At 43.1% G+C, this 144,179-nt stretch overlaps 3 protein-coding genes across 3 annotated transcripts; 2 read left to right on the forward strand and 1 right to left on the reverse strand.

Annotated features, from left to right (window-relative positions):
* The first annotated feature begins 26,095 nt into the window (after nucleotides 1-26,095).
* On the forward strand, nucleotides 26,096-82,863 carry LOC111958082 (brevican core protein-like). Its single transcript, XM_070437094.1, has 11 exons — nucleotides 26,096-26,459; nucleotides 28,103-28,277; nucleotides 30,045-30,172; nucleotides 31,899-32,192; nucleotides 67,340-67,453; nucleotides 67,739-67,852; nucleotides 70,305-70,463; nucleotides 71,079-71,161; nucleotides 79,353-79,497; nucleotides 79,766-79,948; nucleotides 80,053-82,863. The coding sequence occupies exons 1-11, from the start codon at nucleotides 26,096-26,098 to the stop codon at nucleotides 80,214-80,216; spliced, it is 1,923 nt and encodes a 640-aa protein (XP_070293195.1). The 3' UTR covers nucleotides 80,217-82,863.
* On the forward strand, nucleotides 34,032-67,299 carry LOC139023578 (mucin-2-like). The gene is made up of 6 exons (XM_070436987.1): nucleotides 34,032-34,098; nucleotides 38,421-40,469; nucleotides 51,319-52,643; nucleotides 61,821-62,937; nucleotides 65,854-67,170; nucleotides 67,283-67,299. The coding sequence occupies exons 1-6, from the start codon at nucleotides 34,032-34,034 to the stop codon at nucleotides 67,297-67,299; spliced, it is 5,892 nt and encodes a 1,963-aa protein (XP_070293088.1).
* Nucleotides 82,864-94,408: 11,545 nt separating the features above from the next.
* On the reverse strand, nucleotides 94,409-111,662 carry LOC111957984 (hyaluronan and proteoglycan link protein 1). Its single transcript, XM_023979129.2, has 4 exons — nucleotides 111,382-111,662; nucleotides 100,916-101,287; nucleotides 98,155-98,457; nucleotides 94,409-97,412 (listed from the first exon to the last, which is right to left on the reverse strand). The coding sequence occupies exons 1-4, from the start codon at nucleotides 111,479-111,481 to the stop codon at nucleotides 97,123-97,125; spliced, it is 1,065 nt and encodes a 354-aa protein (XP_023834897.1). The 5' UTR covers nucleotides 111,482-111,662; the 3' UTR covers nucleotides 94,409-97,122.
* Between the last annotated feature and the right edge of the window lie 32,517 nt (nucleotides 111,663-144,179).

A 144,179-nucleotide genomic window follows, 5' to 3' on the forward strand; every position in this document is an offset into this window, starting at 1 on the left:
TCAGACTTATTTGCCATTCCTTTTGCCTCAGTTTCTAAAATATTTTTTCTTATTGTGTGCATGCTTATTAGTAACAATGTCATAAATGTGCCTCTTGTGTGAAACATTCTTATGTGAATTTAGAGGACAAACTGTTAAGGAGTTCTAGTCTTCATTGGGGCTTTTATCATCCTCAATAAGAAAACTGACCTTATAAAACCAAAAGTTTGTCAACTCTCCCCACGATTGAAACCAAATGAAGATCCCAAGATCCCCTGTACTTTTCTTGCTCATATATGAGGATCGAGGACAGTCATTATACATTTTCTGAGACAAAAAGGTTTCCACTTCTAGTTTCAACCCATCATTTAAACAGTTTGTTCGTTCACTTCCAGTAATGGCTTGATTTTCACTGAGACACTAGTGTAAACTAATTGCTCTAATTATGTGAATGAAGCTGAGCTCTGTGGTTTGCTCTAGTGCTGTCTTGTTGACCAGTAAGTGTGCTAATGACAACCTTGCTGCAGAGTGGCCTTGAGCAGGATTCTATATGTGCTCCGAGTTTCTCACAAACCAACTGACTGAACATCTTCAATGAGACTAAGAAAAAAACATTGCGAGATATTTATTGCCCCTATTATAAATTCAAAGCATTTGAAGCTTTGACACCTCAGGCTTTCAAAATGGGAAGTCCAAATCTGTTGGTGTTAAATGTTTTGGTAACACTTTATTTGGATAGTCCATCTGTAGATGCTCTACATAGGGTCATACTATTAAAAAAACTATCCGTTGATAAGCAACTGCTTGCTAAGGTTACGGTTACCCAGCTGTGCTTCAGCGTCAGCTCACAGGCGGACGGCCTGACATTCTTCTGTATAATTATCTGATACAAATGGTTCCTTCTATTAAGGCAAGTCGTCCAGGTCCTGAGGTAGCAAAGCATCCCCAAACCATAGAAAATAGAGCACATCAGAAAGGGGGCAAATACTTTTTTACAGCACGTTAACTTGTATTGTCGTGTTTCTGTTTCCTTCTCAAATTGTTCATGTTTTTCTTATCTATATTGTAACTTTTTTTCACTGCATTGTTGGCAAAGAGCTCGCAAGTAAGTATTTCACTTTACTGTTGTTCACCTGCTGTACCCTGTGCACATGACAAATAAACTTTGAAACTTGATTCTGAATCCCCTATGGAGCAGAATGCACTAATTCACTTATTTACAGCAAGGGGGTGGGGAGTTAAATGGTTCCTACACTTTTACAAACTATTGACTGTAATTGACTCAAGTTTATGACTCAGCAAAGAATATGTTTCTGGTTATCAAACGCCTTTTTTCTCAGAGGAAAATGTCAAAAGCTTGGTAGGAGGTCAAAATATTGATAAACTCAATCGCATAGGATTATACTGGGAATCACTAGGATTCATCGGAAGGAACAAAAGTGTGTGTGACTGTGTGCAGGTATGCAGGTTTGGTGGTTAGTCATCCCTGTGGTACGACTATTCAGGAACTTAACAGATATTTACAGTAAACATTTAATTTTACTGTTCAGTTAACTACTGAGCACCTTACTACATAGGGACAATTTACAGGTATACCGGTATACAGTATACCAACCTTTCCAAACATGTATTGTATCCATCAATCAAATTATTAAATTCTTATTTAATCATCTCTTTAGGGGTGCTGTATTTTGGAAGAAAATTACATTTCCTTGGTCATTTCCTGTTTAAGTTGCATGATCTGTACCTGATCTCTGCTGAGGCGACGTGTTGTCCAGCCTGTCTGAACATGAAGCACACTAACTTGGAGCAGCTGTCTGAGAAAGGCCCTTATCTCCCTCCCCTGTTACAACCCTCCCTGGTGGGTTTGGACACTGTCTCTCCATCACTTTAGGGGGGAGGCAAGAGACGGGCTTCCATTGTGAAATCCCTGTGAGCCCCTGTCTAGTCATGTGGTGTGTTGACTGGAGGATGAAATGATGAGTAGAGTAGTGGCGCGGACAAGGTCAATGGCAAAGCACTATAAGCAAGGAGCTCTGGTTACAATTTAACCTTAGGCACAGATCTAGGATCAGCTTACCCAAATCCTAACCTTGTTGGTAGTGATCATTTGTTACCAAAATCAAAGTTTCAAACTTCAGAAGTCCAAGCCCCATGTCATTGGTTTTGTTGAACATCTCTGCAACTCCTCTGTGTTACTACTGATGACTGACTGGCTGTCCAAAGGTGATTAACACCTATCCTATGATTGACACCTGGTGCCTACCCTCCGCTTATGACTGACACCTGGTACTGACAGGAGACAGTTGTGCCGTGCTCCCCTCATCCTCTGAGCGCCTGTTTGCAATTGCTAGCGCCTTCTCTTTTCTTTCTCCCTCCTTTGAAATATTTTTAAAGGGGGACTGAACTTCCAGATTAGGCCTTGTTATGAAACTTGGTCATTAAGAAAGGCTAGCGGCCATGACTGAAACAAAACGAGAGTTATCTTGGTGGGTGTGGTTTGATGTGGGTGTTTCTTCTCTGTATCTTTGCCATTCAATCACAACAAACTAGGGCAGAAGTGAATACAGCTAACTTTGCTTTGGAGAGAACAAAGTGAAGAGACTTCTCCCCTCCTGACTGACTCGCCATCTCACGATGGTCGGCTGATTCAGTTCTCTGTGTAGGCTAAAGCCTGCGCTGACCTTGTGTTTAGCCAAGCTAACAGCAGCTAGCTGGCATAGCTTGGGGACAGCTGCATATGTGTAGCCTATCTAGCTGATATTTCTCCGTCAAATAAGTTATGGCAAGATTGCAGGAGACAGTGTCTAGAATGTGTTTCATAAGACACTCGTTCTACAACACCGTGCTACCAAGGTAGCTTGGAACTTAGTTTCAAAGTTTCATCAACTCAATACACATATAGCGATAAAAATTACTTTCTCTAGTTTGGAAGAAATGTATATGCTAAAAGAGGGACTGTAGCTACAGATTAGATTCAGGCCGGTGACGTTCACACTGTTACTATCCAACCAGCTGTGTACGTTTCTGAATGCTTGCTGACACGTTTTGCTATTTGCTGCTAGAGCCAAAGTCACATTTGTAGTAGACAAGTATCATCCTTAATTAATTTTTATCCTAGGAAATATACTTCTATGATAACAGGCATGTTGTTTTTAGTTAGACTAAGCAACTGAATGCAATTTTTTTCTCACATGTATTTGTATTTATCAATTCCAACTAGCTACTCTTCCTGGGGTCCTAACACATTTTAAGGCACTTACATCACATCGACAATGAAATACAGAAATATCCAATTTACATACACCACCATTCAAAAGTTTGGGGTCACTTAGAAATGTCCTTGTTTTTGAGAGAGAAGCACATTTTTGGTCCATTAAAATAACATCAAATTGATCAGAAATACAATGTAGACACTGTTAATGTTGTAAATGACTATTGTAGCTAGAAACGGCTGATTTCTTTTATGGAATATCTACATAGGCGTGCAGAGGCCCATTATCAGCAACCATCACTCCTGTGTTCCAATGGCATGCTGGGTTGGCTAATCCAAGTGTATAATTTTAAAAGGCTAATTGATCATTAGAAAACCCTTTTGCAATTATGTTAGCACAGCTGAAAACTGATTAAAGAATACTAAATAAATACTAAATACTGATTAAAGCAGCAATAAAACTGACCTTCTTTAGACTAGTTGAGTATCTGGAGCATCAGCATTTGTGGGTTCGATTACAGGCTCAAAATGGCCAGGAACAAAGATCTTTCTTCTGAAGCTCGTCAGTCTATTCTTGTTCTGTGAAATGAAGGCTATTCCGTGTGAGAAATTGCAAGAAACTGAAGATCTCGTACAATGCTGTGTACTATTCCATTCACAGAACAGCGCAAACTGGCTCTAAAAAGAATATAAAGAGGAGTGGGAGGCCCCGGTGCACATCTGAGCAAGAGGACAAGTACATTAGTGTCTAGTTTGAGAAACAGACGCCTCACACGTCCTCAACTGACAGCTTCATTAAATAGTACCCGCAAAACACCTGTCTCAACATCAACAGTGAAATGGCAACTCCGCGATGTTGGCCTTCTAGGCAGAGTTGCAAAGAAAAAGCCATATCTCAGATTGGCCAATAAAAATAAAAGATTAAGATGGGAAAAAGAACACAGACTCTGGACAGAGGAACTCTGCCTAGAAGGCCAGCATCCCGGAGTCGCCTCTTCACTGTTGACATTGAGACTGGTGTTTTGCAGGTACTATTTAATGAAGCTGCCAGTTGAGGACTTGTGAGGCGTCTGTCCCTAACCTCTTCAATGAAAATCCCATAGGCCTTCACATTATGGACAAGGTATGTGTATGAAAACCATTATCAAAACATTTTTTTTTCATTCACATTTTACCACAAAAACCAAGGTATGAATACTGTCATGTGCATGTTTTGTTAATTATCTGTATAATTTTTTGGGAGTCACAGACCTCACCGTCCCTACACCACTGATGAATATAACAAGAAACCTGTACGATAACCATGCACCTCAAAATATGTCTGACTACGGATACGGAGAACAGCAACACACTAGAGGGTATACCCATTGAACTTGGTGCCCTGCTGGGAGTTTACCTCATATTTGGAATAGGTTCTTATTCTGCTTTGCCACTAAAATCATAACAAACAACTGACAACTAAAAGTTAGTTTTTTGTGTTGTGAAGTGTATTATTATTATAATATTAATAATAATAGGAGAGGGGGGTAGTTCAAAAATGTACCTCCTAAAGGTTATTCGATGATCCATTAAAAGCGGTTCTTTAAAAGAACCCTTTTAAATGGTTATTCAAAAACTTATAGGGGTTCCCCCACAGTTTCAATTTGAAGAACCCCTAAGGGATACACCAGGAACCTTTCATTTTTAGAGTGCAAGAGGAGACTGATTATTAAACAATTGCATATGGGGGTGATGATTAATAATATATTTGCAATATACTGTTTACAAACAATATACACTACATGACCAAAAGTATGTGGACACCTGCTCGTCGAACATCTCAATCCAAAATCATGGACATTCATATGGAATTTGTCCCCCCTTTGCTGCTATAACAGTCTCCACTCTTCTGGGAAGGCTTTCCACTAGTTGTTGGAACATTGCTTCAGGGACTTGCTTCCATTCAGAAACAATAGCATTAGTGAGGTTGGGCACTGATGTTGCGGTCGGCATTCCAGTTCATCCCAAGGGTGTTCGGTAGGGTTGAGGTCAGGGCTCAGTGAAGGCCAGTCAAGTTCTTCCACACCGATCTCGACAAACCATTTCTTTACGGACCTCGCTTTGTGCAGGGGGCATTGTCATGCAGAAACAGGAAAGGGCTTTCCCCAAACTGTTGCCACAAAGTTGGAATGACAGAATCATCTAGAATGTCATTGTATGCTGTAGTGTTAAGATTTCCCTTCAATGGAACTAAGGGACCTAACCCGAACCATGATAAACTGCCCTAGACCATTATTCCTCCTCCACCAACCTTTACAGTTGGCACTATGCATTGGGGCAGGTGGCGTTCTCCTGGCATCCGCCAAACCCAGATTCCTCCGTCGGACTTCCAGATGGTGAAGCGTGATTCATCACTGCAGAAAACACGTTTCCACTGGTCCAGAGTCCAATGGCTGCGAGCTTTACACCACTCCAGCCGATGCTTAGCATTGCCATGGTGATCTTAGGCTTGTGTGCGGCTGCTCGGCCATGGAAACCCATTTCATTGTGGTGACGTTGAACAGTAATTATGCTGACATTGCTTCCAGAGGCAGTTTGGAACTCGGTAGTGAGAGTTGCAACCTAGGACAGACACTTTTTATGCGCTACGCTATGGTCCCGTTCTGTGAGCTTGTGTGACCGATCAATTCGCGGCTGAGCCGCTGTCGCTTCTAGAAGTTTCCACTTCACAATAATAGCACTTACACTTGACCAGGGCAGCTCTAGCAGGGCAGAAATGTGCATCTCCCCTGCCTCACTTCCCCATCCCCCCCTCCCCACAAAAAACACACACAAACTACCGTCATCTGTTTTTATGGTTTACCAGTCTAGGCCAGCAAGCTGTAGGGAGGGGGTATGGTAGGTAACTGGCGGTCAGGGATGATTACAGTGCAGACATGCATGCAAAAGACACATAACACTTGTAAAAGTGCCCCCAGGGGGCTAGGACCATCTTCCCTCCAACAGGCCGATAACTTCTGCTCCAGCTCTCATCTGGTCTGAGGAGTCCCTGAGACAAGGCAGTGCTTTCACACAATTAGCCTGCAAAGCTAGCCTGCCAACCAGACCTGCCTGTCAGCTTTGATTAACAGAGGCCCCTTTTCAATGACTGCTTTTAAGGGCTGTCATTAGGGTTAACTTTGCACAAGGAAACTAAACGATATATGACTTTCGTATTTGCAGTAGTGGACAGCCAATCGGGATGCGCTTTCGAGGTTGTTCGCAGCATCACAGCCAAACTGAAGGAAGACAGACTGCTTTGTCTATAACCGGGTTTTCTTCCAACACTTTTATCTGAGTAAAGTACATGTCGAATAAAAAATGACCTGGTGGTAACAGAATATGTATCGGCAAACTTTACAAATGTAGACAAAACAAAATAGCTAGACGATGATGGGATATTTTAGTTTTGGTAAAATATATTGTGTGAGAAATGTGGTTAGATACGATTTTATGCCCAAATATTGTTATAATAACCATCATATCGAAGTAACCTTGGAGAAACGCGATGATATGGTGAGTGGTCCTGCTACTACGACTTGGGAATTCTTGCAGTTTATTAGGCTACAGATGAAATAACTCATGAACAGATTAAATCATTTATGAAAGTGCACAGTGATCTTGATGGTCCTTTCCAATACATATTGAGGGTCTGCTTCTGGTGGCATGATCATCGATGCTTGGCTGCCTTTTGACAAATAAAAATTATCTTGCTCCTTTGTTCATAAAAATCTCATCATGTAGTCTAGACCTACATGTATCTAATCTGATGACTAGAGCGCGCATGCTAATAACATAGTGGGCACGCTCACTATATATTTTATTTATTTTTTATTTCACCTTTATTTTTACCAGGTAGGCCAGTTGAGAACAAGTTCTCATTTACAACTGCGACCTGGCCAAGATAAAGCAAAGCAGTGCTACACAAACAACAACACAGAGTTACACATGGAATAAACAAACATACAGTCAATAACACAGTAGAAAAACTCTATATACATTGTGTGCAAATGGCGTGAGGAGTAAGGCAATAAATAGGCCATAGTAGCGAAGTAATTCAAATTTAGAAAATTAACACTGGAGTGATAGATGTGCAGATGATGATGTGCAAGTGGAAATACTGGTGTGCAAAAGTAAATAAAAGCAATATGGGGATGAGGTAGGTAGATTGGATGGGCTATTTACAGATGGGCTGGGTCAGCTGCAGTGATCGGTAAGCTGCTCAGATAGCTGATGCTTAAAGTTAGTGAGGGAGATATAAGTCTCCAACTTCAGCGATTTTTTTTTGCAATTCGTTCCAGTCATTGGCAGCAGAGAACTGGAAGGAAAGGTTGCAAAAGGAGGTGTTGCTTTGGGGATGACCAGTGAGATATACCTGCTGGAGTGCGTGCTACAAGTGGGTGTTGTCACGTTCCTGACCTGTTTTCTGTTGTTTTGTATGTGTGTGATGGTCAGGGCGTGAGTTTTGGGTGGGCAGTCTATGTTTGCTGTTTCTATGTTGGTTTTGGGTTGCCTGGTATGGCTCTTAATTAGAGGCAGGTGTTTTGCGTTTTCTTAATTGAGAGTCATATTAAGGTAGGTTGTTCTCACTGTTTGTTTTGTGGGATTGTCGCTGTGTCTGTGTTTGTTGCACCACACGGTACTGTCTCGTCTCGGTCGTTCCTGTTCATGTGTTCTTCGTTTCATGTAAGTTCGTAGTTTAGGTCTGTCTAGTTCTTTTGTTATTTTGTATATTTAGTCAAGTGTATTTCGTGTCTGTCTTCGTCTTACATTAAAGTATTATGTATTCATCACCCGCTGCGCCTTGGTCTACTCACTCACCGAAAGAGAGCCGTTACAGAATCACACCAAACCAGATCAACAGCGGGTTAACGGACAGCCACGACAGCAGCAGTGGGAGAAGGGAGGATTGGACATGGGAAGAGATCCTGGACGGTAAAGGACCCTGGGCAGAGCCAGTGGAGTGTCGCCGCCCCAAAGCGGACTGGAGGCAGCGGAGAGGCGACGTTATGAGGAGCAGCACGGAAGCAAGGCTGGAGGCCCGTGAGTAACACCCAAAAATTTCTTGGGGGGGGGGGGGGCTAAAGGGGAGTGTGCGAAGCCGGGTTGGATACCTGAGCCAACTCCCCGGCTTGCCGTGGAGTAAGAGGGCGTCGTACTGGTCAGACACCGTGTTATGCGGTAAAGCGCACGGTGTCCCAGTACGCGTCTTAGCCCAGTGCGGGCTATTCCACCTTGCCGCACTGGGAGGGCTAGGTTGGGCATCAAGCCGAGGTGCCATGAAGCCGGCCCAACGTATCTGGTCTCCAGTACGTCTCCTCGGGCCGGCGTACATGGCACCAGCCTTACAGGTGGTGTCCCGGTTCGCCTGCATAGCCCAGTGCGAGCTATTCCACCTCGCCGCACTGGCAGGGCTACGGGGACCATTCAACCTGGTAAGGTTGGGGAGGCTCGGTGCTCAAGAGCACGTGTCCTCCTTCACGGTCCGGTATATCCGGGCCACCTTCCCGCCCCAGCCTAGTACCACCAGTGCCGACACCACGCACCAGGCTTCCAGTGCATCTCCAGAGCCCTGTTCCTCCTCCACGCACTCTCCCTATGGTGCGTGTCTCCAGCCCAGTGCCTCCATTCCGGTACGCGCACCAGGCTGTCTCTCCGTCTCCTCCCTACAGAACTGCCCGTCTGCCCAGCGGCGCCTGAACTGCCCGTCTGCCAGCGGCACCTGAACTGCCCGTCTGCCCAGCGGCGCCTGAACTGCCCGTCTGCCCAGCGGCGCCTGAACTACCCGTCTGCCCAGCGGCGCCTGAACTGCCCGTCTGCCCAACGGCGCCTGAACTGCCCGTCTGTCATGAGCCTGCAAAGCTGCCCGTCTGTCATGAGCCTGCAAAGCTGCCCGTCTGCCATGAGCCTGCAAAGCCGCCCGTCTGCCAAGAGCCTACAGAGCCGTCCGCGCAGCAGGAGCCGCTAGAGCCTTCCGCCAGACGGATAGCCAGAGCCTTCGCAGACCGGATAGCCAAGCCTCGCAGACGATCAGCAGAGCTTCCGCCAGACCGGATCAGCCAGAGCCTTCCGCCAGACCGGATCAGCCAGAGCCTTCCGCCAGACCGGATCAGCCAGAGCCTTCCGCCAGACCGGATCAGCCAGAGCCTTCGCCAGACCGGATCAGCCAGAGCCTTCCGCCAGACCGGATCAGCCAGAGCCTTCCGCCAGACCGATCAGCCAGAGCCTTCCGCCAGACCGGATCAGCCAGAGCCTTCCGCCAGACCGGATCAGCCAGAGCCTTCCGCCAGACCGGAATCAGCCAGAGCCTTCCGCCAGACCGGATCAGCCAGAGCCTTCCGCAGACCGGATCAGCCAGAGCCTTCCGCCAGACCGGATCAGCCAGAGCCTTCCGCCAGACCGGATCAGCCAGAGCCTTCCGCCAGACCGGATCAGCCAGAGCCTTCCGCCAGACCGGATCAGCCAGAGCCTTCCGCCAGGACCGGATCAGCCAGAGCCTTCCGCCAGACCGGACCGCCGGAGTCCCTCAGCCCGGACCGCCGGAGTCCCTCAGCCCGGACCCGCCGGAGTCCCTCAGCCCGGACGCCGGGAGTCCCTCAGCCCGGACCCGCCGGAGTCCCTCAGCCCGGACCCGCCGGAGTCCCTCAGCCGGACCGCCGGAGTCCCTCAGCCCGGACCCGCCGGAGTCCCTCAGCCCGGACCCGCCGGAGTCCCTCAGCCCGGAACCGCCGGAGTCCCTCAGCCCGGACCCGCCAGAGTCCCTCAGCCCGGACCCGCCAGAGTCCCTCAGCCCGGACCCGCCAGAGTCCCTCAGCCCGGACCCGCCAGAGTCCCTCAGCCCGGACCCGCCAGAGTCCCTCAGCCCGGAGCTGCTGCCCTTATCCCGGAGCTGCTGCCCCTTCATCTAGGTGGGTTTAGTTGGAGGGTGGTCATTGGGAGGGGGATACAGAAGCGGGGAGTGACTATGGTGGTGTGGGGACAGCGTCCGGAGCCTGAGCCACCACCGTGGTCAGATGCCCACCCAGACCCTCCCCTGGACTTTGTGCTGGTGCGCCCGGCGTTCGCACCTTGAGGGGGGATTCTGTCACGTTCCTGACCTGTTTTCTGTTGTTTTGTATGTGTGTGATGGTCAGGGCGTGAGTTTTGGGTGGGCAGTCTATGTTTGCTGTTTCTATGTTGGTTTTGGGTTGCCTGGTATGGCTCTTAATTAGAGGCAGGTGTTTTGCGTTTTCCTCTAATTGAGAGTCATATTAAGGTAGGTTGTTCTCACTGTTTGTTTGTGGGTGATTGTCGCTGTGTCTGTGTTTGTTGCACCACACGGTACTGTCTCGTCTCGGTCGTTCCTGTTCATGTGTTCTTCGTTTCATGTAAGTTCGTAGTTTAGGTCTGTCTAGTTCGTTTTGTTATTTTGTATATTTAGTCAAGTGTATTTCGTGTCTGTCTTCGTCTTACATTAAAGTATTATGTATTCATCACCCGCTGCGCCTTGGTCTACTCACTCACCGGAAGAGAGCCGTTACAGGTGTTATGGTGACCAGTGAACTGAGATAGGGTAAATATAGGGTATATACTGTATATATAACGCAACATTGTTTTGTAATTAAACCATCAGTATAGTAAAATATGTAATGGATTAACTTGTATTTTTTTATTCAGTATATGAGAATTTAACCACTGTCACACCCTGATCTGTTTCAACATTCTTGGTGATTGTCTCCACCCGCCTCCAGGCGTCGCCCATCTTCCCCATTATGCCCTGTGTATGTTAACCTGTGGTCTCTGTTTGTCGGTTACCAGTTCGTTTTGTTTCATCAAGCCTACCAGCGTTTTTCCCTCTGTTTTCTAGTTCTCGGTTTTGACCTTTTCTGCCTGCCCTGACCCTGAGCCTGCTTGCCGTCCCGTACCTTTGCCCCAAAAATCTGGATAACAGACCTCTGCCTACCCTGACCCTGATCATGCCTGCCGTCCTGTACCTTTGCCCCACCTATCTGGATTACTGACTCCTTAGCTGCAGGATTTATCCGGCCCTCTTCATCTCCCACCGGCGCAGGATTCTTCTTCGTGGAGAAAAAGGACAAGACCCTGCGCCCGTGCATTGACTACCGGGGACTCAATGACATTACTGTTAAGAACCGTTACCCGCTACCACTCATTTCCTCGGCCTTCGAGCTGCTCCAGGGGGCCACTGTGTTTTCCAAGCTGGATCTACTGAACGCCTACCAGCTGGTGCGGATACAAGAGGGGGACGAGTGGAAGACCGCCTTCAACATGGCCAGCGGCCACTATGAGTATCTGGTCATGTCTTTTGGCCTCACCAACACCCTGCTGTGTTCCAGGCTCTGGTAAATGATGTTCTCCATGACATGTTGAACCGGTTCGTCTTTGTCTACATTGATGACATCCTCATCTTTGGCCGCTCCCCCCAAGAACACGTGTTCCATGTCCGGCACGTTCTTCAACGCCTTCTGGAGAATCAGCTGTTTGTGAAGGAGGAGAAGTGCGAGTTCCATCGCTCCACCATCCCCTTTCTGGGTTACAGCTTCCCCCCTGTCTGCACTCACCTCTACCAAGGTTCCGTTCATGTGGTCCTCTGCTGCTGACCAGTCATTCGGAGACCTCAAACACAGCTTCACCACTGCTCTCGTCTTGGCTCATCCTGACCCTTCCCGTCAGTTTGTGGTGGAGGCCGATGCTTTGTATGTTGGAGTGGGGGCTGTCCTGTCACAACATTCTGCCCTGGACCTTAAGCTGCATCGCTACGCCTTGTTCTCCCGCCGCCTCAATGCCAACGGAGAGGAACTACGATATGGGGAATTGAGAGCTTCTCGCTGTGAAGATTTGCATTGGAGGAATGGAGGCACTGGCTGAAGGGGTGGAACTTCCGTTCACTGTGTGGACCAACCACAAAAACCTGTAATATCCCCGCACCGCCAAGCACCTCAACTCCAGGCTAGCGAGATGGTCCCTGCTGTTTACCTGGTTCAACTTTTCCCTCTCTTACCGGCCGGGGTCCAAGAACATCAAGCCGGATGCCCTGTCTTGCCACTATAGCCCCACGGTTACCACCCTGGAGCCCGAGACCATCCTTCCTACCTCGTGCCTGGTGACGGCACTCTGCTGGGGTATAGGGAAACAGGTCTGGGAGGCGCAGCACCCACTTCATTCCTCTCCCCAAACTACCCCGCCAAGGAGATGGCCCAGCTCATGGTGCAGCACGTCTTTCGGATCCATGGACTGCCCGTGGACATGGGGTCCTCAGTTCTCGTCCCGGTTCTGGAAGGCGTTCTGCACCCTCATTGGGTCGTCGGCCAGCCTGTCCTCTGGGTTCCACCCCCAGTCCAATGGCGAGTCGGAGCTAGCCAACAAGGACCACGAGACTACTCTGCGCTGCCTGGTCTCCGCCAACCCCACTACCTGGAGCTAGCAGCTTGTGTAGGACTCAGGTAGGACTCCAAGTGGTGCCCCTAGAGGGGGGGATACTGTCATTCCCTGATCTGTTTCACCTGTCTTTGTGATTGTCTCCACCCCCTTCCAGGTGTTGCCCATCTTCCCCATTATCCACTGTGTATTTATACCTGTATTCTCTGTTTGTCTGTTGCCAGTTTGTTTGGTTTCGTCAAGCCTACCAGCGTTTTCCCCTCTGTTCCTGTCTCTTGATTGTTCCTGTTTTCTAGTTTTCCCGGTTTTGACCTTTTCTGCCTGCCCTGACACTGAGCCTGCCTGCCGTCCTGTACCTTTGCCCCACCTATCTGGATTACTGACCCCTGCCTGCCCTTGACCTGTCTTTTGCCTGCCCCTGTTGGATTAATAAACTGTTGTTAATTCGACGTTGTCTGCATCTGGGTCTTACCTTGAAACATGATAACCACAAAAGTTATTTTATGTGCCATGTTATCACGCGCAGCCTTTTAGCCTTTTTAACAAGTATATTTGATGGAAACACATCTTTGGTGGGAAAATGTGCATATTGTTTTTATGGAGATTTTCAAATATACTCATGAAAATCTGTCGCCAATCGGATGGAAATGTAGCTAGTGATTTACGACTGTCAATGCAGTGCGTTGATTTTGAGAGAGATTCTTCAAAACCAGTTGATTTAATTTGATTTATTGTTTCTTGACAAGGGAAATACCACTGTACAATTTGGAAGAGAAAGTTAACATTTGTGAAATGCTCACCCCATAAAAAAATGTCACTGTTTTTATAACAGAAACATTTGATTTGTTAGTTAATTATAATACAGATCAAAGTCTTTTTATTTTTTTTTATTTTTTTCGTATCTCATAAACTGCTTAAATAAAGTGTATGTCAGTAAGAAATTCACTATGGCGTGTATGTCATCTATGTCTGACTTAAGCAGGTCTCACACAACACATGAAGTGTCAAAGGTTTAGAGTCAAATCAGCTTGTTTGAGATGTCATGCAAGGGGAAATCAGCATTCCAATGCCAGACAGATGTAACCTTGCATGTTCAGACATCGGTCAGCACACTAGAATTGACTAGGCAAATACATTGCAAAAGTAGGCAACATCATTCACATACTTTTTACAGCGAAGGAACACACACATTCCTACCTTGTATCCACTATAATGATAATGGAGTGAAATGTCCGTTTTATTTAATGAATGATCATATACCAAATTCAAGTCTAATAACATATCTAAGCACATAACAGGTGTGGTGGTCCCATTTTCCCCCATGTAAACATGTTGTCATGCAAAATTTGGTGAAACATCATTACATTCATGTTCTATTAAATCACCTTTATTATTTTTAAGTTGACAGTCATTGGTTCAAAAACAAGAACTTTGAACTCTTTTTGATAAACATGTTCCTAAACCTGGCCACTCATTTTTTCATAATGAATTATTTTATGGAGAGGTGGGATATTACCCCTGAGAAATATATTATTTATCCCAAACAAAAAAAAGTACAGTGCACATCAGCAACTATTTTAGGAAATGTTAAATCAACGACAGGCTATATGAGAAGGACTGCATGTGAAACCCATTAGGGATTTAAGAATGAACAGGCTCCCCTGACAACGATTTCGCAATGTAATCTCTTTTTAACAGTTTTGGTCACACACCTCCCCAGAGGTCCATCCACCCTCTTTATCTGGCATTAGCCAATGAACGGGATTATCAGACAGGAGGTAACTAAGTGTGGTCCGGCCTCTCCACTGTGTGGACGCACGGGGAAAGGGCAATTCACTTACTGTCAGATCACTCACTGGCTCTGTCGGGTCACAGTTACCAGACCAAATCAGAGCTGTAAATTAGCCTAAACTACAGTTGTAGTTAGATAACCATAATGCCCCAAATATAAACGCTGGCATCTTATTTGCGTTGTCCTTTGTGATCTTAATGAAATACTGCAATAGTTATTAGTGAATTTACTAACTTCTTATATTTCTGTACAGAACATGAGATTATTTCGTTTAATTATCACCAATTCCCCGGACCGCATGGTTGGCAGGAATAAACTGTTGCGCAAATGTTGATGTTTTTGCATCATTTGTAGCCCAGTTGCTTCGATAGGGCTGTATATAAATGTTGTCCAGTGGGCGACCTTCTCCCTCTACAGTTGTGAGTGTGGTGTCCAACCTGTTAGCTAGCACAAGGAAGTTTTTTATTGGGACCGTTGAATCTGCACAGCTGCTCCTATAAGGCGTTCAGGCTTTGTTCCTTTGCGCACGGCCTTGGGTAGCATCGCTCTCCGCCGAACATCACTTTGGACACCCTTATATTCCAAAGGAATTCGTTAATCATCTACGGAATATCTTGGATCAAGGTATGGACAAAAATATAATGGCTCTGGTTGATAATTTGAATATTTAATTGAAACATACACTGAGTGTACAAAACATTAGGAACACCTTCCTAATATTGAGTTGCACCCCTTTTGCCCTCAAAACAGCCTCAATTTGTCGGGACATGGACTCTACAAGGTGTCGAACGCGTTCCACAGGGACGCTGGCTCATGTTGACGCCTATGCTTCCCACAGTTGTGTCAAAACTGTTGAGCGTGAAAAACCCAGCAGCGTTACAGTTCTTGACACAGTAAAACTGGTGCGCCTGGCACCTACTAAAATACCCGGTTGAATTGCACACATACACAATCCATATCTCATTTGTCTCAAGGCGAACAAATCATTCTTTAACCTGATTCCTCTCCTTCATCTACACTGATTGAAGTGGATTTAACAGGTGACATCAATAAGGGATCACAACTTTAGAACGATTCACCTAGTCAGTCCATGTCATGGACAGAGCAGGTGTTCCTAATGTTTTGTAAACTCGGTACACCATTATTTTGTATTTATTAAATTTACCGATGAGCACGTCTGAGGTCTAAACCGTTCCATTGAGAACGGTCCGACCAGTGCAAGTGATGTAGCAACAATCTTATCCGATGAGGATGTTCTTGTTGGACAGAGGGTCTAATTATGTTTTTTTTCTCTCCCTCCCTAAAGTGTCCACTCCATTTTCGGATGAGCAGTGCGCTCCTCCTCTCAAACACTGACAAATTAACACAGCAGCAGTGATTGGAGAGGAACAGCGCGCCCGGGAAATAAGTGCTAAGCGCCCGGACTTGCGGATAACATATTCTTGGGCACTTTTTTACGCATGGTAGTAACTGGAATTGTAAAGATATTAACTGATTCTTTTTCTCTTTCATGGAGTTAAAACCTTGTTTATTAAGGTAATGTTTTTTATTGTTATTATTATCATTTATATTAGTTAATTACGCATTTTATTAGGGTTTGTTGAAATTGTTGAAATCCTCAAGAAGTTTCATTTTAATTAAAACATCCAGGTACTATGCTTTAGAATGTGTTATAAACATTAATGAGCCTTTATGATGACCTTTCCAAGGCTTATCATATTGTGTTTCTCTATTTGCCTATATCTTGTCTTGGAACAGGGATACAATAATAATCTAGAGCGACAAGTTACATTTTCAGATGTTTTATTTGAGCATCGTTTGCAGATGATAGCCTCATTGGACAACACAGTTACGTACGTGCAGCTTTTGTAGGCAACGTTGCCTTGTCCGTGTAGCCTAACTCAAAGTTTGTCCACATTTGAAGAATAAATGTTGTATTATTCTGTAGACTGTGTAGCCTGATACCGTTCCACTCAGTTACGCGCCACCTTTCTGAAAGATTATATTCTAATGATAGTGGTCATATCAAGTCCTTAAATGTAAGCAACATTGACATAGGGTAGCCCACAGCTGTTTTCATATATAGCGTAGTGGGAAAGATTGACAATTAAAATAACCTCTGTTTCACAGTTCAAACTCGTAGCAAGGCGCATTTTATAGTGACATCCAGTACTAGCTGCTTAATAATGGCAACCCCTCTCTTATCCTCATATGCGCATACAAACACCTGTAACCAATTACACACCCGTCGGGTGACGCTAACGCAGTATTCTTATATTATTCACCCAGCATGACTGCATTTCATTTCCCAAAACACCGAGAAACCTATTGAGGATTTCAACAATTGTATAAACTACATGCTTGCCCACGCGGAGAACGAATAACACACACTATGTAAGCCTATTTGTGAATTCATGCAGTGTAAACGGTTATCGAAAAAATTGTTTAATTTGTAAAAGAAGGCTATCCCAAATTATGGCGCGCTATACACTGGTTAATGAGACAGTAGGCATAATCTCGTCCACCTAGCCGGCTCTCTCTAGCAATTTTGCCTTGGAATAAGGCTAATGATATAGAGAAATCGATGACAGAACGCGATGCCGTGCTACAGACAGACAGATTACATATTAATACATAGACTACAGCTCACTGACTACCCCATCCCCTCTAAAAAATAAAATAAAAAGACAAGTCGCCTATTTCTTTCGATGACACTTCTTTTTAGGGTTGAGTGTATTGATTCACCTCTAGACTCGTATCACTAAATAACATGTCACATAGAGTTAACCCGCCCTGAACTCTCCCACAATCCACTCAAAGAGTGATATCAGAATAATGTGTTTCTTTAACCTTTTAAATTGTGTTTACATAGCAGGGGTGCAAATGAGGCCACTCACAGGCACTCTTCAGCCTCCCCATTTTTCCCACACGTTTGTGACTTGACTCCACAGGAGGCTAACTCCATGGGGTTCTCAAATCTCACCACCCACGCATTCAGAGGAAGTGACCAGACTGACAAATTACCCTTAGAGCACCTTTGGGGCACGATACTAGCAGTAGAGAGACCCTGGACGCTCGTTCTGGGCTGTAGAATGACACTGCATCCAATTTCCCCCTATCAGGATTCCCTTATCATCCAGTTAGCTTCGCCACTCACTTCTGAATGTGCTGACATGGCAATCTTATGGAATCATCACTGTAATGAATGTGTATTTTGCCCACTTGGGTCTTGCTAGACCTTATAACTATAATTTAATGCATTGTGTTTTCATCCCACCTTCAGGCTCAAGATGATACTGAATGTAAAACATATCCTGTGGTTATACTGCCTGTGTCAAACTGTATCTGGGCTTGGTAAGTGTAGTCTACTAATAATACTACTAATACTACTACTACTACTACTCTCTCTCTCCCTCTCTCTCTGGGTGTTTTGCAAGTGGTCAGACACAACTTTTTGACCCCCAGTCAATTGCAAACTATTGTGTTGTACTGGTTTCCACTCTGTAATCATTGCTGTTACAACTCCATGTCTCACAGCAGTAAGGTTTCACCCCGGTCTTCAAGTAACGCAGACTGCACCAAGTCCGTGACCGTGAGCCCTCAGCCCTGCTAGCCTAGCAGGGTAAGGTCAGCCCTGTGCTAGGCAACAGTTGGCAGCTAGAGCCTCAGGTCCTTGGCCCTATCTCTGGGTACAGACAGGACACCTTTCAAGCCCAGGTCCCAGTCTAGATTCAGCTAAAACAGCTGGATTCACATCTCAGCCCTAATAAGTCCCTCTGTTTAGAGCCCTGGCTCATGCCTTAGGGGCTGTTCCACACCACTTCCAAAACATTCAGAACATTGTTGCTCGGAGCGTTCGTCGATTCCCTCCAATGGGATAATCCTGTTCCGGTGGCCTAGGGTGATTCAGCCTGTTGCTCTGACATTGTGTCTGGCGTTGTGAGGGTGTGCACTGTGTGTAGTGTGGCTCTAACTGGCACATAGACCGAGACTGGGAGTCACTTTGTGTGGATAACTTTATACAAAGGAATAGTTAAAGATAGGGAATTGTGAATAACCTTGCTCCAGAGGACTGTTTGCCTGTCTGACCTGCTACCTGAAAGTGTTTTCCCAACTCCAGTACTCGAGTACCCCAAAAAGCACACCTTTTTGTTGCCCCAGACAAACTCACCTAATTCAACTCATTGAGGGCTTAATGATTAGTTGACAAGTTGAATCAGGTGTGCTTGTCCGGGGCAACACAACAAATGTGTGCTGTTGGGGGTAATTGAAGACTGGAGTTGGGAAACACTGGTCTAGAATGATCAGATGCGGTGCTAATTTCACAGGCATTATCTGAACCCGGGTCTCACACAGGAGAATCCAACTTCTTGACCGTTAGACTTTGGGCAGAGGGCCAACAGTAATTTTGAAGTCACAGGCATGGCTACCCATCATGAGACTACGAGCAACCATGTACCTGACTCACGTCCTCTACATTTACCCTACATTCTCCATTGAAAGTGCTTCTTAGTTTGACTAGGCATAATCTGTGTTTGGGAAACCAGACGATCTTTGTTGGTCTTTGGTTCAGGACAAGTTGTATAGTTGTGGAACAACTTTTAAGGATGCAGACATGCCTTTCCTGTTCAACCTCTATTTTGTGGGTGGGGAACACTATTTTATGTATACCCTTTTTCTATACAGCACATTCTGTATATACAGTATTTCACTGGAAGGCTCCCCACCCATAATTTTGAGGATGATGATTGACTTCCCAAGGGCCAGTTTGGTACTATGATCCATGTTTTTCTATATAGTCTTGGAGTAAATGTAACACCCTCTGTGTATGTTATTGAATGAGAAGTTTATAGCAAAATAGCAATTCCTTTGAGAGTAACACTTTACATTAAGTTGTCCCTATTAATATTTAACTACACAGTAATAACTGTAGTAACAACATAGTAGTTACATCGGTGTTTCTATGTAATTACATGTAATACGGTTGTGCCTCTATCAGTTATTACACAATTGGAACAGGGAATATGTAATTACACATCCAAATGTTATTCCACATGTGTAATTACTGATAGCGCTACAACTTTATTACCATGTAATTACATAGAATCTTGTTCCACTCTTTTGACTCATCACATACTGTACTTTGCTGCTACTGTTCATTATCTATGCTGTCACCTAGTCACTAGTCAAGATTGTTACATTGTAAGCACAATGTGATTGAAATAGTTCTACATATTTTTCTCCTGTCTCCAAATTTCTCCTGGTCAGCCTATTATCTGCAAAGGTTGTTACATTGTGACGACATAGTCATCGTAAAGGTGAAACCACTGGGTTTCACTTTACATTAAGTTGCTTGCTCCTGGGTAGGTACATGTACGTGATAGACGCAAGTACACTGCTCAAAAAAATAAAGGGAACACTTAAACAACACAATGTAACTCCAAGTCAATCACACTTCTGTGAAATCAAACTGTCCACTTCCGGAAGCAACACTGATTGACAATAAATTTCACATGCTGTTGTGCAAATGAATAGACAACAGGTGGAAATTATAGGCAATTAGCAAGACACCCCAATAAAGGAGTGGTTCTGCAGGTGTGACCACAGACCACTTCTCGTTCCTATGCTTCCTGGCTGATGTTTTGGTCACTTTTGAATGCTGGCGGTGCTTTCACTCTAGTGGTAGCATGAGACGGAGTCTACAACCCACACAAGTGGCTCAGGTAGTGCAGCTCATCCAGGATGGCACATCAATGCGAGCTGTGGTAAGAAGGTTTGCTGTGTCTGTCGAGTAGTGTCAGAGCATGGAGGCGCTACAGGAGACAGGCCAGTACATCAGGAGAACGTGGAGGAGGCGTAGGAGGGCAACAACCCAGCAGCAGGACCGCTACTCGCCTTTGTGTAAGGAGGAGCACTGCCAGAGCCCTGCAAATTACCTCCAGCAGGCACAAAATGTGCATGTGTCTGCTCAAACGGTCAGAAACAGACTCCATGAGGGTGGTATGAGGGCCGACGTCCACAGGTGGGGGTTGTGCTTACAGCCCAACACCGTGCAGGACGTTTGGCATTTGCCAGAGAACACCAAGATTGGCAAATTCGCCACTGGCGCCCTGCGCTCTTCACAGATGAAAGCAGGTTCACCCTGGCACAATGTGACAGAGTCTGGAGACGCCGTGGAGAACGTTCTGCTGCCTGCAACATCCTCCAGCATGACCYGTTTGGCGGTGGGTCAGTCATGGTGTGGGGTGGCATTTCTTTGAGGGGCCGCACAGCCTTCCATGTGCTCGCCAGAGGTAGCCTGACTGCCATTAGGTACCGAGATGAGATCCTCAGACCCCTTGTGAGACCATATGCTGGTGCGGTTGGCCCTGGGTTCCTCCTAATGCAAGACAATGCTAGACCTCATGTGGCTGGAGTGTGTCAGCAGTTCCTGCAAGAGGAAGGCATTGATGCTGTGGACTGGCCCGCCCGTTCCCCAGACCTGAATCCAATTGAGCACATCTGGGACATCATGTCTCGCTCCATCCACCAACGCCACGTTGCACCACAGACTGTCCAGGAGTTGGCGGATGCTTTAGTCCAGGTCTGGGAGGAGATCCCTCAGGAGACCATCCGCCACCTCATCAGGAGCATGCCCAGGCGTTGTAGGGAGGTCATACAGGCACGTGGAGGCCACACACACTACTGAGCCTCATTTTGACTTGTTTTAAGGACATTACATCAAAGTTGGATCAGCCTATAGTGTGGTTTTCCACGTTAATTTTGAGTGTGACTCCAAATCCAGACCTCCATGGGTTGATACATTTGATTTCCATTGATAATTTTTGTGTGATTTTGTTGTCAGCACATTCAACTATGTAAAGAAAAAAGTATTTAATAAGAATATTTCATTCATTCAGATCTAGGATGTGTTATTTTAGTGTTCCCTTTATTTTTTTGAGCAGTGTATGTAACTACAATGTTCTTACATTACACTTGATTCGGTATAGCCTTTGAGCCAGGTCATAACATAGAAATAAAGAAATAGAAAATGACCGGTAGTTAATGACAGGGTATGCCTGGTATGCCTTGTTGCAATTCTTGTTGCCAGGTCTTAGCCTATTTATCAAACCTGCTATTAAGTTTCAAGTTTTAATGTCATGCACACAAGTACAGTGAAATGCCATTCTTGCACGCTCTAAACCCAACAATGCAATAATCAAAATCAATGTAGTACTACAAATATCATAAGGTAGAGCAAAAACACATGACTAGGGCTGTTGCGGTGACCGTATTACTGTCACACAGGCGGTCACGAGTCATGAAGGCAGTCAAATTGCATGTGACCCTTCATTCATGGTAATTCGGCTTCTCCAAGATCTGATGCTGCTGATGGTCTTTAGTAGCCTACCAAACTTGCTAACTGCCTGGATATTCAGCACTCTATGTATCCTCTAATCACCCTGGCTTCAAAGAAAATGTGTTCGAATATCGAATCAAACACTTCATAAGAGCCCATGAGCTCATGTTGAGCAACATTTCTATTGGCTATGCAATTGCACCAGAAAACATAGTGATGGCCTGTACTAAAAAGAGGAGGATCCCATCAGCTTTCTATAGGCTAGGCCTACTATATTTATTTCTCAACTTTCCTAATATTTAGCACATAGTTTATCTTTACAACAGGAGTATAGCCTACCTGTCGCGCCCTGACCATGGAGAGCTTTTTATTCTCTATGTTGGTTAGGTCGGGGTGTGACTAGGGTGGGTCATCTAGGTGATTATATTTCTATGTTGGCCTGGTACGGTTCCCAATCAGAGGCAGCTGTTTATTGCTGTCTCTGATTGGGGATCATATTTAGGCAGCCATTTCCCCTTTGTAGTTTGTGGGATCTTGACTTTGTATAGTTGCCTGTGAGAACTATTGTAGCTTCACGTTTCGTTTTGTGATTTAATGTTTTTTCTTTGAGTTTCTCTTCAAAATAAAGAGAATGGAAACATACCACGCTGCATCTTGGTCCAATCCTTATAACGATCGTGACACTACCTGACTGGTATGAAAATGAACCACTGGAAAAGCGTCCTCCATTCGCTATTTTAGTACTTAGATGATATGTATTTCTTCCTGTTGTCCCTGTTTCAAGATAGGTGCATGATAATGGTCCATTCCAAGTCAAAACACATTTCACACATACAGTACCAGTCAAAAGTTTGGAAGTGCCTCCACAATCACCCCGACCTCAACCCAATTGAGATGGTTTGGGATGAGTTGGACCGCAGAGTGAAGGAAATGCAGCCAACAAGTGCTCAGCATATGTGGGAACTCCTTCAAGACTGTTGGAAAAGCATTCCAGGTGACTACCTCATGAGGCTGGTTGAGAGACTCACAAGTATGCAAAGCTGTCATCAAGGCAAAGGGTGGCTACTTTGAAGAATCTAAAATCTAAAATGTATTTTGATTTGTTGAACACTTTTTTGGTTACTACATGATTCCATATGTGTTATTTCATAGTTTTGATGTCTTCACTATTATTCTACAATGTATAAAATAGTAAAAATAAAGAAAAACCCTTGAATGAGTAGTTGTGTCCAAACTTTTGACTGGTACTGTATATTATTTAGTATATGTAAAGACAAGATTAAATGAAGAATAGTCTGATGGGTGACAATATTAGCCTATCACTTATATATTATCACTTGTGAATGAAGCCCAACATAAGAAACTGAAGTCACAAAAGGGACTTTTTCAAATCATAGCAACACGTGTTGCTACCATGCTGTGTTATCATGTGCAGCTGCCATGCTATGTTGTCATCTTAGGTCTCTCTTTATGTAGTGTTGTGTTGTGAGTGTGTGAGTTTCAAGTTTGGGGAAGATCATTTTCACCATAAAAATGCATTGTTATAATAAAAGCATTACATGCATAACTGCATCTGCGGTCACTTTTGATAATGGTGTTTTCACGCTAATTGAACATTCGTGTTTATAGCCTACTGCCATGTGCGCATTGCTGCGCTTATAATGTGAAGACATATCCTGATAGTTTATGAACATTTTAAGCTAAATGTTCTGATCTGTTGCTTCAGCCACATTGCGTAAAAAAGGTATTTTGATGCTAGTGATTGTATTAATTTGGGATCTATTGCATCCCACAAATGTCCCAGACTATGTAAGGAATATGTATTTCTTGCACAGAATAGAATAGGTCAACTTTTGTACTATCGGGGATAGTAGATTGACATACGGTAGTGATTTTGCTGTTCATTAGGCCTACTCATCTTGTTGGCTGACAAAAAGTAAATGTGGACAGTTCTTCCAATATCTTCAATATGCACCCCGGAATTAGATAAGGATGTGTGCAGTTGCGTCCCCTATGTGTCTGTCTTCACTTGTAGCCTGTGAGAAAGACCTGATCACGTGACTGGAGAGCCATGTGAGTGGGAGGTGCTTAGGAGCGTGCAGCACTCAGGGAGAAGGGCACAACGCAGCACTACGGGCCAAGTGCACAACGGCCACTGGCTTCAAAAGGCAAGGATTTTTGTGCTGTACGGCCACAAAGGGGATGCCGCCGTGAAATTCGAGGCACTATCAAGTTCTTGTCAAATTGTGAATGAAAGATTGATGAAGTGTTTACAGCCTGCGCAAAAAAACTAAGCAGAGCTCACGCCTTTCAAGTAACTTTTTTCAAATCATCATTAGAGTCGCATCATGCAACCTTACAATATATAACAAATCTAAACATACAGCCCAACGTTTGTAGAACAACTAAAGTTACATGAATAACTTAAGTGAAATTAAGTGTATAGGAGTACATTTTTATGTGTTAACCACTCAACACAGAATAACCACATGTGCCCACTCTCTTAAATCATTTAGAGAAAATATTTATACTTCATTCAGCTTTGTTCAATTGTATTCTTCATACTATAAAATAATATAAAATAATGCCACGGAATTCTAAGCAAWTCTTGTCTGCTAAATGAACTAGTGTAGCCCACAGCCATTTGGACTAGCCAGATCAGGACCTAACATAAGGACAACTAAAAATATGCTATTAGGTTCTTCTGAAGTAGACTACATTTTCTTCATATCATGCTTCTTTAGACCTGCCTAAAATAAATAATGGATATATTGTGAAGGTGTAGGCTATATTACAGGGATTTATTAGACTTTTTAAAATGTAGATGTTCCAAAGGTCTGCATCAGTGTGGATGCCAGGAGATGCTAATTGTGTTTATGTTAATTAACGGTCAATTACCATGAGACTGACAGTTATTTGCTTGACAATCATTTTGTGACCGCCACAGCCCTACACAAGACAAATAAAAATAAGAAATAAGAAGAACACGTGAGAGTAAGACGATATATACAGGGTCGGTTCCAATACCATATGTGCAGGAATACTGGAGTGATAGAGGGAGATATCTACAGTATCAGGGTAAGGTGACTAGGCATCAGAATGTATCATAAATAGGGTAGATACAGAGTTAATGAAGATTGTATGTGTGTGTGTGTGTGTGTGTGTGTGTGTGTAGAATCAGTATAAATGTGTGTGCATGTTTGTTGGAGGAATTTTGATTCCTATATATTCAACATTAAAACATTCAGTCTGCACCCAGAGTGTGTAAGGTTCTGGGGAAGTGAAACAGACGAAGACCAGTTTAAAAATAGTCAGTTCCGTTTATTCTGAGAGCTCTGAAACTTATTACAACATACATTGACTTATATATCACACATTACGTCATCACGTCTTACACGTCTTGTCCCTCCTCTCTGACAAATGACAAACTGCCAACACATACATATGTCTTATGTTTCACAATCTGCTGCAAGTCCAATGGTTTCTCCCCCTCCCTGGGTGGGGAGACTTTCATCCTGCTACCAGTTTCACAATGGTCACAAGTTGTCTGTCTAAATGTGTCTGTTTAACACTTATTCTTTTAAGTGTAGAAACATGAATTTATCAGACTGGTTAGAATTCTGTTTGTTACAATTCTGCATTAAATATAACAGATCTGCATTAAATGTATACCATATTTAGTCATTATTCATAAAATTCCCATAACAATGTTATGTGTGTGTTGGAGTGTCAGTGTGCGTGAGCGCGTAGAGGCCTATTAGTGTGCATAGAGACAGTGCAAACATTTAAATAAATACAAGGGTCAAACTGTGAAGCCATTTTGTAAGCTATTTAGCAGTCTTATGGCTTGGGGATAGATCCCTTCAGGAGCCTGTTTACATGTGGATTCAATGGTAATACAAGCAAGTGGATTTGTAATTACACATTCCTTGTTCCAATTGCGTAATAACTGATAGCACTACAACCTTGTTACCTTGTAATTACATTGTCGTTACTACAGTTATTACTGTGTAGTTACATAGTAATAGGGGCAACTTAATGTAAAGCGTTACCCACTTGACTAATTAAACATCTTTAAAGACTGATTTGAACTTTGAATAGAATGTTTTACTTTTTATTAAGATCTTGCCACAGACTACATAAACACATAGAATAAAAACATCGGTAGTGTGGTCAAAGTGGACAACCTTGAATCAATATATTGTGTGTTGTTGTTGTCCAGTATCACCCATGCTGATACTGTGCCACAGCTAACATTGTTATTCTCTGATTCCATTGATTGTGAAAAAACATGCACTTGCTCAGTAACCTATCTATTTTGACTGCCTTACCTAGACTTTTTGTACTTTGTTTCCCAGTCTCCAACACATTAACCATGACGAGGCCCGTGAGTGGCTCCCTCTCGGGGAAGGTAGTTTTGCCGTGCCACTTCTCCACCATACCCACTACCATGCCTGCCACCAACGCCAATGGCACCACCCCCAGCACCGACTACCTGCGCATCAAATGGACCAAAATGGATGGAGAAAAGGAATCCACAGTGCTGGTGGCCCAAAATGGCAAGATTAAAATAGGCTCCACCTACAGGAACCGTGTGTCGGTGCCCAGCCACCCAGAGGATGTGGGGGATTCTTCTCTGACCATGGTGAAGCTCCGAGCCAGCGATGCCGGCACCTACCGCTGTGAGGTCATGTACGGCATCGAGGACACGCAGGACACGGTCAACCTCAATGTCAACGGTTGGTGTCATCTGGTTTTTTTTCTGCCTCTTTTCACCGCTGTTATTTACACCTCTCTAAAATGTATAAGAGGTCGAGTGAAGGTTAACTTTATAATAGTATGCCCAGTTCAGTCTTGTGTGCTATGGAATTTTTCTTGTTGTTGGTATGACGCTTATATTTGGCATAACGGTTTTGCTGATGCTTACTTAATCCACCCTCAAAACATTTACAATTATAAGTATAGTCAGTTTCTCTGCTCATCCCCTTATGCTGGAGCAAAAATCTTCTAGGCACATTGACACCCTGGTAAGTTCATGTTGGAAAAAATATTAATACTTCTGAAGTTAATGAGCCAAGCTTTGAATGTAGTGGGCGGTGGCGGATACGTTTTAGTGACAAATCAAAAGCACTTTCCCTCAGTGTGCCAATCAGTAAAGATGATATGAAGGAGAACGTGTTGACTGTAGACTAGGGGTTTCCTGCATTTTGTGCTATAGGCACACATTCTCACTAGAGATGTATCTCCTCTAAGGCAGTTTCTGATTGTAAACAGTAGGTAGTGGATAGGCTCGTTGAGTCTTCTCATCAGGAAAACTGCATGATCAGAGTAAAGACAAACACGTTACGGTCAGTCATCGAAAAGGTGTTACCATAAAAGCTGAATCTTGCTTTTTTTAGTCTATGTTTCAAGTTGGATAGAACAGTTCCAAAGCTATGCCATCTGCACCGTAGCCTCATATTACCAGACTGATTACCGCTGATTACCGCTGCACTATCATTTAACTGTGTAGCGAACTGTTGTGTAAATCTTAACTTAATAAGCCTCTATTCCCCCATCTTTATTTCGGGAGTTACTTCATCTGGGAGACATAGCTCAAATTTGGGATATGTTGAAAACAGGCATGGGTTGATATGGGATAGCTTTGGCTTTCACAGAGACCCAACCGCTCATCTCGCCAACTGTCTTCAATTATAATCAAGGCATCAGTCAGTCTACTTTCACAAAAATGGGAAGTCAGGGCCATGGCATCGTCTTTAAATCATCCAGAGTTATCTTGTGGTCATTGCAGAGGATTCTAGTAATCTTCCACCAAATTGTAATATACTGTATCATCACAAGAAATGTAGACCTTGATTTATTTCACGTGTGCTATTTAGCCTTGTTCACACTGCAGGCCTTAATGCTCAAATTATTTTCGTTTTTCAAATCCGTTTGGGAATACTGACTGTACAATCGGCAAGTTACAAGTGGCCAAATCGGGATTTGTGTGTGTTCAGAGAGAAGTCATTTGCTGGCATGGCTACGCTAGTTGTCACAGTAATGGCGAGTGAGTGGGCAGTAGTGCAGGCTGATATCTCAGAAGTTATGTAGCAAGCTAAGCTGACAACAATGCCTGCCATGGACGGAATACGATTTGTATCTGACTTCAAACCATCTACGAAGGTGGTTTGAAATGTGGCTTGAAATATCCTATTTTTGGCTGTTCAGACTGCAGGAAAAAGAACAGATTCGAATTGGATATGCAAAAATTTTGATTTGAGTCACTTCAAACTGCCAACGTGACCAAGACTTCAGACATTACCCCTGATTCAGTTGTACTCTTTAACTTTTTTTACACAGGACCTAATTTGTCTTTATGTATGTATGTGTTTATTCCCAGGTGTTGTGTTTCACTACCGGGCAAGCACCAGCAGGTACACCATGAACTATGAGAGTGCTGTCCAGGCCTGCCAAACCGTAGGAGCCTCCATTGCCACGCCTGACCAGCTGAAATCAGCGTATGAGGACGGATTTGACCACTGTGATGCAGGTTGGATCGCAGATCTGTCAGTTAGGTAAGAAAATGAAATAATCTCCAAAATATCTCTATTTCTAAAACAAGAAATTGAAAGGTGGTTGCGATTTCAATTTAATCCACCAGAAAAGACAGAACAAATAATAAAACAAATATTGTGGTTAAGCTCAAAAATACAAATTGATAAATAAACATTCAATTATATCATAAATAGGACCGGTGGAGTTATGTCACACACGCAGCTAACAAAAATATATGGAAATGTCTGTTCTACCCAAAATTACAACCAACTAATTGCAGCATTACTGCAAAAAATGGAAGAGGCAAGTAGAAAGGGGAAAAAGTAAGGAACTTCTCTTTTGGCCTTGAAATAAAGACCAAAATTGGTGAAAGAAAATGGTGATGAATTAAAAAGTATACCAGTTTCATTTAAGGACCAAAAAATTGACAGCTGTGCAATATATATTGCAAAATAGTTTGGAAGAGATTTTCGATGTACCGATTCCATGCCACATGGTTTATGAACTGATAGGCAAAACAACGGCAGATTCAAAACGTATAATTTTTCTATTTAAATTATTATGCTAAATGCTTGGAACCAATAGAATGTTATATATATATATATGGGGGATACAACCGTCCCAGCTTTGCAGATTTTGCTGCGAAGAGACCAAATTATTAGATCATTTGTTTTGGTACTGTCCATATGTAGCTTGTTTTTGGTCGCAGGTCCAGGAATGGTTGAAGAAGTGCAACATTTACCTGGAGATAACTCTGCAGACAACACTTCTGGGTGATGTGAAAAGTCATAGTCAATTGATCAATAATATAATAACACTTTTAGCAAATATGTTTATCTTTAATTTACAATATGTAGAAACTATGAGAACAGAAAGGCTCAGAACTTTTGTGAAACATCACAGCTGAAAAATATATGTCAAATACAAATCAAAAACGGATGGTGTTACGAGATAGATGGGAGTGGTTGTGGAGTTGAAGGGTGGGATTAAAAACAAGAAGATTACTAATAAAAAAATATACTGTGTCCGTAAAATGTATATAGGTTCAGAATATTTGATAAACAGCACAGTTAAAAATATATGGCAAAATAGAAAATACAACTGGATGGTCTTCATAGATAGATGGGAGGGGTTGATGGTAGCTGAAGGATGGGATTAAAACAAACAAAAGATAACTATTTTAAAATACATTGTGTCCATAAATGTATATAGTATGTTTAAGCTGGAAGTAGAAGCCTAAGTGTTGTTGTCCATTCGTTTACTCCAATTAGCGGAGGGGTGGTAGGGTTAGGGGAAAATAATAAAGGAAAATATATTTTAAAAAGATATGTATATAAATATATTTTTTTATATTAGGGATTGGAAATGACGATTCAATTGATGGAAGCTACAATATATCTTGAGTACTAAGCTGATCTACCCCCTAAAAATAAAGATGACCATCAATTATATATTCTAGTCCATTTGTGTCAAAGACAAAGTAGACATCTTTGGTTTAATGAGAAAAGGACTGGCTCCCAGGCTACTGGTAACTGGTTTTTACAGGGCCTAAAGTATAAAACTGCTTGGTTTACCCACTCTGCCATAGTTGTCATTGGCCTGAATGTGAACTGCACGTGTACTGAGATTGTTCAAGCCAGTGACATTTCCAGCTGTATTCTAACTCACAATGCAGTCCCTTTTGTCTTTGTCATCATTTTATGGTGTGAGGTTATAGGTTGACTGACACAGTGAAATTTCCGGTTACAGATCAATTAAATTATCTTTTCTTTTCTTTGCATGTTTAGATACCCAATCACTAGACCGAGACCTGGCTGCTATGGAAACCTGCAGAGGAAGCCTGGGGTGAGGACATATGGACCCCGAAAGGCCACAGAGACCTATGATGTGTACTGTTATGTGGACAAGCTGAATGGTAAGAGAAAATAATGTGGGACGTAGTGGCCTGGTGATACATACAATTAAATTCTATGCAGGATCAGCACATCCAATTGACCCACGCATAGGTGCTGAGTACACTGATGCTAGTTAGGGGAGAAGTGAATTTTTATACACCTGGAGATGGAAAGAGGTGACAATGTACAAATTAGGTCTTTGTCTGGTATTTTAATGTAAGCAAGTAAATGCACCTGGTGAGGCATTTCCTCTCCAAATATTTACTGGGCTACTTCTTGTTTTGTTGACCGTTTATAACATATTTTGGGGTATGTAAATAGAAATGAGTGAAAGGAACAGTAACTCTATGTAACTTTGACAATCAGCAAAGTGCCAAACGTTTTTTCCCTGACAATCACAGCGATCAACAGAGGCAAGCTGTCAGTCTCTCAACATTGGACCAGGCTCTAAAAGGCTCTAAAAAAAGACACCAGAAACGATGTGATAATGGGAGCTTTAAAAGCTGCTGGCACCATAAAGGAAAAGCTTCAGAGCTGCCAATGCACTTTATCATCTCTTTGTGTATCCTCCATGCTGAGCCTGATGACAAATTGAACCTCAGTTGCAGCGTGCCCCATTGCTCGTTTCTAAGCTCTAACATCACTCCTCACGCCACTGAACTGAAGGCACACGTTTAGAAAGAAAAGTGCTTCCTAGAACTGAAAAGGGTTCTTAGTAGGTCTCGATAGGAGAAACCTTGGTAGAAGCCTTTTTTGGTACTAGGTAGAAGAACCCTTTTGGTTCCAGGTAGAACCCTCTTTGGAAAAGGGTTCTACCTTGAACCAAAAAGGGTTCTCCTATGGGGACAGCTGAAAAACCCTTCTGGAACCCTTGTTTTCTAAGAGTGCAGGCGTGAGGCGGAAGATATTTGGGCTATGCAACATTTAGCCCACATATATCCCCCACCACATCAGGTTGAGGGTCATATGGCTAAGGGGGTGTCATTCTGGATCATTGGATCAGTCAGCGAGGAGTACGATAATATCATTGGCATGTGTAACGGTGGTGTATTAGTGGTATTGATCTTTCTGCAGTGTGACGGGGGCCAGCTGAGGAGCAGATGTAGTTGCTCAAGTATGGTGTCTGTTCTGACGTGTTTGATTATGTTGTCCAAGTTAAGAACACAGACAATACGTGTTGTCATCTTCATTTAGCGGGAAACCTACGTTTTGAAAGATTAATTTGACTACATTAACTGTGGACTGCCACACCCACTGTGGGGGACCTAATGGCATGATAGACAGACTGTCTTTGTGAGTGCAAACACATAGTCAGCATTGCTAGCCCACCTCAGGATAATGGAATGAATGCTGTACTGTAGTCCCAAATGAATTAGTGGGAGAACATTTGGGCCCAGAGCCTTCCACAGCATTGACACTAGGTTGTAATTATGGGTCAATATCTCTATGCAACTGCTACCATGGTCAAATTGGAATGATAAGTCATTCCCCCATATCCATATCGACTGGATATATTGAAGCACTGTCACATACACGTTTCTGAAAAGGTAAATCCAAATTCTTATAATAGTGAGGACTGAACTCAAATGTAGGTATTAGTGATACCACTATTGTTAGTGTAAGCAGTAACAGTTCAGTATTTCAGCACACTAAATCAGTCATGGCAAACATAGACTTTTTATTAAAACATCCTGATCCTCAGTCACTAGAAAGTCGCCTTTTACATGTAACCCCTATTTGTCTCAGGTGAGGTGTACTACGCACCTGTGACCCATAAGATGACGTTTGAGGAGGCGAAGGAGGAGTGTGAGAACAGGAACGCTGTCCTGGCGTCGCCGGGTCAGCTCCACTCCGCCTGGAGACAGGGTCTGGACAGGTGTGACTACGGCTGGCTGGCCGACGGCAGCGCTCGCCACCCCGTCGCGGTACCCAGAATGCAGTGTGGCGGCGGTCTGCTGGGCGTCAGGACCATGTATCGCTACAGGAACCAGACTGGCTTCCCAGAACCCATCACCCAGCTGGGAGCATACTGCTTCAAAGGTAAACATACATTTTACTGTTATGTTCTCATCTATGTGCAAATGTTACATTTTGGATTTGAAAGAGCACTCTAAGTTCACACTATTCATAGAGTTGAGTATTTTTGCTCAAGGCCAGCGCTGTGAGTAATTGTGATATTACCCTCTTAGGGTATAGCTCCTGCACCCCTCCCCAATCCTCATATTTGCAGCAACCTCTCTGACACATATAATGAAATATCTACAAAACAGTCTTCTTGCAATATAATGTCTATAACTCATCTTGAATCAATTGTCAGGTTTATTTGCATGGTCACTTTCGTGTTTCTTTTGTTTGTTGATAGAAGAAACCATCAACAAAACAGATGAGACAGATCCCTATGTAGAGCGTTGTGCGTTTTGTGCTAGAGCTAGGCTGTGTAGCCCAGTACAGTGAATTACTGACCTCACTGCATGTCCTTTTGGGGTTACCGACCGTTACCTCTGGAACCAAATTGGGATTGGCTAACAGGAGTGTGAAATCATCATTCTAAACTCATGCTGCCTTTGAACTCGATGCATAGCCCAATGTGATACTAATGGATGATTTACTTACCAATAGTTTATTGGAGAGTCCTACACAATCATTGTCTGTCCGGTTTTATTACCTGTAATACTGTACCTCAAGGCAGGACACATTTTTTGTTTTCTTTCTCTGTGGTTAGCCTTGGATAACCTCATTGGCACAGTTGAGCAGAGAAAACAGTCACATACTCCTTCATAAAATATACAAATATAATCTGTTAAAATAGTTAATATTTTAATATACAGTCCCTTTAGAAAGTATTCACACCCCTTGGCTTTTCCCCCTATTTTGTTGTGTTACAGCCTGAATTTCAAATGGATAAAATGTAGATTTTTTTTGTCACTGGTCTACACACAACACCCCAATTCCAAAGTGTTTTTCAGATTTAAAAAAAAAAAAAAAAAAAAATGAAAAGCTGAAATGTCTTGAGTCAATAAGTATTCAACCTCTCTTAAATAAGTTCAGGAGTAAAAATGTTCTTAACAAGTAACAAAATAAGTTGCATGAATGACTACCGCATCTCTGTACCCCACACATACAATTATCTGTAAGGTCTCTCATTCCAGCAGTGAATTTCAAACACGGATTCAACCACAAAGACCACGGGAGGTTTTTCAATGCCTCGCATAGAAGGGCACCTATTGGTAGATGGGTAAAAATATATATTTTTTACATTAAATATCCCTTTGAGCATGATGAAGTTATTAATGACACTTTGGATAATGTATAAATAAACTCAGTCACTACAAAGATACAGGCGTTCTTAATTACTCAGTTGCCAGAGAGGAAAGGGACCGCTCAGGGATTTCACCATGAGGCCAATGGTGACTTTAATACCGTTACAGAGTTTAATGGCTGTGATATGAGAAAACTAAGGATGGATCAACAACATTGTACAGTGCCTTGCAAAAGTATTCATCCCCCTTGGCGTTTTTCCTATTTTGTTGCGTTACAACCTGTAATTTAAATTTATTTTTATTTGGATTTCATGTAATGGACATACACAAAATAGTCCAAATTGGTAAAGTGAAATGAAAAAAAATACTTGTTTAAAAAAAAATCAAAATCAAAAAATTGAAAAGTGGTGCGTGCATAGGTATTCACCCCGTTCGCTCTGAAGCCCCTAAATAAGATCTGGTGCAACCAATTACCTTAAGAAGTCACATAATTAGTTAGATAGCACACAGGTGGACTTTATTTAAGTGTCACATGAACTCAGTATATATAAACCTGTTCTGAAAGGCTGCAGAGTCTGCAACACCACTAAGCAATTGGCACCACCAAGCAAGCGGCACCATGAAGACCAAGGAGATCTCCAAACAGTTCAGGGACAAAGTTGTGGAGAAGTACAGATCAGGGTTGGGTTATAAAAAAAATATCAGAAACTTTGAACATCCAACGGAGCACCATTAAATCCATTATTTAAAAAATAGAAAGAATATGGTACCACAACAAACCTGCCAAGAGAGGGCCACCCACCAAAACTCATGGACCAGGCAAGAAGGGCATTAATCAGAGATAACCCTGAAGGAGCTGCAAAGCTCCACAGCAGAGATTGGTGTATTGTCCATAGGACCACTTTAAGCCGTACACTCCACAGAGCTGGGCTTTACAGAAGAGAGCCCAGAAATAAGCAAACATGTTTGGTCTTCGCCAAAAGGTATGTGAGAGACTCCCCAAACATATGGAAGAAGTACTCTGGTCAGATGAGACTAAAATTTAGATTTTTGTCCATCAAGGAAAACACAATGTCTGCCACAATCCCAACACCTCTCATCACCCCGAGAACACCATCCCCACAATGAAGCATGGTGGTGGCAGCATCATGCTGTAGGATATGTTTTTCATCGGCAGGGACTGGGAAACTGGTCAGAATTGAAAGAATGATGGGTATATACAGGGACATTTTTGAGGGAAACCTGTTTCAGTCTTCCAGAGATTTGAGACTGGGACGGAGGTTCAACTTCCAACAGGACAATGACCCCAAGCATACTGCTAAAGCAACACTCAAGTGGTTTAAGGGGAAACATTTAAATGACTTGGAATGGCCTAGTCAAAGCCCAGACCTCAATCCAATTGAGAATCTGTGGTATGGCTTAAAGATTGCTGTACACCAGCGGAACCCATCCAACTTGAAGAAGCTGGAGCAGTTTTGCCTTGAAGAATGGGCAAAAATCCCAGTGGCTAGATGTGTCAAACTTATAGAGACATATCCCAAGATACTTGCAGCTGTAATTGCTGCAAAAGGTGGCCTACAATATATTGACTTTGGGGGGGTGAAAAGTTATGCACACTCAAGTTTTCATTTTTTTTGTCTTATTTCTTGTTTGATTCACACAAAAAATTATTTTGCATCTTCAAAGTGGTAGGCATGTTGTGTAAATCAAATGATTCAAACCCCCCACAAATCTATTTTAATTCCAGGTTGTAAGGCAACAACATAGGTAAAATGCCAATCGGGGTGAATACTTTCGCAAGCCACTTTAGTTACTCCACAATACTAACCCAATTGACAGAGGAAAAAATAGGAAGCCTGTAAAGAACAAACCTATTCCTAAACATGTATCCTATTTGCAACAACGCGCGGAAAAAAATACTGCAAAAAATGTGGCTAAGCAATTAACTTGTTGTCCTGAATACGAAGTGTTATGTTTGAGGCAAATCCAATACAACACATTACCCAATACCACTTTTCATATTTTCAAGCATAGTGGTGGCTGCACTATGTTATGGGTATGCTTCTAATCATTAAGGACTGGGGAATTTTTCTGAATAAATAAGAAATGGAACTAAACACAGGCAAAATCCAAAAGGAAAACCTGTTTCAGTCTGCTTTCCACCAGACACTGGCAGATGAATTCCCCTTTCAGCAGGACCATAACCTAAAACACAAGACCACATCTACACTGGAGTTGCTTACCAAGAAGACAATGAATGTTCCTATGTGGCCGACATACAGTTTTGACTTAAATCTACTTGAAAATCTATCGCAAGACCTGAAAATGGTTGTCTAGCAATGATCAACAACCAATTTGACAGAGCTTGGAGAATTTTGAAAATAATAATGGGCAAATCGTGCACAATCCAGGTGTGGAAAGCTCTTAAAGACTTACTCAGAAAAACTCACAGCAGTAATCGCTGCCAAAGGTGCTTCTACAAAGTCGTGACTCAGGGGAATACTTCAATAAATGGCAAAAATGTCAAAAAATGGGTTTTCACTTTGTAATTATCTGGTATTGTGTGTAGATTGGTGATAACGTTTTGATTTAATCCATTTTGAATGCAGGGTGTCACAACAAAATTAAGAAGGAAAATATATGTAATTAGTTTACTCCAATTAGGGAAGGAGTGGTAGGTTAAGGGGGAAAATAATAAAGATGGAAATAATAATTTACAGATAAAAAACATATGTATAGGGGATTAGAAATTATGCAGACAATTACATTGATAGAAGCCACAATCCATTAAAGCTGATCCACCCCCCCCAAAAAATGGAAATAAGTCAAGGGGTATGATTACTTTCTGAAGGCACTGTACTTATCTGATCGAAGTTAGATAAACTGCATCTAAACATGACTATATCCGTGCGACGAAAAAGTGCAGATACAGCACCTGTCAGCCTATCTCTCTCTTTCCTCCTCTTTCAGATTGTTTCAGCTGTCAGAGTTTCCCCTTTTCCATCGCTCTCACTTGGTAGTTATCGGAGCAGACGTTAGGTTAATGGACGAAGTTACTGGCCGGACTTCTAAAGGCAGTCAGCCTCGGTGACCTCTGACCTGGCCTTTCCATCTTTTTAAAAGAGGGTCAGCGAGATAAGCCGCCCCCTACCAGGCTATTGGGTCTCCCTGAGAGACGCTAGCTCTCCGCGTGATAAGTCCCCACAGGGTTAGGAGGTCACACAAACAGGGCACCCTGACCTCCCGCTTTGTGTATTCCATTTTAGCGCTCTCAGTGCTTTTTTGGTTTTGTTCTCACCTAAGTGCTTTTCAAGTAACCCCTTTTCCATTGGCTGGAATTCTTCACAATTTCCCCTTGCAGGAACACAAAACACCAAAGAAGATGTTGTATAAACATTAGTCAGTTAGATGAAAGAGTGGCAGAGGAGGAAAATGGAGGGATAATTGGTCCCGGGACTGGAGAAAACAAAGGCCCCAGTAAAAGTGACCGCACACAAACATCCAGTGAGATAATGCACCCCGTCTGCTTTCTTATAGACCAGGGTCTATTTTTACTGTTCGTGAAAAAAGTTTCTCAAACCTTACATTAGAGATAGCTGCGTGGAAAAGGAGGGCAAGTACGTAGTGCTGAACAGTTGCTGTCTGCTTTACACAGTCTGTGTCGCGCCACTGAGGAGAGAATACTGAAACTGTCACACTGTCCGTGCCTGTGTCTGTACAGTATATGAGAGCGGGAGAGAGAGAGGGTGAGAGATTGAGAGAGAGTGTGAGTGGAGAGTGCGAGTGGGTCAGACATTGGGACAGGGTGAGAACAAGCAAGGATGTGCCTTCTGAACAATCAAGCTTTGATGCAGTCTGGGAGGAATTCATTGTTGGTCTCTTAGCAGCTTAACCTCTATTATTCATACGGTGCTGTAACTTATAGGGAGGGATCATAATTATGATTAGTCTATTTAATATGAATACTGGAGTAGCAGCCCAAGTGACCACAAATACAAATAAATATAAAAGTCAGGACCTGGACCACAGGGAGGGAAACACTAGTAAACACGGAGACTGTGGGAGGACAGGCATGGAAGAGACCAGAAGACAAGACTCAGGGCTACTCCACAAAACCACAACAGAAGATGCCGAAAAGTTTATATGCTGTTTAATTGACCCTTAATGGCCCCATGAATGCCCGTAGACACAATAGGAAATGTAAAATGAATGTTCAACGTGTGCTCTGAAATAGAAAGCTTTGAAAATGACCTCACCTACATTACCCGTGTTAGTGGTGGGAATGTGGGAAAAGAACATTCAGAGTGGATCAACATGATAATATTGTACTTCAAGACACAGTTTACGACCATTACTTGGTAATGTCCACCCTTGTTATGATCACAAGCCTCTGGGGTGGATGCTGTGAAACTCCTTCCAAAACCAATGCTCCAGAGAGTCTCCTCCATACCATTTCAGAATTATATCATTATTTCTTAGAGAGTGAGGGTGAATTTATGGTTGGACCAGGGGTAGAAACAGTAGCTGTCAAAGCATTGTGGGTAAGTCCCACGAGACAATGATGTCTCTCTAAGTGTCATGTTATTTCTAAAGACTACTTCTCTCTGTAGGGTTCATACTGAAGTCTATACTGGCGTTGTGCCATATACCAGTGTGTGTGCTGCATTGTGAGTGGGTAGTGCTGTGTGAAACCTGGTGGACTGAGTGAGTTGGCAAGGTATAGCCAAGACAAACGTGCCATTCTGGTGCCAGCCAAGGAGCCTCAGACAAGAACTGGATAGTTTGAAAATAGAATGAAAGATCCCAGATTAAATAGTTATGTGGTCCAAAAATAAAACGCTGGGATATTAATTTACTGTCTATTAATCACTCTGATCTTATGTAACAAAGTATTTTTGGGCCTGGACAAATTTTCCTATGCTGGTCATTGGTTATTTTGGTCTGCTGTTTTTTTGTCTGGGGATTTATTTGACAGTAATACACTTTATTTATCTTTCTCTATCCTCAGCTAAGAAGAAGCTGATAAATCAGATGACCTGGGTGGAAGTGTCTGTGGAGGGTGCTACCACGCCCCCCCCAATGCTGGCCACATCCGCCATTGGTCCCACCACAGCTCTCTCTCCCCTGGACAGAGGCAGCACTACTCAGACCCCAGGTTTTGAACTTGTTTCAGAGACCGGAGAATCAGCCGAAACAGCGGCCCCTTCATCTATGTTCTCAACCAGCATGGTATCGCCTCGCCCCACCCCGGTAACACATGAAGGCGATCTTGAGGAGGTGACCTCGCCACACACCACTGCCGCTGCAAAACAAGAAGGCGACATTTTCACGACAACATCCTTCCCCGATTACAATGTTGATGACTTTGAGGAAAGCCCAAGCCATGTGGAGTCGGTCCCTCCCCGTGGAGACACGTTCCAAGCTCCACCCACAACAGGAAGTCCACATCCTAGTGATTCTACCTTCCCTGCTCCCCCTCAGGCCACTGCAGTCATCCAGGTAGAAGATGCCACACCTGAAGTGTCCGTAGATACCACCGTGGCCCAGCCATCGAGCACAGGGTCTGGGGGGAGATTGGCTGAGCCCACAGAAGAACCAGATAATCACTATGTGATAGAAGTGGGCACAGTTCAGCCTGACATTCTTCTAGAGGCCTCTCCAAGCACAGAACCCATGTTTGCTCACGGAAACACAGAGGAAACCACCCTGGAAGGGATCACTGCAGAGATGACCTCTGACCTGATAGATGCCCAATCAGTTTCAACAACCGAACCAACTGAACCAATCACCACTGAGAAAACTAAAGATGCACCTGTTAGTACTGAGGACACTACATATGAGTCCAGTCTACATGTAACTGAACAGCCCTCCACTCTTGAAACCGCAGACGATTCCACAATGGTGATGGCCTCCGCCACTCCAGATGCGTCTGTACGTGGAACTGCCACTGCCCCGCCCACAACAGCAGAGGTCCTTGAGGGATCCCCTAATGCAGTCATCACTGAAACTACCCCACCCACAATATCCACTGTCACTCCCAGTCTGGTTGTGACCTTATTCACTGAAGATGTGGAGGGCAGTGGAATGGGTCCTGAAACCATCGCTGACCTGGGCTCCACTGCTGCGGTCACCTTGCCACCTACACCAAGGGCATCATCTACAGTGGCAGTAAACACTGAGGACAGAAGCACACTTAGCCCCCACACTGATTCATACAGTCCCGCTGGCACGACAGTGTACCCAGAAAGAGAGCCAAACTCTGAGGAGGGCCTTCATTCAACGACCCCCTCCCCAGGCTATGTTGATGAGATTGGAACTGCAGGATTTGTAGAGGGTACCACACCCGTTACGCCAACCCAAGCGGTGCATGACGATCCCTCAACAAGCACCTCTACCACCACTGTCATGGATGAAACAACCATGATTACCACCATCGTGTGTGATACAGAGCCCAACACCAGCATGGAGACCACTACCCCAACACAATCAGGAGCTACAAGATCAGCAATACCAACAAAGTCATCATCAAAGCCTTTAGATGGCTCAGCAACTGATGCCCCGACCACACCCTCATCCCAATACTCAATCATACAAGTTATCACTCACAAGGCTGAGACAGAAGGCGCTTCTAAAGCTGAGCCCACACAGAAACCTCTTCCTCGTGATTTAGAGACACCAGCCATTCTGTACAAGGAGGATGCGAGTCAAACACAGGATCCACCAAGTGTTTCCACAACCACCACTTCACATGCAACCGTGACCTCTAAGGAACCTTCCTCAGTGAACCCAACAGCAGCCGCCATTCTCATCGGCAGTGAGACGTCAGCTGAGGATGTGAGCTCAGGTGATCAGGTCATTGAAGAGTCCACCACTCACTTTCCTGAGTCCCTCAGTGAAACCTTGACTGAAGGCCAGGACACCACCACAGACATCGATACAGAGTTCTTCTCATTTGCTCCCTTGACCTCCACCAGCGCTCCAGCCACTGTGGGCCCAGATGGACTCCCCATCCAAGTCATCAACATCAATGCCGACGAGCAGAAGCAAAACGAGTCAGGTAAGAAGAATACCTCTTGTTCACTATATTCCATTAAGTGCATTGTTATGGTTATATGATATAGGCTAGACATTTGAGGTAAACGTTGCTCTGTACCAATTCAGAGTTCGGTGACCTATGTAAAGTTTGTTATATAAAGGTCAAACTACAAGTAGCTCTCCAGATGATGTCTCTTTTCTTGACAGTAATCTTGTCCGCATGAGTTAATTGCGGTAGATAAAGTTTGCTGTACGTCACCTGGAAAGACCAGTACTTCCTGTAATAGGATTAGGCCTACTACATAGTAATGTGGTGCGTAAGGACTAGTTCCTCAGATCAGCCCATGCCTGGGATCCTTTATGTCTGCTCTGGTAGGAGGTCAGATGTGATAGACTACCGTTACTGGGGTGCGATATCAACTTGATCACTTGCAAACTGTTGACTTGCTAAAAAGCTTCTGAAAACATAAGCACAGTACATGTTTTGGTTTTACTGTGGAGAACAGCTCTTTATGTTTTGGCCTAGGCCCTATGTGACAGAGAGTGGTTGTCTGTAACGTAGGCATGTGTTAACACTTATAGCATACTGTGCCGTTGCTCTCTGTCGATGCACATGAATGTACAGTAGAGGGTTTTTTGGCAGATACAGTAAGACCATGTGCTGTCCAGGGTCCTGAAGTGGGGGTTTTGACTCTCAGCCAAGGAGAATGCATGTGCTGCTCTCTCTCCCTCTCACACACAGACATACGCATAGAGGCGTTGCTACATCAGCATCTGGTTTGGTTGTTGTTAATTTTAGTACCTTTATGGAACATCTCTCATCAGGATTTTATCACCTTCAAAGCTTACACCAACCATCATTTTAGCAATAATGTTTATAGTTTTTTGCCTTTGCAAATGGTGAAGCTGTCCTCTTTTGGAATATGCTAACAGTATTCTGATTTAGCATGGGCGCTAACTATGCTAGATGATTGAACACATCTTCATGGGTGACAACACAGTTAGCCATCTAGTTTATCATGTATCTCTACGTATATGGGTGATTCTACAGACATGGTGCAAATTGCATTCCCACCCCCAAAAATATCGAAAAAAGTTCAAGAAAAACTCTGACCAAAAACGTTCTTTTGGTATTTGCTTTTCATTAGTCAATTGTTGATATAGACCCAAATAGTTTTGCATGTCAGCAATCATGTTTTTAAGATATATCACTTTTAAAGTACAGAAATACAGCCGATATGATTGTCATTACCGAAACAAAACATTAAAATACTGTGGAATTAATGTGCCATGAGCGAAAAGTTTGCCTTTTTACAACCAAATCTCTGTCTTTTATGTAAATGGAATGTTACAGTGCATTTGGAAGGTATTCAGACCCCTTCACTTTTTCCACATTGTTACGTTACAGCCTTATTCTAAAATTGATTAAATAAAAAAAGGGCCTCATCAATCTACACACAATACCCCATAATGACAAAACCAAAACAGGTTTTAGAAATGTTTGCAAAAGTACAAATAATAAAAAAAGGCCATTCCTAGAGCTGGCCGCCTGGCCAGACAGAGCAATCGGGGGAGAAGGGCCTTGGTCAGCTAGGTGACAGAGCTCTAGTGTTCCTCTGTGGAGATGGGAGAAACTTACAGAAGGACAACCATCTCTGCAGCACTCCACCAATCAGGCCTTTATGGTAGATTGGCCAGACGGAAGCCACTCCTCAGTAAAAGGCACATGACAGCCTGCTTGAAGTTTGTCAAAAGGCACCTAAAGGACTGATGAAACAAAGATTGAACTCTTTGGCCTGAATGCCAAGAGCTTGAGAGGATCAGCAGAGAAGAATGGGAGAAACACCCCAAATGCAGGTGTGCCAAGCTTGTAGCGTCATACCAAAGACGACTCAAGACTGTAATCGCTGCCAAAGGTGCTTCAACAAAGTACTGAGTAAAGGGTCTGAATACTTACGTAAATGTTATATATCAGTAAAAAAATGGAATATACATTTATAAACATTTTGCTTTGTCATTATGGTTGTAGATTGATGAAGGAAAAAACTATTTTAGAATAGTTTAGAATTTTAGAATAGTGTACAACATCTAAACTGCATCACTATACTGAGAGCTTTCCGTTTCTAAAAGGATGTATTTGGGTGGTTTTAAAGCGTTTGTTCATGTTTTGTCATAGCCCCCTTACTGCACAACGAGGATGAGGAAATTAATTGCTGGGTTGGCTAATTTTCTCAAAAAGGATGACAGATAATCCTGAGTGAATCGTGAATAATGATGAGTGAGACAGAGGGTCAAACATCTTACAGCTAAGAAATGCTAGCCTCTCTTGTTATTGGTAATAGCGAGAGGTTAGCATGTCTTGGCGGTATGATTATTGAACCGCTGTAACTTTCTCACTCCATCATTATTAACGATTCATTCAGGATTAGCCACAATCATGGTAGCATCCACATCAATGTAGAAGTGTTTAGAAACATTATATTCTTATTTTCAATAAAAGTGACTTCAAAATGACACAGTACATTATTTACATCGGGCAGAAATCATCTGAAACACAAGCAAAACTACCTGCAAATGCATCCAACACATTTGTAGTCACAAGCTTGATGTAGTCATTGCGCGCTAGCAATATCGGACCAAATACCAATTTTGACTAATTTATTTATAAGAATCTTTAGGGGTGTCAATAACTTTGAGAAAAAAGTATTAATTGTTAAACAAAATCTCTGAGCAATTGTATTCATATCATATAATTTCCCTATTTTTTTGGAGCAAACAAAACACACGTAGCTCAGTATATGAGCTATTTATTTTATACATTATTGCTCATCTTTATCAAGGGTTTTAATCATTTCAAACACCACTGGACATCCATCATTTCCATAATTGAATCACACAATTCAAAAGCCCATTTCATAGAGAATTTTACAAACTGGACTATACTGTATGTAGCAACTTACTTTGAAGAGATGGTGATTGGGTCTAAATATGTGTTTGGTGTTTCTAAAATCGGTGTACTTGTCTTCAACTGTCATTTTCCGAAAGTCTCTTCCCACACCCTCTCCCCACATGCCCACACATTGTTTTCAGCTTCAGACGCATCTGCATTCACCAAATAGTGTGTGGTTATCCTTAGACATAATCTCCAGACGTGCATAGAGAATTGTTGATATGTTGTCCAAAACATTTTGGGGTTTGACATTTTTCTTCTAAAAGATACACCAAAAATACATTTTACGTACCTTTCTTTAGTATTTTACTGCTGGAAAGATGAAAAAAAGTATTTATCCACAACCTGCTATGTATACATTCAGTCCTAGAGTATCTTGACAAAATGAAACCAAAATATTTAGGCTGACTTCATCCAGTGTCCAGAATGTTTTTGTTGTTGTTGTGTGATATACAAATATGCACATATTTAATGAGGAGTCACATCATTTGCATATTTTCATACAATATTTCAAATGGATTGTAATACAAAAAAGTTACAATTTGTGTCCATATTCAACTGGTAAAGGTTGATTGCGATGTGATTAAGGGAGAAAAAATGACCTTATTAGGGTGTGTTATCTGGCCTTAATTAAAATCATCACAACATTTTACTCTATATAGGCCACTTTAGCGTATTTTTTAAAAATACTTTAGACCAAGCAAGAATCATGTCGGCTATTTAAAAAGACCCTTCGAAAATGACAGGAGAAAAGCCCCTGAGTATCAGCCTATTGTCAGATTTTTACATGATCATACACTGTAGCTATAAAGCGCAAAAAACAAATAAATAACATGACTTCCAATCAAGTCATTGGATTAAATAAGAGTAAACAGGTATTTATTCCATGTCCACACTTCTAGACCTATCAAGGGACCTCTTGCAAAACCCGTTTTTTTGTTATTGTTTTCCTATCCCCCCTAGCTAGCTTGCGAATTCCTCTGTGGGTCCTCTCTCCCACATCCGTTGACAGACTGCAGCTTAGTGCCTGGACCACCTCAACTCGGTCAGTCAGTCCAGCTGAACAGATGTGCAGACAGACATGGGGGTCATAGGGAAATAAACACTGAATGAAAAATGAAAAAGGCCACAATCTCTCGGCATGCAGCTGTTTATTGTATTAACAGGTCTTGTAGTCAGCATAACAGTGAGGCCTCTGGAACCTCATGATGTCAATTATGACTTAGGCTTACTCCCCCCACTGTTCTTTCTCGCTGTCTCTGGTATTCTCCTTCATGGAGGCAGCCGCAATGGTGTAAGACAACGGAATGCGGTGTGTTGAGTTCCACAACTCACCTCACGGTCAATCGGCCAGCGGAGAGATTACTGAACAGGAGTGTCTTACAACTTAGTAGGCAGGTTATTGGTTGGATGATGGTTGCTCAGAGTGGCAGTGTGTCTCAGGCTAAATTACTCATGATTGTTGAGTAATGCTGGGGTATAGGTAGGATAGCGTAATTATAATATTTCACCATGAGTCGTAATGCCACTGTTCAGAGTAAGGCAAGTCGTTTCTCCTGAAGTGGCCTTTTAACTTGTGTCAGTATCCTTACCTCACCCACTTCACATTACAGTATATCGGAATGTTTTATACTTTTGCCCTTAAGTCAGAGGATATGGCTGGTCTTGAAGAAAGTCGCGGTAGAGAAATATGAGGAGAGAAGGGATACATGCACACACATGGTTTCCAGCATGGCAATCATGTTGTGACTGTGAGCATCCAACCAGAGCTATGCACTCAAGCGTTCCTGACCTAATGTGGTGCTACACTAATTGTAAATGAGTCTGGTGTTCTAGCACAGTGGTACAAGACACACATGGTTTGGGACTGCCATGGAGCCTGGGTACTGGTGATCTGGACTCCCTCTCCCTCTGAGTGCAGGCTTGCTGGTGCAACCTGGGGAGAGAGCCAAAGCTGTGTGCAGAGGAGCCACACCAAGGACCAAGGCCACACCCTCTGTGTGTGTGTATGTGTAACTCCCTCTGCCAGCCTGGCAGCAAAGGAGGAGGCTTGGCAGCCTACCTGACTAAGCACAGATGCCTGTCATCACACTGCAGCCTGAACACCAACTCAATATTCTAGAAGACTGCTGTGTGTACTCGTACACGTTTTGTACTATGATAAACATTTTAAGGCAAAGTCTCCCCTCTCTGTGCAGCCAGGCCACCTGTGATACAAGTCAGTATTCGACATCCATCCATGTCTGACGACGTCGGGAGAAGACGTGGAAACTGGCCACTAGGGGCAACAGTGAGCGCTGTTACCTTCAAGTAGGATTCAGTTTTGCAAGGGCACTGTGAACAGGGAGAAACATGGATGCATGTCTAATTCTGACATGGGACTGCGGAAGTTAGTTGCTCTGTAAGGACAGCTGAGCAGCTGGTGTTGTGGTGGCCTGACTAGAGAGGGAGATTATGGGTGTTTTAGTGCCACATTGTTTGGTGCAACCAGGACCTTCCCCCGAAGAAACCCCTGGTTTATGGAAATTGGCCTCTGAAAGATATTGTCCCGTTTTGTACACTCTCACTGGAGTCATAGTAAACAAAGGGCTTGAGAAGTTAGAATAATCATTCACATCTCCCAGTTGAGAATGAACAAACAGATGCCATAAGTGCACATTGGTATTTGTCCACTTATAATTTGACCTTCAAGTTTTAGTGTGTGGTCCAACCTTATTATGTGCTATCCAGTGCAAAATGATTCCTTCAAAGCAACCACATTACCTACCTGCCCATTGAATTGCAGTAATGAGATACACAAGGCCCTGTGGGGCTGGTGAGTTGTGTTGCTGAGTTCATGATTTGCACACAACAGAGCGTTTGTGCCTGTCCTCAGCATGGAGCACTGCTCTTCCTCCAGAGCCACCGCTGGCCTGGGTTTATGTGGGCGTCTGGTTTTATTTGAACAGATTCGTAATACGGCACCAGGAGCTTGGGCACCGGCCACTGAGCAACTGAGGCTGGAAGGGACAGGAGGGAAGCGGGGAGCCATGGCAATTGTGGTGGTGGGGAGTAGAAAGGGGAGGGGAGTGGTTGTGAGTTGGGGCTGTCGAGTGAGGTAAGGTGCGGTGATTAAATAGGGGGGTTGTGTGTGTGTGTGTGTGTGTTTGTGTGTGTGTGTGTGTGTGTGTGTGTGTGTGTGTGTGTGTGTGTGTGTGAGGGGTTGGGTTATTGCTCTCTTGTGTTCCCAGGCTCCACTGGCCTTAAACAGGTGTCAGACTCCTGCAGGTGTTCTCTCTCCCAGCCACTAATCTAGCTGAGCCACAGCTTGTGGGAAACTCCACTTTTCAGATGGGGGAGAGAGAGATGGATGGAGGAGGAGTGAATAGTGAATGAATAACCATTATCCCCTACCCTGGCGTTGGTTGGATTGCAAGTCACAAGCCAAAGAATGCAGAGCTGTTCACTATAACAGAGAGACCACAACACTGCCCTGTGTTAAGCCATTTGCCACCTGCTTTATAGCTAGTTTTAGTTTTGTCAGATCAGGGAGTGAAGCACAAAGTCTGTTAAACATTTTGGAGGAGAAGAAAAAAAAACAGGATTGTGCGCCTCGAGGGGACTCGTGAACTCTTATTTTCCAAAGGCTTTAGGCAGTTGTGTGGGCCGATCTTCGGATGTTGCGCACGTTCCTCTCCAGGGAAACACTGACATCCAGTGGATCTGCTCAGGGCAGGAACAGGATGTCTATCTTTGCTCAGGGCCTAAGCTAACTTGGGGTCTGAGAGGGACCTTTCAGCCAAAAGGGCAGGGGCTTAATAAGGTCAGTGTTACACCGAGCATACAGCACATTCGGAAAGTATTCAGACCCCTTGATTTTTTCCACATTTTGCTATGTTATAGCCTTATTCTAAAATGTGTTTAATTGTTTTTTCCCTCATCAATCTACACACTACCCCATAAAGACAAAGCAAAAACAGGTTATTATACATTTTTGCAGTATTAAAAAAAACTGAAATATCACATTTACATAAGTACTCAGACACTTTACTCAGTGTACTTTGTTGAAGCACCTTTGGCAGCTTTTACAACCTCGAGTCAGCTTGGGTATGACGTTACAAGCTTGGCATACCTGCATTTGGGGAGTTTCTCCCATTCTTCTCTGCAGATCCTCCCAAGCTCTGTCAGGATGGATGGGGAGTGTTACTGCACAGCTATTTTCAGGTCTATCCAGAGATGTTGGATTGGGTTCAAATCCAGTCTCTGGCTGGGCCACTCAAAGACATTCAGAGACTTGTCCCGAAGCCACTCCTGAATTGTCTTGGCTTTGTGCTTAGGGTCGTTGTCCTTGTTGGAAGGTGAACCTTTACCTCAGTCTGAGATCTTGAGTGCTCTGGAGCAGGTTTTCATCAAGAGATCCTTGATGAAAACCTCTGTACTTTGCTCCGTTCATCTGTCTCTCAATCCTGAGTAGTCTCCCAGTCCCTGCATTTGAAAAACATCCCCACAGCATGATGCTGCCACCACCATGCTTCACCGTAGGGATGGTACCAGGTTTCCTCCAAACACGACGCTTGGCATTCAGGCCAAAAAGTTCAATCTTGGTTTCATCAGACCAGAGAATCTTGTTTCTCATGGTCTAAGAGTCCTTTAGGTGCCTTTTGGCAAACTTCAAGTGGGGTGTCATTTCGTCTGGCCACTGTACCATAAAGGCCTGATTGGTGGAGTGCTGCAGAGATAGTTGTCCTTCTGGAAGTTAGTTGTCCTTCCATCTCCACAGAGGAACTTTGGAGCTCACTGACCAAGGCCCTTCTCCCCCGATTGCTCAGTTAGGCCGGGCGGCCAGCTCTAGGAATGGTCTTGGTGGTTCCAAACTTCTTCCATTTAAGAATGATGGAGCCCACTGTGTTCTTGGGGACCTTCAATGCTGCAGACATTTTTTGGTACCCTTCCCCAGATCTGTGCCTCGACACAATTCTGTCTCGGAGCTCTACGGACAATTCCTTCGACCTCGTGGCTTGGTTTTTGCTCTGACATGCACTGTCAACTGTGAGACCTTATATAGACAGGTGTGTTCCTTTCCAAATCATGTCCAGTCAATTGAATTTTCCACAGGTGGACTCCAATCACGTTGTAGGAACATCTCTAGGATGACAATGGAAACAGAGTGCACCTGAGCTCAATTTCGAGTCTCATAGCAAAGGGTCTGAGTATTTCTTTTTTGCAAAAATGTGTAAAAGACTGTTTTCGCTTTGTCATTATGGGGTATTGTGTGTGAGGATTTTTTATTTATTTAATCCATTTTAGAATAAGCCTGTAACATAACAAAATGTGTAAAAATGGAAGGTGCCTGAATACTTTCCGAATGCACTGTATGCAATCAGTGTTCAAAACATTAGGAACACCTACCTATAATTAAGTTGCACCCCCTTTTGCCCTCAGAACGACCTCACTTCATATGGGCATGGACTCTACAAGGTCTCGGAAGCACTCCAGAGGGATGCTGGCCTGTGTTGACTCCAATACTTCCTACAGTTGTGTCAAGTTGCCTGGATGTCCTGTGGGTGGTGGATCATTCTTGATAATTACGGGAAACTGTTGAGCATGAAAAACCCAGCAGCGTTGTAGTTTTTGACACACTCAAATCGGTGCACCTGGCACCTACTACCATACCCCGTTCAAAGGCACTTAAATCTTTTGTCTTGCCCATTCACCCTCTGAATGGCACACATCCATAATCCATGTCTCAATTGTCTCAAGGCTTAAAAATCCTTCTTTAACCTGTCTCCTCCCCTTCATCTACACCAATTAAAGGGGATTCAACAAGTGAAATCAATACGGGATCATCACTTTCACCTGGATTCACCTGGTCAGACTACAGTATGTCATTAAAAGAGCAGGTGTTCCTAATTAATTTGTACACTCAGTGTATATGGATGAATAATGCTCCCCGTAAGAGCCTGATTGAAGCATCAGTGCCAAACAATGTGAGGTTGGCCAGATGACATCACGTTAATTCGTGAAGCATGTCACTCGGTGTGCTTTCCAAACCAAGTTTGTAGTTTTTATAAGACCTGTGACGCAACAATGATGAACCCAGAACGGCCAATGATGTTCCGCAAAGATGCAGCGCCGCTGTTAAAATGGCAACATTTGTCAAGATTAGGAAAAGTCTACATCATGAAACAATGATAATAATGTTTTGATTATTTGTAGGCTGACCTTTATTGTAAGACACTTTCTGCTTGGACAATTCAATTCACTCGTCCTCCTGTGCTGTCTTGGTCATGAAGATGCTGTGGCCATCTAAAATCATTAAGTCATACGCACATAACAGGGACAAGATGTTGAGCTCTACTTCGTGCAGAATTTAGCCACTTTTTGACCCCCCCACACCGATGACCTAGGCCTATGTTATCATACAGGTATTCAGGTCCATTGTTATTGTAAAGCGATGAGCTGACTAGAGTTAATTAAACTGCAGGAGGTAAGGACAAACATGGGATTGATTTGTTGTATTTGGATTACCGCTAAGTACAGCTTCAGGGCAATGAACACTGACAGAACTGTGGAGGTTGGGAAAATACCTTTCAATTCATGTATTCATAGGACTGTCTTATCTCACAAAATCAAATGTATTCATCTTTAGATAATCCATGCTATATTTAACATTTCAATTAGTTTTGAATCGTGGTGATGCTCGGACTTCCTAGTGTTGATATCACACATTCGCAAAGAAATCAATACTATTTTGTTTAGGAAGGTCATAAACAACATGACACCGGTCAATTTATTTCAAGAGAACAGGATAGCACGTTTTGAGTAGTATTTATCTGTGCTTAGTAGGCAATCTATGGCTGCTCCATGCCAATGAAATCATCTTGTTCATTTAGCAGACATCACAGGCCCTGCCCTAACACAGTCAACACACATATATTTTACAGTAAGAATATAAGAGAAGAAAATAGAAAGGATATTTCTTCCCAAATGGCTATTGCTGATTGTCACCAGTAGCTTACTCAGATGACAAACACTCACAGGAGCCACAGTTATTCTAGGAAAAAGTGATATATTGAAACAGAGACGATCAGTGTAATCTGTAGAGTTTTTTGACAAAAAAACGTCATTATAAATCTTGGAATATGCTCTTTCTGCAAGCGTATAGCAATCAAAATGTCTGACCTGCATGGACCTCTGTAGGATGATTATAGAAGAAGTGCTACTTGTAAGCTCTGTTCCCTTTTTTTGTCAATGTAAGCAGCACTGGTCATCGGTCTCTTCGTTCTCTATTTGACAATTGATAGTATTGTCACCTATCAGACTATTGTGAATTTAATACTGTCTTTAAGCCACATCTATGACTATTATTATATGTGTGAAATTAGTTTCAGTATAGTTTAGGCGTAGTTAAGACAGGCCGGCTCGGTAGGCAACTGTTTTCTTACAGTCAGAAAATACACCATCGTCTTATTTGAGTATTTTCCAGTCTATGCTCTTCTGCGTCGTTTAATATATTTTCTGACTGATTGCAATTTACATTTGGTGTGCTAAGGTTTCTTATCACCATTTGTAACAGAATAAATGCATTAATTCAGCAATAATTTATTTATAATGTAATATTTACACAACTAAAATATCAACGGTCAGATTGACCGTCTTTGCCGTTCCAGTAGTTATGGAATGTGAGTGCTCCGAGTGTTTAAATAGTTGAGAATGACCATTTCTGTGTTTAGTATATAGGTGGGATTTCAGGAGGGAAGAAATCAAATCAAAAGTTTAAGAAAAATGTCACAATTCTTAATTTTGTGCACTGTATCAATCACTTTCATTTAGTAAATAGGAGTAAACGAATGCATTAACTAATGCTAGCCACACTATTGCTCATCATAGTGTCATTGTCATGTATCTCAACTTTTCTCTCCATTTTCCTCTCTCTTTTCAGTGGATATGACTCTGCCGACCTTAGACACTCTGAGTCAGTTCCCTGTGTTCCCAGAGGTGCCTGACCAGGGTCAGTTCCCTGTCATCCCTGTCGTTCCTGACCGGGCCACCCCTTCCCTGGTGGACGGTGAACCTATCCCGGGCAGTGGAGAACCTGACTTCTTCTCCTCTGCTGCCGTCACCATGACTCCAACGCTGATCTTCATCAATGGCAAACACGAGGTGACCCTGGAGCAAGAGAGAAGACAGGTAGAGGAGGAAGCAGGGAGAGGAAGAGGTGACCAGTTTGAGGAGAATGTGACCGCGCTGGGGGGCAGTGAGGAGGAGGTGACCCCCACTGTGTTTGATTACCCTCTGATAGAGATACCTGATACTATACCAGATAAGCCTGATAAGCCTGACCCATTCTCACGTACCCCACTGCCTTTGTCGATGTCCACTCTGGATCACTTTTCTTATGACTATGGGCCTGAGGTGGTTCATGTGGAGTCAACTCCTACCACAACCCCAGAGCAGGTTGAGGGAACCACACAAGGCCGTGTTGTGCAAACAGATGTGACTGCAACCTCTGCACCGGTCACAACAATGGTGGGAACCACTCCATCCAAAACGGAGCAAAGAGCTGAGGGTCTATCATCTGTTTCAGAGACCACAGAGGGACCACGTGACGTCATAACTACACCCACTGAAGCAGTGTCCACTGTTTCATCATCTGGCACAGCAGTGAGCAAAACTTCAGAACAAAGCCAAACAGCTTATGCACCCAAGACTCCTGAGGGAAGCCAACAAATCAGCGCCTCTGTGTATGGCAAAGAGGTGGAGGGGTCAGGGACACAACCGCCAGATGATGACAGGGATGCTGAGGTGAATCAGCCAGAAGGGGAAGAGCCCTCGGTTTCTCCCACAGAAGAAATACACGTGGTCGCTGATGACATTGACACTGCAGACGTAACAAAGAGCACCTCTGCTCTTCCAGATTTTGACATCTCCATTCAAACCCCTCTACTGTCGGTCTCTACGCCCTCTTCTGGAGATGTTGAAGATGTATCAGTGCCAGTGACCATAAGTGACATTGAGGGCACCACCTCAGGCGAGGAGAAAGGATCCACACAGGCCCCACACACTCCTCGGGAACCAGTTAGCATCGCTCTGCCTCCCTCAATGACAAGTGGCCAGACACATTTAGTGGAAACAATCAAGACTGAGGTGATGCCATCCAAAGAGGCAGGCAGCACGGAATCACCTTCAATGATCTCTACCACAGCTGAATCTTTGACAAGCCAGCAAGAGGGAACAACGCTTAGCCTGCCTTCAGTGTCTCCCACGGTGAAATACACTACTGCAACACATGTCATTTCTGTACCAGGGGAGGAGAGCTCAGGAGACCAAACGCTTGAAATGTTCACGATCAGCTCTCCATTATTCAGCACAGAACAGATTTTGTTAGGATCCACAAAAACATCACCAAGAACAAATTCAGCAGACACTACACAACAAGCGACAATGGAAAGAGAGGTAACAGCATTCACCAAAGGCACAACAAACACAGAAAAACCATCAGTTGTTACTGTCGTTGATGAGACTGAGACAAGCTCAGCCTCCACTTCCACAGATAAAGACAGTTCTAAGAGTCCGGTGACATCTCCAATGCCAACCAAAGAATCCCCTGCAACAACTGTCTCTCCAGTATATAGTCCTATTCAGATGGTTAAGACAACCATGGCATCTCTCTTCAACTTAGTCAGCCGATACACCACACAGGACACAATTGGGACAGGTGAGGTACCTAAACTAGAAGACACCATAAGCAAAGATAAACCTTCACTTACCCCAAATCTGATGGAGGAGGAAAGTGCAGGTGATCCTGATATGTCTCCTAGCATAGCTACTGAAACACACCTCTCTCCTCTTCATACTATAGTCAAAACAGAAGAGGATGTGCCCACGACCTCAACGGCAACCAGGGAGGCTACAGAGCAAACAGAGAAACCCTCAGCTACTCCTGTGACTGATGACACCGAGACTAGCACGACCGTCACGTCGACAGATGAAGAGAGTTCTGGAAAAAAGACAACTCATATGTCCGCTCAGGAGTCTCCTGCGACAACAGCATTTCCTATGTTCAGCACGGGCAGAAAGGAGGATGATAGATCAACAGTATCATCGAGCATTGAACCCAGTGAAGTGTTTGATGTATCATCAACAGTCTCACCTTCTGTTACTATCAGCACAGGTTTTTCTAGTGGCGCTGCAATGGATACCGCGGTAACAGATGTAAGCTCGACCCTATCCTCTACGGACGAAGTGGCCTCAGGTGACCAGGCAAGTGAGGTTTTCACCGAAGACACTGCAACTGACACAGTGTCTTCTTTGTATAGCCCTGATAAACCAGCAGTTACTATAACGGTGTCACATAAACCTGCAGAGAGTGCAGTCACAGAGCAGGCTGAGAAACTGTCAGGCTCAGAAAAACCGTCATCTTTTCCTGTTACAGAGAAAAGCTCAGTCCTTGATTCCACAGACGAAGAGAGCTCAGGTGATCAGACTCCTGATATGTTCCCCACCGAGTCTACAGCCACAAGTGGCCCTACATTGTTCAGCTCAATCAAAAAGGAGATTGAGATGACTACCACTAAGCAACCTGTAGATATAACAGTCGGAAATGCTTCAAATGAAGACACATCAGTCACAGAAAAGCCCTCCACTGTCCACATAATTGATGAAACAGAGACAAGCTCTGTCCTCTCTTCTACAGACGAAGAGAGCTCGGGTGACCAGGTGCCTGATATGTCTACCAAACACACTCCAACCACCACAGTCTCCTATCTGTTTAGCACTGAGAAACCAAAAGTTGTCATATCTACAACGTCACATGAAACAGAGGAGAGTAAAGCCACAGAAACTTCTGCTACTGATACAGAGACCAGCTCAATCCTCTCTGCAACAGATGAAAAGAGCTCACTTGACCAGCCCTCTGATACGTTTACCAAAGAGCCTGTCATTACAACTGTTTCTTCTGTTTATAGCACAGTCAACGCCGAGCAAATGACAACCACCGCAATGCCAGATTTAATGATCCCAAAAGGAGAAAGTGAAGTTACAGATCAGACTGAGAAACCATCAGACTCAGGAACACCATCAGTTACACCTATCAATGATGATGCAGTGATGAGCACAGTAATCTCCTCTACAGATGAAGAGAGCTCAGGTGACCAGACAAGTGATACCACAGACTCTGTAACTACAACAACCACAGCATATTCTCTGTTTAGTACTGAGAAGCCAAAACATGCAGTGACTACAGCATCACATGAAACTGCAACAGCTGACACTAAGACCACTACTACTACAATTATTTCTGTATATAGCACAAAGAAAACAACAATGTCACAAGACACTGCAACAGTGGAGACTGTCGCAGCAGTCACAGAGAGGCACACAAACGCAGAAAAACCTTCAGGTACCCCTGTTACTGGTCACACAGAGACAAGCTCAGTCATCTCCTCTACTGGTGAGGAGAGTGCTGATGTTCAGACAATTGCATCAGTACTTACCATTACAGATGGGGAGAGCTCAGGCGATCAGACCCCTGATATTTTTACCAAAGACACTGCAACTACCACAGTGTCCTCTCTATTCAGTACGGAGAAACTAGGGTTTGTAGGGATTACAGCGTCATATAAAACTGCAACAGAATCATCCCAAGAATCATCTATGAGTCCCGTAGTTACCCTCATGGATCAGACTTGGGAACCGATGGGGACATCGGCTACAGTGATCGACACCTCACAGGAAGTATTACCTGAGATAACAGAATCTAAACCAACCAAAGAAACAGGAAGGACATCAGGTGTTCCCATTATTGATGGCACAGAGTCAAGCTCAATCCTTGATATGTTTACCAAAGCCACTGCAACCACCAACGTATTCTCTCTGTTCGGTACAGAGACACTAGGGCATGTAGGGATGACATTGTCACATGAAACTGCAACAGGTGAGACATCAAAGGTGGCAATATCTGCAGCATATTCTTTGTATAGCACTGAGAAACCTACAACAGTTTCACGAGAAACTGCAACAGCAGAGAGTGGAAAGACCACTACAACTGAAGCAACATCTCTCTACAGCACAGAGAAAACTGCAGAAAGTACAGCCACAGATAAACCTTCAGTTACTTCTGTTTCTGATGGCACAGAAACAACTTCCTCTTTAACCACTACAGATGAAGAGAGTTCAGGTGACAAAGCAAGTGAGATTTTTACAAAGACTTCTTCCGTGACACCTGCGTCTTTTTTGTACAGAACAGAAGCAACGAGTTTAGTTTCCATTACTGTCACATCATCCACGTTGCCAGATATTATTGAAGTGGTGGACTATGACACTAGCGAAGAGCTTTCACTTCTTGAATCTATACCTTCCGCTGTTCAAACAACCACAAAAGCTGAGGGAGATCCTACAACAGTCAGCACCACCCCTGTTACAAGTTCAGTCCTCACCTCCACAGAAGAAGAGAGCTCAGGTGATCAGACACCTGGTATGCTTACCAAAGACACCACAACTACCAGAGTGTATTCTCTGTTCGGCGCTGAGAAACCAGTACATGTAACGACTTCAGTATCAAAGGAAACTGCAACAGCTGAGATTTCAAATATTACAATCTCTGTAACTTCTTCTCTGTATAACACCGAGAAACCTTCACCAATATCAGAAAAAACTGCAACAGCAGAGAGTGGAAAGATCACTACAACCACAGCAACTTCTCAGTACAGCACAGAAAGAATTGCAGAAAGTACAGTCACAGGAAAACTTCCAGGTTATCCTGTTTCTGATGGCACCGAAACAACTTCCTCTTCATCCACTACAGAGAACTCAGGTGACCAGACTCCTAATATATTCCCCACAAAAAGTGCTTCAAGCACAATCAAAACAGAGCTGGAAACAACCACAACACAGCCTGATACAGAGACAACAGTGATAGTGAAAACAGGACGAGTAACTCCAGTTATTGATGATGCAGAGGCGAGTTCAGCCGTCAGGTCTATAGATAAAGAGACATCTGAGATGTCCACCAAAGAGACTCCAGTGACAACAGCGTATCCAATGTACACTACTGTTCAGCTGATCAAGACAACCATGCCCTCTCTATCAGACTCAGTCAGCAGATACACAACACAGGGAGCTATTGTGATAAGTGGTGTGACTGAGCAGAAAGTAGAAACCTCAAGCAAAGATACACTCTCAGTTACTCCTGGTATGGCAGTCACTACTATTGCATCTCCAGTAATAACTTCTACAGATGAAGAGACCTCAGGTAAACAGACCCATGACATGTTCACCGGTGTGACTTCTGCAACAAAAGCCTCTCTTCTGTTCAGCACAGTCAAAATGAAGGATGAAACGTCTTCTAAGTCAACATCTATTCCTATTAGGGATGATGCAGAGACAAGATTCACATCAGTAGAAGAAGAGAGTCCAGTCAGTCAGACAACTGAGGTGTTCACCGGTTTGGCTCCTGTAACAACTGCATCTCCTAAGTTCAGCCCAGTCACAATGAGGGATGAGGTGTCCACTAAATCAACAACCGTTGGACCCGGTGGACATGCTAATGGGGCATCAACAGTGTCACCTTTTGGGTCCCCGGCCGAAGCAGGTACTGCCGCAGCTTCTTTGGATGTTACCACAAAGACAACAACTGTCCACCCATCAGTCACTGCAAGTGTCGAAAAAACAACAGGTTTAATTTATACCCTCACAGAGGAGGGCTCAGCGGACACAACTGAAATCTTTACCCAAGAATCACCAATGACTCCCGTGGTTACCCTGATAGGTCAGACATGGGAATCAATGGGGACATCAGCTACAGTGATCGGCACCTCACAGGAAGCATTAACTGAGATAACAGAATCTGAACCGACTAGACAAACAGGGAAGACATCAGGTGTTTCCAACATTGGCGATGCAGAGACAAGCTCAATCCTTGATACTTTTACCAAAGAAATTGCAACTACGACAGTCTCCTCTCTATTCAGTACAGAGAAACCGAGCCAAACAGTGTCTACGTCGTCACATGAATCTGCAACAGCTGAGACTTCAAAGACGGCTCTTGCTGCAGCTTCATCTCTATATAGCACAGAGAAACCAGGACAAGTAACAGAAAACAATGTTGTTACCCATATTACTGGTGACACAGAATCAAGTTCAGTCCTCATCTCTACAGATGAAGAAAGCTCAGATGACCAGACAACTGAAATATTTACCAATACATCTTCCTTAGCACCTACATCTTCTTTGTACAGCACAGAAGCAACACATTTTGCTTCCATTACTGTCACATCATCCACTTCACCAGAAATTTATGAAGATGTGGACTATGACATACGAGTAGAGCCTCCACTCGTTGAAACTATACCATTTACCATTCAAACAACCACAAAACCTGAGGGAGAACCTATAATCATCAGCACTACCCCTGACACAAGTTCAGTCCTCATTTCCAAAGACGAAGAGAGCTCAGGTGACCAGAACCCTGATATTTTTACCAAAGACACTGCAACCACCACAGAGTCCTCTCTATTCAGCACTGAGAAACCAGGACAATTAGTAACTACAGCATTCCATGAAACTGCAACCTCTGAGACTTCAAAGAATACAATCATCACAGCTTCTTCTCTGTTTAGCACTGAGAAACCTACCACAGCGTCACAGGAAACTGCAACAGCAGAGAGTGAAAAGACTGCCACAACTACAGCAACGTCTCTGTTCATCACTGAGAAACCGGAACAAGGAGTGACTACAGCATCCCTTGAAACTGCAACAGCTGAGACTTCAAAGATTACAATCATTGCAGCTTCTTCCCTGTATAGCGCTGAGAAACCTACAACGGCGTCACGGGGAACTGCATCAGCAGAGAGTGAAAAGACATCTGCGACTTCCCTCTTCAGCACTGAGAAACCAGGACATGTAATGACTTCAGCGTCACAGGAAACTGCAACAGCAGAATGTAAAGTGATTGCTACTGCTACTAGAGTTTCTTCTCTACGTAGCACAGGTACCATTGCTCATGTTGAGAGTACCATCCCAGAGGAGATCTCAGGAGTTCAGACTCCCGATATGTTTACTGCACAGTCAGATGCAACACCTCTTCTTCCAGTGTATAGTACAGTTGGAACAGAACAGTCAGAAGAACCAACAGGCTCAGAAATGTCATCAGCTGTTTTCGTCATTGATGAAACAGAGACAATAGCCGTCCTCACTTCAGAAGAGGATATAAACTCAAGTGGTGCAACAACTGAGATTCTCACCAAGGAATCTGTTGCAACAACTGCATTCCCATCAGAGTCAGTTAGTGCGTACACTACATCAAGACCAACAGTGACCTCAACAGAAGAAGACAGGTCTGGTGACCAGACCCCTGATATGTTTAGCAAGGTGCAAGCTACGATAATTGAGTTTGTCAGTAGTTATCCCACTCCTCATACATCAACTGGACAGATGACAGAACAAACCGGGGCCTCAACACAGGTTACTCACAACACCTCTACACCCATAGACATGGAGAGATTTGGAATCACAACTACAGAGGATGACCAAGAGACAACTCAGCCAGAGGGTTCAGGTGAAGCGGTACCAATGGAGACCTCCACTAATCCACAGGACCAGTTCACTGTAGCCACAGATGAGACAGAGAGTACATCTGATGAGCCAAGTGTTGCATCCTCAACACGGTCTACACAGATCAGCCAAGCATCTATGTCAACCCAATATCCTGTCTCCACTAGCACAGCTGAGACAATACAATCAGCCACTGCTTCATTGTCTGAGCAGGGAAGTGGAGACTTCACAGAACCCTCTACTTCAGAAAGTGAGGGCAAAGAGGATGAGAGTTCAGGTGATGACACATCTGCTYTTACAACAGCCCCACTGCATACTACATCATCTTCAACAGACTCAACGGTTACAAAATCAGTAAGCACAGAGGTAACTGATGGAACCAAGGGGGTTGAACAGACAGAAGAACTAACAGGCACCGAGGGACATTCAGCTGGCGCTGACTCACATGTGGCGTCCTCAGTGGTCACATTCACAGATGAAGAGAGCTCAGGCGACCTGACACCTGATATGTTTAACAAGGAATTTGCAACATCACTAGGGTCAGAAGCTGTGATGGCCAAATCTTCCTCCCCAATAATCAGCAGTGACCCCTTCCAAAGCACAACTGTTGGAACAGTCATCACACCCACAGAAGAAATAGATGAAACACCCTCATACACTCCCGCTGCAGACATTGAAACTCTGGAGCTATCTGTGGACCAAACAACTGGACTAGCGAGCACATCAAAACCCTTTGTCACTTCCTTCACTTATGTAGACATGGAGGTCTCTGAAATCTCACCAACAGATGATGCCCAGGAGAAAATCCAAGCAGAAGAGTCAGGTGAGGAGGCACAAGTGCAGAGCACCACTGAACCACAGGACCAGTTCACTGTTGCAACCAATGAGACTGAAACCAGAGAGACTGAAAGCGCACCTGAAACACCTCGTGTTGAATCTTCAACAGAGTTCACACGGTCCCAGAAGTCCACATTAATCCAATCTCCTTCCATGTCAAGCACAGATAATACAACAGAGGCTTCCACAGCCTCTTTCACAGAGCAGGGTAGTGGGGACTTGACAATAGACTCTACAGCTGAGGCTGAAGGGACGGAGGATGAGAGTTCAGGTGAAGACATCTCTGATGTGTCTACTCGGCAACCTGCAAGCACAACTTCTCCTCCCCTGTCGAGGACAGCAACAACAAAGCAGGATTTTAACTCATTTCCTTTCAGCATTGAAACAATCCAAGGAACAGATGTTGAGCTTGATGTAACTATATCATCTGGCACAACTGCAAAGGTTACGTCTAGCAAAGCTCAGGCCCTGGAAAGTGATGTGACAGATAAACCATCAGTTGCTTCCATTTCAGATGTAACGCTCACAGACAAAGCAAGCTCTGGTGACCAGACTCTGGATATGTTTACCAAAGAGTCTGTCACTGCAAAAACTTATTCCGTATACAGCACAGACAAAACAGAACATGTCACATCCATGACTCGAGTTTCTTCTCTGTTCAGCACTGAGCAACCAGGAAAAGTATTGACAATAAAGTCACATAAAATTGCAATATATGATACTGCAAGGACTGCTACAACTTCTGTTTCTTCTCTATACAGCACAGATAAACCATCAATTGCTTCCATTTCAGATTTAACCTCCACAGATGAAGAAAGCTCTGGTGACCAGACCCCTGACATGTTTACCAAAGACTCTGTAACTACAGTTTCTTACCTGGATAGCACTAAGAAACCTACCACCGCGTCACAGGAAACTGCAACAGCAGAGAGTGAAAAGACTACTACAACTACAGCAACTTCAATGTTCAGCACTGACAAGCCAACACAAATACTGACCACAGCATCACATGAAACAACAGCTGAGACTGCAGGAACTGCTCCAACTTCACCTTCTTCTCCGTGTAGCACTGACAAAACATCAGTTGATTCCATTTCAGATTTAACCTCCAAGGATGAAGAGAGCTCTGGTGACCTTACCCTTGATATGTTCACGCAAGAGTCTGTCACTGCAACTGTTACTTCATTGTACAGCACTGTCAAAGCAGAACAAGTGACAACCACAGCACTGCCATTTGTAATGACCACAGGAGAGAGCGAAGTTACAGAGAAAACATCAGGCTCAGAACAACTTGTTACTACCGTCACTTTCACATCATCCACTTTGCCAGATATTGATGAAGTGGTGGACTATTTACCTTCACCTGTTCAAACTACCACAAAACCTGAGGGAGAATCTACCATATTCAGAGTTTTCCCTAACACAGAGACAAGCTTAGTAGTCTCTTCTACAGATGAAGAAAGCTCAGGTGATCAGACCCATGATATGTTGACCAAAGAGTCTGTCACTGCAACATTGTCCTCTCTTGTCAGTACTGTCGTAACAGAACAAGGAATGACCACACCAATGTCAACAATAATGCAAGCTTCTCAGACTTCCATATCACCTCACTCTGACTACACCACTCCCAAGACAACGGGTGTCGATGACATAACAAAACGGATGGCATTCACAACCAACCAACAACCATCAGCTGAGAGCGACACATTCAGCGAGGCAACAGGCCAAACAGAATCCATTGTGTCAAGCACACCAGGCCCAGATGAGGAAGGTCATATCAGCCCAGACACAGAAACCACCATCTTTCCTGAGGCTACACAGCCCCCTGTTACTGTTACTCTGAGTGATCGTACAACTATGAGTGACCATACAACACACCAATTCCATACAACCAAAAGAGACCATACTACAATGAGAGTCCATACAACGAGTGATCGTTTAACCACTGGAGACCACACTGTAGCAAGGGACCACACCACTGTCAGAGACCATACAACAGTGCCTTTTGGTTCACAGTCACCCATATCCACTGCCATCCCCTCTATTATCTATCAGGGTGTTACTGACCAGCAGGTTATGATCATCACCTCAACCAGCAGCCAAACCAAAACTGACCAGACCCCCACCATGGTGCTGCATGGTACAAAACCACCGACAAGCCCAGTTATCATATTCACAGAAGAGGCCAAAGACGAGGACGAACTGTTCTCCACTGTTGTGGACAGCATGACCACAACCGCTGAGATTATCACTAAAGATGACACAATGATTGACGCTGATACTGTGACAATGGTGGACCCCTCCTCACAATTCCACCCCACCGTCTTTGCAGAGGAAGCAGGGGGAGTCACAGCCCTTACCATGACACCACACTCCTCAATTGCAATGACAGAGGAACCTGAAGGGTCTGGGACCGATTACTACTTGTCTTCCACAATTGACCCACCGAGTCTGGCTACATCACAAATCCCATCAGTCACCTCGGTAAATATATCTGCAGAGGCAAGTGCTGAGACGACAAGCAGCTCTACAAAAGTTGAAGATTCAGAGACTGTAATAACGACCACCACATCATCTATAGAGTATGTTGAGGCATCTAGTTCAGAGGTCATGTCCACTGTAGCTCAAACCACGCAAGCCACAACTGTTTTCACAGAGTCCAGCTCTCAGACGGCCTTCACCACACCATATATATTTGTTAATGAGTTGTCCAGAGATGGTGTCACTGAAGAGGAGTCCAATACAGAGACTAATCCTTCTGCCCCTGTATCATCCCATGCATCAACTCACCCCATAGATGCAAGCACACAGACCACAGTGAGCAGTGAGCATGATGAATTCCTGACAGATGAGATGGAATTATCCACCACCCCTTCTCCTAAGACTATTGATTCTGCAGGAGGAGGCCCATCTGATGAGGATTCTGAAGTGGAGAACACAACAACTTTATCTAGTTCCATGCAAGCCACCGTGGTGTCTACACGTGCTACACAACAGACATCAGTGTCGAATGAGGAAGACAGAGAGACTGTGAAATCAACCAGTCCACTCCCTGTTGATGGGTTTTCAGGGGATGACGACTCTGAAGGCTCTGGAACCTCCGCCTCTGTAGTTGAGACCTCCCAAACCACAACTCCCACCAAAGACACGAGCTCAACAGCTACTAAGAAGGGTGAAGTGACAGAGGTTACAACTCCAGTACCTTCATTCTCAGAGGAGGGCATCTCTGGGGAGGAAATGACAACTTGGACACCCAAACCCTCTGAAACCACATCCTCTCCGTATAGCACAGATAAATCATCAGTAGCTTCCATTTCCGATTTAACCTCTACAGATGAAGAAAGCTCTGGTGACCAGATCCCTGATATGTTTACCAAAGACTCTGTAACTACAGCTTCTTACCTGGATAGCACTAAGAAACCTACCACAGCGTCACAGGAAACTGCAACAGCAGAGAGTGAAAAGACTGCTACAGCTACAGTTTCTTCTCTGTTTAGCACTGAGGAAGCCTTACAAGTAACAACAATGTCACGTGAAACTGTAACAGATGAGACTGCAAGGACTGCTACAACTTCAGCTTCTTCTCTATATAGCACAGAGAAACCATCAGGGGTGTCCGTTTCAGAAATAACCTCCATGCATGAAGAGAGCACTGATGATCTGAACCCTGAAATGTTTTCCAAAGAGTCTGTTACTGTAAGGGAACAAATTACAGCCACAACTACAGTTTCTTCTCTGTTTAGCACTGAGACACCAGGACAAGTAATAACATCATCAAATGAAACTGTGACAGATGAGACTGCAAGGACTGCTATAACTTCAGCTTCTTCTCTCTACAGCACTGAGAAACCTTCAGTTGCTTCCATTTCGGATATAACCTCCGCAGACGAAGAGAGCTCAGGTGAGCTGACCTCGAATATGTTTGCCAAAGAGTCTGCAACTACCACAGTTTCTCCATTTGACAGTACTGTGAAAATGGAGCTGGTAACAGCCACAACAATGTCACCTGAAAAAGCAATAGCAGAGAGTGAAAAGACTACATCTACTACAGTGTTGTCTCCGTTTAGCACTGAGAACACAGAGAAAGCTTACTCCCAGCTGAGTTTGTCTGTCCATTCCACTGTTGAGCCATCTGTAATGCCTGATGTGGTGGTCCAGTTTGTCACAACCTTTGTGCCCGAGGTGGACATGACAAAGCCTGGGAAATCTTTCCATCAGGCCAGGTCTGAGATTGCATTTACCCAACATCCTCTCACTTACGTCTCAACTGAAAAAACTGCAGAGGCCACCACGAGTCCCATGTTGCTTGAGCTAGATTCAAGGGACTCCATTGACACTGTAACCACACCTGCACAGGGCTCAGAATCACCTTTTGTTGCCACGGCTTCTACAGCAATACCGTTTAAATCAGAAGTTGAATCTTCAAGCCAGGGACTTACAACAGAGAGAGTTTCTACTGATACAGAGGTCAGCTCAGAACAAGATAGTGAGGTCAACAGGACTTGCATTCCCACCAGTATCTCTATAAAGGAGGAAGCGACCGGGTATATTGTTACTCTAGTCACGAACAATGCCACTGCGGTGTACAGTACACCTGCTTCCGCTGCGGTATCATCTGCTTTGCCAGACATTGAGGAAGAGGCGGACTATGAAAATATTCCAGATCTCTCACAGGTTGAATCTGAACCTGCTCTTCAAACAACCACAAAACCAGAGGGAGAACCTACAGCTGTCAGCACTGCCCCTGACACAAGTTCAGTCCTCACCTCCGTCGATGAAGAGACCTCAGGTGATCAGACACCTGCAATGTTTACCAAAGAGTATGTAACTACAACAACCACAGTTTTTTCTCTGTTTAGCACAGAGAAACTCACAACGTTATTACAGGAATCGGTAACAACAGAGACTGAAGGCACAGACCAAACCGAGGGACCAGCAGTTACTCCTGTTATTGATGAGGCAGAGGCGAGCCCAGTCCTACATGTAATGACAACAACAAAATCACCAGAAGCGAGTGCTGCTATTGATCATACCGAAAAACCATCCGACTCTGAGGAGTTTTTTACTCCAAGTGTTGATGACACAGAAACAGGATCAACAGATGAAGATAGTTCTGTAGACGAGACGACTCCAATGACCACCCAGGAGTCTCTTGAAACAGAAGCTCATGTGCACAGTAGCACAGCCAAGCCATTGCAGACATCCACATCACCAGTCTCTGAATATGCAAGTGCCCTCACCTCTGCTAAAATAACTGGTGATGGTGAAGAAACAGAACAGCCATCAGACTTTCCCAGTTCAATGAAAAGCACTGTGAAATCAGTCCTACCTGATACAGATGAGGAGAGTTCAGGTGACCAGACTCCTGATATGTTTACCAAAGAGTCTGTCACAACGTTAGCTTCATCTCTGTATAGCACTGGGAAACCTACTATATCTTCACATGCAACTGTAACAGCAGAGACTGAAGTCACAGAAGAAACAGAGAGGCCATCAGGCTCAAAACAGCCATCGTCTACTCCTGTTATTGATGAGACGGAGACAAGCCCAGTTCTCTCCTCTACAGACAAAACTAGTTCAGGTGATCAAACCCCTGATATGTCTACCAAAGAGTCTGCCACTGAACAAGTAACAACCACAGAAATGCCACACTTAATGACCACAAGAGCAGATAGTGAAAATATGGCATCTACAAAAGTGTCTTCTCTGTACAGCACAGAGAAACCCGACTCAATGAGTGACCTCGCCTCTGCTGAAATAACTGCTGATAGTGAAGAAACAAAACAGACGGAATCAACAAGCATAGAACAGCCATCGGGTGTTTCCAGTTCAATGGAAAGCACTGGGAGCTCAGTCCTACTTGATACAGATGAGGAGAGCTCAGGTGACCAGACTCCTCATAGGTTTACCAAAGACTCACCAACTACTACAGTTTCTTCTCTGTATAGCACTGAGAAAGCTACAGTATCTTCACAGGAAACTGTAACAGCAGAGAGTGAAGTCACTGAGCAAACAGAGAGACCAGCAGGCTCTGACAAACCATCAGTTATTGATGATACTGAAACCAGCTCCGTCTTACCTTTTACAGATGACAAGAGCTCAGGGGACCAGACAAGTGAGGGTTTCACCGCAGATGGTTTTGCAACAGAAGCCCCTCTCCTGGCTAGTACAGCCCCTCCAATTGTCTCTGTCCATTCCACTAAGGTGACAACGGAGGCCAATGTGATGATCCAGTTTGTCACAACATTTTCCCACAAACCAGACCTGACAACACCTGAGGCTTTGCTCCAAGAGGCCCTGTCTGAGATTCCATTTACCCATCGTTCCCAACCTGACATATTTTCCGAGGAAACGGCAATGCCCACAACCAGACCCATGCTGCCTCAGGAAGATTCAAGCCAGTCTGTTGACACTATAACAACACCCTCACAGAGCTCCGAATCAAATTTAGTCCCCACTGCCTCTCCAGTGAAGACTGATGCTGTACTATCTACATCAGAGGAAGAGGAACAAGTTGAAGCTTCAAGCCAGGTACCTACAACAGAGGATGCTTCTCCTAGTGCAGAGGGCAGCTCCGAACAAGAGGCTGAGGTCGAAGAAACAGCCATTTCTGCCATTGGCTCTCCTCTAACTGAGAAAGTGTTAGAAACTAAAGTGTATAGAACACCAACGACAGACATTGATGAAGAGGTGGACTATGAAATTATAACAGAGCCCGTAGAGGTTGAGTCTAAACCTTCCCTCATTGAAACCACCACAACACCTGAGGTAGAAGCAACCGCGCTCAGCACTGTCCCAACAAAGACAACGAAGATTGAGAGTGCATCATCAAGCTCAGAGAGTAGTTCATCGAGCAGCTCAGAGGAAGAGTCAAACCCATCTGTGACTCAGTCAGTATTGGCCTCCAGCTCAGAAAGCAGCTCAGGAAGCAGCTTGGAGAAAAAGGTGACCAAAGTTTCCGCTGTGAAGCCAGAGAGTGACACAACAGAGGAGACCACCCCATCCCTCTCTGTTACTCAGACAGAACTTGCAACCGCCATCACTGGTTCACCCTCTCTCGCGCATCCTAGGGCTGAAATTGAGTCGGCGGGTTCTGAGAGCAGTCCCGGAGGAAAGACGGCTTCTGACGTTGTTACTCCTGCCACTAAGATGCCAATGTGGGAAATGCCAGAGTACACAACTGTATCGCCAGCTGAAACACCGAGCCGGACAGAATCCGTCTCTATGATCCGAAGCACTCCTTCATCTGTGTCTGAGGAGGAGGAAAGTGTGGACTATGATAATGTATCAGGACCTACATTAGTCGAGGGTGAACCCCCCATCAAGGTAGTGGAAACTATCACTTCAGCTGAGACTGGAATGGATTTGGGCCACTTGACTGTTGGTGAGACAGTTGAGATTGCAGGTATGTCATTTAAAAAATGTTGGTCAATAATACAATGCTATTGTGTGTTATGGAAATAATATCATCATATCAAACGTTTTAACATTTGTCATTTAACATTTGTCTTCTCTAGAATGTGAAATCATTTGAATGTTTGTTTTTCTCGTTTTACTCCTATTCTACACCACAGGCATCCACTCCTGCGCTGAGAACATGTGTCTGAATGGGGGCTCTTGCTACAGAAGCGGAAGTTTCCAATCTTGCAGCTGTGCCCCTGGCTACAGTGGAGATCGTTGTGAGACAGGTATGCCAAGAATTTTTGTTTAGTCAGTGGTGGACTAAGCTTTTTTTTAGAGTGTGATGATCAGTTGTCAATATGCTAAAGAAATACATTTTAAAGAAGACGCATTTTGGTGGCTTGCTGGTGTAGCGTTGGGTGCATTAGCCATGTGCCAAAATTTGACGAATGGTAGGATCTGTATAATATTTGGATTCATAGAGTTCTTCAGAAATATGTATTTGCACCCCCATGTTTTTTTGTTTTCCTATGCAGTGTAATCTACCCATGTTATTTCAAAATAATTTTCAGACATTGATGAATGTCAATCCAACCTCTGTCGCAATGGAGGTACCTGCATTGACGGCCTGAATTCCTTCACCTGTGTTTGCCTCCCAAGCTATGCTGGATTGTATTGTGATGAAGGTATGTTTGTTACAATTTCCATGGGATCTGTCAGTATGATCCTCTCCGTGTCGAACATATCAGCTGAATCAAATCATTTGATCAGATATTGGTTTTAGGTTGTTTCAGGCTTCCAGCTAACCTTTTTTTTTTTAAAGTGTTTTTATGTCCGACCTAAAGTGTATCCACACATTAGAGCACTTGTACGTACAAGGGAGAATATGACATAGTAAAATAAACTACGTCATTGTTCGTAGCAATGGCGTGAGGTGCTCCATCGCTGGTTTCTAATTCACACAAAAATACATCACAGATCATTGAATTTAGGAAACAGAGGAAAGACATTTGGCGTTGTTGGAGAAACGTGACGTATCTCCAGATAGTGTGTGTGTGTGTATGTGTGAACTATCTTAATATGTGATCAGTTACCTGAGCCCCTGGGAAATAGAGTGAGACGATGAGCCTGAGTCATTAAAACACTGGAGTTAGAGTAGAAATGTGATGGTCACCTCCCACCTCACAGTACAGCTCCATTCAGTGCCTTCTCCATAACACCTGCTGCTTCCACTCACAGACAGTCTCTGAGTCATAAACATCTTTATTTATGTCTTCAGGACATCCACATTTTACAGGCCTTAGTGTCGGCCTCAGGCACTCATACTATTAAGATATAGGGTAGTGTTACTAAACACATTGCCAGGGGCAACAGTCTCTACAAATTCCACATGACTGGAAACACAATGGCCTAATAAAGAAATCACAGACATTTGGTTGATACCCACACCAGTCAAGTTGTGAAGGAATTTACCAGTACAGGTGTGCTAGTCTTAATCAGCTCAACAATGTGCAATCAATCACTGGCCTTAAGCAGGGAATGTGAAAGGAATCAGTAGACATTGCTGGATTTGTTCAACAGAACCTGGGTCGGGACACTCGTTGACATTGATGGGTGTAATGACGAAGGATGATGTCATCCAGACCAACTCATAGCCTCTTATTCGAGTCTATAGCTTCGCTGCACCCCATTTTGTCCCTAGTGTGTTGACCAAGGGCATCATCCAGATGGGCCAGTTTGTCCCGACCACACCTCGAATGTTGCTGCCTTCACTCATCAGCGAGCCAGGGCCGTATCCTGTGTGCTAAGACCCAGCTGTTTTCTAAGGGTCTCGTGCCAGAGGAGAAACAGTAAGGGTGGACAAACAGAGAAAAGGTCACGATTAATCCGTAGGGTTGTACAGCTGTATCGAGGGAGTAACCACGACAAGAGAGAGAGAATAAATAGTAAATAGACGTGTCACAGTAGTACACACAAACACACAACACACACACACACACACAAACACACACACACACGATTGCATCATGACAGGGTTACAATCAAAATGGTTAATGAAATCTGATAGTGAAAAAGATACATAGATAACCACTAGTGTAGGCTACCAAAGGGCTGTGCTTACACAGGCAGCCCAATTCTGATCTTTTTTTCCACAAATTGTTTTTGGACCAGTCACATCAGATCTTTTTCAGAGGTGACCAAAAGCCTAATAAGTATAAAAAATATCAGAATTGGGCTGCCTGTGTTAATGCAGCCCTTATGTAATGAGGTTAGGAGATGTTATTCTTCTGCTGTGTCTGTTCGAATCTGAGGGGATTGATAGCTGAATGTGTGATGCTTCATACTTAGATTCTTATTTTGGGAAACCCCTGGCTTGGTTCCAGTCACAGTAACTGCTGTAGGAATCGCCAGCTGATGCTAATCTATATTAGGAATTGCCAGCTGATGCTCAACTATATTATATAATATTAATTGGTACTAAGTCAGGAGTTTCCCAACATAATTATCCATATATGCAGTATCCTTGCAGAGCTATATAAATTTAAAAAAGCTATATATATATGCAGTCACCTTGCAGAGCTATATAAATTACATTCCAAAATCGTAGTCTTAAAGTATTTCACTTTTAATTAGCTATGATAAGAATAATAACCTTAAATAGTTTAGCATCGACCTGAGATTTGGGGAAGATCCAGTACACACAGCTATCCAGGCTGTTAGTGTGATACTCCTGCTGTTGTAGACCCTAAGTGTCTTTCTTTGTTTGACCTCCCCACTCGTTTAGTGGTGCTGGGGGGTGAAGGAGGCAGCAGCCATATCCTGACCCTGAGAGAGAGAAGTACAGTGAGAGAGATAGCTCTAATTAGTGTGTCTGAGATAGCAACAGGGCCAGACACACAGTACCCTGCTCTCTGTCTTTCTCCCAAATATCTCCTTAATCTATTTGTTATGCACTGGAGGATTAGTAACAAACAAAGATAAACATGCAGATAGGACTAGGCTCTTACAGGTGTTGGACAGATTGGACATTCTTAATTCTTTAAGGCAGATTCTATTTTTTCTGTGAAATAATTGTGAAAGGGTATTGGAATATGTGTAACCTTTATATCTACTAATCATATTACCTCTCTCTCTCAGACACTCAGACATGTGACTACGGCTGGCATAAGTTTCAGGGACACTGCTACAAGTACACCCCCCAGAGGAGGAACTGGGACACAGCGGAGAAGGAGTGTCGGGTACAGGGGGCACACCTCACCAGCATTCTCTCCCATGACGAGCAGCAGTTTGTCAACCGTAAGTGTGATATCACACATGCACGTGCACGACACACAAACAACGCCATTAGTTGCACACAAGACACAACCAACTAATAGTTCAGAGCGTTTGCATTACCGGACAGGCAAGCAGACAGACACTCTTGCAGAGAAGAACGCTCAATAACACCGTATTAACAATCTGTAAGTTACTTCTACGGCGTGTCACAGACAGTATACCTCTTAAGGCACAACCCCTGCAAGGTAGCGGCCAATAGTAGGATTATCCTACATCTGGAACGGATTTCCAGGAACACCAGGGGATTCACAACACATCAGCAGTGTATATGGGCTGTGGAGAAATAGTTGAAGAGGCATAGTGGATGACTACAGTAGTTCTCTGGCTGGTTAGCAGCGCCAGCAGAGTAGACGACAAACGTCTCGACAGAGAGAGAGAGAGAGAGAGAGAGAGAGAGAGAGAGAGAGAGAGAGAGAGAGAGAGAGAGAGAGAATGGAGGCAGGCAGTTGGAACAGGAAGAGTGATGCATGTATTTAAAAATGCCTCTCCGTGTTTATGGAGGGACTGAAATACGCCTAATAAGGCAGTGGAATCAAATCATTGACCTCCTGTGTTTCATTGTGCCATGCCCACCAGGTCTTGGACAGGACTACCAATGGATCGGCCTGAACGATAAGATGTACGATAATGACTTCCGCTGGACCGACAGCATGCCCATGGTAAGAAGGGGTTCTCACAGTTTATAGCCTCAGTAAACAGTGTTGAATCCTGTTAAATATGTTGCTGACACCATCATCTGGGTGGCCGTCACCCGAGTGGCGCAGTGGTCTAAGGCACTGCTATTCAGCGTCACTTCAGACACCCTGGTTCGAATCCAGGCTGTATCACAACCGGCCGTGATTGGGAGTCCCATAGGGCGGCGTACAATTTGCACAGCGTCGTCCGGTGTTGGCCGTCATTGTGAATAAGAATTTGTTCTTAACTGACTTGCCTAGTTAAAGAAAGGTTACATTTTAAAAAATTATCCTGAAGTAGTGAAAAAATAAACTCACTGTGGTCACTTTCTCATGATGTACACTACTTTGTCCTCGACACCCTGTTGGACGATCGCACTGGCTTGGTGTCACGCTACACTACATGTCCAGTGACATCGGGTGCCACTCAATGACAACAATCTCTGTCATTCACAAACTTTAACAATTTTTTTAAAATAAAAGAAGAGCCACGAGGTGTGCCTCAGTGTGTAGCGTTATGCGTCTGCACAAGTGGAAGTGTGTTTGCTTATGGCTGTGTAAACTTACTGCAGATTCCCCTCACTAAACAGGAAAGTGGTTAATTACTACTTTCAGCTACGTAATACAGATGAACTCTCCACTTCAAAGATAAGAGCCCACCATCACCAGTGGAGAGTGGGAGGGTGGAAGGGGGAAGGACAGAGAGCGCCTTGGGGGCAGGAGATAAGTTGTGTCCATTTGCAGCAGGATCCCCTCTCAGCTGAGAGAGATAGGAATGAAGGTGTCAGTGATGCGGAATAGAGAGGAGCTGACAGGCACAGACAGGTACAGGCCTCCCCCTCTCCTCCCTCTCCTCGGGAAGCACAGCAGGCACCCGGGGGAAGGGCCACCAACCAGCAGCCAGACACACAGATGGGCAGCACCTGTGCACGGCAGCAAATAGAGAGAAGGGGTAGGGTAGTGGGCCTGGGTGGGTGGTCAGCTTTACTGTATCTCGACTTTATCTGGGAGCAGAGAGTGTATTATTAACATAACTTGTATTAAATAATCTCTTGCATAAGAAGCTGGACAGAAGAAGAACAAAGCACATTAGACGTACACTACATTTCAAAAGTTTGGGGTCACTTAGAAATGTCCTTGTTTTTGAAAGAAAAGCACATTATTTATCCATTAAAATAACATAGAATTGATCAGAAATACAGTGTAGTAAATGACTATTGTAGCTCGAAACATTTTTCAGCAACCATCACTCCTGTGTTCCAATGGCACGTTGTGTTAGCTAATCCAAGTTTATAATTTTAAAAGGCTAATTGATCATTAGAAAAACCTTTTGCAATTATGTTTGCACAGCTGAAAACTGTTGTTCTGATTAAAGAAGAAATAAAACTGGCCTTTAGACTAGTTGAGTATCTGGAGCATCAGCATTTGTGGGTTCGATTACAGGCTCAAAATGGCCAGAAACAAAGACCTTTCTTCTGAAACTGACTGGTCTATTCTTGTTCTGAGAAATTAAGGCTATTCCATGCGAGAAATTGCCAAGAAACTGAAGATCTCGTACAACGCTGTGTACTTCTCCCTTCACAGAACAGCGCAAACGAGCTACAACCAGATTAGAAAGAGGAGTGGGAGGCCCCGGTGCACAACTGAGCAAGAGGACAAGTACATTAGAGTGTATAGTTTGAGAAACAGACACCTCACAAGTCCTCAACTGGCAGCTTCATTAAATAGTACCCGCAAAACACCAGTCTCAACGTCAACAGTGAAGAGGCGACTCCGGGATGCTGGCCTTCTAGGCAGAGTTGCAAAGAAAAAGACATATCTCAGACCGGCCAATAAAAATAAAAGATTAAGATGGGCAAAAGAACACAGACACTGGACAGAGGAACTCTGCCTAGAATGCCAGCATCCCTGTGTCACCTCTTCATTGTTGCTGATAATGGGCATCTGTACGCCTTTGTAGATATACCATTAAAATCAGCCGTTTGAAGGTACAATAGTAATTTATAACAATAATATGTCTACACGGTATTTCTGATCAATTTTATGTTATTTTAATGGATTCTTTTGCTTTTCTTTCAAAAACGAGGAAATTTGTAAGTGACAACAAACTTTTGAACGGTAGTGTACATATACAGTTGAAGTCAGAAGTTTATATACACTTAGGTTGGAGTCATTAAAACTTGTTTTTCAACCACTCCACAAATTTCTTGTTGACACACTATAGTTTTGGCAAGTCGGTTAGGACATCTACTTTGTGCATGACATAAGTCATTTTTCCAACAATTGTTTACAGACAGATTATTTCACTTATAATTCACTGTATCACAATTCCAGTGGGTCAGAAGTTTACATACACTAAGTTGACTGTGCCTTTATAAAGCTTGGAAAATTCCAGAAAATGATGTCATGGCTTTAGAAGCTTCTGATAGGCTAATTGACATCATTTGAGTCAATTGGAGGCGTACCAGTGGATGTATTTTAAGGCTTACCTAAAAACTCAGTGCCTCGTTGCTTGACATCATGAGAAAATGAATCAGAAATCAGACCTCAGAAAAAAATTGTAGACCTCAGCAAGTCTGATTCATCCTTGGGAGCAATTTCCAAACGCCTGAAGGTACCACGTTCATCTGTACAAACAATAGGACGCAAGTATAAACACCATGGGACCACGCAGCCGCCATACCGCTCAGGAAGGAGACACGTTCTCTCTCCTAGAGATTAAAAACTGTTTTGCGAAAAGTACGAATCAATCCCAGAACAACATATTTTACATTTAAGTCATTTAGCAGACGCTCTTATCCAGAGCGACTTACAAATTGGAAAGTTCATACATATTCATCCTGGTCCCCCCGTGGGGAATGAACCCACAACCCTGGCGTTGCAAGCGCAATGCTCTACCAACTGAGCCACACGGGACCATCAAAGGACTTTGTGAAGATGCTGGAGGAAACACGTACAAAAGTATCTATATCCACAGTAGAACGTGTCCTATATCAACATAACCTGAAAGGCCACTCAGCAAGGAAGAAGCCACTGCTCCAAAACTGACATAAAAAAGCCAGACTACCGTTTGCAACTGCACATGGGGACAAAGATCGTACTTTTTGGCGAAATGTCCTCTGGTCTGATGAAACAAAAATACAACTGTTTGGCCATAATAACCATCGTTAAGTTTGGGGGAAAAAGAGGGAGACTTGCAAGCCAAAAAACACCATCCCAACCGTGAAGCACGGGGGGTGGCAGCATCATGTTGTGGGGTTGCTTTGCTGCAGGAGGGACTGGTGCACTTCACAACATAGATGGCATCATGAGGAAAGGAAAATTATGTGGATATATTGAAGCAACATCTCAAGACATCAGTCAGGAAGTTAAAGTTTAGTCACAAATGGTTCTTCCAAATGGACAATGACCCCAAACAAACTTCCAAAGTTGTGGCAAAATGGCTTAAGGACAACAAAGTCAAGATATTGGAGTGGCCATCACAAAGCCCTGACCTCAATCCTACGGAACCTTTGTGGGCAGAACTGAAAAAGCGTGTGTGAGCAAAGAGGCCTACAAACCGTACTCAGTTATACCAACTCTGTCAGGAGAAATGGGCCAAAATTCACCCAACTTATTGTGGAAAGCTTGTGGAAGGCTACCTGAAATGTTTGACCCAAGTTAAACAATTTAAAGGCAATACTACCAAATACTAATTGAGTGTATGTCAACTCCTGACCTACTGTGAATGTGATGAAAGAATCAAAGCTGAAATAAATAATTCTCTCTACTATTATTCTGACATTTCACATTCTTAAAATAAAGTCAGTGATCCTAACTGACCTAAGACAGGGAATTTTTACTAGGATTAAACGTCAGGAATTGTGAAAAGCTGAGTTCATATGTATTTGGCTAAGGTGTATGTAAACGTCCCTCTTCAACTGTAACACGCACAGCCTTGATTCTCAATTAATTCAGAACATGTATAAATTATATTGTGTGTGTGTGTGGGGCGGGGGACTGGGGGGACTGGGGGGGGTGAAGAGGCTGTTTGATTATTTTGTGGAGGATGCAGGGGGCTGTTGTGGGGTTGCCCAAGCGGGTGTTTGTTGAGTCAGTCAGCTGAGCAGGAAGCTGATGTGTTTGCTAACCGTAATGACAGGGTCCCTGCATGGGGCCTTAGGGAAGGAATGGGGAGGGGGGGGTCACAGCTTTGAACAGACTATTTGAACAAAAAGCCTCGCTGAGAGATGGTAGCTCTGATCAATGCAGCAGTGCATTCCAAGTAGCTCTGAAGCTGTGTCAATATATACTCTATATGTACAGTTGAAGTCGGAAGTTTACATACACCTTAGCCAAATACATATGAACTCAGCTTTTCACAATTCCTGACATTTAATCGTAGTAAAATTTCCCTGTCTTAGATCAGTTAGGATCACCATTTTATTTTAAGAATGTGAAATGTCAGAATAATAGTAGAGAGAATGATTTATTTCAGCTTTTATTTATTTCATTACATTCCCAGTGGGTCAGAAGTTTACATACACTCAATTAGTATTTGGTAGAATTGCCTTTAAATTGTTTAACTTGGGTCAAATGTTTCAGTAAGCCTTCCACTATTTTTTTTCTGAGGTCTTGGCTAATTTCTTTTGATTTTCCCATGATGTCAAGCAAAGAGGCACTGAGTTTTGAAGGTAGGCCTTGAAATACATCCACAGGTACACCTCCAATTTACTCAAATTATGTCAATTAGCCTATCAGAAGCTTCTAAAGCCATCACAACATTTTCTGGAATTTTCCAAGCTGTTTAAATGCAGTCAACTTAGTGTATGTCAACTTCTGACCCACTGAAATTGTGATACAGTGAATTATAAGTGAAATAATCTGCCTGTAAACAATTGTTGGAAAAATTACTTGTGTCATGCACAAAGTAGATGTTCTAACCGTCTTGCTAAAACTATAGTTTGTTAACAAGAAATGGGTGGAGGTGTTGAAAAACGAGTTTTAATGACTCCAACCTAAATATATGTAAACCTCTGACTTCAACTGTACGTGTGTGTGTATGTGCATTGTAGTGTGTGGAAGCTGAGTTACACTAATAATTCCACGCATGTATTGTATGTGGGATGTGATGACATAATACTATTGTATGTTGTTGGAAACGTGTACACGACAGGAGGTTGATGGCACTTTAATTGGTGAGGACAGGCTTGTGGCAATGCCTGGAGTGGAATAGGTGGAATGGTATCAAATACATCACACACATGGTTTGAATCCATTCCATTTGCTCTGTTCCAGCCTTTATTATGAGCCATCCTTCCCTCAGCAGCCTCATCTGGTGTCCACTCTTAGAAAAAAGTGTTCCATAAAGGTTCTTCAGCTGTCCCCATAGGAGAACCCTTTTGGGTTCCATGTAGAACCCTCTGTGGAAAAGATTTTTCAAAATAGGGTTCTTCAAAGGGTTCTTCTATGGGAAAAGCCGAAGAACAGTTTTAGGTTCTAAATAGCACCTTTCCTTTTCTGAGATTGTAGTGTACAGTGACGGTAGCAAGGCCTTGAGAAGCCTCCGTCTCTTAACCCCGCTCTCACCTTGTTCGAAAGAAATATCCTGACTTAGGAAAAGTATATTATTAGTGCAGCATTTGGAATATACTTTCCATGGATGAATAGATACTATGCAATACTCCAAAATTGATCTGTGTCCACCATCTTACAAATTGGCAAAATGACGTTGTATTTAGAAACCTTATATTTCTCCAGACTATTTCCATGCTGCACAGCACATCTCTGTAGCAGTGTAAATGTGTATCTGAGCAGGGCTCACATGCTCAGTCTATTTTGTGTTTTGATCTCTTTTCTCTTCCTTTGTTTGGCTTTGAAGTGAAGCCTCTCTCAGAAAACTCTGTACAATTATGTCACAGAGGAGCTGGTCTTGCAGTATCCTTTGGGGTCTCTGAGGCAGCAGGGTGGATGGGGTGATGTGCGGATAGAGGACAGAGGGGTGGATGGGGTGAGAACAGAGAGGTGGAGAGGGTGAGGATAAAGGGCAGGGGTGGAGGGGGTGAGGATAGAGGACAGAGGGGTGGATGGGGTGAGAACAGAGAGGTGGAGAGGGTGAGGATAAAGGACATGGGTGGAGAGGGTGAGGATAGAGGACAGAGGGGTGGATGGGGTGAGAACAGAGAGGTGGAGAGGGTGAGGATAACGGACAGGGGTGGAGGGGGTGAGGATAGAGGACAGAGGGGTGGAGAGGGGTAATGATAGAGGGCAGGGAGGAGGAAGGTGTTAGGATAGAGGCTAAGAGGGTGGTCAGAGAGACAGAGGGGTAGGAGAGTCAGTTTGAAAGTGGGAGAAAATGAAAAGTGATTTAGCTTACCCTAAGTGACAGTACATTTTACAACTCTTCGCCTGATCTTTGTTTGTAAGTTAACACGTGTTTAAATAATACATCTTATTTAAAAAATGTTTTTGTTGTGATGTCTATAGCCCCACAACATGACCATTATAATAGTTACAGATGTGTCAAAAGTCTGTATTGATCTGAACAGGAAAGAAGAAAATAGTGCCACCATGTGGGGAATCTAAGAATCACATACAACTGTCACATTCAGAAATTGCCTCACCAACCTAACTACACTGAACAAAAATATAAACACAACATGCAAAGTGTTGGTCCCATGTCTAATGAGCTGAAATAAAAGATCCCAGAAATGTTTCATACACACAAAAAGCGTATTTCTCTCAAATGCACAAATTTGTTTACATCACTGTTAGTGAACATTTCTCCTTTGCTAAAATAATCCATCCACCTGACAGGTGTGGCATATCAAGAAGCTGAATAAACATCATGATCATTACACAAGTGCACCTTGTGCTGGGGACAATAAAAGGCCACTCTAAAATGTGCAGTTTTGTCAAACAACACAATGACACAGGTGTCTCAAGTTGAGGGAGTGTGCAATTGGCATGCTGACTGCAGGAATGTCCACCAGAGCTGTTGCCAGATAATTTAATGTTAATTTCTCTACCATAAGCCACCTCCAACGTCGTATTAGAGAATTTGCCAGTACGTCCAACCGGCCTCACAACCGCAGACCACGTGTATGGCGTCCTGTGGGCGAGCGGTTTGCTGATGTCAACGTTGTGAACAGAGTGCCCCATGGTGACAGTGGGGTTATGATATGGGCAGGCATAAGCTACGGACAACGAACACAATTGCATTTTATTGATGGCAATTTCAACGCACAGACATATCGTGAAGAGATCCTGAGGCCCATTTCTTTTAAGGTATCTGTGACCAACAGATGCATATCTGTATTCCCAGTCATGTGAAATCCATAGATTAGGGCCTGATGAATTGATTTAAATTGACTGATTTCTTCATATGAACTGTAACTCTGTAAAATCTTTCAAATTGTTGCAATATTTTTGTTCAGTATACATACTGAAAGGCTGTTAGTAACACAGACTGCAAATGTGAAACCAACGGCATTTGTTTTATAGTTTCAACAGCTGTGTTGCTCCCTCCTGCCACATCAAACAGTGCATCTTACACATTATTGGTAAAAGCCCAAGTTCCTTTATTATCAATAGAGTCTAACTTGGTACACTTACGTGCAATAGCAAGTGGGAGCTGGTGGGTCATGTTAGGGGTAAGACATATTTGGGATTTACTGTGATCGTGAACGTACTGATTGTGTAGCCGTTGCCCTAGAGCGGGCTTAAGACTGGACTATCACTGACCATATCTACTGTTCCAATTATACCCCAGAGATAAGCAGTGTTGTCAGCATGCTGTTAGCTGTCATTCTTAGAGAGACAGAGTATGTGTTTTTGTGTTGTATGGGGTAGGACAAAGTGAGACACTTGCTAGTGGAAAATCTCTATGTTGTATTTACGGAGATCCTGGTCTGATCTGATTTAGTGGTATGTCAATTGGTTGTTTATGACTTGTGATTCATTGATGAAACACTGATCATGTATTTTACTTGTGTTTTATATTGTATTGCATCAGATTTTATATATGTTTCTCCATATCTACCAAGATGTTGAAATAAACATAATCCTAAACCTGATGATGCTGAGGTGGATGCTGATGAGATCGACGATGATTATGATGCTGCTGCTGCTACTGATGACGATGATGATCATCTTTTCATAATAGTTTGTTTCTGTTCTTTCTTTCCCTCCCCATCAGCAATATGAAAACTGGCGCCCCAACCAGCCGGACAGTTTCTTCTCATCTGGAGAGGACTGTGTGGTGATGATCTGGCACGAGGACGGCCAGTGGAACGATGTGCCCTGTAATTATCACCTCACCTTCACCTGCAAGAAAGGCACAGGTAAGACAAAGTTGTTTTTTGTTTGTTGTTTTAATTTGAATTTTCTTTGAAAACAATACTTTTTGCCATATTTTAAAAAGGGGAGTGTGTTCACCACAACTACACAATGTAAAACATGCAGTGCCCAAATGAGCGCTATTTCAATCCACTGACTGTGTACATGATCTAATCATCCATTCATCCATCCATTCATCAATCCATCCATTTATCTATTCAGCCATCCATTCAGCCATCCATTCTTCCATCTACCCCTGTGTGTTCTCCTCAGTGGCCTGTAATCAGCCCCCGCTGGTACAGAATGCTCAGACCTTCGGCAGGAAGATGCCACGCTATGAGATCAATGCTCTGGTGAGGTACCAGTGTAAGGACGGCTTCATCCAGAGGCATGTGCCAACCATCCGTTGCCGTGGAGATGGCCGATGGGACATGCCCAAAATTGCTTGCATGAGTCGTAAGTACAATAGATTGATTAATTGACTGATTCTAGTGAGGACACCTTTGTTGACTGGTTTTCACTCCACATTTTCTGACAACGTGCTATTGTTTCTTCCTCAGCATCAAACTCCCAAAGGGCATTCTCAAGTAGGCACCAGAGCTACCGCCTGTTCAGCAGTAACAACTCCAAGTGGCGGTCCGACGAGGCGGAGGCCCCACACCGTCCTCACCATCGAGGAAGGAGATTGAGGAGATCGGTGAACAGGCGAAACAGAAGACAGTGATCGCCACGGTTACGCCTGCTCACAATCTGCAGAACCTACACAATAGGAATGCATGACTGTCACTCATGTGGAGATGTTTTTTTTTTTTTTTACAAATGAAAAAAGCAAAAATACTTTTTAACAAAAAAGGAACAAAAAAAACAAACCCAAAGGAAATGTGACATTTTCTTACCATTTTGATGATGGAATCTTGGAATGAAGTGCCTTTTCAAAGAATATTCTGATAAAGGGACACTAATTTATAACAACGCCAAAGTGGATACCTTCCGCTGGCTACTGGAACATAAAGAAAAATAACCTCTCATGAGTGTGCTGGGGAAGAACTTTGAACCAAATAGTGCATTCATTAGACAGTTCTCTATTTTACACAGACTGAAGATTGTTCAACTCTTATATGGTGAAAAAGATACAGGCAAATGCCAGCTTTTGTGAAATTATTGCTCTTGTGTTATGCAAATGAATACAAAACATTTTCAAATAGGCTGTGCTACGCAGCTCCTAATGCTCAAATGAATCCACAGTACCCAATACATCTCCCATTAAGATCATCTCCATAATCCGGAAATACAATTTCAAAGAAAGAGGATCTATCCTTGGGTTTATCATCAATATAGGTCTTGTTGTTAAACATGATTACTGTATGTATTTTAGGCAGTTTTTCATCCAAGATTTCATCTTTACCAGAGGAACGGAGTAGGCCCTGGGATTATTGGATGGCACACGTCACTGACCAATCAGATTTCAGATCACCGAAAGAAAAAAGAAACATGGGGGAGGCCGATCCAATCAATATAGAGTGCTTGTGATGGCGGTTTTGAACAAATAACCAGTTCCTTGTATTCAGCTGCAGCCTTCATCTCATCTCATCCGTGTCTTGTAAAGATAAATATACAGTTGAAGTCGGAAGTTTTCATACACCATAGCCAAATACATTTAAACTCAGTTTTTCACAATTCCTGATATTTAATCCTAGTCTGTAATACCAACATGTTTTAAAAGAACACTAATGTAACCTGCCTAGATGACTACTGACACATAGCAGTCACATCTGTCGCAATGAAGTGCTTTGAAAGGCTGGTCATGGCTCACATCAACACCATGATCCCAGAAACCCTAGACCCACTCCAATTTGCATACCGCCCAAACAGATCCAAAGACGATGCAGTCTCTATTGCACTCCACACTGCCCTTTCCCATCTCGACAAAAGGAACACCTACAGTTGAAGTCGGAAGTTTACATACACCTTAGCCATATACATTTAAACTCAGTTTTTCACAATTCCTAACATTTAATCCTAGTAAAAATTCCCTGTCTTAGGTCAGTTAGGATCACCACTTTATTTTAAGAATGTGATACGTCAGAATAATAGTAGAGATAATGATTTATTTCAACTTTTGTTTCTTTCATCACATTCCAGTGGGTCAGAAGTTTACATACACTCAATTAGTATTTGGTAGCATTGCCTTTAAATTGTTTAACTTGGGTCAAATGTATCGGGTAGCCTTCCACAAGCTTCCCACAATACGTTGGTTGAATTTTGGCCCATTCCTCCAGACAGAGCTGGTGTAACTGAGTCAGGTTTGTAAGTCTCCTTGCTTGCACACGCTTTTTCAGTTCTGCCCACACAGGGCTTTGTGATGGCCACTCCAATACCTTGACATTGTTGTCATGATATCATTTTCTGGAATTTTCCAAGCTGTTTAAAGGCAAAGTCAACTTAGTGTATGTAAACTTCTGACCCACTGGAATTGTGATACAGTGAATTATAATTGAAATAATCTGTCTGTAAACATTTTTTGGAAAAATTACTTGTGTCATGCACAAAGTAGATGTATGTCCTAACAGACTTGCCAAAACTATAGTTTGTTAACAAGAAATTTGTGGAGTGGTTGAAAAACGAGTTTTAATGACTTCAACCTAAGTGTATTTAAACTTCCGACTTCAACTGTATATGAATAGATATTAAAGGATATATAATACGTTGATAATGGGTGCCGTTTACTTAGGTCAACGCAAAATGACAATTGAGAGAATGTGCTCCGTGAAACACTCCAAAAGACTTGAACAAACACCTTTTTCAACAAGAGATTGCTTTTCCTCTTCTTGCTATGCTATTATTTAATCTGTGAAATATTCTGATGTTGCAATCAGTTGGCCTGACTACAGTCTCAACACTTTGTACATGTATTGTACAGGCTTTGCAGGAGACAGCTATCATCACAGTATTAGTCAATGTGATGAAGATATTCCTTTACTACACCCTACACTAAATTGACCTTATAGTTTGACATTTAGGGGTCAACAATGGACCAAAGTGTATGGCTTCAATCAGCTGATTACGCCTTGTCCTCGTCACAATATTACGAAACACTTTGTAGAGATTTTGTGTTGCACAATTGAAGACTGTCATCAATTTGTGGAGTCCCCAGCAGTTGTCCTTTTTAAAACCGTTTTTGTCTTGTATGTTTGTCTCGTTTTGCCAGTTATGTTTTAGCATTAAAGTGCACATAATAAAGTTTTATATTCATAGCATAACTTTTTTTTTTACAATGTGAATGTCTGGGATTTTTGTAATAAAAAAGAAAAAAAGAAAACAAGACCTGCTCTCCGTCACCCCCAAAAAACAATAAATGTTTGTACATTTAACTTAGGCTCCTTTTTGTTTGTAAGCTCACCACCATTACATTCAATACCAGTCTGGTAGAGGCTAGGTTTCAAACCATATTCCAAACCATGAATTAATTTTTTTGATTCTGTTGGTCAACATGACCTCTCTGTGTTAGTAGTACAGACTTATTACCAGCAGGTGGCACTGTTTCACATTTGCACTCCAGTAGTTGCAAGACATGACATTTACTGCTCAAATCTTTTGTCTACAAGAACAGCTACTGTCAATGAACTGGGGTAGTTACTTTCACTTGAGTAACTCCTGAGCACGTATCCAGGAGATACCATATTCCTGCCTGAATGTTTTAATGCACGACAGTGTTTAAAGAGAATGGTGCAGCAGAAAACATCCAGTCAACGGCAGTCCTGTGGGTGAAAACAGCTTATTGATGAGAGGTCGAAGGAGAATGGCAACAATCGTGCAAGCTAGCAGGCGGGCCACAAACGGACAAATAATGGCGCAGTACAACTGGTGTGCAGAGCGTCATCTCGGGAACTCGCGACTCAACGATCCTTGTCATGGACGGGCTATTGCAGCTGGCAACCACACCGGGTTCCAATCCTATCAGCTAAAAACAAGAAGAAGCGCATCCTGTGGGCACGCGATCACCAACTCCGCACAATTAAGGAGTGGAAAAACATCGCCTGGAATGACAGCGAGTCCAATTTGCTTGAGTGGCCTGCACAGTCCACAGACCTCAACCCAATTGAGCAGCTTTGGGATGAGATGGAACGGGCTGTTCAGAATGTACCGTCGTCCAATCTGTAGCAACTGTGTGATGCCATCGCGTCAGCATGGGCCATCATCCCTGTGGAATGCTTCCAACACCTTGTAGAATACCCCAAATAATTCAGGCTGTTCTGGAGGAAAAGGGGGTCCAACCCAGTACTAGAAAAGTGTACCTAATAAATTATATTTTAAAATGCGAGTGATATGACAGAACAAATTAATTAATGTAATGGCATTAATTAATGTAATGGCTACCAAAGCAAGACGTATTGTTGTACAGTTCACAATCTAAAACAACCGCCTCACACTTTGAGGCACAAGTCATCTCCATATCAAATCAAATCAAGCTTTATTTGTCACATGCTTGAAATGCTTACTCACAAGCCCTTAACTAACAATGCAGTTCAAGAAAGAGTTAAGAAAATCTTTACCAAATAAACTAAAGTAGAAAATTATAAAAAGTAACACAATAAAATAACAATAACGAGGCTGTATACAGGGGGTACCGTTACCGAGTCAATGTGTGAGGGTACAGGTTAACGAGGTCATTTGTACATGTAGGTAGGGGTAAAGTGACTATGGATACATAATAAACAGTGAGTAGCAGCAGTGTAAAAAAAAACGGGGGGGGGGGGGATCCATGTAAATAGTCTCATTGGCCATTTGATTAATTGTTCAGAAGTCTTATGGCTTGGGGGTAGAAGCTGTTAAGGAGCCTTTTGGTCCTAGACTTGGAACTTTTTCCATTCTGCTACTGCTTGTCAAGCATAATTTGCACCTTATATCTTTCTAAATTGAGACCGTTATTAATCATATTTTATCCAAGTTTATAATTGTGTGTTGTTGGCCGGGTCTTGCTCTTTAAAATACATTACACAAATCCTTGATATTTGACAATGTAACTGAATTAATTTGAAAAAGATGCCAAGATAACAGGGTGGACAGCTATAACGGGACAGAACATAAATTAAACCCTGAACACTGAATAGACATCGACATAGTAATACATGTAGTAACAACATTGGAACTGTACATATTAGTTACATATTCATTGTGAAAAACAACAACACAAAAATACATTGCTGGTAGAAAATCATTGGAATTAGCATTAAAACACATTCCTGTCCCTCTCTTCCTCTCCCCCTCTCTCGCTCCCCCTCTTTCCATCTCTCCCCCCTTTCACCCCAAATGCTCTTCCACATGCTTCCAGGTGGATTTTTCCATCTTCACAGAGCATTTATTAACAGCATGTGGCTCTGGCATCAGACAAATTATATGTCCATCAGAGTACCAACAAATATCTTCCTTTGGACTTGACAAGAAGAATTTGTTGATGCCATTCCGGTGCATGCACTCCACCTTAATCTTATGTTCCTCTACATCCAGAAAGTTTAGCAACTAAAAATCTTAAATGCCTTATCTTAAGCTGAAGGCCCAGGTTGATTTTCAGGAGTTGAGGGGAGTGTTTGGGAATGCAGCAACGCACTAGCCTTGGACTTGAGTATGCTTTTTGAATATCTCCATTTCTTCCTTTCTGCACACTGCACTCTGTCACTGAGTTCAGCTATTGTCTTCTTCATCCCTGTCTATTTATCTTTCCTCCATCTCTAACTCTCTTTCTCGAGATACTCTCTCCTTCTTTCTGGGTCAGCATTACGTCGTTCTCTGTCGTTCTGTGTATTGCCGCTGTCACGACTTCCGCCGAAGTCGTCTCCTCTCCTTGTTCAGGCGAAGTTCGGCGATCGACGTCACCGGCTTTCTAGCCATCGCCAATCCATTTTTCATATGTCCATTTGTTTTGTCTTGTTCCATACACACCTGGTTTTCATTCCCCAATCAATCTACATGTATTTAGCCCTCTGGTTCCCATCATGTCTTTGTGTGTAATTGTTTTATGTTATGTGGTGTTTTGAGCGAGTTTGATTTATGTAGTGCTCTCGGTTTTGGAACAAAAAATAAAAGTGCGCCTGTTAACTATACTCTGCTCTCCTGCACCTGACTTCGCCTCCCGTACACTCCCTGACAGCCGCTGTCTTTCAACTGCACTAAGAGGAAGTGCCATTCCTTCAGAAAAACCTGATTCAATTGATATTTATTCTTAAAATACTATACCTGCTATGTATACTGTAATTATTTATTCCAATTTATGAACAAAAACACATATTTTCCAACACATCAGTGAAAGATATCCATTTGTCCACCCTGTTGAGTGAATGTTCGCCCTGTTAAGTGTAGAGTACATAGATAACAGGGTGGACATTTTGAGCTAAAATTAGCAACTATGCTCCAAGTGATCGTGATGAAGCTAGGATAATGGTTGCCACTTGAAAAGGAATTTGCATTGTTTCACAATAATATTTTGAAATTATGAAATTCGATTAACGTCTCTTGTATTTTTGCATAACAGTGTGGACAAGTGATGCTTTCCCACATCACCTCACCAACATATAATGATGAAAATGTAATAGTATGAAATCTAGATACTCACCAGGTTCACCACAGTTGTTTTCCCGCCAAGGAAGTGACATCATTTCCTGTTTGTGATGTCATTGTAGAAAATGTTCACAGGGTGTCAAACGACTTTGAGGAAGTACAGAAAATAGTCAATATTCTCATAAAAAGTGCAGCATTTAACATAAAAAGACTAAAATAAGATAACATTTAATGAAGAAAATTTGAAAATATTTTTTTATTCCTAATTATTCTTGTTGAAGATGATTGAACAGCACTTGGGACATTGAAAAATTGCCTCCTTCCACTGAAATTAAATAGTCTAAAATAGTGATGCACCGATATTATATTTTTGTCCGATACCGATATCCGATATTTTCCTTGCCCAAAAATAACGGTAACGATAACCAATATAAAAAAATGTTGCGGCCTTTTAAGCATTCTAGTACAGTTAAATAATTAACACACACACATGGACAAAGTGGTCTAAGGCACTGCATCTCAGTGTAAGAGGCGTCACTACAGTTCATATCCAGGCTGGTTCATATCCAGGCTGTGTCACATCCGGCCGTGACTGGGAGTCCCATAGGGAGGCGCACAATTGGCCCAGAGTAGTCCGGGCCGTCATTGTAAATAAGAATTTGTTCTTAACTGACTTCCCTAGTTAAAAAAAGGTTACACAAACACACACACACCACACTGAACAAAACGTTTTTTTGTTGGCATTTACGTATGTACCCCTTACCAGTAAAACATAATCAAAACCTATTTCTTTCACTTACTTGCTGTGCTGTTTCGTTGTTCATTTGTTCAGTCGTTTTATTCTCTACCAGGATTTCTATGGAACACCATTTGGGTGTTTGCGTGTCAAAAAAGATACACATCAAATAACACTATTTGACGTGTCAAATTACACAATTTGACATGTCAAATAACACAACATAATCTGTTTCAGTAGCTATAGTTAGCTAGCTGATTATATAGCTAGGTGTCATCATCTAAAATCACCCTAATTTATAAGACAGTTCTTATTTGATTAATGGTGGTCGGACCCATCTATGTGAAGCTAGCCACAATAAGGATTAGCCACAATGGTGGACTTTGTGGTTAGCCTACAAAATAAAAGTACAGCATAATTCTACTATTTGTATTCATTTGCATCACTGTCAATGACACACTTTTATTTTGAAGGCAAAATGCAAATTATACTACTGTGCCTAATCCTTAATGTGGATAGCTTCACAACACATAACCCGGTCCGGTCGAGCGTCACTAGCCAATTGACGCTAGCTGGCTGCTTATAACATTAACTTTGGGCAACAGGGTTAAGTAGCTCGCTAGCTATTTATTTTCATGAACTGAAGTTCAATTTCAATAGGCAAACAACAAGTGGCAACCTAGCTAATACTTACTCACAAGAATCCCTAAATCATTGCTAAGAATAATGAAAATGACTGCAGTTTCTACTGGTCAATGTTTTCAGGCTGGTTGTATTGGTGTTACCTAGGTACCAAGCTAAAGCTAGCTTTCACAGAAGTTGCGGTTTAACACATTTTGCTTTATTACCAATGTGGTATTGTAAACACATTGTTTGTGACCGGTGTTTGCTTGATTGCAGACTTGTTTGTACAGCTTTGACAGTGCTACTGTATCTTTAGTATGTGCAGTTGAAGTCGGAAGTTTACATGCACTTATGTTGGAGTCATTAAAAATTGTTTTTCAACCACTCCACAAATTTCTTGTTAACAAACTATAGTTTTGGCAAGTCTGTTAAGGCACCTAGTTTGTGCATGACACTAGTGGGGGCAGCTACTGAGGCTATACCTAAGAGTTCAGGGAGGAAGAGGAGGAAAGCAGTCCCATGGTGGACAGAGGAGTGTGGGGAAATGGTGAGGAGTAGGGACAGGTCATTTAGAGTACTGAAAAATATGCATAACTTCCAACATCTGTCAGGAAAAGTGTTCACAAGTGAGAAGGATGTGGCAGTAACAGATGACGAGAAGGCAGAGATGATGGCCAACGCGTTTGTAGAAGTGCATAGCTCTAGATATTTGTCAGAAGAGGGGGAGAGAGAAAATGAGAGAGAGGCATCCTGAAGTACTGGAAAGGAGGGAGGATGTAAATGATGCGTTGAATGCACCATTTACCATAGCAGAGGTGAAAAGGGCAATAGGTAAGCCTGGGTTAACTTCAACTGGGAAAGATGAGGTGTGCTATGTTATGTTGGCCCATCTTGGTGATGAGACACTGGATAAGGTTTTGGTGTTGTACATCACCGTGTGGGAGGAGGGGAAACTACCAGACAATTGGAAGGAGGCAGTAGTGGCACCAATCTGGAAGCCAGGGAAGGACCCAATGAAGCCAACAAGCTATCGGCCAATAGCTTTAACTTATTACGGAGAGGCTAACTTACTTCCTGGAGTGCAGGGGGCTAGTATCGCCACATCAGAGTGGGTTCAGGATGGGAAGGGGAACTATGGACCTAGTGCTCTGCTTAGAAACAGAGGTCAGGAAGGCTCAGGTGAACAAGGATACTGTTGTAGCTGTCTTTTTTGATGTGGAGAAGGCGTATGATATGATGTGGAAGGAGGGAGTGTTAATCAAGCTTGATATTATGGGGGTAGGAGGGAGAACCTACAAATGGATAAAGGATTTCCTGTTTGGAAGGTCTATCCAGGAGAGGGTTTGGAAGGTCTATCCAGGTGAGGGTGGGGAAGTCTCTCTCAGGCAGCTACATGGTGGATAACGGTACACCACAGGGGAGCGTGATTAGTCCTTTGTTGTTCTCAATCATGATCAATGATGTTTACTCTCAGGTACAACCGGATATTGTGAGGTCGTTATTTGCAGATGATGGGGCCTTGTGGAAGAGGGGAAGAAAGGTGCCAAACATAGTCAGGAAGGTACAGGAAGCAATTGATGAGGTAGAACGGTAGGCATTAATGTGGGGATTCAGGTTCTCTGCAGAGGAAACTCAGTGTTCTTTACCAGGATGAAGGTGGGAGATGAAGTATGCTTGAGTTTATATGGGAGAGACTAAGAGAGGGTGGGGGCCTTCAGGTTCCTTGAGGTATACTTTGACACTAGACTGACCTGGGCAGAACACATTGAGAGAGTGTTGGGAAAGTGTAAGAAGGTGCTAAATGTGATGCGCTGTCTGACGGGAAGGAGTTGGGGGCTGGGCGTTCTTCATTGAGGATCATGTATGTTGCATTGATCCGATCTGTAATAGACTATGGCAGTATAGCGTATGGTTCAGTAGCCCAGACATCCTTACCAAGCGGCAAGGACTCAGAATATGTAGTGTGGTATTTCGGACTTCCCCGGTGGCTGCACTACAGGTGGAGATGGGTGCTATGCCATTGCATATTAAGAGACAGCAGCTGGCAATTCATTATTGGGTCAACCTACAGGGACATGGGGTGTCTCTTCCTGCAAAAGGGATTTTACAAGCATGCTGGGAACATAAGCAAGGACAGAACACGAGCTTTGGGTGGGTAGGTAATACCCAGGCGACGGAGATGGGATTACATGGAAGGGAGTTTAGTCCAACGGTAGCTGTTCCTGTAAATCCACCATGGCTCCTCCCACCTCCAGTAGTTGATCTAGAAGTGTTGGAGAGACTATAGAAAGATATGGAGGGAGGATTTTGGGGCCATTTACACAGACGGTTCAAAAGATCCAAGGACACGTACTGGGTAAGCATTTGTAGTGCAGGAATGTGGGGTGGAAGTCAGGAAACGTATTACAGATCGTCTGGCTGTATATACGGTGGAACTGATGGCCGTACGGTTGGCTTTGCAGTGGGTGGAGGAAGTAAAGCCAGACAGAGTAGTTATTTGCTCTGATTCATGTGCAGTGTTAATGCGTCTCCAGTCCTTTAGGTCACGTAGCAGACAAGACCTGCTTTATGAGGTGCTACAACCCCATGGCAGGATTAGACAGATGGATATACAGATAAGATTTACTTTGGTCCCAGCCCATGTGGGGTTGGAGGGGAACGAGGCAGTTGATGTACTGGCTAAACAAGCACTTAGAAGTGGGGATGTTGATGTTATAGTTTCAATGAGCAGGGCAGAGGCAAAAAGCCTGATGTGGACAGTGATGGTGCAGAGATGGCAGGAGCAGTGGAATAGAGATACTAAGGGGAGGCATTTATTTAAAGTACAGAGGAAAGTCAAGGAGGGGAGGACGGCAGGAAGGGACAGAAGAGAGGAGGCTATTTTTACAAGATTAATGGTGGGACACAGCTAGTTTAATAAGAACTTAAATGTGATAGGAAAGCATCCAACGGGAAAGTGTGATTTTGCCAGGAAACAGAGACCGTGGAGCATGTATTGCTACAGTGTGGGCAGTATCAGAAGGAAAGAGAGAGGCTGAGTTCTAGTATGAGGGAGAAGGGATACAGGAAATTAATTTAAAGAGTATATTGAGTAGGACATCATTACATATAGTCTCAAATATTTTGTTATCCTTTTTAAGAGCAACGGGGCTGTCAGGTAGGATTATTTTTCCCCGTCTCTGGCCCACACTCCAGTACAGTAGGTGGCAGTAATGCACCATACCGTTGGATGCCAACCGCCAATAAACCCCACAGAAGAAGAAGTAGACTAATTTGCCTCATGCACACACGCACTTCAACAAGGAAACAGCGCCACGCTTCAGACTAACACACGAGGTAGGTTAAATTATATGATTATACTCTACCAACACTTCAATCATTATTCGAGTAATATTTCACATTGCTAGATCATGTATGTTTAAATGGGCAGGTTTATACATGGGACTCACAGCAAACACTTGACTTTGGCGCCTTATGCCAAAGTATTGTTGGCAAACGAATGCACTACTCAATCCAACATTCTCTTTTGTCTCAGGATTCTTGGCTATACCTTGAAGAGATACAATAAAGAGTCTAAAACCAATAATTTGTTTCAGTTTCATTGTCTACAAGTCATGGACATGCGCTCCATGACAAGGTGCTTGTTAGGTTCTCATTGTGTAGACTGCTGCACTGTCATTAGAGCAGACTTGATTTGTGATTACAGGTCTCTGGCTGGGAAAGAAATCCTTCAATCTTCCTCATGAAACGCAGATGTCCCGCTGCTAAGCTCCGGAAAACAAGACTCTCACACGGTTTCTTTGGGATATCGGATGCTTTCTGGGACCTCTTCTGTTTTGGAAAGGAAATGTGCTCTGGCGTTCTCTGGTTTCCTGGTCGTCTCAGGCTCAGTCTGAGTCTAATCAAATTGTATTGGTCACATACACATATTTAGTAGATGTTATTGCGGGGGTAGCGAAATGCTTGTAAACACACAAAAAAACGAAATACCTGGATGTTGCTTATGAACTAGAAGCAGAGCTGCCATATCTGTTGGCGCCATCTTAAGATCACCCCCGCGCCATGTACATTGTTCATTCATTTCTGTGGCATCTCCTCATCCTTACTCTGGATTTCAGTAATGAGCATGAAACATGGGCTCCCGAGTGGTGCAGCGGTGTAAGGCACTGCATCTGAATGCAAGAGGTGTCACTACAGTCCCTGGTTCGATTCCAGGCTGTATCAAATCCCGTGATTGGGAGTCCCATAGGGCAGCACACAATTAGCCCAGTGTTGTCTGGGTTTGGCTGGGGTAGGCCGTCATTGTAAATAAGAATCTGTTCTTACCTGACTTGCCTAGTTAAAAAAAATATATATATATTGAAAGAAATGTAACCCCCTGACACACGCGCACACACACACAGTCTGCATACTCATGACTGTTTTGTAAACAGCACTGTCCCTATTTACCTCTACATAGTTTTTTATGGCCTTATTAATGCTATTTCCAGCCATCTCCCTGTCGGTTGCAGTGTGTTAAGTAGTCTTGGAAGTGGCTGTCACATGACCTCTTAAAGTGGCATGTCAATCGGTTCATGGGATGGTAATTAACACCCTTAAGTTCTTCTGGGTTTTCTTTTCACTTACACAAATGTATCCCCATTCAATTTCACCACAGTTAGAACCACTTGGAGAAAAAGCTCCCTTTATTCTACTTGGTAGGCTAGGGGACACTTACACTTAGCATACCAAAGCAAAGAAAGTAGAAGTGTAGTCTGTCCTGCTTTTTCACTTGTTAGATAAGAGTAAATTGAAGCACAGCTGGCATGTCTCCCATGGAGAAGTATTAACAGCCAGAGGAGATAAAGGGGAAATACACACATTTCCTATAGGTTTGGTCTTGATAGTAAGTAGATGTCCCTGTTTATAACTTTGTATTTTTTCAAGTTTATTATGGATCTCACTATCCTCCTCCACAATTTAAGTGTTTTATGTCAAATCCATGCCAGGATTGCACAAAGTAGAGCCTTCTTTTACAGTGCCTTCAGGAAAGTATTCAGAACACTTAACTTTTCCACATTTTGATACGTTACAGCCTTTTAGAAAATTTATTAAATTGTTTTTTCCCCTCATCAATCTACACACAATAAGCCATAATGACAAAGCAAAAACAGGATTTTGTACATTTTTGCAAATGTATTACAAATAAGATGAAATATCACATTTACATAAGTATTCAGAACCTTTACTTTGTTGAAGCACCTTTGGCAGGGATTACATCGTCTTCTTGGTTGTGATGCTACAAGCTTGGCACACCTGTATTTGGGGAGTTTCTCCCATTCTTCTTTGCAGATCCTCTCAAGCTCTGTCAGTTTTTATGGGGAGCATTGTGCACAGCTATTTTCAGGTCTCTCCAGAGATGTTTGATCGGGTTCAAGTCTGGGCTCTGGCTAGGCCACTTAACAACATTCAGAGACTTGTCCCGAAGCCACTCCTGCGGTGTCTTGGCTGTGTTCTTAGGGTAGTTGTCCTGCTGGAAGGTGAACCTTTGACCCAGTCTGAGGTCCTGATCGCTCTGGAGCAGGTTTTCATCGAGGATCTCTCTAATTTGCTCCGTTCATCTTTGCCTCGATCCTGACTAGTCTCCTAGTCCCTGCCACTGAAAAACATCCCCACAGCATGATGCTGCCACCACCATGCTTCACCGTAGGGATGGTGCCAGGTTTCCTCCAGACGTGATGCTTGGCATTCATGCCAAAGTGTTCAATCTTGATTTCATCAGACCAGAGAATCTTGCTTCTCATGGTTTGAGAGTCCTTTAGGTGCATTTGGGCAAACTCCAAGCTGGCTGTCATGTGCCTTTTACTGAGGAGTGGCTTTCGTCTGGCCGCTCTACCATAAAGGCCTGATTGGTGGAGTGCTGCAGATATGGTTGTCATTCTGGAAATGTCTCCTATCTCCACAGAGGAATTCTAGAGCTCTGTCAGAGTGACCATTAGGTTGTTGGTCACCTCCCTGACCAAGGACATTCTCCCCCGATTGCTCAGTTTGGCCGGGCGTCAAGCTCTAGGAAGAGTCTTGGTGGTTCCAAACTTTTTCAATTTAAGAATGATGTAGGCCACTGTGTTCTTGGGAACATTCAATGATGCAGATTTTTTTTGCTGACTCTTCCCCAGATCTGTGCCATTACACAATCCTGTCTCGGAGCTCTACGGACAATTCATTCGCCCTCATGACTTGGTTTTTGCTCTGACATGCATTGTCAACTTTGGGACCTTATATAGACAGGTGTGTGCCTTTCCAAATCATGTCGAATCAATTGAGTGTACCACTGGTGGACTCCAATCAAGTTGTAGAAACATCTCAAGGATGATCAGTGGAAACAAGATGCACCTGAGCTCAATATCGAGTCTCATAGCAAAGGGTCTGAATACTTATGTAAATAAAGGAATTGTTTATTGTATTTTTTATACACTTTTTCAAAAGGTTCTACACTGTTTTCACTTTGTCATTACGGGGTAGATTACTGAGGATTTTTTTGTATTTAATCCATTTTAGAATAAGGCTGTAATGTAACAAAATGTTGAAAAAGTCATTGGGCCGGAATATTTTTCAAAGGCACTGTATATCATTCTCTTTTGTAAACTCAACTGCGTGTTTGTGTAAATATTTGTATGAACATAACATGATACAACAACAGACATACATTGAACAAGCCACAGACATGTGACTGGAATAACAGAAATTGAATAATGTGTCCCCGAACAATGTGTGTGTGTGGGGGGGGATCAAAAGTAACAGCAGTATCTGGTGTGGCCACCAGGTGCATTAAGTACTGCAGTGCATCTCCTCCTCCACAGGTGCATGTGTATCAGTCTATTTAACAGTGTATTTTATCTAACTGCAGTTAGTAAACCAGGTTCAACCAAAATAACCACATGCTCCCTATGTCAATGCCAGATCTAGGAAAGAGAAAAAGGTAAGCCGAAATACAACACACAAAAAGAAAGATGACCACCATAAATTGTATGATCAGTTTTATTGGCAAATATTGGCTTCAATAGGCTAGTGGTTGTGATTTCAGTCAACACAGATCTCAGTTGTCGACCTCCTGCATGTCCTAGGGGCCCATTACTATTCTAATGCTAAGAGAATACCAAGCAATAACATATATAGACCACAAGTCAGATGCAATATTTCTAGTCTCTCTTTTTTCCCACTTTATATTTGTTTTGAAATACTTTGTGACTCGTTTGATCTTCGAGTCTGGACTGGACCAACCTCTTCAAGCCAGGATTTAAGTCAGACCCTGCGTTTTTATTTGTGCGTCAACGTCATTTTGCCTGAATTATACAATTGGCAGTTCTCAAAGCAGGTCTTGGGTGGCCTGGATGGATCACCCAAAATGGTCACCTGGCTTAAGGCACTGTCTTAAAGCACTGTCTTAAAGCACTGTCGCACACTACCAACGGGGTCTTAAAGGGGGTTGCATGCTCTGAGAAGTGTAATGTAAGCCCTTTGTTTGCAGCTCGTAACTTCGGTGATGATTTACAGTCAACCCAAATCCTTTGCAACAGCAGCAGTTTGTCAATATGGATCCCTATTTGGCTGCCATTCCAGTGTTACAGACATACAGCTGTTTCTGTACTGCTGTTAAATACCAATATCAGAGTACCGCTTAGTTTGCAAGGATTCACTCCAATTGTATTGCAATCCTGATATGCACTTGGCTGTGAGTGGATGGCTAGGTCATTGTGTTTAAACACTAGGCCTATAGTAGGCCTATAGTACGCTGAGATTTTTCCAACACTGACTTTTAGCTGAAATTTGGGTGAGGGGCAGGTATGTGGAGTATGTCTTTCTCTCGAAAGAGATGCAATATGCCACACATAGTGACATAAAATGATCATTAGAAAAAGATAATGAAAACCAAAAATGTATATTAGTAACACTAATTGCTCTGTATGGCTATTGATTTAAACTAGCTATGATGAGTGAGTGACAGTTCTGTCACGTTCCTGACCTTATTTTTCCTTTGTTTAACTTTGTTTAGTTGGTCAGGATGTGAGCTGGGTGGGTAGTCTATGTTTTGTGTTTCTATGTTGGGGTTAATGRGTTGCCTGATATGGTTCTCAATTAGAGGCAGGTGTTTGACGTTTCCTCTGATTGAGAACCATATTAAGGTAGGGTGTTCTCACTGTTTGTTTGTGGGTGGTTGTCTCCAGTGTCTGTATATGTCTACCACACGGGACTGTTTCGTTTTGTCGTTCGTGTATGTAGTCTGTTCCTGTTCGTGCGTTCTTCGTTATATGTAAGTTCTCAAGTCCAGGTCTGTCTACGTCGTTTATTGTTTTTGTAATTCTCTAGTGTTCTTCGTGTTTTCGGTCTCGTTTAATAAATCATTATGTCTACCTTCACCACTGCATTTTGGTCCGACCCTTACTCCTCTTCCTCATCCGAGAGGGAGGAATTAGATGATCGTTACAAGTTCGGCACGCATACATTCATTTTATGCCTTAAACAGAAATGTTTTCATGTCGGATCACAGTTAATAAAGTTGAAAAGCACCCCAAAGAATTGTTAGTAGAGGTGTAAGGGGGAAGTCTTTAGACACAGAGGAGAGAAAGGTATCATTAAAATAAAAGCAACAATACAAGGTGTTTTTCAGAGATTAGGGTCTGTAAATTAGTAGCAAACTTTTCTGAAATTCTGAAACTTTGGAACAATATCCTAGTTTGCTGTTTCAGGAAAGTTAGCTTGAATCTCCTTTGTGAAATGCCCCTCTGCTCAGATGAATATTCACTTCAGATTCGGATTGAAATATATATTTACATTTTTTTGTGGTAGCATTTACTGTGCAAGTGTTACTGAAATAGACTTCTGCCATAGTCAAACAGTGGTCATTATGTTCATGCAATTTAGCTCATAAGCTGCTAGATAGGCCACAGTACATGTTAGTTAGGGCTCTATTCAATCAGATCTGCTTTAGCCGACATCCGCATAACGGTTGTTTTTGCGGTGTTGGGGGTGGAACTGTGTTAGAGCTGTCAAATCCACAAGTGGCTCCTGGCATTATACCTAAAGAGGATGTTGCCATTGGCTGCACGGAGTAGAATTAAGAGAAATCCCTTGTAGCCTAGTTTCCAGGTTCAAACACTGGAATGTGATCTACACCTTGATTAGGGTGATGGAAATCCTCATTTCATTGAATGATTTTCAATTAGAGCATTATTTCTATGTAGCCTACAATTTTAATGCGACTGGATGTGGCTTTGGTTGTGGCTTTGCAACAATGATCAAGACCAGCTGCTCACCGGTTTGACAGCTCTAATGCAGTTCCACCTCCAACACACCGCTAAAACAACCGCTATATGGCTAAAGCGGATCTGATTGAATCTAGCCCTTAGAAGACGTAACTCATCCAGTCCATTTCAACCATAGTGCTGTGTTATTATATGACCAACATTTTGTATAACTAAAAAATGGTATCGTTATATTATATGAGCAACATATTACATGACTGAAAATGTTAAGGAATAACGCTTGTTTCAGCTTACAAAAAATTGAGATCATAAATGAGATTTTACAGTATTCATTAAAAAAATGTATCACAGTATTGGTAAGGTAATGAGCTGATGCTACGACATGCATCTTCTGTTTATTGGTGTTGTTGTTGTCGTTGTTTTTCTTTGATGGGTTATATGGGTTTGGTGCTCAGGGCTAAGACCTTTCCTCTTCACTGCTGGCCCTTGAAGCAGTAGACGCCAAAGAGCTTTTGCTTCTTGTCGGGGAATCCCACGAAGCGCACAGCCGCCTCTGTCGGGCTGCAGTTCCTGCGGGGTCTGGAGATGGGGTAGCGGACACTGCCGTCAGCCAGCCAGCCAGAATCGCAGCGGTCATAGCCGTTCAGCTTCCATGCAGCATACATCTGGCCCACCTTGGCGATCTCAGCTCCATCATCCTGGCACGCCTGAGCAGCCTCGTTGAACGTTAGCTTGTCGGGCTGCACCAGCCAGTAGAAGCGGCCTGAGGTCAGAGAGGGGAAGACGGCCAAATGAAAACAGAGTATTTTGGTTGGGTTGCCTCATTTTAAAGAGAGGCCAATTGATATGCTGATGAACTCTTCCCTACTGTAATGTATGTCTATCTATTTCTACTACTTTTGTTCAAATAATAGATACTGCAGTGGTCTAAGGCACTGCATCACAGTGGTCTAAGGCACTGCATCACAGTGGTCTAAGGCACTGCATCACAGTGCTAGCTGTGCCACCAGAGACTCTGGGTTTGAGCCCAGGCACTGTCGCAGCTGGCCGCGACCGGGAGGTCCATGGGGTGACGCACAATTGGCCTATCGTCGTCCGGGTTAGGGAGGGTTTGGCCGGTAGGGATATCCTTGTCTCATTGCGCACTAGCGACTCCTGTGGCGGGCCGGGTGCGGGGCACGCTGATCAGGTCGCTAGGTGTACGGTGTTTCCTCCGACACATTGGTGCGGCTGGCTTCCGCGTTGGATGCGCTGTGTGTTAAGAAGCAGTGCGGCTTGGTTGTGTTTCGGAGGACGCATGGCTCTCTTGACCTTTGTCTCTCCTGAGCCCGTACGGGAGTTGTAGCGATGATACAAGACAGTAACTACTAATAATTGGATACCACGAAAAAGGGGGTAAAACAAATTATTTAATTTTAAAAAAAAGAAGAAAAAAATGAAATAATAGATACTGCAAGTCCAATGACTACCTCAAAAACAACCACATAAAGCAGACACAAACTCACCGTTGACGGCAGAGGTGAAGCAGAAGACATCGTAACGGCTCTTGGACTTGTCACGCTGGCCGTAGCTCCTCAGGCCCGCACCGGAGTTGACTCCTCCACAGGCCCGTCTGGGGTTGGTTATGGGGTACTGCACGGAGCCGTCGTTCAGCCAACCGGCATTGCACCAGTCAAGGCCACTCCTCCAGGCCTCGTAGAGCTGGTCGAAGGAGGCCACCACAGAGTCCTGGTCCAGGCAAGCCTGCTCAGCATCGTGGAAGTTGAGGTTGTATCGGCCCAGCCGTGGGGAGTAAGGGAACACCACACCTGGGAATGAGCAAGGAGCTGGGGTTAATATCTTAGTTAATTTGGCTCTTAGGCTAAATGGAGCACTCGTTCAGGAAAGTGCCAACTGAACTCACTATTCTATTGTAAGACAACTATTAGTGAGTCGGAATTGATTGTTATCCTTTTTATGACATGCACTTTTTTGAATGTGTCTTTACGTGAATGTTTCTTTTATGTCTTTAATTGAATCACCACAGTGGATAGAAACCCATTGCATAGTTATGCATGTTATATAAATACAGTTCATGGAAATCTACCGTAAATTAAAACATACAGATACACATAAAACACGGTATATCACAGCATACTCTAGGAGAGGAATGTTATTCTAACACAATACAGTCCGTCTGAATACAGATACATTTGGATTTATGTTTTACACACTCATCCTCCTGTGGGTTTGCAGACCCAGCCAGCCAGTAGGATGAAGAATGTGTGTGGTCCTTGGGTCTAGACTGGACCAGCCATGAGGGATTGGGGGTTTCTGACATACGATCTGATAGTATATGTTAGTGAGTGTAAGCTATTGCTGTTCTTGGTCCTGCAGCTCCTGGTGAGCTGCAGAGAGGATTCAGACTTCGCTAACTGATTAATTATGTGGTATTCTGCCCCTCAGCAGGGAAGGGAGATACATCTCACGCTGTTTACGTTTTAATTAGGCTGTAACAGCCAAGCTAGCAAATATGTTAGGCCAGAACAAGACTCCAAAGCACTATAATACAAAGCACAATCATCAACTGTGTACAGCAAATGGAACCTCTGGTGTCAATCATTTGGTGGTCCAGTTATGTGATTTTACAGCCGTAAAACAGCCCCTTAGGTGTTATGGTTATGTAATTGAATTAATTATCTTGACTCAGACTTTGCTGGCCCACTCCTCTATTGTCCTGACCAGTATTTTATGTGTGTCCGGCCTACAAACAAATGTAATCCCTTATACGTGTGAAATTTAGTCCAGTGTGGCTCAGTTGGAAGAGCATGGCACTTGCAATGCCAGGGTTGTGGGTTAACTTCCCATGATGGGGGACCAGTATGAATATGTATGGTCTCACTACTGTGACTCACTACTGTGACTCACTCTGGATAAGAGTCTGCTAAATGCCTAAAATGTAATGTGCTGTGAGGGAAAGGTGGCTATCGTTTGGCTGTAGGGATTGTTGACATACTGTTTAAGAGATGCAATGTTCTTGGAAAGCGGCAGGTAGCCTCGCGGTTAGAGCGTTGGACTAGTAACCGAAAGGTTGCAAGATTGAATCCCAGAGCTGACAAGGTAAAAATCTGTCCTTCTTCCCCTGAACAAGACACTTAATCCACTGTTCCTAGGCCATCATTGAAAATAAGAATTTTGTTCTGAACTGACTTGCCTTGTTAAATAAAGGTAAAAATATAAAAAGCACTGAATTGGACTTCTTCATCCCTTGTTAATGTACTTTGTGCCACTGCTAGCTAACAGAGAGGGTTGCATTTGGCCCTTGGTGGTTTAGAAACAACTAAGAGCTGATAAAGCAGAAACAATCCCCTGTAACACACTAGATTGTTACATCAGCGTCGGTAGTTTCATCTTTTACACAAGCCTGCATCCCGTGGTAGCCTAGTGCTAGCTGAGTGCTTGACTGTCAGATGTATACAGCTGCACACAAGAGAACATTCAATTGGATTACTCTGAGGGAAAATCACAACCAGCACAGAGGCTTTTCATCGGGCATGACTTTGTTCCAATGTTAACAATAGACAGTCGTTCCAGCCTGTTTTCATTATGGCCAGCTAGCTAGCTGTTCTCTATTCAAGATCCCTTTTATTAACCTGGAGCAAAATCTGCTCAGGCGGTCTTGGCCCAGATGGGAACTATGACCGTGTAATAGTATTCAATAGATTCAGGCTGACTCAGTTTTATCAATAGAATGCACAAAAAAAAGGTTGTATTTGTGCCACATATTAAAAGGAAGAACAGGACTCCTTTCACGATTATGCAAATAGCACTGTATGAGCAAGGAGGATGTTAGAATCGATGCGGAGTGGGATTAGTTCAGATGGAAAATGTGTTTTCATGTACTGCAGTGTAAGGCTGTGTGAATATAATCAGCACGGACTCTGGAAAATGAACAAAAGCTGTCTTCTTTTTTGTCTTTTGTCTTTCTACACATACATCAATATAATGGTGGTGAGGTGTTGAAAATAAGGAAACAGGCTCTGGTCTTGAAACCATTATTTCCTGGTTCTGGTCTTGAAACCATTCATTTCTACCAGACAGTAGTTTATGGGTCAGGTCATGAAAACCTCCTGTCCTTATTTACAGGGTAACAAAAGTATAACAACACCATAAAGACACAACAGTGAAGAGAACATGAAATGGAGGGTGGTGACGTGATGTGCGGGGAGGATGAGATGAGATGGCCATCGCTGAGCCGGGGAAGGAAGTAAAAAGATAATGATTTACCATCGCTGTAGCCTGCACTACCTTGCACCTCCAAGGTAACCTCATGAATGACATCCTCCATGCCATCAATGACCTCACAACGGAACTTTCCCATGTCGTCCAGGGACACGTCGTTGATGAGCAGTGAGGCATCGTCATCGTCGGCCTCCAGCAGGCGGACACGGCCCAGGAAGCTGCCATAGCTCTTCTTGTGGAAGCCCATGGAAACCAGCACATCTTCCTCCAGTGACTCATCCGCGGACAGCTTGGTCCACTTGATCCTCATGCCCATGCGGCCGAAAGACGTCCCGTGCTGGCGGTGGAGCCGGCATTGTAGAGTGATGTTGGAGCCGCGACTGGCAAACACACGGTTCTGATCACCAAGTTCAGTCTCTGGGAAGGACAGGAAAAGGTGAGTAAGTCAAGATTTACTAAAGCATCAGAAGAATACAGTAGAATACGTAACAAAGTTGTATTAACTTCGTCCAAGGGACGGTTGAGCTAACATAGGCTAATGCGACTAGCATGAGGTTGTAAGTAACAAGACAATTTCCCAGGACATAGGTATATCTGATATTGGCAGAAAGCTTAAATTCTAGTTAATCTAACTGCACTGTCCAATTTACATTAGCTATTACAGTGAAATAATACAATGCTATTGTTTGAGGAGAGTGCACATGTTTTGAACATGAAAAGTTATTAATAAACAAATTATGCACATTTGGGCAGTTTGGATACAACATTTTGAACAGAAATGCAATGGTTCATTGTATCAGTCTAAAACTTTGCAGATACACTGCTGCCATCTAGTGGTCAACATTTAAATTGCATCTGGGCTGGAATAATACATTATGGCCTTTCTTTTGCATTTCAAAGATGATGGTACAAAAAAATACAAAATAACGTTTTCTTCCCCCCTTTGTATTATCTTTTACCATATCTATTGTGTTATATTCTCCTACATTCTTTTCACATTTCCACAAACTTCAAAGTGTTTGCGTATCCTTGCTTCAGGGCCTGAGTTACAGGCAGTTAGATTTGGGTATGTAATTTTAGGCGAAAATTTTAAAAAAGGGGCGGATCCTTAAAGGCGTTTAATTACTGGTGTCAGTTCAGACGTGTCACATCTTTTAATGTTTTGAGTAATGAATTGATTTTAAAGATCGCATGTGTTTGATTGGCAAGCAAAAAAGCAGTAAAAGATCTCTGAAAAATGCCCCTCTCAACATTGCCTAGAAACACACACACACACTCTCCCTCTTCCCCTCTCTGTAGTGGCCAATCAGCTATATTATCAAAGTAGCCCTTCAGTCCTAAATAGATTCAGCTTTGGGAACCAGCCAGTCTCCCACCTCCGCAAATCATCTGCACCTAGCTCTCACCAAACTATATACCATGACCAGCTCTGGCAGTTAACACATTCAACGTTACTCCACATTAACCCCCAAGATGAAATGTTTATCTTTCACCCGCCCCAGCTGACTTGTCTAAAACATGAGTTGGGCATCCTACTATTCAGGATTTACAAAAAAAGGTGACTATACGGTTTGCAAACAGACACGTTTTCCCTCACGTTATGGCCATCATCATTCTTTCCCATCCTCCCTCCCTCCTGGCCTCCCTCCTAACCAGGCCACCCTTCAGTTCAGATAGGTAGCTGCTATCAGTCACTCCACGTGAGTTCCCACAATCTCCCTGACCTCCAGGCCCTTTATGAGAGTGTTGCTTTGTTGGGACCCCACCCAGTGGTTGCCTACACACAGTCCACTGAGCCCAGGCAGGGACATGATGGATGCACTTGACCCATGACCCACTCACCACTGGTGCAGCCGCAACCAATAAAGCTGTGTGTAGAGCCCCAGGATATACAGCCCCATGGGCCGGACAGAGCAGCCAATGGTCACCACACATCAGCCTCTTCTTAAATATATGGTGCTGACACATCACACTTCAATGAACTATACAAGCATGGCTAAAAGACAAACAGTTTGTCTATATGATCGAGAGTAAGAGTAAAATAAGCATTTCCTGTAGTATATGCAGTGGTGGAAAAAGTACTCAATTGGTAAACTTGAGTAAAAGTCATGATACCTTATTAAACAGAAAATGACTCAAGTAAAAGTGAAAGTCACCCAGTAAAATACTACTTGAGTAAAAGTTTTTGTTTTAAAATATACTTAAGTATCAAATGTAAATTTAATTGCTAAAATATACTTAAGTATCAACAGTAAAAGTAAAATATAGTATAAATAATTTCAAATTCCTTATATTAATCACACCAGACAGCACAATTACATTTTTTTTTAAATATATGGATATCCAGGGGCCCACTCCAACACTCAGACATCATTTACAAAACAAAGCATGTGTGTTTAGTGAGTGCCCCAGAGAGGCAGTAGGATGACCAGGTATATTCTCTTGATAAGTGTGTGAATTGAACCATTTTCCTGTCCTGCTAACCAATTCCAAACATAACGAGTACTTTTGGGTGTCAGGGAAAATGTATGGAGTAAAAAGTACATTATTGTCTTTAGGAATGTACTGAATAAAAAGTAAAAGTAAAAAAAAAAAAAAGGTTAAGGACAGATTTCCCCCCAAAACTACTGTAAAGTATTTGACCTTAAGTACTTTACACCACTGCCTGTATGTTACCGTACATAACGTTCTCAAACAAAGCAGAATGTTCACATCCCTCCCCTTTGAGCAGAGTATGCCCGTAGAAAAAAGCAGCCTTTGGTAAGAACCAAGTCCCCTTTCGAGTCATAATCATAAGCTACTGTGGGTTTCCATCCAATTGGCGACAGATTTAAATGTGAATATTCTAAAATCTCCATAAAAACAATATGCACATTTTCTCACCAGATATGTGTTTCCATCAAATTGACTTGTTTGTAGATAAAAGGCTTTGCGTGATGATGTAGTGCACATGAAACAACTTTTTGCAGTTAAATTCCCATGTACCATATAAAAAATACAAGTTAAAAGGGTTTCCATCTCATTTTCAACTCTACTGGTGGTTTTCTCACACATTTTTTTTGCTTTATATAGCGCGTGTGCCCACTCTGGTATTGGCACGTGTGCACTAGCCAACAGCGCAGGTATAGCCTATGTCAGGGGTCTACAACCTTTTCTAGCATGAGAGCTAGTTTTTTTAAAATTACGTTGCGAGCTACAAGGTTATTTCTAGCTTTCAAAGAGGCACATTGTTCTCTTCTCCTCTTCCCTGCAATTCTTCCCCGGGTCCTTAGTGTACAAGAGAAAGTAGTGCACTATGTTTTCTGTCCCTTCAAAATCTATATAATCAGTGATTATTTTCCCAAATTATGTTTCCTCATTTTTATTTTTAATTGCTCATCTAGCGAGTGAGAAATGCTATTCATTGACTACAGCTCAGCGTTCAACACCATAGTGCCCTCAAAGCTCATGACTAAGCTAAGGACCCTGGGAATAAACACCTCCCTCTGCAACTGGATCCTGGACTTCCTGACGGGGCGTCCCCAGGTGGTAAGGGTAGGTAACAACACATCCGCCACACTGATCCTCAACACAGGGGCCTCTCAGGGGTGTGTGTTCAGCCCCCTCCTATACTTTCTGTTCACTCATGACTGCACGACCAGGCACGACTACAACACCATCATTAAATTTGCCGATGACACAACAGTGGTGGGCCTGATCACGACAACAACGAGACAGCCTACAGGGAGGTCAGAGACCTGGCCGTGTGGTGCCGGGACAACAACCTCTCCCTCAACGTGATCAAAACAAAGGAGATGATTGTGGACTACAGGAAAAAGAGGACCGAGCACTCCCCCATTCTCATCGACGGGACTGCAGTGGAGCAGGTTGAGAACTTCAAGTTCCTTGGTGTCCACATCACCAACAAACTAACATGGTCCAAGCACACCATGACAGTTGTGAAGAAGGCACGACAAAACCTATTCCCCCTCAGGAGACTGAAAAGATTTGGCATGGGTCCTCAGATCCTCAAAGTTCTACAGCTGACCATTGAGAGCATCCTGACTGGTTTCATCACCGCCTGGTATGGCAACTGCTCGCCCTCCGACCACAAGGCACGACAGAGGGTAATGCGTATGGCCCAATACATCACTGGGGCCAAGCTTCCTGGCATCCAGGACCTCTATACCAGGCATTATCAAAGGAAGGCACAAAAAATTGTCAAACTCCAACCACCCTAGTCATAGACTGTTCTCTCTGCTTCCGCATGGCAAGCAGTACTAGAGCACCAAGTCTAGGTCCAAAAGGCTTCTTAACTGCTTCTACCCCCAAGCCATAAGACTCCTGAAAAGCTAACCGAATGGCTACCCGGCCTATTTGCATTGATCCCCCCATTATTATACTGCTGCTACTCTGTTTATTATCTACTGTATGCATTGTCACTTTACATGTACATATTACCTCATTACCTCAACTAGCCGGTGCCCCCGCACATTGACTCAGTACCGGTACCCCCTGTATATAGCCTCGCTACTATTATTTTATTGTTGCTCTTTAATTGTTTGTTATTTTTCTATTTTCTTATTTATTTATTTTGTTTATTTAGTAAATATTTCTTAACACTTATTTTTTCTTAAAACTGCATGGTTGGTTAAGGGTTTGTAAGTAAGCATTTCACTGTAAGGTCTACACCAGTTGTATTCGGCGAAAAAATTCCATGTACATTCGGAATTGTTTGGCGAGCTACTCATAGGTGGTCTGCGAGCTACTGGTAGCTCGCAATCGACTTTTTGGAGACCCCTAGCCTATATGATGAGATTATTGTTATTGACAAAAGAGCACGATTATTTTTATTTTTCAATCTGCAGCAAAGCATCCATTATCATGTTACCAGAATAAAACCCTCAATATTTTTTGAAAAGGACAATCAAGCTCATCACCTTGTAGTTTCACCACCCTGTGAAGTTCATCATCATTTATATTGTCTGTATCCTAATAAACTGCATGCTTTTCCGACAACTCCATGTGAGTTCCCACAATCTCCCTGACCTCCAGACCCTTCACAACAATATTCCACCGACATCTCTCGCATTCTTAATTTTACCGACACAAAAAGATGCCACCTTGTCTAGTGTATTTTGTTTCGTCGACATTTGGAAAGTTTACGGAAAAACGTTCTGTTTCCAATAGGCCTGTAATGACATGTTTTTATCTGACATGTACATAAAAAGGTTGGATAGATACCTGGTTAGTGATCAAATTACATCAGTAGCTACTAACTAGTGTCCGCAGTCGTCCTAGCCAGTGTGTAAGCTTAACAAAATAATATGCTTCTCTCTCTCCCGCTTTCCCTTCCTCCCTTCTGTGTCTGACTGTCTCTCCTGGTTTCTCTATTCCTCTTTCTCTCCTTCCTTTCCTCTTTTTTTGTCCTTGTCGGGTTCTCCTTGAGCCACACCAAAGCCATGACTGGAAAATGGTTCTGCCCTCTCTTCAATGGGTAAAACCTTTTCCACATGTGCCATTTACAGATGCAGGAATCGCTACCAGGTACTCCAGGTTAACAGCCTTCCGCTCTGATAATTTCTCCCCCACACCCCAATTTCCTCCACCCCTGCTTTTCACCCAACCTCTCTAAACCCCATTCTACCATGTACACAGAGCAAATAGTCGACACGTGGCTCAGCTTAATAGAGTGGCCTATACGTTATCAGTTGCACGCTATCCTGCAGAGGGGTTTAATGAGCAGAAGCTGTGCTGCCTGACAAATGTAATCTCACCCTATATCTCTAACTGCTCTTTAATTTCCTTCCTTTCCTCAGGGCTGCAACTCACTCACCACCATCCCTCCCCTCCATTCCCACCCAGACACCTCGCCTCCATGCAGGCAGGCAGGCAGGCACACCAGACGCATGCCAAAGGGTTTACGAGGCAGAATAAAAAATCACACTTCTTAAAAGAATGGGGCATGGAGAGTTTCATGGAGAGGCCCAGCATCTTTGTATGAATTCTCCCTCTGTCACTGGCTTATGACTCACAGCTTCTCTCTGCCTCATAAATTCTGGACTTGGGAAGCCGTTGAGTGAAGTTTCATTGGAAACTGAAAGCCCAGAATGACACAATCGCTCCTCATCAAACCGGGAGCGCATGACAACGTCAACGGCAGTCGGCCAGATGTGACGCCATCCAGGATTTATCCCTAAACGTTTCTGATTCTTATTCAACAGATACGAGGCAAAATAATAAAGACCTCGTTTGTCTGATTTATAGAAACATTGTTCTAGCGCTCGTAAGCCACTGGCTGAGGTTCATAATCCCTGAACATATGAGGCTGGGGATGGGGTGTACATGGTACAAATAAGAGGTCTCATAGCTACCAGGAAACACTATGCGGTTGAACATAAACTAAAAAACCCTGTACAAGGAGACCCCATACAGCACATAGACTGGCCACATGCATCTGAAACATCAAGAACAGACAGATCCTGTACAAAAAGATGCAAAGAATGCCAATGTAAAGATATATTGGTGAACAATACCCAAAAATGCCTAATTTCAGTAGAGATGTGAGTGTAAGACTGCTCTCTTACCCCTGTCCCTGCTACCTGAGTTACCAGTGGAGATATATTGCCCTTGAGTGTATGTGGCCCCAAGTAATATACACTGCACTCATAAAGCGACAGCTTTGCATGTGTATTTAACCACTTGGCAAGCAGCTAAATATTTTTTTCTGTCTGTCATATATCAAGTCTTAGCTTATTTATACAAGGCTATTTCTGTGGGGTCAAAGGTTCCCCCTAATTGTCAGATGTAACGTATAGAAACGGCTCATTAAACCATTACCTACCATTCCCCCCCCCCCCCACATATTTTGTTAAGGGTGGGGTGAAAATGAAAGAGGAGAGAATAAGTAAATGAACACATGTGCGTGACAATTAAAAAGTACAGCAGAAGCCAAGACCCTACTGCCATTTCTACGATCGTACACAATTCTCTCTCACTCCATAAAAGCTTACAGTACTGCGCTATTGGAAACAGCTGTGTCTTTGAGAGTGTAGCAACGTAGGGCAATAAATGAACAGTAACATCATAATGGAATAAATGAACAGTAACATCATAATGGTCCAACGTTGCCATGCGGCATATACTGTATGTTCGGCGTCTACAGAAGTTTAATAATGTTATCCTAACCTTATGTTAACTGGGTGTAATTGTGGTCTTTGAGATGTTGAAGGAGCAACCGAGCAAGTTGAATAGTCACTAATTAGCCTATAAGCCTACATCAGTATGTATACAGAGAGAGAGTATGTTACACAGCTGTAACTACATGTGTATCGTTGAGTGAAAAACCACACCAACCCAGGCCTGCTAGACATGCTATCCTTTACAACATCCTACAGCTCTGCACAGCTAGCCTGAATCAATAAGAAGATGGAGTTAACAGGCATAGCTGTGACCAAGGCACACACCTACACACACACCCCTGGCACGTGCCCAAAAAACGTCCACTCACTCTCACACACACACGCATGCATGTACGAGAGACTGAAAAACAGCTTCTATCTCAAGGCCATCAGACTGTTAAAACAGCCATCACTAACATAGAGAGGCTGCTGCCAACATACAGACTCAAATCTCTGGCCACTTTAATAAATGGACTAAATAAAAGGTATCACTAGTCACTTTAAATAACGCCACTTTAATAATGTTTACATATCCTACATTACTCATCTCATATGTATATACGGTTCTATACCATCTACTGCATCTTGCCTATGCCGCACGGCCATTGCTCATCTATATATTCATATGTACATATTCTTATTCATCCCTTACATTTGTGTGTATAAGGTAGTTGTTGTGAATTTGTTAGATTACTGGTTGGTTATTACTGCATTGTCGGAACTAGAAGCACAAGCATTTCGCTACACTCGCATTAACATCTGCTAACCATGTGTATGTTTTTGATTTGATTTGACAAACACTCAGATGCATGCATACACACAAACGTCAACTCCCCCCACATACATGTTTATGGTGCGGGTAACAATTTCATATTTTCTGAAGTCTCTACCAACCAAGGGAAAAGGGAGCCAACCTGATCCCACCTTCCACTTTTACCTTGCAATCCTATTGGACATCATTCCACCTGCCAATCAACATTGTCCATCGTGTTATGTTGTCGTATGCTTTTGACTCTACATCCATTGCTACACGGTAATATACGTATACCTACGAAAATAAGAGGGATCACCTAGTTAGTGTTGAATGTGCAACATAACGTCCACTTCATGAGCTAAACTATGTAACAAATGTTTCATTAGATTGTAACTTTCCTACAGTAGCCAGCTGACAGGAAACATATCCTTGTACAATATTTTCCCCGCTGCAGATAGGCTATAATAGCATACTGATGCGTGCATCTATCGAAATGGGATTTATACTCACTCTCCAATTTTTTGGGGGGTTAAATCAAATATGCTATTATTAGGCCAACAATTATTAATTGCCTACATTTACAAATCGGTAGACGAATGACAATCATTTACAGCATGATGCAAGATATTTCGTTTCCAAGCCAGGGCCAAATTGCCTTCTTTGAGCGAGAAAGAGAATGTGATAATTTTATAAAATAGAAAAGAGTGATAACATTTTTGCATGAAATACCCTACTTCCTGAATGTTGTGTATTGATTATATACTGTATAGTATACGTGATGAATGATTATTACTGGCAATCTACAGCTGCAGTGTTCCTCATTTGATTACCACATATAACAGGTTTCCCCAACTTGTGGTTAATTTGGCCCACGGGTATTTGGCTCTCAATTTTTCTGAGCAAAAAGAAAAAAACACAAATCCCCCCCCCAAAAATGTTTCATTGCTTTCTTTTTTCATTGTTAGACATGAAAGCCTGTAAAAACACTAGGAAATCAACTCCAAGCATCCCCACGGATAATAGAAGGACACGTGATCATATACAAATGTAAGCAAGGTTTGAAATGATTATGTCATTGTCAATTCATATATCTGTTTGGGCTTCTTGTGGTCAATTTGCAGCTTAAAAAATATGTGTAATTGTTTTTCAGCCCCTGCTCAAAAAAACAAAAACAGAGTAAGGCTAAATCTAGTTGATGATCCCTACCATAAACTTTAACTCACGTAGCCTATTACATTATGTAGTGAACGTTTATGAAGACAGACGGACACATGGAATTATTTGATTTGGATGGATGGTTGACATGACAGAAAGGTAGGCAGACATGTTCTTATCTAAAAGGTGGGTGCAACTTTGCTTGAATATTTCTTGAGTGCATAAAAGTTACGTGCGTTGTGTCACGCACAGCACAGCACTGGCCTACCTTTTTGAAAATCATCGTGAAATAAAACAAATAAACACGCACAAACTTCTGACATCATCAGGCCACAGGAGGAGAACAAACGTTTACACAGACAGAAAGACAGAACAGCAGCATCTCATCTACAGGAGGAAGTGTATTTGTTTGCCTTTTGCCAGGATTTCTCTCTCTACCGTGATAGAGCTAACACGTGCTGAAACTCAAATCCCCTGAGTCAGCCTACCGGGCTGGACAAATCAATTCAAATACTCTTCACTTTGTACATTGAGACTCTAGTTTGAGCTAGAACCATATGTTTCTCAGTGGTATTGTACTATTGCATTTGGCAGTAAGATATCTCACAGTATTTGGTGTAGGCCACAGGTGCTATTTAAGTAGCTTGAGCAGGTGCAATCTGAAAATGTCCCCCTCCAATTTTCCACTTCTCACTCCCTCCTAATAAATACATTGTAAAGGAACAAAAAAGGCCAAGTGGTCCATTTGTAGACATAATAATCAATTATCTACAGTTTATCTGTAAACAATTTTGAACTAGAACCCAATTTGAGCTACAATGAAAACGGACACATTTTCCTTCTAAAAATAGTAGTTTGGTCCATATGCAGTGTAAAACCGTTAGTTTGTGATGTGTGGAAGCAAGCCATTGTGACTGACAGGCTGATTTATGCTCAGCCAGTGGCTAGCCGTAAACCGTTAGTCAGTGGTGAGTCAGACTGTGAATGGCATCCCAGAGAGGGTTCTGTTACCAACCACTATAATGACCCTGCTGTTATAGTAGTCTATGGTCCCCACTTTACTGAGGCCTCATGGCATGCACATGCACACCCCTGCACGAACACACACACACACACACACACACACACACACACACACACACACACACACACACACACACACACACACACACACACACACACACACACACACACACACACACACACACACACACACACACACACACACACACACACACACACACACACACACACACACACACACACACACACACACACACACACACACACACACACACACACACACACACACACACACACACACACACACACACACACACGCACAAACCCACAGAGACACATCACACAGACACACACATGCACACACACATGCACACACGCACAAACCCACAGAGACACATCACACAGACACACACACTTACCTGCTGCGTAGACTGGTGCAGAAGCAGTGCTGTTGGTATCACTGTACACACTGCTGGCCAGGGTCAGAGAAAGCAAAGCGGTGCAAAGCAGAGCTATCATTTTCTCTTTTTCACACCAAGGGGCCTCTTCACTGGAAATGCAAAGAAATTCTAAATGAAATGTCTCACTAATTTGCTAGGTAGCAAATGTATCAGAATCAAGAGTTCTTTGTTTGAAGTGTGCCAGTAACCCTGGTGCAGCAGCCGCCGGTAGTGCTACTGGAAAGTTTGGGCTCCTTAGAGGTCCACACAAGTGCCTTTTATTGTAGCCCAGCATGGCTGAGACCACTCCCCCTCAGAGGGAGAGAGCCCATCATCCTGGCTCTCCTCCACCTCCCCACAATGTTAGGTGTCTCCACGCTGGTCTCCCCGAGGAGCAGAAAAGGTACACTATACTGTCCTCAAAGTGTCCCTCAGGAGAGTCCACTGAACAAAGAAACATATTCACAAATATGTGTATTGTGTCCATTCAGGTCCAAAGCAAAAAACACCTTTATCCACTCATTTTAATTACTTTCTGCTTTTTGGTGATCGTTTTCTTCCTGTGACCACAATGCTGCTTCTTCCATGTTCTTTGTAGCGAGCCTGCAGCACAACCTAAACTATTATAGTACTTTTACTATGGCTGTAAGTCCTGCTGTAATGTTTTACCTCTGCAACTGAAATCCAAGCACCTTTCCAGTTGAGAGGGGGGAGAGCATCATCTTAAATAGAGACTGCACCTGCCTGGGGTTTGTGTTGGGGTGTGTGAGGCCCTCCATGTGATTTTACCTGCTCTTTCTTGGCTGCCCTTGCTGATATTTCATTTATTTCTACATCCAGTGATGATACAAGAACCTAAAAACCTGCCTGGCTGCAAATCTGTACAGTGCTCCCAAAGTTCACCTCATTGCAAATCCCTCTCCTTGCCTTCACGTTCTTTATTTCCCCTAATCCCCTCCTTTCTCAGTCTAACCTTCTCTGTACAGTGAAAGCCTATTTTCATTTCCTGCCACTTAAAGTTGTTCTATGGCAGATGTGTGCAATAATAACTGACTAGATAGGAACACTATACGTAGATAGTAACCTCTTCAATGAGGAGGACTCATTTAAACTCTAATCTGGAAACCTCTTCAGGTCTTTCTAAACTGATTCGATAGGGCTGCTTAGGCTATTCCGGGGTATGGCGGGTGAGGGGGAGTGTGTGGTCTGTCTTAATCATTTTCTCAGCCGTCCGGATGGTCCTTGAGTGACGGCAGCACTAGGACGGAGGGACAAACCACAGATTGTGTCCTGGGCCCCTCGATCACAAGAGTTGTTACAGCTGGGGAAATTCAAACCTTTTTATATATTTTTTCCTCTCGGTCTCTCTCTCTCTATCTCTCTCTATTTTTTTAAACACCCTGAGATGTGACAACACCCCTGTCAGAGAAGAACCTATGGGCCCTTGTCGTATAGACTAAAGCCCCAGCTAATCACATCTTCCACACCTAAACCTCCATCCACCGAAGATAGTACATAAGGTTTGATTTAAGTCATAAGTTTACTATAGAGATGAGCGTGGGGGATGCATAAACACTATAAACCCTTAGTCTCATGGCAGAGATAGGAACTCGGAACGTAAGCTAGCCAGGTGCAACTTCAACCATCCACTTTAAGTTGGCAGCGTTAGGATTTAGTAAAGTTTTTATCTAAAATGCAAGGGAACTCAATGTATGGTGCAATATCGCATAGATGAATACCTTTGGCTATACTTTCAACAGATTCTAGTCCTGTGGTAGTTAAAGATTGAGCAATTCCGAAGTAATTACAGGGACAATGTTTGGCAGATCGTATGAGCTCTACATACCTGCTCTAGGCTGGTAAGTAACTCTAATGAATGGCTCTGTAACCACTGGGGGATTTCACCTCAACATACAAGTCTATATAGTGTTTTCCTCTAATCAAAGCAAGCACCGCTATGATTGTGATAATTTTCACCCCCATTGAGAGAAACACTTACAGACAAACCGCAAGGGCAAATGTAGATCCAGCGAACACACCCACCATTCTGCATACAAACTTACAATGCTATTGAATCAGTTTATCTTGGATGTGTGCAGATTTGAACAGTATTGTTTTACTCGAATTTTCAACGGGAAAAATCATGTAAGTGTGTTTGGAAACACAATCAACCTTTGAGGACACAACTGATACCTGACGTTCCCCAACTATTGGCTTTCTCGGTTCCTTAAGCATTCCATGCTTTAAAAAAATAAAAATCAGATTTTCCCAAGGGTTTTCCTTTCCAATGGCAGCCTTCCGCATCTAAGATGGAAGGTCGCTGAGCTACAGCAGTGTTTGTCAGACCATGAGACATCGCAGAAACTTCTGTAGCGTACGAACGGTGCTTTACTTTCCCCCACAAGCGTCACAGGACTCGTCTGAAGTTAGTACCGCCGATCTGACAACTTCTGCCTATAGTGTCCGAACAGTTTGGGCTAGAAACTAATATGACCCCTCTATGGAAAGGGGAGACTCTTTTGAACACGTACATTTTTTGATCTAGGACACCCACAAGCCTCACAAGACTCGTCAGAAAGTCGCCCGGTACCAGTTTCAAAAAAGTTCTGGAAGTGTATATATGAAAGTAGTTTAGTGCAACAAAAATAAGGGGTTAAATATGGGTAAATAATGTCCTATTCTTTCTTATATCTCTCAGATATAGGACAGACACTTTAACACAAACTTCCTTTTAATAAATGTTTTGACGATCTGTTTTTCATGTTTGAATCTGGTATTCAATGTGTCTTGAATATTTAATATGTCCTCCTCTTTAGGCTTAGATTCTTAAGGTTTAACCACGTTTCCATCCATAGTTTTATGCAAGTTCAGTCTAAACCATATAAAAAAAATCACGACAGCTGTGATGGAAACAGGAAGTGTCAGTACAATTTCAGAAATGTCGACAGACAATTTGCTTACTCGACATGGTGGGATCGTTTTGTGTCGGTAAAAGGAATTTGGTGACAAATTGCGGGGTAAACGATTTCTTGGGCAAGTATTGATAGACCCGAGATTCTACATTGTGGTGTCCTCTAACCACAACTTGAAAAAGCATGCACTGTTTTTTTAACTACAGATTAAATAAATGATGATGAACTTCACAGGGTGTTGAAAGTGCAAGGTTATGAGCTTGGTGCTCCTTTCCAATAAATATTGAGATTTTAATCTGTATGCTAGTGACATGATGATCAGTGTTTAGCTGCCAAATAACAAATAAGAATCTTATACATCTTATAATATAACCTAACCTGTCAACCTTATCAACAAACTGTTGTATGCATGAAAACCAGATTGGGCAAGTGTGCCATTTATCTCAACATTTTGCGTGACAAAACAGTAAATCGATAAATTGGAAAAGGCAAATGAAAAACATTGAACTTACATTTTATATTTGGCACATAACTTTTTTTATGTGCACTACGTCATCATGCACAGCCTTTTATCTGTAACAAATCTGTTTTTATCGAAAATGCAAAAAAAAAAAATAATGCAGATTTTATAATAATCTCATGAAAATCTGTCGCAAATTGGATGGAACCTAGCTAGTGTTTCGAACTTAATCACTGGCAATTGGCCTTTTAACACAGTTCTGTCGAAAGACTGCTTCATTTGGTATTTATTAGGATCCCCATTAGCCGCTGCAAAAGCATCAGCTACTCTTTCTAGGGTCCACATGAAAACGTGACATAATACATAGCACAGAACATTATTAGTCATGGACTGAATTACATACATTTTAAATGTCGCACACAGCCTATTGTACATATCAGTACATGCACACAATATCTATGTCTAATACAGAGTACAGTACAAATTACAAAACAATATATATAAAATGGCTGTGTCTCTTCACAGTCCCTTTTGTGTAGTAAGCTGTTCGTTTATAATTTTTTAAAACTGGTTTTTGTCACATGTGCTCCCTCTCCGGCCTCTAGGTCACCAGGCTGCTCGTTATCACCATCGTTACGCACACCTGTGCATCATCAGACTCACCTGGACTCCATCACTTCCCTGATTACCTTCCCTATATATGTCACTCCATTTGCTTCCTTCCCCAGGGCGTCATTGTTTCTGTTTCAGTTTCATGTTTGTGTGTTGTTAGTGTTTCTTGTGTTATATTATGTTCCATTTATTTTATTAGAACACTCACTCCCTGAACTTGCTTCCCGACTCTCAGCGCACATCGTTACAGTTTTATTGGTAGCTTGAGTTACCTGGGGTGGCAGAGAGTTCCATGTAGTCATCATGGCTCTGTTTCCCAGTGTCTGTTCTGGACCTGGGGACTGTGAAGAGACCACTGGTTGCATGTCTTCTGTTGTACGGATGAGTGTCCGAACTGTGTGCCAACTGCTTGAACAGACAGTTCGGTACCTTCAACACATCAATACCTCGCATGAAGACCAATAGTGATAGTCAATGTCTTCTCAAATTTTAGCCAGAAAAGACTGGCATGCATGTTACTGACACTTTCCCTCCGTGTATAGTGCCTTCGGAAAGTATTCAGACCCCTTGACTTTTTCCCCATTTTGATACGTTACAGCCTTATTTTAACATGGATTGAATAAATAAAAGTCCTCAGCAATCTACACACAATAGCCCATAGTGACAGAGCAAAAACAGGGTTTTAGAAACTTTTGCAAATGTATAAAAACACAAACAGAAAACTTTTGACATAAGTATTCAGACCCTTTGCTATGAGGCTTGATATTGAGCTCTGGTGCATCCTGTTTTCATTGATCATCCTTGAGACGTTTCTACAACTTGATTGGAGTCTACCTGTGGTAAATTCAATTGATTGGACATGATTTGGAAAGGCACACACCTGTCTATATAAGGTCCCACAGTTGACAGTGCATGTCAGAGCAAAAACCAAGCCATGAGGTCGAATGAATTGTCCGTTGAGCTCCGAGACAGGATTATGCTGAGGCACAGATCTGGGGAAGGATCACCAAAACAATTTTGCAGCATTGAAGGTCCCCAAGAACACAGTGGCCTACACAATTCTTAAGTGGAATAAGTTTTGAACCACCAAGACTATTCCTAGAGCTGGCCGCCCCAGCAAACTGAGCAATTGGGGGAAAAGGACATTGGTCAGGGAGGTGACCAAGAACCCGATCGTAACTCTGACAGAGCTCTAGAGTTCCTCTGTGGAGATGGGAGAACATTCCAGAAGGACAACCATCTTTGTAGCTCCCTACCAATCAAGCCTTTATGGTAGAGTGGCCAGACGGAATCTACTCCTGAGTTAAAGGCACATGACAGCCCGCTTGGAGTTTACTAAAAGGCACCTAAAGACTCTCAGACCATGAGAAACAAGATTCTCTGGTCTAAACCAAGATTGAACTCTTTGGCATGAACTCAAAGCGTCATGTCTGAAGGAAACCTGGCACCATCCCTATGGCAAAGCATGGTGGTGGCAGCATCTTGCTGTGGGGGATGTTTTCAGCGGCAGGGACTGGGAGACTAGTCAGGATCAAGGCAAAGATTAACAGAGCAAAGTACAGAGAGATCCTTTATGAGAACCTGCTCCACAGCGCTCAGGACCTCAGACTGGGGCAAAGGTTCACCTCCTAACAGGACAACGACCATAAGCACACATCCAAGACAACGCAGGAGTGGCTTCGGAACAAGTCTCTGAATGACTTTGAGTGACCCAGCCAGAGCCCGGATTTGAACCCAATCTAATATCTTTGGAGAGACCTGAAAACAGCTGTGCAGCAATGCTCACCATACAACCTGACAGAGCTTGAGAGGATCTGCAGATAAGAATGGGAGAAACTCCGTAAATACAGGTGTGCCAAGCTTGTAGCATCATGCCAAGAAGACTTGAGGCTGTAATCGCTGCCTAAGGTGCTTCAACAAAAGTACTGATTAATGGGTCTGAATAATTATGTAAATATGATATTTCAGAGTTAAACTAGGAAACATTTCTAGAAACCCGTTTTTGCCTTGTCATTATGGGGTATTGTGTGTAGATTGATGAGAAGAAAAAAATACAATTTAATCAATTTTCTAATAAGGCTGTAGCCACAGTTTTTTTTGGGGGGGGGAAGTCAAGTGGTCTGGATACTTTCCAAAGGCACTGTAAGTGCAATAAGTGATGCTTTGTTCTGGACCAACTGCAATTTACGTACCTATGCCCTTCTTTGCAGCACATGACCACACAGCTGGGCAGTAGTCCAGGTGCGACAATACTAGAGCCTTTAGGACCTGTCTGGTCGACTGAGATGTCAAGAAGGCAGAGCAACATCCAGCAGTTAAGTCGCCTCAACTTGCTCAATAACCACAGTATTCAATAATAGATCTAAACGAGGTTTAGCGCTGAGCGAGTGATTTGTCCCAAAAATTATGCTTTTAGTTTTTGAGATATTTAGCCCCAGCCTGTTGCTAGTTACCCATTATAAATCTGTCTGGAGCTCTTTGTTAAGTTTCTCAGTTATTTATTTTACTGTTGCGGCCGATGTGTATACTGTTTGAGTCGTCACCGTACATAGACACACAGGCTTTATTCAAGTCAGTGGTAGGTCATTTGTAAAAACAGAAAACAACAATGGCCCTACACCACACTGAGGTACACCACACTTAACTAAATTTGCATGAGAGAGGCTTCCGTTACCTCTATGAGATAGGCAACTGTCAATCCATTATAAGACATAGGATGCAAATCCAGCTGAGCCCCTGGTTTGTGGGGGCAATGAGGTAACTTACCAATTACAGCTCCCCACTAACTACCGGATCTCACCCTCTTTTTACGTTTTCCTCCTCAGACCGGTGGTTCCTGGTCTCCTGGCTGATGCCGTCCCTCACGACACCCCTATGTCTCCCCTGGACATCGAGAGAAGTCCCACCTCTGACATCAGTTCCATCCTGGACTCCCGACGTTGTGGGGTTCAGCTCCAGTACCTGGTGGCCTGGGAGGGGGTACAGTCCAGAGGACGACATCCTAGATCCCAATTTCATCCGAGAGTTCCACCTTCCCGTCAGGACCGGCCCGCTCCTCTCCCTCAGGGCCGTCCTACTGGCTGACGTCGTCCTGCCAGGAGGACGTGTGTCAAGTGGGAGGTGCAGTCATGTCTACTCCCGCTCCGGCGCTCAACGTTGACGTCTATTAACCACTGTTCCTGGCAACCCAGCATTACTCACACCTGGCAACCTTCATTACGCACACATGGCAACCTTCATTACGCACACCTGCACTTCGTCATTAGGCACTCCTGGATTTTATTTAGCACTCCATCAGTCCTTAGTCGTTATTGGTTTTTCTCTCACGTTCAGTACACTTCCCATGTTTGTTCTTTTGTATCTGTTCAGTATTATAACTCACCTTCTGCACCAGTCTTTGCAACGTAGTTTTTTCTAAATATGGCTATTATATTATGATCACTACATCCGATGGGTGTGGACACTGCTTTAAAGCAGATTTCTGCAACATCAGTGTAACGGCTGTCGTAGTCGTTCTCCTCCTCAGACGAGGAGGAGCATGGATCGGACCAAGATGCGGATTGGTAAGTATTCATTATTTAATGGAAAAACAACAAACACTACAACATACAAAAACCAAACAAACGTGACTAACCCGAAACAGTCCTGTGTGGCCCAAACACTGACACAGGAACAAACACCCACAAAACACAGGTGAAACCCAGGCTGCCTAAGTATGATTCTCAATCAGGGACAACGATTGACAGCTGTCTCTGATTGAGAATCATACCAGGCCGAACACAAAATCCCAACATAGAAAATCAAACCTAGACCAACCCACCCAACTCACGCCCTGACCAACTAAAACAAATACAAAACAAAGGAAAACAGGTCAGGAACGTGACAATCAGTGAAGATGTGATCATTACACATGGATGATTTCGTTCCTGTTTGTAAAAACCCTGGTAGGTTGACTGATGACTTGAACCAGATTGCAGGCACAGGTTACAGCTTGGAGCTTCTTTTTGAGTGGACAGCTTGATGACAACCCGTCTTTTTAGGTCACCCAGAAAATAAACCTCTCTTTTGGTATCACATACATTATCCAACTTTTCACACACACACAATTCAAATACTGACTTTTAGCACTTTGTGGTCGACAACAACTTCCTACGAGAATAGGCATTAGGTGAGGCAAATTAACCTGTAGCCATATTACTTCCAAATCTGACATCAGATCCTCTCTCAGCCAAACAGGAATATGATTCTGGACATACACGGCAACACCACCTCCATTTGCATTTCTATCTTTCCTAAATATTCTATAACCATGTATAAATGCTACTTCATCATTAAAATATAAACTCATAGCTAGGGCATTATGACAACAGCACAAGTAATTAAAATGTCATACCATGTCCAGGTGACATGACGTGACCCAAATTATCATCAACACAGAATATGTATGGGACTGCAGAGGAGAAAACTATACGTCAGAGGGTTAATGCATTAATTTGGCTGGATGAATAATGGTGAATGGACCTGATTTGAATATACAGTGATTTCAGAAAATATTCAGACCCCTTGACTTTTTCCACATTTTGTTATGTTGCAGCCTTATTCTAAAATGTATTAAATCGTTTTTTTACCTCACCAATCTACTCCCAATACCCCATAATGACAAAGCAAAAACAGGTTTTCAGGAGTTTTTACAAGTACAAAACTGAAATACCACATTTACATAAGTATTAAGACCCTTTACTTAGTACCTTTGGCAGCGATTACAGCCTTGAGTTGTCTTTGGTCTGACACTACACATTTGGCACACCTGTATTTTGGGAGTTTCTGCCATTCTTCTCTGCAGATCCTCTCTCAAGCTCTGTCAGGTTGGATGGAGAGCGTTGCTGCACAGCTATTTACTGGTATCTGCCGAGATGTTCGATTGGGTTCAAGTCTGGGCTCTGGCTGGGCCACTTAAGAACATTCAGGGACTGAAGCCACTCTTGCGTTGTCTTGGCTGTGTGTTTAGGGTCTTAGTCCTGTTGGGAGGTGAACCTTTGCCCCAGTCTGAGGTCCTGAGCGCTCTGGAGCAGGTTGTTCTGGCTGTTCTTCTGGAAGGTTCTCCCATCTCCACAGAGGAACTCTGGAGCTCTGTCAGAGTGAACATCGTGTTCTTGGTTCCACACTTCTTCCATTTAAGAAGATGGAGGCCACTGTGTTCTTGGGAACCTTCAATGCTGCAGAAATGTTTTGGTACCCTTCCCCAGGTCTGTGCCTTGACATAATCCTGTCTTGGAGCTCTACGGACAATTCCTTCGACCTCATGGCTTGGTTTTTGAACTGTCAACTGTGGGACCTAATATAGGCAGGTGTGTTCTTTTCCAAATCATGTCCAATCAATTGAATTTACCACAGGTGGACTGCAAAATTATAGAAACATCTCAAGTATGATCAGTAGAAACAGGATATTTCTCAGCTCAATTTAGAGTCTCACTGCAAATTGTCTGAAAACTTATATAAATAAGGTATGTCTGTAAAAATGCATACACTACCGTTCAAAAGTTTGGGATCACTTAGAAATGTCTTTGTTTTTTAAAGAAAAGCATCATTTTTGTCCATTAAAATAACATAAAATTGATCAGAAATAGACATTGTGTAGACATTGTTGTAAACGACCCCAACATTAGAAAAAGTGAAACATCGTCTTTGTTCATATTTCCATGAAGGCTGTACACCACCAGGGTACAAATATTGTCTTTGGTTAATTTTTGACCTGGCAGTTATAAAATCATTTACACACCACAAAAACCACAACGAAACACACACACAATGAGAAATCGAGATTATGTGTGTTACTGATTGAATTCAGCAGCTCTTGAAGAAGAAGATCACCATGGCACAGTTAGAAAGAACTAGCCTGAGCTGCCACCTGCACTCCTCGCAACAAAAGGGAGAGAAGCCTTCTCATCAAAGTTTACCTTCACCCCCACCACCACTCTAGTTTCTTACCTCCCAAAGAGGAACAATAATGTGGTCCTCCTGAGCACACTGCACAAAACGGCTGATATCAGTGATCGTGAGGACAGGAAGCCAGCCATCATCCTGGACTACAACCACAACAAAGGAGGTGTGGAAAACCTGGACAAGGTGATTGGAACTTACAGCTGCATGAGGATGACTACCCACTGGCCCCTGATCATATTCCATAACATCATTGATGTGTCCTCATACAATGAGTTTGTGATATGGAACAAGATCAACTCTACCTGGATGCCTGATAAGCAGAACAAGAGGGTGTTCTTGGAGCAGCTGGGAAAGGCACTTGTAACCCCACACATTCAAAGAAGGGAGCGCCTCCCCTGCACAGCAGCCTCTGCAGCACTTGTGAAAGCTTTTTCAGGGGGCTGAATCTTGTCCTGATACACCTGAAGCTGCAGCTGGGGAAGGGAAGAGGATATGCCAATTCTGCCCCCCAAAGAAGGTCTGTAAAACAAATACTATGTGCTGCACATGTGAGAAATGCATCTGTAAAGTCCATGCACACACACTTGCATACTGTCATACATGTGCTATTTATAGTTGATTGATTTAGGTTCTTTCTAATATCTTATTTTACTTATTTGTTGTTTATGCACCTTGTGGGTGGGGGCAATGGTTAAACAAATGGGAGAAGACTAGTATTTTGTAGTTGAATTCCTCATTGTACAGTATATAAGAATATATCACTATGTTGCCAAAAAACTTCAAGACTGTTATTGTTTCCCTTCAATAAAATTCATTCAAAACTACTTTTTGCACATTTCTGCTACTTTCTTAGGCTATACAAGTGCTTTGTCTTGCTAAAAAAAAAGGTTTACACCTATGCAGTACCTGTAGCCATAATAATAAACCTCTACTTGGTGTGGGGTGGCATTTCTTTGTGGGGCCGCACAGCCCTCCATGTGCTCGCCAGAGGTAGCCTGACTGCCATTAGGTACCGAGATGAGATCCTCAGACCCCTTGTGAGACCATATGCTGACACATGCACATTTGTGGCCTGCTGGAGGTCATTTTGCAGGGCTCTGGCAGTGCTCCTCCTTGCACAAAGGCGGAGGTAGCGGTCCTGCTGCTGGGTTGTTGCCCTCCTACGGCCTCCTCCACGTCTCCTGATGTACTGGCCTGTCTCCTGGTAGCGCCTCCATGCTCTGGACTACGCTGACAGACACAACAAACCTTCTTGCCACAGCTCGCATTGATGTGCCATCCTGTATGAGCTGCACTACCTGAGCCACTTGTGTGGGTTGTAGACTCCGTCTCATGCTACCACTAGAGTGAAAGCACCGCCAGCATTCAAAAGTGACCAAAACATCAGCCAGGAAGCATAGGAACTGAGAAGTGGTCTGTGGTCACCACCTGCAGGACCACTCCTTTATTGGGGGTGTCTTGCTAATTGCCTATAATTTCCACCTTTTGTCTATTCCATTTGCACAACAGCATGTGAAATTTATTGTCAATCAGTGTTGCTTCCTAAGTGGACAGTTTGATTTCACAGAAGTGTGATTGACTTGGAGTTACATTGTGTTGTTTAAGTGTTCCCTTTATTTTTTTGAGCAGTGTATATAGCAGCTCCCTGGGCTCCCGCCATCGGTGGCCACGGGACAAGGGCCATCTGACTGCAGGCATCCGGAGGGCCATCTGGGACCCCTCGGGCCCCATTACGTAAATCTCCACAAAGGCCTGAGGAGAGCAGGTCAAGGCTGAACAGGGAGAGGGTATCAATGTTTGCCACATTAAACACCACCAAACGTGTTTCTAATCATCTTCACAGGCACAGCATGTGATATGGGGCAGGAATATTGCTGGTTAATGTCACACAGACAACATTCTGCTTATATTAACATTAAAATGTGGTTGGCACAAAGATGGGAAAATGAGCTAGGTGCGTTTGGAAAGGGATGGACTCATGCGTGATAAGAAGTAATGAGACACCACACCGCCGTTGCATAATGATTTCAGCCTCGCATAAGATCAGAGAGGAACAAAAACTATGTGATTTGTTAAGCTATCTTATTATGGACGTACTTTGTCATCTGATCCTGATCAAAGATAGCTAGACTTATGGTACAGTTCCTTTAGCACTGCATCCCCATTTATATGCTATCTGTGTGCAATGCGTGGCGTCCAGGGTGGTAATAGCAGGATTGTCCTTTGCCCATGCAAGGTCCTAATCACTGCACAGCATATCAAAAACATCAAATGCTAAAGATTAGCATTTGGCCCATCTGTTTGATTTTAGATGGAAACACACAATGCTACATTAGAGTTATAAAAGCACCACTCCATGAACAAAGAGAGGTTCAAATGAGAATATGTCTGCACTGTGCCGCCATGAAGCATCTGTGTGAGGAACACAACAATTGCACATATTTGGAGCATGAGTACCCACAACCCCCTCCAAAAACCACCCAGATCAGTCTTTGAAACTTTACACAGCTTGTGATATACACTCCACACACAAGAGGGCATAAAACACACATTGGATCAGTTTATGACTGCAAGGCAGTTTAAGAGATTTATAAGACCCCTGTGTCAATTGCATATATTTTTCTCTAAATCTCCCAACCTTCTCTGTGCATTCTCTTTGGGGGGCAAGGAAGTACAGTTGAAACGAGTCCTATATTGACATCATTTGAAAGGCTTCTCAACAAGGAAGAAGCCACTGCTTCAAAACCACCATAAAAAAAGCCAGACTACGGTTTGCAACTGCACAGGAGGACAAAGATAGTACTTTTTGGAGAAATGTCCTCTGGTCTAATAAAACAAAAATAGAACTGTTTGGCCATAAGGACCATTGTTATGTTTGGAGGAAAAAGGGGTAGGCTTGCAAGCCGGAGAACACCATCCCATCCATGAACCACCGGGGTGGCAACATCATGTTGTGGGGGTGCTTTGCTGCAGGAGGGACTGGTGCACTTAACAAAATAGATGGCATCTTGAGGTAGGAAAATTATGTGGATATATTGAAGCAATATCTCAAGACATCAGTCAGGAAATTAAAGCTTTTTTCAAATGGACAATGACGCCAATCATACTTCCAAAGTTGTGGCAAAATGGCTTAAGGACAACAAAGTCAAGGTATTGGAGTGGCCATCACAAAGCCCTGACCTCAATCCTATAGAAAATGTGTGGGCAGAACTGAAAAAGCGTGTGCGAGCAAGGAGGCCTACAAACCTGACTCAGTTACACCAGCTCTGTCAGGAGGAATGGGCCAAAATTCACCCAACTTATTGTGGGAAGCTTGTGGAAGGCTACCCAAAATATTTGACCCAAGTTAAACAATTTAACGGCAATGCTACCAAATACTAATGGAAACTTAGTGTATGTAAACTTCTGACCCTCTGGGAATGTGATGTTAGAATTGAAAGCTGAAATATAAATCATTCTCTCTACTATTATTCTGACATTTCACATTCTTAAAATAAAGTGGCGATCCTAACTGACCTAAGACAGGGAATTTATACTAGGATTAAATGTCAGGAATTGTGAAAAACTGAGTTTAATTGTATTTGGCTAATGTGTACGTAAACTTCAGACTTCAACTGTAGATACTTTTGTACCTGTTTCCTCCAGCATCTTCACAAGGTCCCTTGCTGTAGTTCGGGTTTTGATTTGCACTTTTCCCACCAAAGTACGTTCATCTCTAGGAGACAGAACGCGTCTCCTTCCTGAGCGATATGATGGCTGCGTGGTCCCATGGTGTTTATACTTGCGTACTATTGTTTGTATAGATGAACGTGGTACCTTCAGGCGTTTGGAAATTGCTCCCAAGGATGAACCAGTCTTGTGGAGGTCTACAATTTATTTCTGAGGTCTTGGTTGATTTCTTTTGATTTTCCCATTATGTCAAGCAAAGAGTCACTGAGTTTGAAGGTAGGTCTTGAAATACATCCACAGGTACACCTCCAATTGACTCAAATGATGTCAATTAGCCTATCAGAAGCTTCTAAAGCCATGACATCATGTTCTGTAATTTTCCAAGCAGTTTTATGCACAGTCAACTTAATGTATGTAAACTTCAGACCCACTGGAATTGTGATACAGTAAATTATAAGTGAAATAATCGGTCTGTAAACATTTGTTGGAAAAATTACTTGTGTCTTGCAAAAAGTAGATGTCCTAACAGATTTGCCAAAACTATAGTTTGTTAACAAACAATGTGTGGGGTGGTTGAAAAAAAAGTTTTAATGACTCCAACCTAAGTGTACGTAAAATTCCAACTTCAGCTGTATATGGCTCTACTTTGGCTGCAGATGTCAACCATTCCGGCCAAGGATGGCGGGATCATCACCATAATTGGTAAGAGCCCAAGATTAGTTTTTACACTTCTTATGCCTGCTTATAATAGTAAATCATGATGCACACTACTGGGCGTTCGGCTATTGGCAAGGGCAACTTATTGTCTGTGGTGTGCATTTAGTTTTTGCCAGAGTTCATCATATAAAGACATTGGATAAACAGGTAGGGCTCATAATGAAAAAAATCTGATCTTTTCATTTTCTTGTAACCCTTTGATTGTTTAAAAAGCCCAACTTCAATTATTAAACCTCTTATGACTGCTACATACAGTATAACAGTAAATTATGTCATCGTTGGATGGAGACACCACTGGGCGCTCAGCTATTGGCAAGGGTCACTCTGTTGCTCTCTCTTTTGTTGTTGCTAGAGTTAATGAAACAAATGTTTTATAAATAAATATGTGGGGCTTATTGACATGTTATTGAGATGTCCTTTGTTGCAAAGCCTTGGTTATTTGTGGTGGCGCTATAGCTGGCAGTCAGGGGACAGTGCACTTTCTTTCATGCCAGCTAATTGCTGGCTGTAACCCCACAGCTGGCGTAGAATAGAGACATTGAAAGTGCTTAGAGGGCCATGACTCTATGGAACAGCATATATCTGAATCAGTGACGTGTCATAAAACAAATGACCCATGGTCTGAATGCATAGCAGGGAATAATTAGGGTTGTAATAGGATTCATGTGACCTCTGTGTGAGACTACAGCTAATGGGCTCTGCATATGGAGTCAGCCATATTGGATTGGGACACAGGGTGAGGCTCTGAAGTGGGCACACACTCCCCATCATTTTTAGTCAGGCTCTGGTAGAACCAGTATGGGGAGAAGGAAGTGGTGGTCTGTAGCCTTTGCATAAGTGCTGGCATGCTTCCCAAAGTGTGTCAGGATGGAGACAGACATGTCTATGTTCCAGGGAATTCACTGGAGAGGAACATTCAACAATCAAACACTATGTGTTTCTCTTCATCTGTTTCAGTTTGCTTTTATAAAGGAGAGCTAAGCATTGGACAATTATGTCTCATTATGGGTTCTGAATGTATGCTGTTTGAAAGGGAAACATTCAAACCCAAAACAATACTTCTTCGTGAAATATCTCTGAAGATAAAGAAAGTGTACGCTCCATAGAACCCAGATGTGATTACAGTACTTTGTCAGTCTCATAGCTTGCTGTTTAAGTTCACTGGTTGCTATCACTGAGCACACTGGTGTTGTTAAAGCACATTTTTGGGGGGTTTCCTCGAGTGGTACAGCGCTGTACATTCACCATTTACGAGAAACCGAGCTACAATAGTTACTGTTATATTCCTGTACGTGATCATACGTTTAACAAGTCAGCTGCACGAATGTGTCACTAATCAGTGGAGGGGGTGGTCTATCCTTCTTTACGGTGGCCTGTAAGCCTCACTCTCACTCTCACCCTCCCACCCAAACCATTTAGTGACGTCTGCTGAAATATCAGACCCTTTGACAAAATTATATGCAAACGTTCACTCCTCAAGGGACAAATTACAGGAATAAGTCCTTTGTACAGTATTTTCTGGACTTAGAATGAAACAAGGCCTCTTAGGCCTCTCTGAGGTCCAGAAGCAGATGCTAAGGTGGCACCATGAAGACACGTGGCTCTGGGAGATGTCTGACAGATAACATATTAAGGTCCCTGATGATTGTGGAGAAACAACCACCCCTCTTCCTCATAATGAACCCTGGCACTAAGTCACAGAAGCAACCCAACCCAAACGACAATATTATAATAATAGTGGTGAATCATTAGCTTTGTGGTCTAGGCATGGTTTGGTCCAAGTAAAAGGACAGGAGAAGATGAAAGACAGGGTGGCTTTGAGTGCTGGACACAGTGCCATTACTCACACTGCAAGCCTTAGGGTGACGGGTTCCTCCCTTCAATGTTTCTTTGCAATCCAAGAGAGTTCTATCTCATCCAAGCAGCATTTTATGATCCTATGGAAATGAATTGATTAGTCTGGGAGTGCCTTCACAGAGTGTTAGTAAGTATGGAGGCCATATGTAGCTGAAGACAGCATCTATGGATGGGAAAAAGCTGAAACCGAAGACAATGGGAATTTTAAGGAGGTTCGTCATAGGGTAGTGGGTAGGGAGGTGGATTCATAACAATCACTGTTCTCTTGCAGATTTAATGAATGACCCAAGAGATTGGACAGGGACAGGTTTACAGCCACGTGTTTTATATTCGTAATTGATTTAGGGGGTCGTAAAAAGTCACACAGTCCAAGATCGCAACTGGAGTCCAGGATCCCAACTGAAGTCCTCGCCAAGGACAAGGGTGGGGCTTTGCAGATCCACCTGGCATTGCAAAGTTTCAAATGTCTTCCGCGCGTCATGTCAGTTGTTGAATGTTTGTTTTTAATTTGAGTTTAATCAACATCATATTTTATTGTAAGCAAATAGGTAATACCACATGGATGTAGCTCTAGTTCGAATCGTTAAAGAGGGCTTGCAGATTGAAAACATATGGCCAGTTAACAGTGTTGGAGTTTCATCAGAACTGTATCAATTGATAAAAGGAACATGTAAAGGCACTGGAGGGATCACAGTGGATTACAGTATACACCAGAAGCCATACACTTTGTCAATGTCAATGATCCTATAGATCTCCTTTAGATTAAGAAGAACCATGTCATAGCACAGCTGGAGAAGACCAGGGAATGGATGTAGAACACAGCTACAGACTGAGTGTGTGTGTGTGGCTCAGAGGGATCCGTTTCCTAATCTAGTAGCCTACATTGTACCCTGGTGGAGAGCCAATGTCTCTCCTATGTGAGTACCTCATAGAAATAAAAAACATCTGTCCGATGAAAGGATAACAGAAATGGATAACTGGGGAAATGAACTTCTTACCATGTTGGTTATGAGATAGGAAAGGAAAATAATGAAATGACAAGCAGTCATAACAAAGCCTGTGTTTAGTAAAGATGTGTCAGTAGTTTCCCACACAGCTGTCAATCTTCTTTCCCCGTCACATTTAATTATGTATCTGTACAGTATGGAAAGCCACATATGAAGAAGAACTGATCGGTAGAGTCAACCCTGTTCTAGGCTGTTTCTGCTCATATTTGAATACCACTCCAGATCTCTCACTCATTGGTGTTTGACCATGACCAAACCGAGTGTGAGTGTCAAGCCAAGTGGACTCTATTGTTTGTTGCGCGCGACCTGGAGCTCGCTCCACGTTGATTTTATCTGCTATTGAACACAGTATATTCCGTCTTCAATTTTATCGATTATTTACGTTTTAGGATACCTAAAGTTGGATTAGGAAAGTTGTTTGAAATGTTTGGAACAAGTTTACAGGTAACTTATTAGATCGTTTTTAGTCATGTTGGGGGAGTTGGAACCGGTGTATTTCTGAATCAAACACGCCAAATAAATAAAGAAGGAATTTATTGAACAAAAAGACCATTTGTGATGTTTCTGGGACATTTTCGAGTGCCAGCAGAAGAAGATCTTCAAAGGTAAGGCATGAATTATATCGTTATTTCGGACTTTCCTGTCGCACCTGCCTGGTTGAAATATTATTTTCATGTGTTTGTATGATGGGGCTGTCCTCAGATAATTGCATGGTTTCCTTTCACCGTAAAGACTTTTTGAAATCTGACACGGCGGCTGGATTAACAAGAAGTTAAGCTTTATTTTGGTGTATTGCACTTGTGATTTTATGAAAGTAAAATATTTCTCATAATTTAATTTGAATTTCGCACTCTGCAATTTCACAGGATGTTGTCGAGACGTTACACTAGCGGAACGTCTAGCCGTATTTTGCTGGAAAACAAGAATAGTAGCTGCTGCCTTGGTGGCAATGGATCCATAATAAATACAAATACAAAACACGGGGGTCTAGGCCCTGAGGGGTGCATGCTGAGTCCTTTCCTGTACTCTCCGTTCACCCACGACTGCGTGGCCGTGCACTACTCCAACACAATCAATGAAGCCTCAATATGTGACTTTTTGGGCGACCCGACCAAATTCACATAGAAGCATGTGTTATATCTTATCTGTTCTGAAAGGTCCCAGAGTCTGCAACACCACTAAGCAAGGGCACCACCAAGCAAGCGGCACCATGAAGACCAAGGGACTCTCCAAACAGATCATGGTTGGGTTATAAAAAAATATCAGAAACTTTGAACATCTCATAGAGCACCATAATTAAAACATATAAATAATATGGCACCACAGCAAACCTGCCAAGAGAGCGCCACCCACCAAAACTCACGGACCAGGCAAGGAGGGCATTAATCAGAGTGGCAACAAAGAGACCAAATATAACCCTGAAGGAGCTGCAAAGCTCCACAGCGGAGATTGGAGTGTCTGTCCATAGGACCATTGCCATATACTCCACAGAGCTGTGCTTTACGGAAGAGTGGCCAGAATTAAAGCCATTTCTTAAAGAAGAAAATAAGCAAACACGTTTGGTGTTCGCCAAATAGCATGTGGGAGACTCCACAAACATATGGAAGAAGGTACTCTGGTGAGATGAGGCTAAAATTGAGCTATTTGGCCATCAAGGAAAACGCTATGTCTGGCGCAAACCCAACACCTCTCATCACCCCGAGAACACAATCCCCACAGTGAAGCATGGTGGTGGCAGCATCATGCTGTGTGTATGTTTTTCATCAGATAGGGACTGGGAAACTGGTCAGAATTGAAGGAATGATGGATGTCGCTAAATACAGGGAAATTCTTGAGGGAAACCTGTTTCAGTCTTCAAGAGATTTGAGTCTGGGACAGAGGTTCACCTTCCAGCAGGACAATGACCCTAAGCATACTGCTAAAGCAACACTTGAGTGGTTGAATGGGTAACATTTAAATGTCTTGGAATGGCCTAGTCAAAGCCCAGACCTCAATCCAATTGAGAATCTGTGGTATGACTTAAAGATTGCTGTGCACCAGCGGAACCCCATCCAACTTGAAGGAGGTGTAGACATTGTTAATGTTGTAAATGAATATTGTAGTTGTAAATGGCAACTTTTGTATGGAATATCTACATAGGCGTGCAGAGGCCCATTATCAGCAACCATCACTCCTGTGTTCCAATGGCACGTTGTGTTAGCTAATCCAAGTTAATAATTTTAAAAGGCTGATTGATCAATTGAAAACTGTTGTTCTGATTAAAGAATCAATAAAACTGGCCTTCCTTAAACTAGTTGAGTATCTGGAGCATCAGCGTTTGTGGGTTCGATTACAGGCTCAAAATTGCCAGAAACATTGACTTTCTTCTGTCAGTCTATTATTATTGTTCTGAGAAATTAAGGCTATTCTATGCGAGAAATTACGAAGAAACTGAAGATCTTGTACAACGCTGTGTACTACTCCCTTCTCAGAACAGTGCAAACTGGCTCTTACGAGAATTGAAAGAGGAGTGCGAGGCCCCGGTGCACAACTGAGCAAGAGAACAAGTACATTAGAGTGTCTAGTTTGAGAAACCGACGCCTCACAAGTCCTCAACTGGCAGCTTCATTAAATAGTACCCACAAAACACCAGTCTCAACGTCAACAGTGAAGAGGCGACTCCAGGATGCTGGCCTTCTATGCAGAGTTTCTCTGTCCAGTGTCCTTGCTCTTTTGCCCATCTTAATCTTTTCTTTTTATTGGCCAGTCTGAGAAATGGCTTGTTCTTTGCAACTCTGCCAAGAAGGCCAGCATCCCGGAATCGCCTCTTCACTGTTGACGTTGAGACTGGTATTTTAAGGGTACTATTTAATGAAGCTGCCAGTTGAGGATGTATGTATAGAGCCACGTTATCGTTATTCATTGTGCATGTATTCCTTGTGTTATAATATTCTATGATTTCTCTATTTTTCTCTCTGCTTTGTTGGGAATGTCCCATCAGTAAGCATTTTATTGTTCTTCTACACCACGTCTACACCATGTGACAAATACAACTTGATTGATTGATCCTGTTGGTTCAAGACATGGTGTATCGGTACCACTTGCGATGCAGTAGCAAAGAGAACAGTTTATGACTTGGGTGGCTGGAGTCTTTGACAATTTTTATGGCCTTCTTCTGACACGGCCTGGTATAGAAATCCTATATAGCAGAAGCCTCGGCCCCAGTGATGTACTGAGCAATATGCACTACCCTCTGTAGCGCCTTGTGGTTGGATGCCAAGCAGATGCCGTACCAAGCGATGATGCAGCCAGTCAAAATTCTCTCAACGGTGAAGATGTAGAACCTTTTGAGGTTCTGAGAGCCCATGTCAAATCTTTTCAGCCTCCTGAGGTCGAAGAGACATTCTCGTGCCTTCTTTACGACTCTGTTGGTGTTTGTGGACCATGTTAATTCCTTAGTGATGTGGACACCAAGGAACTTGAAGATCTCGACCCGCTCCACTACAGCCCCATTGATGTGGATGGGGGTGTGCTCGGCTCTCCATTTCCCGAAGTCCACAATCAGTTCCTTAGTCTTGCTGACGTTGAAGGGAAGGTTGTTGTCCTGGCACCACACTCCTTCTTATATCCTGTCGCACCATTGCTGGTTATCAGGCCTACCCGTGTTGTGTCATCAGCGAACTTAATGATGGTGTTGGAGTCATGCGAGGCCACACAGTCGTGGGTGAAAAGGGAGTACAGGAGGGTACAAAGCATGCTTCCATGAAGGGCCCCCGTGTCGAAGGTCAGCGTGGCGGATGTGTTGTTACCTACCCTCAACAACAGGGGGCAGCCCATCAGGAAGTCCAGGATCCAGTTACAGAGGGAGGTGTTCAGTCCCAGGGTCCTGAGCTTAGTGACGAGCTTGGAGGGCACTATGGTGTTGAACGCTGAGCTGTTGTCATTGAACAACATTCTCACATAGGTGTTCTGCTTTACCAGGTGGAAGAGGGCAGTGTGGAGTGCAGTAGAGATTGCATCATCTATGGATCTGTTGGGGTGGTATGTAAATTGAGTGGCACCCTGATGTGAGCCATGACCAGCCTTTGAAAGCATTTCATGGCTACAGATGTGAGTGCTACGTGGCGATAGTCATTTAGACAGGTTACCTTGGTGTTCTCAGGCACAGGGACTATGGTGGTCTGCTTGAAACATGTAGGTATTACAGACAGGGTCAGGGAGAGGTTGATGTCAGTGAAGACTCTTGTCATCTGCCCCGGCGGCCTTGTGAATGTTGACCTGTTTAAATGTCTTATTCACACCGGCTACGTAGAGTGAGATCACACAGTCATCTGGAACAGCTGGTGCTCTCATGCATGGTTCAGTGTTGCTTGTCTCGATGCGAGCATAGAAGGAATGTAGCTCGTCTGATCGTCTCGCATCACTGGGCAGCTCAGGGCTGGGTTTCCCTTTGTAATCCGGGATAGTTTACAACCCCTGCCACATCCTGCTCCTTTGAAAGTGGCAGCTCTAGTCTTTAGCTCAGTGTGGAAGTTGCCTGTAATCTATGACTTCTGGTTGGGATATGTAATTTATATATGATCATTGTGGGGATGACGTCGTCGATGCACTTATTAACCTCTAATTCCTCCCAAACCCGGATCCGGGAGCACCCCCCACAGTAAAAAAGCTGACTAGCATAGCCTAGCATAGCGTCACAAGTAAATACTAGCATCTAAATATCATTAAATCACAAGTCCAAGACACCAGATGAAAGATACACATCTTGTGAATCCAGCCATCATTTCTGATTTTTAAATGTTTTACAGGGAAGACACAATATGTAAATCTATTAGCTACCACAGTTAGCAAAAAGACACCACTTTTTTACTCCACCAGTTTTTTACTCCATCAGTAGCATCACTAATTCGACAAAATAAAGATATAAATAGCCACTAACCAAGAAACAACTTCATAGATGACAGTCTGATAACATATTTATTGTATAGCATATGTTTTTTAGAAAATTTGCATATTTCAGGTATAAATCACAGTTCTACATTGCAGCTGCAATCTGAAATAGTGCCGAAGCTGCCCAGAATAATTACAGAGACCAACGTCAAATACCTATTACTCATCTTAAAACATTTCTGAAAAATACAAAGCGTACAGCAAATGAAAGCCCAACATCTTGTGAATCCAGCCAATATGTCATGATTTTTTAAAGGTTTTACAGCGAAAAACAATATAGCATTATATTTACTTAGCACAATAGCCAGAAACACAAGCAATTTACCAGCAGCACAGGTTAGCGATCGTAACAATACAGCAAAAGATATATAATTTTTGACTAACCTTGATATACTTCGTCAGATGACAGTCCTGTAACATCATATTACACAATGCATATAGGTTTTGTTTCGAAATGTGGCATATTTAGCAGCACAAATCGTGGTTATACAATGTATCAGTGGCAACAGGTCATGCATTTCTGGCCGGCGCCATCTTGGAAAGGCACCTAATCTAATCAATAAATAATCGTAAACTTGACTAAAAAATACAGGTTGGACAGCAAATGAAAGATGCATTAGTTATTAATGCAACCGCTGAGTTATTTTTAAATTAACGTTACTAGACATACAGTGTGCGTTACAGCCAGACTAGTGCCGCAATAATGGCGGACAAATGCGTTTACATTTTTTCCACATAAATACGGAATAACATCATAAATAGCTCTTACTTTTGGACGAGCTTCCATCAGAATCTTGGGCAGTGGTCCTTTGTCCAAAAGAATCGTTGCTTGGTTGTAAAACGTCAACTTCAACTTCGGAATTAGCAGCTAACATTAGCTATGTGGCCACAACATGCCCAAATGTTCAAAGCGCAATACTAAGGAAATTCCGAAATAGCAATATACTCGCATAAACTGATATAACTCGGTTTAAAATAACTTCGTTATGATGTTTCTAACACCTATATCGAATTAAATTACAGACGGATATAGCTAAGGCCGATAACTGAGCGTTTCAAAATGCCATCCTGAGGTCTTGCTTTGCGCAATGACGAACGTCGAAAAGAGAGCTCCCTTCGTTCCTTGGCCTTTTATAAGCTCTGAGAACTACGTAGAAACTCCATTCCACTTCTCAATTGGTTACTGACATCCAGGGGAAGGCGGGTGCAGTTCATGTCGACCCATAGGATACATACAGAGCTTTAAACTGATCTGAGAACAGAGCCTCGTTTTCAGACCTTCGCAGTTCCTGTCATGAATTTCGCTGCAGAAAGAGTTCTGGTTCACCCACAGACATAATTCAAACGGTTTTAGAAACTAGAGATTGTTTTCTATCCAATAGTAATAATAATATGCATATTGTACGAGCAAGAATTGAGTATGAGGCAGTTTAATTTGGGAACGATAAATGTCCAAGTTGAAACAGCACCCCCTGTAGTGTCAAGAAGCCGGTAACTGATGCAGTAAACTTCTCAATATTATCGAATAAATCCCAGAACATATTCAAGTCTGTGCTAGCAAAACAGTCCTATAGCTTAGCATCCGCTTTGTCGGTCCACTTCCGTATTGAGCCTGTTACTGGTGCTTCCTGTTTGAGTTTTCGTAAACAGGAATAAGGAGGATAGAGTTGTGGTCAGATTTGCCAAATGGACGGTGTGGTAAAGCATTGCATGTGTCTGTGTGGAGCGAAGGTGATCTAGAGCTTTTTCACCTCTAGTTACACAGGTGAAATGCCTGGTAAAAATGAAGTAAAACAGATTTCAGTTTCCTGCATTAAAATATCCGGTCACGAGAACTCCACATCTGGATACACATTTTCTTGTCTACTTATGGTCCTATACAGCTCCTTGAGTGCTGTTTTAGTGTCAGCATCGGTTTGTGGTGGTAAATAGACACCTATGAAAATGACAGATTAAAACTCTCTTGGTAGCTTATCATGAGGTATTCATACTCAGGCGAGCAAAAACTTGTGACTTCCATAATATTAGAGATTGCACACCAGCGGTTGTTATTAATAAATAGACACACCCCTCCCCTAGGATAGGATAGTCTCGAACGGAGTTCATCCAGTCTGTTCTCCAGTGACTGTGAATTCGCCAACAGAACAGAGGGCAATGGTGGTCTATTTGTTCGCTGAAGTAATTTTGTTAGGAGGCTGCCTCGCCTGCCTCTTTTTCATGTCTGCTTCCTCTTTTGAGTCCTTAAAGATTTTAACGTACAAAAGCTAAGATCAGCATAAAAAAACATACAAAATAATTGGTCAGGAGCCCATAAAATGCCAGACTAGAAGGGAAGAGGGTGCCAATGCTTAGACATTGGCTTACCAGGCTAATGCACCCTTCTGGCATGTCGAATACCTGCATATGAACCCCGTCATTCACATTAATGCTATGACTCGATTGGGTCTCTACGAGGAGGAGGTCAAAGGGGGAGGAAGTGTAAAAGTGGTGCTTCGGTGACTACAGTCGTGTGATGAGTAAACCATGCCTTAGGAGTTCCATTGGCTTATGTAGTTCATTAGTATTATGTCTATATCTAGGCTTTAGCTTTGTGGGCTAATGGGCTTTCCTTGTACATCAAAGATCTAGGTTTGAATCCCATGACTTATATGTATAATTCTGGCAAAGGAATTGTTTTTTCGCAATAATTTGGCTGGGAAATTGTGATTAGCTTTATTGTCCAGAGGGCGTAGTCTAAACAATTTTGGACCAAGATATATTTATGTTGCTAATAGATGGTTAATTTGCCTGAAAAAAATTAGCACTGGTTACAACACATTTCTTTTTGCTAAGAAGCAATTTTTGTTTCTTTTTGACCATTCTCAGTAAGGTACGAAATTTTTACTCATAAATTATTTGATATTGAGATAAAAATGGCTGCATTGGACCTTTAATAACATTAAGGCACTTATTTCACTCATCCGCATCATGCTGGCTGAAGCGTAGGGCATCAACAAATTTGAACTTACTTCACATTTACCTTAATCTCTACAGGATTGGTGGGTTCCACGCAGGATGGTTGAGCTAACGTAGGCTAATGCGAGTAGCATGAGGTTGTAAGTAACAAGAACATTTCCCAGGACATAGAAATATCTGATATGGCAGAATGCTTACATTCTTGTTAATCTAACTACACTGTCCAATTTACAGTACCATGCTATTGTTTGGGGAGAGTGCACAGTTATGAACTTGAAAAGTTATTAATAAACCAAATAGGGACATTTGGGCAGTCTTGATACAACATTTTGAACAGCAATGCAGTGGTTCATTGGATCAGTCTAAACCTTTGCACATACACTGCTGCAATCTAGTGGCCAAAATATAAATTGCACCTGGGCTGGAATAATACTTTATGGCCTTTCTCTTGCATTTCAAAGATGGTACAAAAAAACGTATTTTTCTTTTTATTATCTTTTACCAGATCTAATGTGTTGGATTCTTCTACATTCATTTCACATTTCCACAAACGTCAAAGTGTTTCCTTTCAAATGGTGTCAAGAATATGCTTAACCTTGCTTCAGGGCCTGAGCTACAGGCAGTTAGATTTGGGTATGTCATTTTAGGCTATTATTGAAAAAAAGGGTCCAATCCGTAAGAGGTTTTTAATCACAATTGTTCAAGTGTTTAATTCCTTTTTTTATGAGGCGGAATCTAAGAACAATCATATTAGCATGTGGTCTTTTAACAGAGGTCCATTGGAAATGTAAATATTAAAATGTCGATCCACAACATGTTACTGACTGTGTGTAACCAATGCATGGTTAACTAATGTGTTATGACTCCAGCCCTGTCTTTACCACATCCTAAACATAACCCCTCTTTTGATAGGGGTCCCGTTGTGTACCTGGAATGATCCATTTGAACAAGGGCAGAAAAGACTGTATCCATTCCTCTTTCCCCATTCTCCCCTTCCTTCTTTCCTGGTCCCCTGAACGGACCCCTGTTTGAAGTGGAGTGGTCATGGGTCTTGAACTGGTCATTACAAACTCAACCAATCCCTCAACATCAGTGCCCCAGTAATTACAGCCAGGCTCCCAGAACCCCCCACTCCCCTTCCCTTCAGATGTGGCTTCACATGCAGAGCTCCAGGGCAACATGGAGACACCCTGCTCTCCTCCTCCCAACACAATCTGCCTCTTTCCTCCCTTTTGAAAGAGCACAAATGGAAATGACGACACATTCACGAAAAACAGTCTATTAAAAATAACAGGGAAGGAGAGGAAGAAGAGGATTTTTACATTTTTATTATAAACACTCTCGCTCCAAATTTCTGGTCCAAACTTGCTTTCTCTCATTATTGGTTTTATAGCTAAGCTGGATCGTTTCCCGGCATCTGAACAGTTTTAGGGGCCAGGGGGGCGTATGTTCCAGGCCTTTAGAAGTATGTTTCACCCAGACAGAGTGGCTATCATCACACTCAGAGGTTAGTCTTGGCGGTTTAGGGTCAGTGACTCAGAATCCCACTGACGTGCATTAGCCCTACATGAGTTTCACCGCTTGCCACCGACTACACAAACGAATGGGGTGGTGATATAAACTTTTAGAAGGATTAGCGCTAACGTGATTCAACAAAAATAATCATTGTGTTTTACTGTGAGTCCCTCGGCGAGGTTGGAGCTTTTTAAACTTCCCAAATGCCACCTTCCAATGTAAAGTCAAACAGGAAGTGAGTCTGATTATTTTTTCTGGACTTTTAACCCCTCGATTTCCATTCTGCTCTGTAAACTCAATGTCCATATGTTTACAAAACAATCAATTAGACAGTGCGTCTCTCTCACCGTCCCGCTTCCATTATCACAGCCGCAGAAGGAAGTGCGGTTGAGCACTGTTGAGACGGGAAGCAGACCACCCTAAAACTCCCAAACACCACCAGGGCTAGAGACCACCCCCAGTGTTGAGGTACAGTCCCCAGATGTTGGCGTCCTGTGCCAGGCATTTCGTTAGAGGTCCAGTGGATTAATCTCAACAACTGAAGAAACTTGTGCGTTTAATGGGAACTTTTTGCTTGAATTGTGTCTCGTTATCTGTTCCCCTGTGCCTTATCGCAGTGCCATCATTCACAATGTTCCTGCCTCTCAGATACAATGTAACACATCCAAGAACCCTGACTGATGAAAGGACTTTGCTCGCGATTAATAGACCCGCCAACTTCGGGAAAATGGAATTGGACAAACCTATATACATGTATGAGTCTCCACATGCATTGAAACAATTTAGTTTAACACATAGAGAATGGATCATGCTACTTCTAGTCCCACACCCAAGGAACTTTACTTCCAAAGTGGGTGTAATAACATTTTAAATGAATGATTTCCTTTGTATACAACCACATCTATATTTCTACTCTGACAACCAGACATGGAGACTTGACTTCTTATTTCAGATATACTGGGATACGGTCACTTATTTGAATACAATGTTTTGCTAATGTTCAGATTTGTTTGTCATTTAGCAGATGCTCTTATTCAGAGCAATTAGGGTGAAGTGCCTTGCTCAAGGGAACATCAAAAATGTTTTTACATAGTCGGCTCAGGGATTCGAACCGGCGACCTTCCAGTTACTGGCCCAACACTCTTAACCGCTAGGATACCTGCCGCCCGCCCGTATGTTCTTCTTTGTTGTTCTTTGTCCCACAGAGTATTGTTTTGTATTGTTAGGTATTACTGCACTTTCAGAGATAGGAACATAAGCTTTTCGCTACACCTGCGTTAACATCTGGCCTTAATATCCATGTACTCTTGTAATCTCCATCCGGCACAGCCTGAAGAGGACTGGCCACCCTCCAGAGCATGGTTCCTCTCTAGGTTTCTTCCTACGTTCATGCCTTTCTAGTAAGTTTTTCTGTGCCAACATGCTTCAAAATCTGCAATGCTTGATCTTTGGGGTTTTACGCTCGGTTCCTGTAAAGCACTTTGTGACAACTGCTGATGTAAAAAGGGCTTCATAACACATTTGATTGATATGCCAAATATGTGAACGCGACCAATAAAATTGTATTTATTTTGATTTGACATGTCACTCAAATCCCTGCAATCTTTCTTTCTATCTCCCTCCCTTTTCCTGTTAATATCCCTCTCTCACTGCCTCCTTCCCTCCTTTCATCGATCCTCTCCTCTCCCTTTCTCTTCAGCCCTTTAAAGCAACGCCTATGGATTTCACACTTTTCCAAAGGCTGAGTCTTCCATTCACACGAGCAGACATCAATTTACAAAAATCCCTATGGAAGACAAGAAAGAGAACACAAGCGAGAGTTAAAGTGGAAAACTAATAGGAAGTTATAGTATGGGAATACAAAAATCCCTGTCCTCTCCACTCTTGTCCTAGTGGTAAGTTGTACAGCATGGGTCTCAGCCTGTTTTAAATCTGCTGTCTGACTGGTTGATTGTGCTGCCAATACAACAAAGCTGCAGCTGCCTCACTCTCCCTGTCTGCGTTCTGTCCCTTTCCTATCTAACCAAGGGTCCCCGCTGCAACATGTAAATGGATTCCACATGTCCTCACACAAGAGGAGTAGGGGGTGAAGGGGAAAAGGCGGGTTGAGGCCTGAACTGTGCTCGGCAAGTTCATCTTAAAAAGCTTTCATCAGTCGTATAATGAACCAGATGCTGAAACGGGCAAACACTGTTGCACTGTCAATGGGGGTAGCTACAGTATAGGGATGAGGTTACTTTATGGAATCCATTACGTACGTGTCCCATATGCACGTACACTGTGTTTAGGCCATGCCATGAAAGGAAAACAAATGACCAAAGGCTGCAAGTTATATCATTATTTTCCACTATGCAGCCTATAGCATACAATTCCCCTGGACTGAGTGCACTACCCCTCCCTGATGGGCAGTAAAAATTCATTGGCTACCTCACGTCAAGCTGTTTCTCAACCATCACGATGTCTTTCCCACCAGCAGGCAGTAATGGAATTAAAGGCATAAAAAAGTAGGGAGAATTGTATGGACGCATTGTTAGAAACCTTATAGAGAGAGAGAGAGCGAGAGCGAGAGCGAGAGAGAGAGCGAGAGAGAGAGAGAGAGAGAGAGAGAGAGAAAGAAATGAGACCCCTGCATCAGCCATATACAGTACATTCTCCATCCCTCCTCACTCTTGCTATAAGTAGACAGTCATCCCCCAGCTGCACAGATGTGCTGAATGCATTTTTCCACGGGCATTTAAAGATGGAATCTGCAGTAGGGGGAACAGCGCCACTGGCCTCCCCACCACCATTGATATTGTTTTTGTTGCCAAGCTGAGGGGCTTTGCTCAGCATTTAAAAAAAAAATGCAGTACATACTGTGCACTTCTATCGCATGTGCAATAATATCAGAGGCAAACTGACGTTGCTGTTTCACCATTAAGGATTCCAGCTTTAAACGGCTGAGATCCCGTTAACGGGATCGACTTGACAACAGCCAGTGAAAGTGCAGGGCGCCAAATTCAAACAACAGAAATCTCATAATTAAAATTCCTCAAACATTTTACACCATTTTAAAGATAAACTTGTCGTTAATCCCACCACAGTGTCTGATTTCAAAAAGGCTTTACGATGAAAGCACACCATCTGATTATGTTAGGTCAGTACCTAGTCACAGAAAAACACAGCCATTTTTCCAGCCAAAGAGAGGAGTCACAAACAGCAGAAATAGAGATAAAATGAATCACTAACCTTTGATGATCTTCATCAGATGACACTCATAGGACTTCATGTTACACAATACATGTATGTTTTGTTCGATGAAGTTCATTTATATCCAAAAATCTTAGTTTACATTGGCGCGTTATGTTCATTAATGTTTTGCCTCCAAAACATCCGGTGATTTTGCAGAGAGCCACATAAATTTACAGAAATACTCATAATAAACACTGATAAAAGATACAAGTGTTTTACATGGAACTTTAGATAAACTTCTCCTTAATGCAACCGCTGTGTCAGATTTTAAAAAACTTTACGGAAAAAGCACACCATGCAATATTCTGAGATTCTGAGATGGCTAACGGGTTCGGATTCGTGACCATGCTCAAGTGGATAAAAAGTATTGGCTCAGTGCATGCTCTGGCTGCCCTCAATTGAATCAGTTCTTGTGTGGGACTAGGGGACAGTGTCACTAACATTGGCATGACCGCAGCTGGCACTGTTCTTCTACTCCACGGTGTAGGTTCCCTTGACAATTGTGTAGCATTCTTGAAGGGGCTTGCTGTTTTAAGATAGTGAATTCCTCTCCCGGGTGCCCGTACCTTGGCAGAGTCTGAGTTACGGGACGCAGAGATGGACTGGGTCTTTGGTCGGGGCAAATGTCTTATCTGCCTAGGCGTGGGGTATGCGGTAGCTGCCCAAGCTTAACCCGGCTTCTATACGTTCTGTCGCCAATTACGAGAGCGTACTCAAAGAGAGAGGGCGGCAAGGTTTGGTGGGTACGCCCCGCTGCTTGTCTCTACCTCGGTCAAGCACTGCTTGTCTCTCTTCCCAGACTTGTCGATGAAGGGTGCAGTCCCACCTCGCTGGTCCGGTCCTCGAGACCAGGCTAGCTAGCTCTAGCCAGGTTTGTTAACTCGCAGAGGCTAGCTAGCTACTTCTGCCTCCCCACTGTGGAGTTGCTTGGATAGCTCTCTTGTTAAGTACATTAAGTCGCTTGGTTATTCTAAACGTACTGTTGTGCGGTCGAAGGGGATTGCTAGCCTAGCTTGTACTAAAAGCCTCCTGGCAAACGTCGGTTAGCATACATACTCGTACCTACTGATGAGCCTGGTCCTTTACTGGACAGTTGGATATGTAATGTCCTGGAGTACCACAACACAGACAATTTTAGGACTCATCATTGTAGTCTGTATAAAAATGTGGGATGGACCTTAAGAAGAGAACTGCATTCTGTTTGTTTTTTTGTTTTTGTTTTTTTAATCTTACAGAAACTTCCTTCATATGTAACTTCATTAATTAAGTTAAGAATCATAAGCACCAAACCGTTCACAGGAATGGACAACACGAAAGATTCCTTCAGTATCCACAGATTTGGGAAAATCTGTTTTGATTTATTGATTTATTGGCTCTAATTTGTGGAACAGAGTTCACTGCAGTTAGATGTACTGGTGCCACTCAGGCAGTTTACATTATTGATTGAGTACCTCTATGTAGTTGAATGAGATTACTTTTATTAAATATGTTTATTTTATTATATTGCTTTATGCACATACGGGTATGTTGTTTTATTATGCTGTTTTAATTGTAAAATAATGTTTCATCCCCAATCTAAACGGCCAGTCAGAGCAGGCCAACCAAGACCTGGAGACGATGCTTTGTTGCCTCGTCTCTGCCAACCCCACCACCTGGAGCCAGCAACTTGTGTGGGTGGAGTACGCCCGCAACAACCTTCCCTGCTCGGCCACTGGTCTCTGGCCCATCGCGTGTTCCTTGGGTTACCAGCCTCCACTCTTCCCCGAGGAAGAGGTCAGCATACCCTCGGCCCAGATGTTCGTCCGCCGCTGTCGTCGTACCTGGAAGAGAGCCTGGTCCGCTCTTCTTAAGACAACCTCCAGGTATTGGTGACAGGCGGACCACAACCGGGCCCCGGCTCCAAGTGGACCACCACTGGACCCCGGCTCCACGCTATCGTCTTGGGCAGAGGGTATGGCTCTCCACTCGGGACCTGCCTTCCCGGGTGGAATCCCGTAAACTTTCCCCCCACTTTATCGGCCCTTTCCCCATCTCTAAAGTCCTTAGCACACTGCTGTTCGTCTTCTGTTGCCCCACACCCTCTGTATACATCCCACTTTCCATGTGTCTAGGATTAAACCTCTGTCTCACAGCCCTTTGTGAGACTGTTTCCAGTTTCTGTGAACTGAACTATCCACCTCCTGTGTCTGCATCAGGGTCATGATTGGTGGTCCCATTCTGTGAGCTTGTGTGGTCGACCACTTTGCGGCTGAGCTGTTGTTGCTCATAGACATTTCAACTTCACAATTACAGCACTTACAGTTGACCGGGGCAGCTCCAGCAGAGCAGAAATTTGACGAACTGACTTGTTGGAAAGGTTTCATCCTATGACTGCCCCATGTTGAAAGTCACTGAGCTCTTCAATAAGGCCATTCTACTGCCAATGTTTGTCTATGGAGATTGCATGGCTGTGTGCTCGATTTTATACACCTGCCAGCAATGGGTTTGGCTGAAATAGCCGATAGTGTATGTTGGAAGCTTATCCATATTTAATGCCCTGTCTGTTACCTCACATTCCATTTTGTTCTCTGGGTTCAGGAGGTATATACATTATCCCAGGGTGAGAGAAATAAGTTGGCATATAAATATATTTTTGTACTGATGGAACATAAATGTCTTAAACTTTAATCCTCAATTTTACCTTTTAATATAAAATATAAATGCAAACTTCATCATCCAAGCATCACACGAAACACATCCACAGCCAAACTCATCCCATAAATCAGTCTAAATAACAGGTTGCGCTGACAAAAATCAAAACATAAGTTAGCGACCTAACAGCTAAACTAGTTTACAACGTACCACATTTCTGGTGAGTACAAGAGACAAAGGAAATGTTGTTTTGAAATGAAAAGCGTGTCAGCTAAGCTAACAGCAGCTAAATTCTTTGATGGCAGCCATGTTTGTTTACGTTTGACAAGCGAAAACTCT

Source organism: Salvelinus sp. IW2-2015, linkage group LG33 (genome assembly GCF_002910315.2).
Source record: "Salvelinus sp. IW2-2015 linkage group LG33, ASM291031v2, whole genome shotgun sequence".
NCBI lineage: Eukaryota > Metazoa > Chordata > Actinopteri > Salmoniformes > Salmonidae > Salvelinus > Salvelinus sp. IW2-2015.

Excerpts from the sequence above, each read along its gene's own strand:
- LOC111958082 (XM_070437094.1), top strand. The coding sequence starts at position 26,096 with ATGACGAGGCCCGTGAGTGGCTCCCTCTCGGGGAAGGTAGTTTTGCCG. Across the intron at positions 30,173-31,898 it reads TTATGTGGACAAGCTGAATG|GTGAGGTGTACTACGCACCT; the intron begins GTAAGAGAAAAT and ends TATTTGTCTCAG. Across the intron at positions 79,498-79,765 it reads CACCTGCAAGAAAGGCACAG|TGGCCTGTAATCAGCCCCCG; the intron begins GTAAGACAAAGT and ends TGTTCTCCTCAG.
- LOC139023578 (XM_070436987.1), top strand. The coding sequence starts at position 34,032 with ATGAAGACCAAGGAGATCTCCAAACAGTTCAGGGACAAAGTTGTGGAG. Across the intron at positions 40,470-51,318 it reads GCAGAAGCAAAACGAGTCAG|TGGATATGACTCTGCCGACC; the intron begins GTAAGAAGAATA and ends CTCTCTTTTCAG. Across the intron at positions 62,938-65,853 it reads CTCAACAGCTACTAAGAAGG|ATGACAAGAGCTCAGGGGAC; the intron begins GTGAAGTGACAG and ends TACCTTTTACAG.
- LOC111957984 (XM_023979129.2), bottom strand. The coding sequence starts at position 111,481 with ATGATAGCTCTGCTTTGCACCGCTTTGCTTTCTCTGACCCTGGCCAGC. Across the intron at positions 101,288-111,381 it reads TGCACCAGTCTACGCAGCAG|AGACTGAACTTGGTGATCAG; the intron begins GTAAGTGTGTGT and ends TGTCCTTCCCAG. Across the intron at positions 97,413-98,154 it reads CTTCACCTCTGCCGTCAACG|GCCGCTTCTACTGGCTGGTG; the intron begins GTGAGTTTGTGT and ends CTCTGACCTCAG.